General features: G+C 43.9%; 1 protein-coding gene and 1 long non-coding RNA gene across 4 annotated transcripts; both read right to left on the bottom strand.

Moving 5' to 3' along the window:
- Positions 1-75,193: 75,193 nt before the first annotated feature.
- On the bottom strand, positions 75,194-112,707 carry LOC130295593 (uncharacterized). 3 transcript variants are annotated; one of them, XR_008848926.1, is made up of 4 exons: positions 112,482-112,623; positions 100,602-100,727; positions 76,546-76,861; positions 75,194-75,904 (listed from the first exon to the last, which is right to left on the bottom strand). It is a non-coding gene; the product is annotated as an uncharacterized LOC130295593 (long non-coding RNA). The 3 variants fall into 3 exon arrangements; XR_008848925.1 differs by lacking the exons at positions 75,194-75,904; positions 76,546-76,861 and adding an exon at positions 99,928-100,464 and having other exon boundaries at positions 112,482-112,707; XR_008848924.1 differs by lacking the exons at positions 75,194-75,904; positions 76,546-76,861 and having other exon boundaries at positions 100,553-100,727; positions 112,482-112,665.
- A 23,040-nt stretch (positions 112,708-135,747) lies between these two features.
- LOC130294893 (uncharacterized) lies at positions 135,748-137,454 on the bottom strand. Its single transcript, XM_056545041.1, has 4 exons — positions 137,270-137,454; positions 137,067-137,164; positions 136,843-136,989; positions 135,748-136,621 (listed from the first exon to the last, which is right to left on the bottom strand). Exons 1-4 carry the CDS (start codon positions 137,396-137,398, stop codon positions 135,748-135,750), a joined length of 1,248 nt encoding a protein of 415 aa, XP_056401016.1. The 5' UTR covers positions 137,399-137,454.
- Between the last annotated feature and the right edge of the window lie 6,725 nt (positions 137,455-144,179).

The following is a 144,179-nucleotide window of genomic DNA, read 5'->3' as shown; positions in this document are numbered from 1 at the left end:
CTCTGAAGTCCTCCTCGGTCTGCCATGGCTCCAGCATCATTCTCCCACCCTTGACTGGACCACCGGGGAGATCAAGAATTGGGGTCCTGCTTGCCGGAAGAGATGCCTCACGTCTCCTCCCAGTCCCGTCAGGCAAGCCTCAGTGCCTCCTCCTACACCTGGTCTCCCCAAGGCCTATCAGGACTATGCTTTGCCTCCTCTTAGCCCCCGTCCTGTTAACACTCTGCCCCGTGCCAAGTTTTACCCTCTGCCCTCCCTCCCCATTCCCACTCCTTCTGAACTGCCTTCCTTTGATGAGGAAACCCTACAATCGCTCCCAGTGTCCTCGTCCCACGTGAAGCAGTTACCGGACAAAAAAAGGGGGAGACCTAAGGGGGGGGGGGTACTGTTACGCCGAGCGCTCCGGGTCCCTGCTCCTCCCCGGACCCGCTGACCGGGAGCGCTGCACTTACATTGCCGGCGGGGATGCGATTCGCATAGCGGGACGCGCCCGCTCGCGAATCGCATCCCAAGTCACTTACCCGTCCCGGTCCCCGGCTGTCACGTCCTGGCACGCGCGGCTCCGCTCCTTAGGGTGCACGTGCGCCAGCTCTCTAAGATTTAAAGGGCCAGTGCACCAGTGATTGGTGCCTGGCCCAATCAGCCTGATTAGCTTCCACCTGCTCCCTGGCTATATCACCTCACTTCCCCTGCACTCCCTTGCCGGATCTTGTTGCCTTGTACCAGTGAAAGCGTTTAGTGTTGTCCAAAGCCTGTGTTCCAGACCTTCTGCTATTCCATTTGACTACGAACCTTGCCACCTGCCCCGACCTTCTGCTACGTCTGACCTTGCCTCTGCCTAGTCCTTCTGTCCCACGCCTTCTCAGCAGTCAGCGAGGTTGAGCCGTTGCCGGTGGATACGACCTGGTTGCTACCGCCGCAGCAAGACCATCCCGCTTTGCGGCGGGCTCTGGTGAATATCAGTAGCATCTTAGAACCGGTCCACCGACACGTTCCACGCCAATCCCTCGCTGACACAGAGGATCCACATCCAGCTAGCCGAATCGTGACAGTTATGAGTATACCCGATAAGATATCAAGCTGGAATAATCAAACGCACCAGCCAAACCAGAGGCTACATTATAGAACCGACATCATTATGCATTTGTAAACCAAAATGAAGCCTATCTTATGCCTGCCACATCAGCAAAAACAAGTAAGCAAAATGCATGCACAAGAAACTGTGTATTTTTCTCTAATAATAGCCTATGCTGCACTATATAATCAAAATGAAAATCCCCAAAAATGTTCTTAAAGAGAAATTTCTATGTGATACCCTCTCATGTTATGATCTGTACTGGAACTGTATTTGTCCAGTTATGCCTGGAATACTTCTTACACAACATGAATGTCACACATTTGCATATTAAGGAAGGTCAGGATCTGTAGAAGGTTGTGGCATGGTGGCCACTGTGATCCAGGAAGGCACAAGGCAAATCCCCTCAAGGTGACTCCAGTCAAAAGTATGTGACAGGGAGGCTGTGGCTAAGGGTAGTCCCATAAAGATCCATAGTGATACAGTCAGAACAGTATGAATAGCCAACAGTAACCTTCGTGTAGCTTGTCTTCTAGGTAACTTTAGGATCCTCAACCCTAGTTCAAGGACCACATTGTAGGTGTTACGCCGAGCGCTCCGGGTCCCCGCTCCTCCCCGGAGCGCTCGCTACACTCTCCCCGCTGCAGCGCTCCGGTCAGATCCACTGACCCGGGGCGCTGCGATTCCGCTTCCAGCCGGGATGCGATTCGCGATGCGGGTAGCGCCCGCTCGCGATGCGCACCCCGGCTCCCGTACCTGACTCGCTCTCCCTCGGTCCTGTCCCGGCGCGCGCGGCCCCGCTCCCTAGGGCGCGCGCGCGCCGGGTCTTTGCGATTTAAAGGGCCACTGCGCCGCTGATTGGCGCAGTGATTCCAATTAGTGTCTTCACCTGTGCACTTCCCTATATCACCTCACTTCCCCTGCACTTCCTTGCCGGATCTTGTTGCCATTGTGCCAGTGAAAGCGTTTCCTTGTGTGTTCCTAGCCTGTGTTCCAGACCTCCTGCCGTTGCCCCTGACTACGATCCTTGCTGCCTGCCCCGACCTTCTGCTACGTCCGACCTTGCTTCTGTCTACTCCCTTGTACCGCGCCTATCTTCAGCAGCCTGAGAGGTGAGCCGTTGCTAGTGGATACGACCTGGTCACTACCGCCGCAGCAAGACCATCCCGCTTTGCGGCGGGCTCTGGTGAAAACCAGTAGTGACTTAGAACCGGTCCACTAGCACGGTCCACGCCAATCCCTCTCTGGCACAGAGGATCCACTACCTGCCAGCCGGCATCGTGACAGTAGATCCGGCCATGGATCCCGCTGAAGTTCCTCTGCCAGTTGTCGCTGACCTCACCACGGTGGTCGCCCAGCAGTCACAACAGATAGCGCAACAAGGCCAACAGCTGTCTCAACTGACCGTTATGCTACAGCAGTTACTACCACAGCTTCAGCAGTCATCTCCTCCGCCAGCTCCTGCACCTCCTCCGCAGCGAGTGGCCGCTCCTGGTCTACGCCTATCCTTGCCGGATAAATTTGATGGGGACTCTAAGTTTTGCCGTGGCTTTCTTTCCCAATGTTCCCTGCATCTGGAGATGATGTCGGACCTGTTTCCCACTGAAAGGTCTAAGGTGGCTTTCGTAGTCAGCCTTCTGTCTGGAAAAGCCCTGTCTTGGGCCACACCGCTCTGGGACCGCAATGACCCCGTCACTGCCTCCGTACACTCCTTCTTCTCGGAAATCCGAAGTGTCTTTGAGGAACCTGCCCGAGCCTCTTCTGCTGAGACTGCCCTGTTGAACCTGGTCCAGGGTAATTCTTCCGTTGGCGAGTATGCCGTACAATTCCGTACTCTTGCTTCAGAATTATCCTGGAACAATGAGGCCCTCTGCGCGACCTTTAAAAAAGGCCTATCCAGCAACATTAAAGATGTTCTGGCCGCACGAGAAATGCCTGCTAATCTTCATGAACTTATTCACCTAGCCACTCGCATTGACATGCGTTTTTCCGAAAGGCGTCAGGAGCTCCGCCAAGATATGGACTCTGTTCGCACGAGGCGTTTCTTCTCCTCGGCTCCTCTCTCCTCTGGTCCCCTGCAATCTGTTCCTGTGCCTCCCGCCGTGGAGGCTATGCAGGTCGACCGGTCTCGCCTGACACCTCAAGAGAGGACACGACGCCGCATGGAGAACCTCTGCCTGTACTGTGCTAGTACCGAACACTTCCTGAGGGATTGTCCTATCCGTCCTCCCCGCCTGGAAAGACGTACGCTGACTCCGCACAAAGGTGAGACAATCCTTGATGTCTACTCTGCTTCTCCACGTCTTACTGTGCCTGTGCGGATGTCTGCCTCTGCCTTCTCCTTCTCTACTGTGGCCTTCTTGGACTCTGGATCTGCAGGAAATTTTATTTTGGCCTCTCTCGTCAACAGGTTCAACATCCCAGTGACCAGTCTCGCCAGACCCCTTTACATCAATTGTGTAAACAATGAAAGATTGGACTGTACCATACGTTTCCGCACGGAGCCCCTTCTAATGAGCATCGGATCTCATCACGAGAGGATTGAACTTTTGGTCCTCCCCAATTGCACCTCGGAAATTCTCCTTGGACTTCCCTGGCTTCAACTTCATTCCCCAACCCTGGATTGGTCCACTGGGGAGATCAAGAGTTGGGGGCCCTCTTGTTCCAAGGACTGTCTAAAACCGGTTCCCAGTAACCCTTGCCGTGACTCTGTGGTTCCTCCAGTAACCGGTCTCCCTAAGGCCTATATGGACTTCGCGGATGTTTTCTGCAAAAAACAAGCGGAGACTCTACCTCCTCACAGGCCTTATGATTGTCCTATCGACCTCCTCCCGGGCACTACTCCACCCCGGGGCAGAATTTATCCTCTCTCTGCCCCAGAGACTCTTGCCATGTCTGAATACGTCCAGGAAAATTTAAAAAAGGGCTTTATCCGTAAATCCTCCTCTCCTGCCGGAGCCGGATTTTTCTTTGTGTCCAAAAAAGATGGCTCCCTACGTCCTTGCATTGACTACCGCGGTCTTAATAAAATCACGGTTAAGAACCGCTACCCCCTACCCCTCATCTCTGAACTCTTTGATCGCCTCCAAGGTGCCCACATCTTTACTAAATTGGACTTAAGAGGCGCCTATAACCTCATCCGCATCAGAGAGGGGGATGAGTGAAAAACAGCATTTAACACCAGAGATGGACACTTTGAGTATCTGGTCATGCCCTTTGGCCTGTGCAACGCCCCTGCTGTCTTCCAAGACTTTGTTAATGAAATTTTTCGTGATCTGTTATACTCCTGTGTTGTTGTATATCTGGATGATATCCTAATTTTTTCGGCCAATCTAGAAGAACACCGCCAGCATGTCCGTATGGTTCTTCAGAGACTTCGTGACAATCAACTCTATGCTAAAATTGAGAAATGTCTGTTTGAATGCCAATCTCTTCCTTTTCTAGGATATTTGGTCTCTGGCCAGGGACTACAAATGGATCCAGACAAACTCTCTGCCGTCTTAGATTGGCCACGCCCCTCCGGACTCCGTGCTATCCAACGCTTTTTGGGGTTCGCCAATTATTACAGGCAATTTATTCCACATTTTTCTACCCTTGTGGCTCCTATCGTGGCTTTAACCAAAAAAAATGCCGATCCCAAGTCCTGGCCTCCTCAAGCGGAAGACGCCTTTAAACGACTCAAGTCTGCCTTTTCTTCGGCTCCCGTGCTCTCCAGACCTGACCCTTCCAAACCCTTCCTACTGGAGGTTGATGCCTCCTCAGTGGGAGCTGGAGCTGTTCTTCTACAGAAAAATTCTTCCGGGCATGCCGTCACTTGTGGGTTTTTTTCTAGGACCTTCTCTCCGGCGGAGAGGAACTACTCCATCGGGGATCGAGAGCTTCTAGCCATTAAATTAGCACTTGAGGAATGGAGGCATCTGCTGGAGGGATCAAGATTTCCAGTTATTATTTACACCGACCACAAGAACCTCTCCTACCTCCAGTCTGCCCAACGGCTGAATCCTCGCCAGGCCCGGTGGTCTCTGTTCTTTGCCCGGTTTAATTTTGAGATTCACTTTCGTCCTGCCGATAAGAACATTAGGGCCGATGCTCTCTCTCGTTCCTCGGATGCCTCAGAAGTTGAACTCTCTCCGCAACACATCATTCCACCTGACTGCCTGATCTCCACTTCTCCTGCCTTCATCAGGCAAACTCCTCCAGGAAAGACCTTTGTTTCTCCACGCCAACGCCTCGGAATCCTCAAATGGGGTCACTCCTCCCATCTCGCAGGTCATGTGGGCATCAAGAAATCTCTGCAACTCATCTCCCGCTTCTATTGGTGGCCGACTCTGGAGACGGATGTTGTGGACTTTGTGCGAGCCTGCACTATCTGTGCCCGGGATAAGACTCCTCGCCAGAAGCCCGCTGGTTTTCTTCATCCCCTGCCTGTCCCCGAACAGCCTTGGTCTCTGATTGGTATGGATTTTATTACTGATTTACCCCCTTCCCGTGGCAACACTGTTATTTGGGTGGTCGTTGATCGATTCTCCAAAATGGCACATTTCATCCCTCTTCCTGGTCTTCCTTCAGCGCCTCAGTTGGCTAAACAATTTTTTGTACACATTTTTCGTCTTCACGGGTTGCCTACGCAGATCGTCTCGGATAGAGGTGTCCAATTCGTGTCTAAATTCTGGAGGGCTCTCTGTAAACAACTCAAGATTAAATAAAATTTTTCTTCTGCATATCATCCCCAGTCCAATGGACAAATAGAAAGAATTAACCAGGTCTTGGGTGATTATTTGCGACATTTTGTTTCCTCCCGCCAGGATGACTGGGCAGATCTCCTTCCATGGGCCGAATTCTCGTATAACTTCAGAGTCTCTGAATCTTCCTCCAAATCCCCATTTTTCGTGGTGTACGGCCGTCACCCTCTTCCCCCCCTCCCTACCCCCTTGCCCTCTGGTCTACCCGCTGTGGATGAAATTTCTCGTGACCTTTCCATCATATGGAGAGAGACCCAAAATTCTCTCTTACAGGCTTCATCACGCATGAAGAAGTTCGCAGATAAGAAAAGAAGAGCTCCTCCCGTTTTTTCCCCTGGAGACAAGGTATGGCTCTCCGCTAAATATGTCCGCTTCCGTGTCCCTAGCTACAAGTTGGGACCACGCTATCTTGGTCCTTTCAAAGTTTTGTGTCAAATTAATCCTGTCTCTTACAAACTTCTTCTTCCTCCTTCTCTTCGTATCCCTAATGCCTTTCACGTCTCTCTTCTTAAACCACTCATCCTCAACCGTTTTTCTCCCAAATCTGTTCCTCCCACTCCTGTTTCCGGCTCCTCGGACATCTTCTCTGTCAAAGAGATCTTAGCCTCTAAAAAGGTCAGAGGGAAAACTTTTTTTTTAGTGGACTGGGAGGGTTGTGGTCCTGAAGAGAGATCCTGGGAACCTGAGGACAACATCCTAGACAAAAGTCTGCTCCTCAGGTTCTCAGGCTCTAAGAAGAGGGGGAGACCCAAGGGGGGGGGTACTGTTACGCCGAGCGCTCCGGGTCCCCGCTCCTCCCCGGAGCGCTCGCTACACTCTCCCCGCTGCAGCGCTCCGGTCAGATCCACTGACCCGGGGCGCTGCGATTCCGCTTCCAGCCGGGATGCGATTCGCGATGCGGGTAGCGCCCGCTCGCGATGCGCACCCCGGCTCCCGTACCTGACTCGCTCTCCCTCGGTCCTGTCCCGGCGCGCGCGGCCCCGCTCCCTAGGGCGCGCGCGCGCCGGGTCTTTGCGATTTAAAGGGCCACTGCGCCGCTGATTGGCGCAGTGATTCCAATTAGTGTCTTCACCTGTGCACTTCCCTATATCACCTCACTTCCCCTGCACTTCCTTGCCGGATCTTGTTGCCATTGTGCCAGTGAAAGCGTTTCCTTGTGTGTTCCTAGCCTGTGTTCCAGACCTCCTGCCGTTGCCCCTGACTACGATCCTTGCTGCCTGCCCCGACCTTCTGCTACGTCCGACCTTGCTTCTGTCTACTCCCTTGTACCGCGCCTATCTTCAGCAGCCTGAGAGGTGAGCCGTTGCTAGTGGATACGACCTGGTCACTACCGCCGCAGCAAGACCATCCCGCTTTGCGGCGGGCTCTGGTGAAAACCAGTAGTGACTTAGAACCGGTCCACTAGCACGGTCCACGCCAATCCCTCTCTGGCACAGAGGATCCACTACCTGCCAGCCGGCATCGTGACAGTAGGGTTATGCCTTGTGTACTCACTGTGCCTTACGTGGGAGACCTTCTTACAAATACAGCTAAACCACTATGAGAAAAATAGCTCCATGCCACATGTGCAAGAATTTAGCTGACTGTCCAGCATTTGATTCCCTTAGCAATAGTCTAAAGCATCCCTGACAGCAAGTCAACAAAATCTCTGTTTCCAGTGCTCTGCAGCAGAACAGAGCAAAGTTTGCAGAGCGATCCAATGGAGTCACCAATGGAGACCTAGAATCACCAGTTGGTCTACTGCATATGTATGTGTTCTGTCTTCTGTTGAGATCTGAAAACCTGCTTTTTTATCCCAGTCGTGGTCACAATAACAGGTGAGTAGAGCGCACTCTCTAAAAAGGACCACCATTGATCTCAACCACAATGGATGACAGTAGGCTGAATTCATACATAGCAGATTTGCAATGTTTCGTGTATTCACAAAGAACCCTGGGCATCACTTAGTAATGGAGTTTTTGGTGGTTTTTTGGTATTTTTTCGCTATATGAGAAAAATTGTGGCTACTGCACACTGCTACTGCTACTTTTACAGAGATGGCTCTTGAGAAATTTTCTAGAACTGGATGCTTACAAAATAAAAAGGCACAGATGGTATTTGCCACACATTTCTTAGACTGGTAAAGCTGTCTGCTGCACCGACGCTGGAAAATGTGAATTTACCCTTATATCAACCTTGATAATCTAGGCACTATATTTGTATGTAAGACTGGCTTCTTGGTTACAATGATAATGCTATCAGTCTACCATACTTGCCAACATTTTGAAGTAATTTCCAGGAACACTTGCCAATGCCAATGAATGCATGTCATTGTGCCAGTTTCCTTAAAACCAAACAAGTGAAATTCTTTAGCATGGATTTTGGTGTAAAACAAACTGCAATATACAATATTAACAGGTTTCAGAATATTAATTTTTCATTTAAAGGGATTATACAATCATTTAATATAATTATTTTTAAAGATTATAAAAATTAACACTTTCCTTTTTCATACTGTTCAAAAATGAACCAATGCAGAGTACACAAAATGGCACCATTTGGTGTTTAAAATTTGTAACAATGTTTCTTTCATACTGTGTTTCCCCTGCACCTGTGCCTAAAGGGATCACATTCTCCAGAGGGAGGCCAAAGGAGTACACTCTTACATAAAAAAAGAATGCAGTAAATAATAGACAGTATAGTATACCTTGTTTAACATGGCCGCCTATGTAGGACAGATGCCACTCAGTAGTACCTGTAAGTTGTATCTGTTGGATGTATACATTGGTAAGTCCACCTGATGTAAATCTCAGATGGACACTGAAAGGCTAAGCATGAAAAGAGCCTATGGAGTAGAGTTTTGGGGAACATACATGATCTGTCCCTCTCCTTACAGTCATATCTCTCCATAGGGATATTCTGTTCACTGCAGGGCAGCCAATAGAAAAAGCTTCCTGCATTCTATGTCTGGGAAGAACCAGAGCCTCTGCAGTGCTTGGCAGTAAAGCTAAAAAGTCTTCCTCTTCAGAGATCATATTGTTAGCTGTCAGAGGGAGAAGTAGACTGATTCTCGTAAGAGGATGATTCCAGACACACAAATTAGCAGCAGCATCAAGTGGGCACATAAAACAAAAAGTGAAGTAGTTTTCAAGAGAATGATTCATAGGTTTAACCCAAGTGTTTGCATGTGGTTAATCCTGATACAATAAAGGTGCAAATTTGTTAAAACTTTTCTAGGGACAAAAAAGATACAAGAAAAAATTATCAGAACTCCATTCTGTTATTTGGAAGTAGGTTTGTCATTTCAATGTTAAGGTTAATTCTGTACAGTTTACCTGAGGAAGCAATTATTTAGAACACTGATAAGGAATGACTGCCATTCTATCCGTTGTTAAGATAGCAAATGTCTCCATGTTGTCATATGGCTCAGTGACTCCTGGGATGGAGCCATGGATCTGTGATAAGGCGTAGACGGACATGATGTGAACTACTGGGAAAAAAATTAAGGTTGAAAGGTATTGCAGAAACTAACTTTATGGAAACATTTGATGAGTAGAAAGAAACCTATAGTTTATCTATTGGGTTTGTTACATTTGTGACTAAGGAAAGACACCTCTTGTAAAAAAACAAAAAAATAAATAAAACTGCAGCCCTGGTGATCAGATCATTCCAGCTACTGGGATCCTCAGTAATCAAAGCTTATCACTGAGGATACCTGGAGCTAGACACAAAGCAGTATGCTGATGGCCAAAATTGATGTAGTTAGGTTTATCTGGCCATATACAGTATGCCCACTGTATTGGCTGCTACAGGGGAAATGGAGGACAACATGGCGCAAATAATTGGGCTGCCATGCAGTACACGGTGGTGTCAAATCCACCAGAGCTGGAGCTGTTCTTACTTCCATTCCCACTTATAGACTTCTATAAACCTGTCTATCTGTCTATTTTTCTATCTATCTACCTGTCCATCCCACCCTTGGGGGAAAGCACCAGAGTACCAGGCACAGCAGCTGTTATGATATCTAACAACTGTGAGGGCTAATTTCCACTGGGACCTAGGTTCTTTTAAAATCAGATCCTTTTTATTGAACCTTTTTAGTTTTCATAACAGAAACAAACAAACAAACAAACAAAGGTACAATATATAATGCATGCGGAGATAGCTTTTCAAAGCATAATTGACAACATGAGAGCAGGCTCATCAATCTATGAGGTATATCAATATTGTGCGCATTACATATATCAAGGATACATGAGAATATGCAATAAAACAAAAAAGTTACATGAAGAGAAAAAACCATGCAAGAGCAGTTTCCATACTACTTCAGGCAGTACACCAATAATAGTAGATGACCACAGAAGAAAAAACGATCAGAGATCTCGTTGAGAGACACTCTGAGTGCAATCAACATGTTTGAGCGCACCATTATCATCCTGAAGGAACGGACAGTAGGAAAGGAGAGAGTGAGTAAGGAGAATAAGAAAAGAAAAGAATGGCAGCACGGGGGAGAGACAAGGAGAGGGGTCCACTAAGGGAGAGAAGACAGGGGATGAGAAGGAGACGAGCGGACAAACACATGGCAAGTACATAGCGTGAGCAGCAGGGAGAATAAGTGTTACGCCGAGCGCTCCGGGTCCCCGCTCCTCCCCGGAGCACTCGCAACATCCTCGCTACTGCAGCGCCCCGGTCAGATCTACTGACTGGGTGCGCTGCGATACCGCCCCCAGCCGGGATGCGATTCGCGATGCGGGTGGCGCCCGCTCGCGATGCGCACCCCGGCTCCCGTACCTGACTCGCTCTCCGTCGGTCCTGTCCCGGCGCGCGCGGCCCCGCTCCCTAGGGCGCGCGCGCGCCGGGTCTCTGCGATTTAAAGGGCCACTGCGCCACTGATTGGCGCAGTTGGTCTAATTAGTGTGTTCACCTGTGCACTCCCTATGTATACCTCACTTCCCCTGCACTCCCTCGCCGGATCTTGTTGCCATTGTGCCAGTGAAGGCGTTTCCTAGTGTGTTCCTAGCCTGTGTTCCAGACCTCCTGCCGTTGCCCCTGACTACGATCCTTGCTGCCTGCCCCGACCTTCTGCTACGTCCGACCTTGCTCTTGTCTACTCCCTTGTACCGCGCCTATCTTCAGCAGTCAGAGAGGTTGAGCCGTTGCTAGTGGATACGACCTGGTTACTACCGCCGCTGCAAGACCATCCCGCTTTGCGGCGGGCTCTGGTGAATACCAGTAGTAACTTAGAACCGGTCCACTAGCACGGTCCACGCCAATCCCTCTCTGGCACAGAGGATCCACCTCCTGCCAGCCGAATCATGACAGTAGATCCGGCCATGGATCCCGCTGAAGTTCCACTGCCAGTTGTCGCCGACCTCACCACGGTGGTCGCCCAGCAGTCGCAACAGATAGCGCAACAAGGCCACCAGCTGTCTCAACTGACCGTGATGCTACAGCAGCTACTACCACAGCTTCAGCAATCATCTCCTCCGCCAGCTCCTGCACCTCCTCCGCAACGAGTGGCCGCTTCCGGCCTACGACTATCCTTGCCGGATAAATTTGATGGGGACTCTAAGTTTTGCCGTGGCTTTCTTTCGCAATGTTCCCTGCACTTGGAGATGATGTCGGACCAGTTTCCTACTGAAAGGTCTAAGGTGGCTTTCGTAGTCAGCCTTCTGTCTGGGAAAGCTCTGTCATGGGCCACACCGCTCTGGGACCGCAATGACCCCGTCACTGCCTCTGTACACTCCTTCTTCACGGAAATTCGAAGTGTCTTTGAGGAACCTACCCGAGCCTCTTCTGCTGAGACTGCCCTGCTGAACCTGGTCCAGGGTAATTCTTCCGTTGGCGAGTACGCCATCCAATTCCGTACTCTTGCTTCCGAATTATCCTGGAATAATGAGGCCCTCTGCGCGACCTTTAAAAAAGGCCTATCCAGCAACATTAAAGATGTTCTGGCCGCACGAGAAATTCCTGCTAACCTGCATGAACTCATTCATCTAGCCACTCGCATTGACATGCGTTTTTCCGAAAGGCGTCAGGAGCTCCGCCAGGATATGGACTTTGTTCGCACGAGGCGTTTTTTCTCCCCGGCTCCTCTCTCCTCTGGTCCTCTGCAATCCGTTCCTGTGCCTCCCGCCGTGGAGGCTATGCAAGTTGACCGGTCTCGCTTGACACCTCAAGAGAGGACACGACGCCGCATGGAGAATCTTTGCCTGTACTGTGCCGGTACCGAACACTTCCTGAAGGATTGTCCTATCCGTCCTCCCCGCCTGGAAAGACGTACGCTGACTCCGCACAAAGGTGAGACAGTTCTTGATGTCAACTCTGCTTCTCCACGCCTTACTGTGCCTGTGCGGATATCTGCCTCTACCTTCTCCTTCTCTACTATGGCCTTCTTGGATTCCGGATCTGCAGGAAATTTTATTTTGGCCTCTCTCATCAACAGGTTCAACATTCCGGTGACCAGTCTCGCCAGACTCCTCTACATCAATTGTGTTAACAATGAAAGATTGGACTGTACCGTGCGTTTCCGCACGGAGCCCCTCCTAATGTGCATCGGACCTCATCACGAAAAAATTGAGTTTTTGGTCCTCTCCAATTGCACTTCCGAAATTCTCCTTGGACTACCGTGGCTTCAACGCCATTCCCCAACCCTTGATTGGTCCACAGGAGAGATCAAGAGCTGGGGTACTTCTTGTTTCAAGGACTGTCTTAAACCGGTTCCCAGTACTCCCTGCCGTGACCCTGTGGGTCCCCCTGTAACCGGTCTCCCTAAGGCTTATATGGACTATGCTGACGTATTTTGCAAAAAACAAGCTGAGACTTTACCTCCTCACAGGCCTTATGACTGTCCTATTGACCTCCTCCCGGGCACTACTCCACCCCGGGGCAGAATTTATCCTCTGTCCGCCCCAGAGACTCTTGCTATGTCTGAATACATCCAGGAAAATTTAAAAAAGGGGTTTATCCGCAAATCCTCCTCTCCTGCCGGAGCTGGATTTTTCTTTGTGTCCAAAAAAGATGGCTCCCTACGTCCTTGCATTGATTACCGCGGACTTAATAAAATCACGGTAAAGAACCGCTACCCCCTACCTCTTATCTCAGAACTCTTTGATCGCCTTCAAGGTGCCCACATCTTTACCAAACTGGACTTAAGAGGTGCTTATAATCTCATCCGCATCAGGGAGGGGGACGAATGGAAAACTGCATTTAACACCAGAGATGGACACTTTGAGTATCTAGTCATGCCCTTTGGCCTGTGCAACGCCCCTGCCGTCTTCCAAGACTTTGTTAATGAAATTTTTCGTGATCTCTTATATTCCTGTGTTGTTGTGTATCTGGACGATATTCTGATTTTTTCTGCCAACTTAGAAGAACATCGCCAGCATGTCCGCATGGTTCTTCAGAGACTTCGAGACAATCAACTTTATGCCAAAATGGAGAAATGTCTGTTTGAATGTCAATCTCTTCCTTTCCTAGGATACTTGGTCTCTGGCCAGGGACTACAAATGGACCCAGATAAACTCTCTGCCGTCTTAGATTGGCCACGCCCCTCCGGACTCCCTGCTATCCAACGTTTTTTGGGGTTCGCCAATTATTACAGACAATTTATTCCACATTTTTCCACTATTGTGGCTCCTATCGTGACTTTAACCAAGAAGAATGCCAATCCTAAGTCCTGGTCTCCCCAAGCGGAAGACGCATTTAAACGGCTCAAGTCTGCCTTTTCTTCTGTTCCCGTGCTCTCCAGACCTGACCCATCTAAACCCTTCCTATTGGAGGTTGATGCCTCCTCAGTGGGAGCTGGAGCGGTCCTTCTACAAAAAAATTCTTCCGGGCATGCTGTTACTTGTGGGTTTTTTTCTAGGACCTTCTCTCCGGCGGAGAGGAACTACTCCATCGGGGATCGAGAACTACTGGCCATTAAATTGGCACTTGAGGAATGGAGGCATCTGCTGGAGGGATCAAAATTTCCAGTTATCATTTACACCGATCACAAGAATCTCTCCTATCTCCAGTCTGCCCAACGGCTGAATCCTCGCCAGGCCAGGTGGTCGTTGTTCTTTGCCCGTTTTAACTTTGAAATTCATTTTCGCCCTGCCGACAAGAACATTAGGGCCGATGCTCTCTCTCGTTCCTCGGATGCCTCGGAAGTAGAGGTCTCTCCGCAACACATCATTCCTCCTGACTGTCTGATCTCCACTTCTCCAGTCTCCATCAGGCAAACTCCTCCAGGGAAGACCTTCGTTTCTCCACGCCAACGTCTCGGGATTCTCAAATGGGGTCACTCCTCCCACCTCGCAGGCCATGCGGGCATCAAAAAGTCCTTGCAACTCATCTCTCGTTTCTATTGGTGGCCGACTCTGGAGACGGATGTTGTTGATTTTGTGCGGGCCTGTACTGTCTGTGCCCGGGATAAGACTCCTCGCCAGAAGCCTGCTGGTCTCCTTCATCCTCTGCCTGTCCCCGAACAGCCTTGGTCTCTGATTGGTATGGACTTTATTACAGACTTACCCCCATCCCGTGGCAACACTGTTGTTTGGGTGGTCGTTGATCGATTTTCCAAGATGGCACATTTTATTCCTCTTCCTGGTCTTCCTTCAGCGCCTCAGTTGGCAAAAAATTTTTTGTACACATTTTTCGTCTTCACGGTTTGCCCACGCAGATCGTCTCGGATAGAGGCGTCCAATTCGTGTCAAAATTCTGGAGGGCTCTCTGTAAACAACTCAAGATTAAATTAAACTTCTCTTCTGCTTATCATCCTCAATCCAATGGGCAAGTAGAAAGAATTAACCAGGTCCTGGGTGACTATTTACGGCATTTTGTTTCCTCCCGCCAGGATGACTGGGCAGATCTTCTACCATGGGCCGAATTCTCGTACAACTTCAGAGTCTCTGAATCTTCTGCTAAATCCCCATTTTTCGTGGTGTACGGCCGTCACCCTCTTCCCCCCCTCCCTACTCCCTTGCCCTCTGGTTTGCCCGCTGTGGATGAAGTGACTCGTGATCTTTCCACCATATGGAAAGAGACCCAAAATTCTCTTTTACAGGCTTCATCTCGCATGAAAAAGTTTGCCGATAAGAAAAGAAGAGCTTCCCCCATTTTTGCTCCCGGAGACAAGGTATGGCTCTCCGCTAAATATGTCCGCTTCCGTGTCCCCAGTTACAAACTGGGACCACGCTATCTGGGTCCTTTCAAAATCTTGTGCCAAATTAATCCTGTCTCTTACAAACTTCTTCTTCCTCCTTCTCTTCGTATTCCCAATGCCTTTCATGTCTCTCTCCTTAAACCACTCATCATCAACCGTTTCTCTCCCAAACTTGTTTCTCCCACTCCTGTTTCCGGTTCTTCTGACATCTTCTCCGTGAAGGAGATACTGGCCTCCAAGACGGTCAGAGGGAAAAATTTTTTTTTGGTTGATTGGGAGGGCTGTGGTCCTGAAGAGAGATCCTGGGAACCTGAGGACAACATCCTAGACAAAAGTCTGGTCCTCAGGTTCTCAGGCTCCAAGAAGAGGGGGAGACCCAAGGGGGGGGGTACTGTTACACCGAGCGCTCCGGGTCCCCGCTCCTCCCCGGAGCGCTCGCAACATCCTCGCTACTGCAGCGCCCCGGTCAGATCTACTGACCGGGTGCGCTGCGATACCGCCCCCAGCCGGGATGCGATTCGCGATGCGGGTGGCGCCCGCTCGCGATGCGCACCCCGGCTCCCGTACCTGACTCGCTCTCCGTCGGTCCTGTCCCGGCGCGCGCGGCCCCGCTCCCTAGGGCGTGCGCGCGCCGGGTCTCTGCGATTTAAAGGGCCACTGCGCCACTGATTGGCGCAGTTGGTCTAATTAGTGTGTTCACCTGTGCACTCCCTATGTATACCTCACTTCCCCTGCACTCCCTCGCCGGATCTTGTTGCCATTGTGCCAGTGAAGGCGTTTCCTAGTGTGTTCCTAGCCTGTGTTCCAGACCTCCTGCCGTTGCCCCTGACTACTGTTACGCCTAGCGCTCCGGGTCCCCGCTCCTCCCCGGAGCGCGTACGGCGTCTCTCTCTCCGCAGCGCCCCGGTCGGTCCCGCTGACCGGGAGAGCTGCACTGTCATGGCCGTCGGGGATGCGATTCGCACAGCGGGACGCGCCCGCTCGCGAATCGCATCCCAGGTCACTTACCCGTTCCCGTCCCCTGCTGTCATGTGCTGGCGCGCGCGGCTCCGCTCTCTAGGGCGCGCGCGCGCCAGCTCCCTGAGACTTAAAGGGCCAGTGCACCAATAATTGGTGCCTGGCCCAATTAGCTTAATTAGCTTCCACCTGGTCCCTGACTATATCTGACCTCCTCCCATGCACTCCCTTGCCGGATCTTGTTGCCTTGTGCCAGTGAAAGCGTTTTATGTGTCCAAAGCCTGTGTACCAGAACTTCTGCTATCCACCCTGACTACGAACCTTGCTGCCTGCCCCGACCTTCTGCTACGTCCGACCTTGCTTCTGTCAACTCCCTTGTACCGCGCCTATCTTCAGCAGCCAGAGAGGTTGAGCCGTTGCTAGTGGATACGACCTGGTCACTACCGCCGCAGCAAGACCATCCCGCTTTGCGGCGGGCTCTGGTGAAAACCTGTAGTGACTTAGAACCGGTCCACTAGCACGGTCCACGCCAATCCCTCTCTGGCACAGAGGATCCACCTCCTGCCAGCCGGCATCGTGACAGTAGATCCGGCCATGGATCCCGCTGACGTCCCTCTGCCTTATATCTCTGATATCACCACGGTGGTCGCCCAGCAATCCCGACAGATCGCCCATCTAACCCACCAGCTGTCGGAAGTATTCACCATTGTGTCGCAACTTCAGCAGCAATCATCTCCTCCGCCAGCTCCTGCACCCCTTCCGCAGCGAGTGGCCACTCCTAGCCTCCGCCTGTCCTTGCCGGACAAATTTAATGGGGACTCTAAGTTTTGCCGTGGCTTTCTTTCGCAATGTTCCCTGCACTTGGAGATGATGTCGGACCAGTTTCCTACTGAAAGGTCTAAGGTGGCTTTCGTAGTCAGCCTTCTGTCTGGAAAAGCCCTGTCATGGGCCACACCGCTCTGGGACCGCAATGACCCCGTCACTGCCTCTGTACACTCCTTCTTCTCGGAAATTCGAAGTGTCTTTGAGGAACCTGCCCGAGCCTCTTCTGCTGAGACTGCCCTGCTGAACCTGGTCCAGGGTAATTCTTCCGTTGGCGAGTACGCCATACAATTCCGTACTCTTGCTTCTGAACTTTCCTGGAATAATGAGGCCCTCTGCGCGACCTTTAAAAAAGGCCTATCCAGCAACATTAAAGATGTTCTGGCCGCACGAGATACTCCTGCTAATCTGCATGAACTCATTCATCTAGCCTCTCGCATTGACATGCGTTTTTCTGAGAGGCATCAAGAGCTCCGCCAGGAAAAAGACTTAGATCTCTGGGCACTTCTCCCACAGTCTCCATTGCAATCTGCGCCTAGGCCTCCCGCCGAGGAGGCCATGCAAGTGGATCGGTCTCGCCTGACCCTGGAAGAGAGGAATCGCCGTAAGGAAGAGAATCTTTGCCTGTACTGTGCCAGTACCGAACATTACTTGGTGGATTGCCCTATCCGTCCTCCACGTCTGGGAAACGCACGCTCGCACCCAGCTCTCGTGGGTGTGGCGTCTCTTGATGCTAAGTCGGCTTCTCCACGTCTCACGGTGCCTGTACGGATTTCTTCTTCAGCCAGCTCTTCCCTCTCAGCCGTGGCCTGCCTGGACTCTGGTGCCTCTGGGAATTTTATTCGGGAGTCCTTGGTGAATAAATTCCGCATCCCGGTGACCCGTCTTGTCAAGCCACTCCACATTTCCGCGGTCAACGGAGCCAGGTTGGATTGCACCGTGCGTTTCCGCACGGAGCCCCTCCTAATGTGCATCGGACCTCATCATGAGAAAATTGAGTTTTTGGTCCTCTCCAATTGCACTTCTGAAATTCTCCTTGGACTACCCTGGCTTCAACACCATTCCCCAACCCTGGATTGGTCCTCAGGGGAGATCAAGAGCTGGGGTACCTCTTGCTTCAAGGACTGCCTTAAACCGGTTCCCAGTACTCCCTGCCGTGTCCCTGTGGTTCCTCCTGTATCCGGTCTCCCTAAGGTCGTTATGGACTCTGCCCGCCTTAAGAAGTGCCTCTCCCCCCCTCCCAGTCCAGTCAGTCAAGCCTCGGTGCCTCCTCGTGGCCCTCGTCCTGGTGTCACACTGCCCCGTGCCAGGCCTCGCCCTCTGCCCTCCCTCTCCATTCCCACTCCTGCTGTACTGCCTGCCGTTGAGGAATCCCTCCATCCTTTCCCGGTGTCCTCATCCCGGGGGGGGCAGTTACCGGACAAAGAGAAGGGGAGACCTAAGGGGGGGGGTACTGTTACGCCTAGCGCTCCGGGTCCCCGCTCCTCCCCGGAGCGCGTACGGCGTCTCTCTCTCCGCAGCGCCCCGGTCGGTCCCGCTGACCGGGAGCGCTGCACTGTCATGGCCGTCGGGGATGCGATTCGCACAGCGGGACGCGCCCGCTCGCGAATCGCATCCCAGGTCACTTACCCGTTCCCGTCCCCTGCTGTCATGTGCTGGCGCGCGCGGCTCCGCTCTCTAGGGTGCGCGCGCGCCAGCTCCCTGAGACTTAAAGGGCCAGTGCACCAATGATTGGTGCCTGGCCCAATTAGCTTAATTAGCTTACACCTGGTCCCTGACTATATCTGACCTCCTCCCATGCACTCCCTTGCCGGATCTTGTTGCCTTGTGCCAGTGAAAGCGTTTTGTGTGTCCAAAGCCTGTGTACCAGAACTTCTGCTATCCACCCTGACTACGAACCTTGCTGCCTGCCCCGACCTTCTGCTACGTCCGACCTTGCTTCTGTCTACTCCCTTGTACCGCGCCTATCTTCAGCAGCCAGAGAGGTTGAGCCGTTGCTAGTGGATACGACCTGGTCACTACCGCCGCAGCAAGACCATCCCGCTTTGCGGCGGGCTCTGGTGAAAACCTGTAGTGACTTAGAACCGGTCCACTAGCACGGTCCACGCCAATCCCTCTCTGGCACAGAGGATCCACCTCCTGCCAGCCGGCATCGTGACAACTACGATCCTTGCTGCCTGTCCCGACCTTCTGCTACGTCCGACCTTGCTCTTGTCTACTCCCTTGTACCGCGCCTATCTTCAGCAGTCAGAGAGGTTGAGCCGTTGCTAGTGGATACGACCTGGTTACTACCGCCGCTGCAAGACCATCCCGCTTTGCGGCGGGCTCTGGTGAATACCAGTAGTAACTTAGAACCGGTCCACTAGCACGGTCCACGCCAATCCCTCTCTGGCACAGAGGATCCACCTCCTGCCAGCCGAATCGTGACAATAAGTACAGCCAGCTAACAAGAAAGCCTGTAGGGGGCCTCTACATAGTTGAAGGAGAATAGAGGTGGGCAATCCAGGGTTATCCAACCAGGATCCCCTTATATGTTCAAATTTAGCCATGGCGTTCCTTTTAAGATAAAAACCTAATCACAGCATTCATCCTGTTCTTAAACTCAGTGTGGGGGGAGCCACGTGGGTCCAGTGCGACACAATCATTTAACATGCCTGATACAGTTTACGCTGGATTCCCAATAGAACACAATCATCCACCTGAGTACCATCCAGACAACCCAGTACACACACTGCAGGAGTTAGTGGAAGAGGGATAGAATAAACATCCCGGACTAAGTCTGAGACACCCCACAAGTATCCCTGCAACTCCCTACAGCCCCAGAACATGTGCAGTAATTCTGCCTCATCCATAGAGCATTTGGGGCACGTGGAATCAGAGCGCCATCCGATTTTATGTAAAAAAGACTGGGGTCTGATATACTCTGTGTATAAAGTACAACTGGGATAGATGATACGGTTCAACCTCTTCTGTCCACTTGTCCCTAACCGTTAAAGAATAACTAGATAAATGCTTGTCCAAAAGGGTACGGTAAGCTAGGGATATAGCCCCTCTCTGAGTGCCCACCTTCTCAATGTCTTGCAAGAGATAATAAGTAGAAACAGTCAGTAGGCTCCCACCCCTCTGTCAGGAAGATCAAACTTAGTCTGAAGATCAGAAAAGGATAGAATAGAGCCATCACCCAACATGTCAGTCAGATTACGTACACCCGACGTCACCCAGGGTGAGAAACCCTCCAATCGGAAAATCTCAGGAAGGTGGGGATTTTGCCATAGTGGGGTAAAGGGAGTAAAACCTGACACCTGTAATAATAATTTCACCGAACTCCACACCTGGACCAACAAAGATACCGTTGGGAGCGAACGAGCGGAGCCAATAGTGGTGCCCAGCTAGAGAGCACCCAAAGGAGGGGACATCCCAGTAAACCATTCCACCAACCCCCCTGATACACCACAACCACCTATCTCCCCCAAATCCTTCAAATGTTGCACATAGGAAGCAAGGAAATATACATAGGGATTAGGGATGGCCAGCCCACCATCCATCTTACCACGCTGGAGAGTCTCCAATCGGATCTGAGCAAACCCCCTTTCCAGATAAGGGAACAGAAAAGGCTATTGACCCATCTTAAATACAGTGCCGGTATCCATATTGGGGAGTTGTGGAGAACATAAAGTAACTGTGGCATCAAAATCATTTTGCTCGATATGCAGAAAAAATTGGAAACACAAAAGGGAAGCGCAACAATGTGCCGTAAAAGTTTTCAGATATAACAAAGACAAAGAGGTGAAAAAAACTTGCTCACCTTCTGGTGTTGTGCAGTGGGCACAACACCATATCGCGCTTGTATCCCGTTGCAAAGGGAATAGTGAAATCAGGGGGTGCAGCTCACACCGTGGCGTCCTGGGATTCCTGGACGTCTGGAGAATGCAAGAGGTGAAGATCCCCGGGGCTCCGGTTCACGTAAAAAAAAAGGTGTGTTCGAGCGCTCACTCCTGTAGAATAGCTTGGCTGGGATCGTGGCAGTAAGAAGTAGCCGGACACGGTTAAAGATATAATAACCGGATTTTATTTGTATAGATCACAGATAACGCGTTTCGAGGGGTGGGACCCCCTCTTCATCAGATCAATGATGATCATTGATCTGATGAAGAGGGGGTCCCACCCCTCGAAACGCGTTATCTGTGATCTATACAAATAAAATCCGGTTATTATATCTTTAACCGTGTCCGGCTACTTCTTACTGCCACGATCCCAGCCAAGCTATTCTACAGGAGTGAGCGCTCGAACACACCTTTTTTTTTACGTGAACCGGAGCCCCGGGGATCTTCACCTCTTGCATCAAAATCATTTTGATTAGGTTGCAATGACCAACAACAGAGAGGGGTAGATGGGACCACACATCATTCTTCCTCTGAAACTGGCTCAAAAAGAGCAACAAGTTATCCGAAATGAAGTATTTCAGTCTCACTGTAACCATTACTCCCAAATACTAAAACGGGTCAGTTTTAAAGGGGTAGGGGGTATTGAAGGAGACTGTAAGGATGGGGACATGAGCATTACAACAGACTTACCCCAATTGATAGTGACACCTGAGTACCCACCGAAAGTGGTTATAATAGACATAATAGTGCCTATCGAGGAGTCATAATCACTTGTGTACCGTAACATATTGTCTGCGTAGAGAGAGACACGCTCCTCACCATGACGCCAGGGGAATCCCCTAATATCAGCGAGGAGTGAAGCAGGGACACCAGTGGCTCAATCGCTATGGTGAAAAGCAATGGTGATAGGGGGCATCCCTGCCTCGTCCCGCCAACCAAGAACAAAACCATCCAAGAAACCCCCATTAGCCCTGACCCTAGCTCTCGGTTTGGATCCGGGTGGATAAAAATCTGTAACTGCACGGGAAAGTCTGTTTGCTAATGCCCGAGCTAGTAATTTGATGTCAGACATCAGGAGCGAGTTTGGGCGATAGGAATTCGGTAGGCGCAAGACCTTTCCAGGTTTGGGCAAAACGACTATGATCGCCTCTCTCATTGAGGGGGCAATTCTCCAACTCTTAGAGTGTCCTCAAAGACCTCCAATAATTGAGGAAGCAACACCTCACTGTGCATCTTAAAGAACTCCCCCGGTAGGTCATCCACCCCTGGAGCATTCTCATTGGCCAAGGACTAGAGAGCCAGCTCCAAGTACTCAACCGTAAGGGGCTCGTCTAGGTACTGTATTTGATATGGGGAGAGGGTAGGTAAAGGGATGTCAGATAGGTAGGCGTCCAAGTCAGCAGGAGAAACAGAAGAGTCTACTAGTATACAGGTGTTTATAAAAATCATGGAGGCAACTCAGAATGTTGGAATCTGCATGTAAAAGGTCCTCAGCAGTATTAGTCAGTTCAGTTATATAGGAAAAACCCGACTGTGCCCGGACAATAGTAGCCAACATTTGGCCAGAGCTCTCATTATCCTGAAAGAAGGATTGCTTAGTGAAGAACCTTTTATTGTCAGCAACATGAAGGAGGTGATCCTTCAAAAGGGTCTGCGCCTCCCTCCAGTGCACTTCAGCCACAGCGGAAGGGTCCACCACATGCAATGCTTACATCTCGAGCACTTTATATTGATGGGTCACTGTCAATTCCCTGGACTTAGTCTTATGTCTGCTAATATTCAGTCCCCTGACGTACGCCATCATCGACTCCCATATCATAGAAACTGACGAGGTAACTAAATTAAGGGAGAAGTAATCTCTAAGGGCCTGGTCTATGTCGCCCCCCACATCAACTAGTCATAACCAGAAGGGGTGTAAACGCTGCTCCAGGACAGTCTCAGGTGTATAGGGGAATGGTCAGAGATACTGCGGGGAAGGTATTCCAAGTCCCCCACTAAAGGCAATAAGGAGTAAGTGCCCAGTGCTAAATAAATACAGGAAAGGGTCCTATGGGAACTAGTATAACAGTAATAATGGCGAGTATCAGGGTTCCATATCCTCCACAGGTCACAGATGCCCACCTCCTCAAGGAGACACGCTAGGGAGGAACAAGTGGAAGGAGCGACACTGGGTACAGCATAGTGTGTGTCCAGTTGGGGTGAAAGAACAGCATTAAAATCCCTGATAAGTAAAGTGGGCACCTGAGGCAAAGCTGAGAGGACAGAGAACACCCTCATTGCTAGAGTAGGGAGGAGCAATATAAATTGCTACAAGGATAACCTGTTCTCTAAAAATAGTGCAGTGTAAGCAAATATAACGCCCCTCGAGTCAATATGGGAGGAAACACACAAAGGGAACGGCCCTATGGACCAGAATGGACACCCCAAGTGCATGAGTGGACTAAGTGGAGTGGAAGGCCTGGGACACCCAAGAGCGGCGAAGGACACACACTTCATCAGGAACAAGATGCGTTTCCATGAGGCAAAAAATGCCCGGGCGAAAGTCCTTCAGCTGCTGGAAAATTTTGCAGCGCTTGTTGGCATCCCCCAGGCCTCTCACATTCCAGGAAAGGAGATGGACTTGATTGGCCATTAGGACAGACAAGCATAGAAGAGGATATCTCACGGTGTCTCCCTGGTACCCCACATACAGGCAAGGCAGACGTCACGGGTGACAGCTTATGGAGAAACTGCGCATGGTAGAAGAAAAAATTAACAGCAGAAAATCAGAAACAGGTAAATAAATCATTAAAGTACATAAAGAAAAAAGACATTGTCTCCAGCATGGGAGAACAGCAGGGGTCCATCAAGATATCGCCAGAGAGGAGCAAATGATCTTCCATAGGTGGATATGCTCCAAACATCCTGCTAGCAAACCAAAAGGTGAAATGTCCCCTAGTACAGTGTATTATTCCTTTACTGTAAAAATGCAAACATATTGTCACGATGCCGGCTGGCAGGAGGTGGATCCTCTGTGCCAGAGAGGGATTGGCGTGGACCGTGCTAGTGGACCGGTTCTAAGCCACTACTGGTTTTCACCAGAGCCCGCCGCAAAGCGGGATGGTCTTGCTGCGGCGGTAGTGACCAGGTCGTATCCACTAGCAACGGCTCACCTCTCTGGCTGCTGAAGATAGGCGCGGTACAAGGGAGTAGGCAGAAGCAAGGTCGGACGTAGCAGAAGGTCGGGGCAGGCAGCAAGGATCGTAGTCAGGGGCAACGGCAGAAGGTCTGGAAACACTGGCAAGGGACACACAAGGAACGCTTTCACTGGCACTAAGGCAACAAGATCCGGCAAGGGAGTGCAAGGGAAGTGAGGTAATATAGGGAGTGCACAGGTGATAACTCTAATTGGAACCACTGCGCCAATCAGCGGCGCAGTGGCCCTTTAAATCGCAGAGACCCGGCGCGCGCGCGCCCTAGGGAGCGGGGCCGCGCGCGCCGGGACAGAACAGACGGGGAGCGAGTCAGGTAGGAGAGCCGGGGTGCGCATCGCGAGCGGGCGCTACCCGCATCGCGAATCGCATCCCGGCTAGCAGCAGGATCGCAGCGCCCCGGGTCAGAGGACGTGACCGGGGCGCTGCAGCGGAGGAGGTGAAGCGAGCGCTCCGGGGAGGAGCGGGAACCCGGAGCGCTCGGCGTAACAGTACCCCCCCCCTTGGGTCTCCCCCTCTTCTTGGAGCCTGAGAACCTGAGGAGCAGACTTTTGTCGAGGATGTTGTCCTCAGGTTCCCAGGATCTCTCTTCAGGACCACAACCCTCCCAGTCTACTAAAAAAAAATTTTTTCCTCTGACCTTTTTGGCAGCCAAAATCTCCTTGACCGAGAAGACGTCCGAGGAGCCGGAAACAGGAGTGGGAGGAACAGATTTGGGAGAAAAACGGTTAAGGATGAGTGGTTTGAGAAGAGAGACGTGAAAGGCATTAGGGATACGAAGAGAAGGAGGAAGAAGAAGTTTATAAGAGACAGGATTAATTTGACACAGAATTTTGAAAGGACCAAGATAGCGTGGTCCCAACTTGTAGCTAGGGACACGGAAGCGGACATATTTAGCGGAGAGCCATACCTTGTCTCCAGGGGAAAAAACGGGGGGAGCTCTTCTTTTCTTATCCGCGAACCTCTTCATGCGTGAAGAAGCCTGTAAGAGAGAATTTTGGGTCTCTCTCCATATAATGGAAAGGTCACGAGAAATTTCATCCACAGCGGGCAGACCAGAGGGCAAGGGGGTAGGGAGGGGGGGAAGAGGGTGACGGCCGTACACCACGAAAAATGGGGATTTGGAGGAAGATTCAGAGACCCTGAAGTTATACGAGAATTCGGCCCATGGAAGGAGATCTGCCCAGTCATCCTGGCGGGAGGAAACAAAATGTCGCAAATAATCACCCAGGATCTGGTTAATTCTTTCTACTTGTCCATTGGACTGGGGATGATATGCAGAGGAAAAATTAATTTAATCTTGAGTTGTTTACAGAGAGCTCTCCAGAATTTAGACACGAATTGGACCCCTCTATCCGAGACAATCTGCGTAGGCAACCCGTGAAGACGAAAAATGTGTACAAAAAATTGTTTAGCCAACTGAGGCGCAGAAGGAAGACCAGGAAGAGGAATGAAATGTGCCATTTTGGAGAATCGATCAACGACCACCCAAATAACGGTGTTGCCACGGGAAGGGGGTAAATCAGTAATAAAATCCATACCAATCAGAGACCAAGGCTGTTCGGGGACAGGCAGAGGATGAAGAAAACCAGCGGGCTTCTGGCGAGGAGTCTTATCCCGGGCACAGATAGTGCAGGCTCGCACAAAGTCCCCAACATCCGTCTCCAGAGTCGGCCACCAATAGAAGCGGGAGATGAGTTGCACAGATTTCTTGATGCCCGCATGACCTGCGAGATGGGAGGAGTGACCCCATTTGAGGATTCCGAGGCGTTGGCGTGGAGAAACAAAGGTCTTTCCTGGAGGAGTCTGTCTGATGGAGGCAGGAGAAGTGGAGATCAGGCAGTCAGGTGGAATGATGTGTTGCGGAGGGAGATCAACTTCTGAGGCATCCGAGGAACGAGAGAGAGCATCGGCTCTAATGTTCTTATCGGCAGGACGAAAGTGAATCTCAAAATTAAATCGGGCAAAGAACAGAGACCACCGGGCCTGGCGAGGATTCAGCCGTTGGGCCGACTGGAGGTAGGAGAGGTTCTTGTGGTCGGTGTAGATAATAACAGGAAATCTTGATCCCTCCAGCAGATGCCTCCATTCCTCAAGTGCTAATTTAATGGCTAGAAGCTCTCGATCCCCGATGGAGTAGTTCCTCTCCGCTGGAGAGAAGGTCCTAGAGAAAAAACCACAAGTGACAGCATGCCCGGAAGGATTTTTTTGTAGAAGAACAGCTCCAGCTCCTACTGAGGAGGCATCAACCTCCAATAGGAAGGGTTTGGAAGGGTCAGGTCTGGAGAGCACGGGAGCCGAAGAAAAGGCAGACTTGAGTTGTTTAAAGGAGTCTTCTGCTTGAGGAGGCCAGGACTTGGGATCAGCATTTTTCTTGGTTAAAGCCACGATAGGAGCCACAATGGTAGAAAAATGTGGAATAAATTGCCTGTAATAATTGGCGAACCCCAAAAAGCGTTGGATAGCACGGAGTCCGGAGGGGCGTGGCCAATTTAAGACGGCAGAGAGTTTGTCTGGATCCATCTGTAGTCCCTGGCCAGAGACCAAATATCCTAGAAAAGGAAGAGATTGGCATTCAAACAGACATTTCTCAATTTTGGCATAGAGTTGGTTGTCACGAAGTCTCTGAAGAACCATACGGACATGCCGGCGGTGTTCCTCTAGATTGGCAGAAAAAATTAGGATATCGTCCAGATATACCACAACACAGGAGTATAATAGATCACGAAAAATTTCATTGACAAAGTCTTGGAAGACGGCAGGGGCATTGCACAGTCCAAAGGGCATGACCAGATACTCAAAGTGTCCATCTCTGGTGTTAAATGCCGTTTTCCACTCGTCCCCCTCTCTGATGCGGATGAGGTTATAGGCGCCTCTTAAGTCCAATTTAGTGAAGATGTGGGCACCTTGGAGGCGATCAAAGAGTTCAGAGATGAGGGGTAAGGGGTAGCGGTTCTTAACCGTGATTTTATTAAGACCGCGGTAGTCAATGCAAGGACGTAGGGAGCCATCTTTTTTGGAGACAAAGAAAAATCCGGCTCCGGCAGGAGAGGAGGATTTACGGATAAAGCCCCTTTTTAGATTCTCCTGGACGTATTCGGACATGGCAAGAGTCTCTGGGGCAGAGAGAGGATAAATTCTGCCCCGGGGTGGAGTAGTACCCGGGAGGAGGTCGATAGGGCAATCATAAGGCCTGTGAGGAGGTAGAGTCTCAGCCTGTTTTTTGCAGAAAACATCCGCGAAGTCCATATAGGCCTTGGGGAGACCGGTTACTGGAGGAACCACAGGGTTACGGCAAGGGTTATTGGGAACCGGTTTTAGACAGTTCTTGGAACAAGAGGACCCCCAACTCTTGATCTCCCCAGTGGACCAATCCAGGGTTGGGGAATGAAGTTGAAGCCAGGGAAGTCCAAGAAGAATCTCCGAGGTGCAATTGGGGAGGACCAAAAGTTCAATCCTCTCATGATGAGATCCGATGCTCATAAGAAGGGGCTCCGTGCGGAAACGTATGGTACAGTCCAATCTTTCATTATTTACACAATTGATGTAGAGGGGTCTGGCGAGACTGGTCACTGGGATGTTGAACCTGTTGACGAGAGAGGCCAAAATAAAATTTCCTGCAGAACCAGAGTCCAAGAAGGCCACTGTAGAGAAGGAGAAGGCAGAAGCAGACATCCGCACAGGCACAGTAAGACGTGGAGAAGCTGAGTAGACATCAAGGACTGTCTCACCTTTGTGCGGAGTCAGCGTACGTCTTTCCAGGCGGGGAGGACGGATAGGACAATCCCTCAGGAAGTGTTCGGTACTAGCACAGTACAGGCAGAGGTTCTCCATACGGCGTCGTGTCCTCTCTTGAGGTGTCAGGCGAGACCGGTCGACCTGCATAGCCTCCACGGCGGGAGGCACAGGAACAGATTGCAGGGGACCAGAGGAGAGAGGAGCCGAGGAGACGAAACGCCTCGTGCGAACAGAGTCCATATCTTGGCGGAGTTCCTGACGCCTTTCAGAAAAACGCATGTCAATGCGAGTGGCTAGGTGAATAAGTTCATGTAGATTAGCAGGAATTTCTCGTGCGGCCAGAACATCTTTAATGTTGCTGGATAGGCCTTTTTTGAAGGTCGCGCAGAGGGCCTCATTATTCCAGGACAATTCTGAAGCAAGTGTACGGAATTGTACGGCATACTCGCCAACGGAAGAATTACCCTGGACCAGGTTCAACAGGGCAGTCTCAGCAGAAGAGGCTCGGGCAGGTTCCTCAAAGACACTTCGGATTTCCGAGAAGAAGGAGTGTACTGAGGCAGTGACGGGGTCATTGCGGTCCCAGAGCGGTGTGGCCCATGACAGGGCTTTTCCGGACAGAAGACTGACTACGAAAGCCACCTTAGACCTTTCAGTGGGAAACAGGTCCGACATCATCTCCAGATGCAGGGAACATTGGGAAAGGAAGCCACGGCAAAACTTAGAGTCCCCATCAAACTTATCCGGCAAGGATAAGCGTATCCCAGGAGCGGCCACTCGCTGCGGAGGAGGTGCAGGAGCTGGCGGAGGAGATGACTGCTGAAGCTGTGGTAGCAACTGTTGTAGCATAACGGTCAGTTGAGTCAGCTGTTGGCCTTGTTGCGCAATCTGTTGTGACTGCTGGGCGACCACCGTGGTGAGGTCAGCGACGACTGGCAGAGGAACTTCAGCGGGATCCATGGCCGGATCTACTGTCACGATGCCGGCTGGCAGGAGGTGGATCCTCTGTGCCAGAGAGGGATTGGCGTGGACCGTGCTAGTGGACCGGTTCTAAGCCACTACTGGTTTTCACCAGAGCCCGCCGCAAAGCGGGATGGTCTTGCTGCGGCGGTAGTGACCAGGTCGTATCCACTAGCAACGGCTCACCTCTCTGGCTGCTGAAGATAGGCGCGGTACAAGGGAGTAGGCAGAAGCAAGGTCGGACGTAGCAGAAGGTCGGGGCAGGCAGCAAGGATCGTAGTCAGGGGCAACGGCAGAAGGTCTGGAAACACTGGCAAGGGACACACAAGGAACGCTTTCACTGGCACTAAGGCAACAAGATCCGGCAAGGGAGTGCAAGGGAAGTGAGGTAATATAGGGAGTGCACAGGTGATAACTCTAATTGGAACCACTGCGCCAATCAGCGGCGCAGTGGCCCTTTAAATCGCAGAGACCCGGCGCGCGCGCGCCCTAGGGAGCGGGGCCGCGCGCGCCGGGACAGAACAGACGGGGAGCGAGTCAGGTAGGAGAGCCGGGGTGCGCATCGCGAGCGGGCGCTACCCGCATCGCGAATCGCATCCCGGCTAGCAGCAGGATCGCAGCGCCCCGGGTCAGAGGACGTGACCGGGGCGCTGCAGCGGAGGAGGTGAAGCGAGCGCTCCGGGGAGGAGCGGGAACCCGGAGCGCTCGGCGTAACACATATATGTTTGCATAATTTCTGTTCTGCAACATCTCAGAGTAGATCATCGTCATTGTGAATTATCTCTGTGCTGTGACATCACTGTGTGCATTATTCCTAAAGTCATGGCTGTAAATGTTGCCACCCCTGAAATTTTTCAAGAAAAATGTATATTTCTCACAAAAAAGGATTGCAGTAACACATGTTTTGCTATACACATGTTTCTTCCCTTTGTGTGTATTGGAACTAAACAAAAAAAAGGAGGAAAAAAAGCAAATTGGACATAATGTCACACCAAACCCCAAAAATGGTCTGGACAAAATTATTGGCACCCTTTTAAAATTGTGGAAAAATAAGATTGTTGCAAGCATAATGCTCCTTTAAACTCCCCTGGGGCAAGTAACAGGTGTGGGCAATATAAAAATCACACCTAAAAGCAGATAAAAAAGGAGAGAAGTGCACTTTGCATTGTGTGTCTGTGTGTGCCACACTAAGCATGGACAACAGAAAGAGAACTGTCTGAGGACTTGAGAACCATAATTGTGGAAAATTATCAACAATCTCAAGGTTACAAGTCCATCTCCAGAGATCTAGATTTGCCTTTGTCCACAGTGCGCAACATTATCAAGAAGTTTGTAACCCATGACACTGTAGCTAATCTCCCTGGGCATGGACGGAAGAGAAAAATTGATGAAGGGTGTCAACGCAGGATAGTCCAGAGGGTGGATAAGCAACCCCAAACAAGTTCCAAAGATATTCAAGCTGTCCTGCAGGCTCAGGGAGCATCAGTGTCATCAGCGCGAACTATTCGTTGACATTTAAATGAAATGAAACGCTATGGCAGGTCCTCAGGGAAATAGTCAGGGATGTTAAACAAAGGCAACGGTATAACATGTATAAATGTATAATATATGAATTAATACACAGGTGAAACAATATTATATGGTCCTAACAACTGACGTCTGAGCATGGGTGTATAATGCCCAGTATCAGTAATGGGGCAGTGTAAATGTCACTGTCCACTTAATAAAAAATATTAAATATCGTCTCGCCTAGTTTCAACAAAGCATGATGCACAGTATACCTAAAGTATATACACAGTATGCCAAGGATAGTAATAACAGATGGCAAACTCTATAGGCGACCATGCTAAGGCACTATAACAAAATCCCCTTGGGGTACTCACGGTACCCAGATGTGGGGGCTTAACCCCTTAAGGACCGGGGGTTTTTCCGTTTTTGCATTTTCGTTTTTGGCTCCTTGCCTTTAAAAAATCATAACTCTTTCAATTTTGCACCTAAAAATCCATATGATGGCTTATTTTTTGCGCCACCAATTCTAATTTGTAATGACGTCAGTCATTTTGCCCAAAAATCTACGGTGAAACGGAAAAAAAAATCATTGTGCGACAAAATTGAAAAAAAAACGCAGTTTTGTAACTTTTGGGGGCTTCCGTTTCTACGTAGTACATTTTTTGGTAAAAATGACACCTTATCTTTATTCTGTAGGTCCATACGATTAAAATGATACCCTACTTATATAGATTTGATTTTTTCGGACTTCTGGAAAAAATCATAACTACATGCAGGAAAATTAATACGTTTAAAATTGTCATCTTCTGACCCCTATAACTTTTTTATTTTTCCGTGTATGGGGCGGTATGAGGGCTCATTTTTTGCGCCGTGATCTGTTTTTAACGGTACAATTTTTGCATTGATAGGACTTATTGATCGCTTTTTATTCATTTTTAAATGATATAAAAAGTGACCAAAAATGCACTATTTTGGACTTCGGAATTTTTTTGCGCGCACGCCATTGACCGAGCGGTTTAATTAATGATATATTTTTATAATTCGGACATTTCCGCACGCGGTGATACCATATATGTTCATTTTTCTTTTTATTTACACAGTTTTTTTTTTTTTATTGGAAAAGGGGGGTGATTCAAACTTTTAATAGGGGAGGAGTTAAATGATCTTTATTCACTTTTTTTTTTCACTTTTTTTTTGCAGTGTTATAGGTCCCATAGGGACCTATAACACTGCACACACTGATCTTCTATGCTGATCACTGGTTTCTCATAAGAAACCAGTGATCAACGATTCTGCCGCATGACTGCTCATGCCTGGATCTCAGGCACTGAGCAGTCATTCGGCGATCGGACAGCGAGGAGGCAGGTAGGGGCCCTCCCGCTGTCCTGTCAGCTGTTCGGGATGCCGCGATTAGCCGCGGCTATCCCGAACAGCCCGACTGAGCTAGCCGGCCACTTTCGGTTTCACTTTTAGCCGCGCGGCTCAGCTCTGAGCGCGCGGCTAAATGGTTAATAGTGCGCGGTGCCGCGATCGGCACTGCGCGCTATTAGAGGCGGGTCCCGGCTTCACTATGACGCCGGGCCCGCCGTGATATGACGCGGGGTTACTGTGTAACCCCGCGTTATATCAGGAGAGCAGGTCCAAGGGCGTACCTGTACGCCCTTGGTCCTTAACCCCTTAAGGACCGGAGGTTTTTCCGTTTTTGCATTTTCGTTTTTTGCTCCTTGCCTTTAAAAAATCATAACTCTTTCAAATTTACACCTAAAAATCCATATGATGGCTTATTTTTTGCGCCACCAATTCTACTTTGTAATGACGTCAGTCATTTTGCCCAAAAATCTATGGTGAAGCGGGAAAAAAAATCATTGTGCGACAAAATTGAAAAAAAAACGCTGTTTTGTAACTTTTGGGGGCTTCCGTTTCTACGTAGTACATTTTTCGGTAAAAATGACACCTGATATGTATTCTGTAGGTCCATACGATTAAAATGATACCCTACTTATATAGGTTTGATTTTGTTGGACTTCTGGAAAAAATCATAACTACATGCAGGAAAATTAATACGTTTAAAATTGTCATCTTCTGACCCCTATAACTTTTTTATTTTTCCGTGTATGGGGCGGTATGGGGGCTCATTTTTTGTTCCGTGATCTGAAGTTTTTAACGGTACCATTTTTGCATTGATAGGACTTATTGATCACTTTTTATTCATTTTTAAATGATATAAAAAGTGACCAAAAATGCACTATTTTGGACTTTGGAATTTTTTTGCGCGCACGCCATTGACCGAGCAGTTTAATTAATGATATATTTTTATAATTCGGACATTTCCGCACGCGGTGATACCACATATGTTTATTTTTATTTTTATTTACACTGTGTTTTTTTTTTTATTGGAAAAGGGGGGTGATTCAAACTTTTAATAGGGGAGGAGTTAAATGATCTTTATTCACTTTTTTTTTTCACTTTTTTTTTGCAGTGTTATAGGTCCCATAGGGACCTATAACACTGCGCACACTGATCTTCTATGCTGATCACTGGTTTCTCATAAGAAACCAGTGATCAACGAATCTGCCGGATGACTGCTCATGCCTGGATCTCAGGCACTGAGCAGTCATTCGGCGATCGGACAGCGAGGAGGCAGGTAAGGGCCCTCCCGCTGTCCTGTCAGCTGTTCGGGATGCCGCGATTTGCCGCGGCTATCCCGAACAGCCCGACTGAGCTAGCCGGGAACTTTCACTTTCACTTTTAGCCGCGCGGCTCAGCTTTGAGCGCGCGGCTAAAGGGTTAATATCGCGCGGCGCCGCGATCGGCGCTGCGCGCTATTAGAGGCGGGTCCCGGCTTCACTATGACGCCGGGCCCGCCATGATATGACGCGGGGTTACTGTGTAACCCCGCGTTATATCGGAAGAGCAGGACCAAGGACGTACCGGTACGTCCTTGGTCCTTAAGGGGTTAAGGGGTTAAAGGGGTACTCCGGTGGAAAACTTTTTTTTTTTTTAAATCAACTGGTGCCAGAAAGTTAAACAGATTTGTATATCACTTCTATTAAAAAATCTTAATCCTTCCAGTATTTTATAGGGGCTGTATACTAAAGAGAAAACCAAAAAAGAAATGCATGACCACAGTGCTCTCTGCTGACCTCTGCTGTCCATTTTAGAAACTGTCCAGAGTAGGAGAAAATCCCCATAGCAAACATATGCTGCTCTGCATTAATTTTTTTGGATTTCTCTTTAGTATACAGGCCTTAAAAAGTACTGGAAGGATTAAGATGTTTTAATAGAAGTGATTTACAAATCTGTTTAACTTTCTGGCACCAGTTTATTTAAAAAAAAAAAAGTTTTCCACGGGGGTACCTCTTTAACCCCTTAACACCTCAAGGACACATGACGTACTGGAACGTCATGTGTCCGCTCCTGATCTTTTTTAGGGAGGAAATTTCAATGAGAACCAAAATTTTGCACATTTTGGAGGGTTTTGTTTTCACACTGTACACTTTATGGTAAAAATTACGTGTTCTTTATTATGTGGGTCAATACAATTAAAATGATACCCATGGCTAGATACTTTTATATTTTTGTACCGCTTAAAAAAAAAATCTAAAACTTTTTGTACAAAATCAGTAATCTAAAATTGCCTTATTTTGACCACCTATAACTTTTTCATTTTTCCATATATAGGGCGGTATGAGGGCTCATTTTTTGCGCCGTCATCTGTACTTTTTTTAGATACTACATTTGCATATATAAAACTTTTACATCATTTTTTATTAATTTTTTTAAAATAAAATGTGACAAAAAAGCAGCATGTTTTACGTTTACGCCATTCACCGTACGGGATCATTAACATTATATTTTGATAGTTCGGACATTTATGCACACGGCGATACCAAATATGTTTATTTTTTTTTAATTACGCTTTTGGGGGGTAAAATGGGAAAAACGGACAATTTTAATTTTTATTGGGGGAGGGGATTTTTAACTTTTTTTTTACTTTTTATTTTTAAATTTTCACAGTCACAGTGTACATTATCTCTATACTTTGATATCACTGTGTACATTATCTCTATACTTTGTCATAACGGTGTACATTATCTCTAAACTGTGTCATAACGGTGTACATTATCTCTATACTGTGATATCACTGTGTACATTATCTATATACTGTGACATCACTGTGCATTATCTCTATACTGTGACATCGCTGTGTACATTATCTCTATACTGTGATATCACGGTGTACATTGTTTCTATACTGTGACATCACTGTGTACATTTTCTCTATACTGTGATATCACTGTGTACATTATCTCTATACTGTGTCATAATGGTATACATTATCTCTATACTGTGTCATAACGGTGTACATTATCTCTATACTGTGACATCACTGTGTACATTTTCTCTATATGGTGATATCACTGTGTACATTATCTCTATACTGTGACATCACTGTGTACATTATCTCTATACTGTGACATTCCTATGTGCATTATTTTTGTGATGCATTATCACACTGTTGTAACATCACTGTATGCTTTATCTCTCTGCATCAGGGAGACCAAAATAATCAAGGTTTTCATGTTCCTAACTAGCTGTTGAAGTCGGTCATGGTATAGTGAGGCCCATTTGCATGTTTTGTTATCGGTCCTCCTAATGGTTACTTGTTGCGCTTCTGTATCTATCTTTCCATGACTGATATTTAGAAAAAAAAATACACATTCATTTTCTTGTACACAGTAAATCTATGGTGTTGCATGAGGATCTAAACAATTATAATAACATGGAGAAAATCCTGTATTACAATCACTCTAAAGAATACAATAACCAAAACTGACACAAACTGACAAATAACAAAAGGAAAACTAGACCTTCTCTTTACATAGACTTGGAGGGGACTTCATCCGAACAACAGGTAAAGCTGTTTGAATATTGCCTTTCTTTATCAATATTTATATTGTATTTCAATGAAAAAACCCTATAAAAGTTTGATGACCAAACATTATAAACTAAAAGTCCTACAGTTGGTAGATGGAATAGGACTCTGCCAAATATCATTTTATGACACTGAATAGCTCTGCCCGCTGCCATCTCACCAGATGCTGTTGTGAGCAACCTCAATAGCTCTTTATTGTGAGGGAGGGATGTTACACTGTCGTGAATCTGAATAATAAGGCTGGTTCAAAAACAGGTTATGGACATGAAGGAAATTATTTTGGGAAACTGACACAGATCTAATTTTTCAGTTGTATTGCGGTACATTTGATATTCTATTATACTAGGTTATTCTGTACCTGGATACAATGTTTACTACCGTATATACTCGAGTATAAGCCGAGTTTTTCAGCACCCCTCAGCTTATACTCGAGTGAACTCTCCGCCTGTCAATCCCTTCTCAGTGGTCTTAAACCTGCGGACCTCCAGATGTTGCAAAACTACAACTCCCAGCATGCTACTGTGGCCTTCGTCATCATCCAGACCCCCCCCCCCCTTTAGTTTTCTACTCACCTCCCCTTGGTGGGAAGGAAGGGTGAGCTGGTCCGGGCCATCTATGCTGCAGGGACCATCCGGTTGGGAGGGTTAGTCATTCCAGGCTGTCTATTTTCACCGGGGGGGCCCTCTTCTCCGCACTCCGGGCCTGCCTCGGACTAGTGACGTTGCCTTGACGACAACACACAGGGAGGCGCATGAATGTCCCTGTGCGTCGTCGTCAAGGCAACGTCACTAGTCTGGGGCAGGCCCGGAGCGTGGAGAAGAGGGCCCCCCTGGTGAAAATGGACAGCCCGAACGATTAACCCTCACCACCGGACGGTCCCTGCAGCATAGATGGTCCGGACCAGCTCACCCTTCCTTCCCACCGAGGGGAGGTGAGTAGAAAACTAAAGGGGGGGTCTGGATGATGACGAAGGCTGCAGTGGTCTTCAACCTGTGGACCTCCAGAGGTTTCAAAACTACAACTCTCAGCATGCTCGGACAGCCGATGGCTGAAGGGATTGACAGGTGGTGATGATGAAGGGGGGGGAATGATGACGGGGGTCTGGATGATGACAGGGTTCTGGATGATGACATGGAAGGATGATGTATTTCCCACCCTAGGCTTATAGTCGAGTCAATAACTTTTCGTGGGTTTTTGGGGTGAAATTAGGGGCCTCGGCTTATATTCGGGTCGGCTTATACTCAAGTATATACGGTATATTATATAGAGCTTTCCATATAATTTTTGGATCCCCAGGCAAGACAACAGTTTGGTGCTGTCACTTCTGCAATCCAAATGGTCACACAACAGAGAGTATATTGTAGATTTTTTTTTTATGCTCACCATACCTTAGAGGTTACAGGATTGTTGTTTCTTAATATATAGCTCAGTAAATTTTTAACTGAATTGCGTAACACTTATGGACATAAATTTTGCTTTGCTTTTCTTTTCATCTCTTGACTCATAAAGCTGGCAATCCACACAATGGTATATGCTAATAATCCAAAGGAGGTCATACACCTTAGGTAAAAGGAAGCTCCACCCAACTGCAGTGGAATTGGCCATAAAGAGACCTCCCATCTACCGATCTTGAGATCATGCATGTTGGATCTCGATATTTTTAATGCTCTGTTGAAAGTGTCTGGTTCAGACTTTTCTACATTTTTATGTCTATGGTGGAAAAAAACATATATAAAACAGCTGAAGTATGTTTGGACCTCCCCTTTACTAATCCTGTGGATAGATGATAAATGTTAATGGATGGAGTATCCTATCGAGGAGGGAGCCCTGCACAGATTTTTTCCACCTATTAGGTTTAACTATGGAAGGAAAGCCTCTCTCCAAGGGCTACATGATGTGTATCTGTTATTTGCTCCGGCCGCACACGCTGGCTGTGAGCACATGGTTCCGTTACCTGCTGCTGCTGGCGGGGCTGGGATTCGCATTGTGGGGCGCACTCATATCCCAGTCCGTCACTCACTAGGTAGAAAAGAAATCCCGGCACTCACTATATCTTCTGCCAAGTGTTATGTGTTAATTAAAACACAGTCCAAGTACAAGTTTGTACTTGCACTGTGTTTTAATAAACACATAACACTTGGCAGAAGATATAGTGAGTGCCGGGATTTCTTTTCTACTATTGCTATTCATTTAACGTGCACCACCAAGGGACTTGAGTGCCGACCCCTTTTTGTTTACTCCATCACTCACTAGGTGCTTCTCCTGCCCCCACCTCTCTGCTCCGGCGCGCATGTACCTGTCCCCTAGGGTGCGCGCGTGCCGGAGCTTTAAGATTTTAAGGGCCAGTGCGCCCATTAGTGTAGTACACCTGTGGCTCATTGATAAATTCCTCCTCCTCCCACACTTCCCTGCCGGATCTTTGTTGGCTTGTGCCTGAGAGAAAGCATACCTGAGAGTTGCCTTTCCATGTAGCTGATCCTTTGCTCTGTGACCTGACCTTGCTCCTCTACCAACGTGCCTACTGACTTCCTGCAACGTCCTGACTACGCTATTGTGCCGCCTGCCCTGACCTTTTGATATCCTGACTACGAGCTGCCTTATCCCTCCTGTGCCTCACATCTCCTCAGCTGCCTGTGTGGCCAAGCCATGCCAGGGGTAGCGACCTGGGTGCCGCCTGCCACAGCAAGTCCATTCCGCTTTGAGACAGGCACTGGTGAAAACCAGCGGCACCTTAGACTCCGCTCCCTGGTACGGTCCGAGTCATCTGCCACACAGGTCCAGCGGATCCACCGGTGTTCCTGTCTTCTGAAATGTGAGTGTTACACTCTATAGTATTTATGCATTTGGGACTGATTATATTGAAATATGAACAATATTTTTCATTTATCTGACATTTCTAATGGATTTCTAAAATTGACAAAAACAAAGTGATGCATGTCTAATTCTGAATTTCTTTTATTCCTTGAGAGCAGAACACAGGGCTCACAATTTTGAGGATGGTTCTGTTTGAGCACATCCAGTTTAACCACAGATTATGGTGAAATGGATAACATTGATTATCTGGTGACAAAGGGGCATGTCAAGGGGAGCAATATATTAAACAGCAAATGAACAGTCAGCTCTTAAAGTGGATGTGGTGGAAGAAGGAAATGTGGGCAAATGTAATGATCTACGTGACTTTGATAAGGACCAAATTTTGATGGCTAGATGGGGAGTGAAGGATGGCCCCACAGAAGAGCTACTAAAGCACATGAAAAAGTTGCTGAAAAGGTTCCTACTGCCTATGAAAGAAAGGTGTCTGATGGGGCTATGTAGCTGCAAACCATTCACCCCTGTGCACTGACCCCTGTGCACTGCCAAAAGCACCTACAATGGGCTCATGAGCATCAGAACTGGATCATGGCGCAATAGAGTGAATTTTGAGCGAAGTTCTTGAAAAGTTTTATGTGGACAGACGGGTGCATGTGCATCACTTACCTCGGGAAATGGCACCTGGGACACACTGCAAAAACAAGACAAGTTGGTTAAGGCAATGTGATGGGCAAGGTTCTGCTGTAAAGCCTTGTGTCCTGGCATCATGTGAATGTTACTGTGACTTGTACCACCTACTTTAAAACATTAATGATAGTAGGATTGCCTAATGGCAGTGGCCTCTTTTAGGCTGCATTCACATCTCAGTTTTACACTACGGGTGCCGGATCCGGCTGGGGGAGGGGCAAACCGTGTGCTCCCGTACCCCAGCCGGACCAGCGCTAAACTCCATTCACTTTAATGAGCCGACCGGAGTCAAACGGTGACTTCGGCTCATTTTTGACCCGTATCCAGTTTTGTGACTGGACCTTAAGCCGTCGGTTTTAGGTCTAGTCACAAAACTGGATACGGGTCAAAAATGAGCCGACCGGAGTGACCGTTTGACTCCGGTCGGCTCATTAAAGTGAATGGAGTTCAGCGCTGGTCCGGCTGGGGTACGGGAGCGCACGCTTTGCCCCTCCCCCAGCCAGATCCGGCACCCATACTGTGAAAACGAGGTGTGAATGCAGCCTTAGTAGGATAATGCCTCAGACACACTTCCAAAATTGTTAAGGTATGGTTTGATGACCCTGACAAATAGTTCAAGGTGTTGATTTGGCCTCCAAATTCTCCAGATCTCAATCTAATAAATTGTCTATGTGCTGAGCTAGAAAAAATAGTCTGATTAACGGAGGGTCTTCTCCTGACATCTTGGTGCCAGATGCAACAGGACAACCTCAGAGGTCTTGGGGAGTCCATGTCTCAATTGTGTAAGAACTGGTTGCAGCACAAGAGGAACAAACAAAATGTTATGGTGGTATTAATGTTTTTTTTAATTCTGATTTCCACTTTTAGGCACAGTAGTAGTAGTAGTGGTTAGAGTATATTTATTGTGCATTTTCCCTTTAACTTAATTGATTAAAATACATGCAAATTGGAATATAGAATTATTTCTGCTTAATGTGCTCCCTTGGCTCATTAGAATATATGAATATGTAGATTTACTTTTAACTTGCTTTATAACGAAGAATTGTTATATAAAAGGATATGCAAATTTTTCCTTTTTTTTTTCTTTCTTGGAATTAAGTTTGTGTTTTATGTGTCACGGCGTTTCATCATTAACATTCCTTTGTAGACTGAATGTTTATATGTAGGGTTCCTGCACAGGGCAGAATTGTCTCTCCATACTGTCTGCTTGTACAGGACTTGTTTTATGGCTGTCATTGTACAATGTTAACCAGAAATTCTGTTAGTGGGTTTGGCTGGCTCAACGTTCCCCTTTCCTCACACAGGCAGGTGGAGCAGCTGCGGATTTGAAAACAGACAGTTGGATTTCATCCTCTCCTGTGGAGAGACCGTGCACAGGGGCCGGGACACTATCAAAGCCGCCCAGCTAGATAGAAAACAACTGGTTGGGGGTGACAGCCAAGACAAAGTGCCATGCACCTGCCAGAGGTTCTAGAGTGGTCATGAAGATGGCAGATGGTGCTCCTCACCTCCGAGTCACTAATGGCAGATCTAAAGCTGACATATTAATCTACAACTATACCAAACCCCATACCATTCCTTTGAATACAGTATAAATTATCTATCTCAGTGTTTCCCAACCAGAGTGCCTCCTGCTATTGCAGAACTATAACTTCCAGCATGCTGGGAGTTGTAGTTTTGCAACAGCTGGAGGCACACTGGTTGGGAAACACTGATCTATCCATTCATTTTTATCTTTCTGTGTGAATGTCTTTTATGTAATATCTATCTGTCTACATACCTGAGTCTATCCATCTGCCTGTTAACCTATTCATCTATCTCATATATATCTATCTATCATCTATCTATTTCATATTTATCTCTCTATTATCTATCTATCTCATATCTATCTCCTATCTATCTATCTATCTCATATCTATCTATCTCATATCTATCTATCTATTTCATATCTATCTCTCGCATATCTATCATCTATCTATTACATATCTATCTACCTATCTCATATATATCTATCTATCTATTTATGTAATATCTATCTATCTATCTATTTATCTCATATCTATCTATCTTAAAAAATAAAATAAAATTAGAAAAGCAGCACATCCAAAAAATTATGAAAAAAATGCCCGATGCAAAGGAGCCTTCAGGGTATAGGCCAGTCTGCTTGAGAATGGCTGGGTGAGCCATCTGAAATGTCGCTTTTTTTGTAACACTTGTCTTTTTATGGAATAAACTCACCTTTTTGCACTTTATGGACTGTGTGGTACAGTGATATCCTTTTGCTATCTATCTATCTCATATCTATCTATCATCTATCTATCTATCTCATATCTATCTATCTCATATCTATCTATCTAATATCTACCGTGTTTCTCCGAAAATAAGACCGGGTCTGTGGGCATTACTGGCGGCCGCGGTCCAGATATGGACCGCGGTCCGCCAGTTGATTACCCCTGGCCTAGGTCTTATTTTCGGGGTAGGGCTTATATTGCAGCCCACCCTGATAATCTTGCTAGGGCTTACTTTCGGGGTAGGGTTTATCTTCGGGGAAACACGGTATCTATCTCATATCTATCTATCTCATATCTATCTATCTACCAAAACAATGTGCAGGAGCACTCCAATGGTGAATCAAATAAGTGGCTTTATTTTCATCAACAGGTGTGCGACGTTTCGTTCACCTCACGTGACTCTCAAGTTTGCTGCCTTCTATTTTCTTCTATCTATCTATCTATATATCTATTTATTTATTTGCACTGATTATTTAGTAGAAAAGTTAGGTCTCCCAAATTGAATACCAAAAATAGTTGACCAAAAGGGAACCTCTAAAACATAGCTTTTATTCCGTCCAATAAAATACACACAGTATAAAAAGTAGTGAAAAGTAGAAAAAAAAATCTCATAGAAAAAAACAAGTTTTTTCTATGAGATTTTTTTTCTATTTTTCACAACTTTTTTATACTGCGTGTATTTTATTTGATGCAAAAAAAGCTATGTTTTAGAGCAGTGGTCTTAAACCTGAGGACCTCCAGATGTTGCAAAACGACAACTCCCAGCATGCACGGACAGCCGTTGGCTGTCCGTGCATGCTGGGAGTTGTAGTTTTGCAACATCAGTAGGTCCGCAGGTTTAAGACCACTGCTCTTAAGGTTCCCTTTTGGTCAACTGTTCTATCTATCTAATATATATGTATCTAATATCTATCAATTATCTGTCTGTCTTTTGTTAAAAAAAAAAAAATGATATGATTATTAGTACAGAAAACTAAGTGGTATGTATCCAACTATTAAAATGCAATACCAACACATTTAGGATTTGTATAACATGGATTCTAAATACCATCATATGCATAAGCCCTTACATGAGTTTCAAGTCCATTAGAAGTTTAGCAGAGTCAAGTTTTAGTCCTTTTTTATATCTTTCTACCCCCTCTAATAAATGACAAACCTTTAAATGCCTTTCCCATTGTATGATCATAGCAAATCCTATAATAATACACATAGCGGCCAGCACAGACTCTGATGCTTATGCTCTCTTTCTTTTTATTGGAAGGAGCCTGTGCTGCACAGACCTGCTGTGAGTTCATGATCTTGGTTCAGCTGTTCTACATGAAAGAGTAGGTGTATTCATCCATGCACCCATGAGATGTCCTATTGTTCTACGATGGCAAATGATCTCTTGTGACAATGCGGAGCTGCTGAGAGCCTCTCCAGTCCACCTGCGCGTATTATATATGAAAGTATCTGCTGAAAAATATGGTTAAATAATTACTAATTCCATTCATGTCATAGTGACCAGTCGGTGCACTTCTCGCAATGTATACTTGTTGCAGATAATGAGTCTCACTTTACTCCCGCTCCAGACAGTGAGAGCCGTGGGCCGCAAGGGGCTGACATTCGAGCCCTCGATGCTATGTTTATCATTTTAATCTCATTAAAATAGCTGCTCGCACAGTTTTCTGCAAGGTCTCTATAAGCAACCATAAGATCACAGCTGGAATTTGTTCCTTTCCACAATACGTCATTAGGGCTATTTCTGAAACAGAGCATGAATCTCAATATGGTATTTTGCAGGCTTTTAAATCGATCTCATCTCTGTAACACTTTATTCCAAGGCTCATAATGCACTTATTAAAATGTATAGGGGGCTCTATAATCCTTCATGGAAGGAGGCTTGCTAAACAGGATAATCCCAGATTTGATTTTAACTGCTTTGGTGAAGACAATAAGAAATAAGAGGGCTAATTATTCAAGATGAATACAAAAAATATACAGACTAAGGCCGATTTCATGTGGGTGTAATATGGACGACTTTTTGCATTCGTATTAGGGCCACAAGTACCGGCTTGACTGTGGGTGGGGTGACCTAAATTGACAGCCATCCGTTCGGGAAATGTGGTCGGGCCAGGACTTGTGCCCATAATAGAGATGCAAAAATGCTGCCATATTATGCCTGTGTAAAACTGGCTTATGGGTACGTTCACACGTACCTTACTTGCTGCAGATTTCAAGCATGAAAATCTGCAGGTAATCACATAGCGTGTAATGAACGGGTATTTGTGCATATAAAGGGCCTTTTAGGCAGAATAAGGCATGGATTTCATGCAGGATTCTCCTTCCTGCTGGGTCCACTTCTTTAAAAAATAACAAAAAAAACTACCAAGTAGAAGCCCAGCCTTACTATGATTCTATGATTTATATAGAAAACAAAAACAGGCGTCCTGCACTCACCATCCAAATGCTGATAATACGGCTCCCATCTCGGGCTGCTCAATCCGACATGGTAGACAAAGGTGGCGTGACGCCACCTTTGTCTACCATGCCGGATTGAGCAGCCCGAGATGGGAGCCGTATCATCAGCATTTGGATGGTGAGTGCAGGATGCCTGTTTTTCTTTTCTATATACTTGTATTTACTGGGTTTCCCATTGTCCTAGCACCTCCGCCAGCTGAGTTGATCTGGTTAGCTGCCCGAGTGTCCGTACTATCCATCTCGAGGAGCTGTGTAGACAGGTACGGGTGCCACTATTCTATTTTCTTACTATGATTTCTATCTGCTAGCAGGCATAAATTCTGCTGGAAAGCTATGCCAGCTCAGAGCCAACATAGATTTCTGAGGGGGCCGCATGGGCAGCCTCTCATGCATCTAAAATGGATTATTCCATGATTACCACCTACCCACAGAATAAGTGATCTCCCTCTGTGGGGTCTGAATGCAATAATCCCCTCTGATGACAAAAAAAGGGTCCCTTGCCCCCCCTTTGAGTATGGAGCAGCAGTCAATCATGTGTACTCCTCATCCATTTACTGTCCATACTGTCCAGTTAGCTTTAGCAGTTCCACAGCAAGTGAATGGAGCATTGGTGCACATGAATGACAGCTGTTTAATTCATAAATAGGAACAAGGGGCCGCTATTCTTGTGATCAGAGGGCATCCCAGCACTCGGGCCCCCACCAATCAATGATTATCAAAAATCCCCACAATCCAGAATGGCATTATCAAATATAGGATTCAGCCTAAACACCAGACCATGTTGGAAAAATCACACAATAACTTTATTTATTCAACATGTTTTGAGGGCATAAAGCATGTTGCCCCAATTCTCAATGAAACAACTGATCGGTTAACTTGTGTTATAATGTTACCATCAATGTTACATTTTTATAGAAAAGAATAAGGGAAAAAGACGAGGTAGATATTATGATTGATTCCCCATCCATTGAACATGGTAGCACTCAGGGACTAAAGCCTGAGGTGAGATACTAATCTTGCCTCATAGGAGATAAGGCCCTTGCTGTCAGTGAATAGGAGCCTTCATAGTCCCAGAGGATGAAAATGATTCCAGGTAATGTGGTGATCACACAAGTACATGACTTGCATTACCGAGCCTTGGACATGTTGTGATCATTACATGACTAGTAAATATTCTAGAATTGCCATTGGTTTGTAGTATCTACTGTAACGCTGCTGTATTTGGATCCATTGACCTGTGTGGCTGATGACATGGGCCGTATCGGGGAGCGGAGTCTAAGGTGTTGCTGGTCTTCACCAGAGCCCTCCGCAAGGCAGGATGGGCTTGCTGCAGCAGGCGACACCCAGGTCGCTAGCCCCGATACAACTTGACCACACAGGTAGCTGGGCGAGGCGAAGTACAGTAGGATGAGGCAGAGACTAAGTCGGACTTAGCAAAGGGTCAAGGCAGGCGACAACGGTGCATAGGCAATAACATAGCGGATGGGTCAGAACACGACTAGGCAAACAGACAAGGGTACGCTTAATCTCAAATGGCACTGAAGATCTGGCAGGGAAGAGTGGGAGGTGCAGGGACTTATAGAGTAGTGTCCGGTGTTGCACATAATTATGGGTGTACTGGCCCATTAAATTTTAGAGCTCCGGCGCGCGCACGCCCTATGAGACGGGGACTAGTGTTGCTCGCGAATATTTGCAAAGCGAATTTTATTCGCGAATATCGCATATTCGCGAATTCGCGAATATTCGCGAATATAGCACTATATATTCGTAATTACGAATATTCGTTTTTTTTTTTTGTTTTTTTTTTTCTCACAGTGCACATCACAGTGATCACCCCTCTTTGCTTCCAGCTTGTGTGGTGTAAAGAAGGCTCTAATAGTACTGTGTGAAACTGGCGTGCGAATTTTCGCATATGCGAAAATTAGCATATGCTAAATTTTCGCATATGCAAATTTTCGTTTATGTTAATTTCCATGCAAATTTTCGCATACGCGATTTTTCGCGCATGCGGAAATAAAACGAGGATATTACGAATATGCGAATATTCGCGAATATATGACGAATATTCGTCCATATATTCACGAATATTCGCGAATTCGAATATGGCCTATGCTGTTCAACACTAACGGGGACCCGTGCACCGGAGCTGAGAGGCAGAGGAAGAGGCAGTGGAGGACCGAGGTAAGTGACGGGTTGGGATTCGCATGCAGGCACGCCCCGCGATGCGAATCCCAGCCCTGCTGGCAGCGCAAGCGGAAGTGGCCAGAGTGCAATGTGTAATATCTACCATTATGTACCTTCCATATAGTGTGGTTGTTTAAGCAACATGGTCAGATATTTGCTTACTTTAGGCAATGGAAAGTTCAGTGGTTGAATATGGAAAAGTAGGACTGAGTAAAGTCTCGCCATGCAATCTCTTATAAGTACACAGAGATACAGTATCACACAGCTGAAAGTGCCTTCAAGCATTTTCATCTAATCCAGTCCTTGCATGCTTTGTTTACAAGTTAACCATAGAAAGTGATTACCACACAGACTTGGCAAATGATAGCCCATTGTTAATTTCGCATTTTACATGTTTCACATATCCTGGCAGAGAAATAGTTTGTCCGACCAGCTTACCCCGCCCCGGACAGCAGAGCACGGATCCAGGTGCTGGACGGCACCAGCTAATCAGAAGAACAGAGGGAGATGGATCCAGCTCGTGCAGATAAAATAATTTTAATCCATAAGACAAGGAGGATACAAGTAATGCGTTTCAAGCGCTGAATGCGCTCTTAGTCATTACTCATGACTAAGATCGCATTCAGCACTTGAAACGCGTTACTTGTATCCTCCTTGTCTTATGGATTAAAATTATTTTATCTGCACGAGCTGGATCCATCTCCCTCTGTTCTTGTAATAGTTTTATTTTCCAGAGAAACACCCAGCTTCCCCCCCCTTGAACTTGTTTTATAGCAACAACGATTTTCTTCCAATGGCCATAATGTTAAATGATACAATTCCGGCTTGATGAAGCTCTTTATCAGCAAAATGGACCTTCTGCTCCATTAACCAACACATTATTTAACCAACACATTATTTTGGATCTATTTAGATTATATGGGCACTGTCATTTGTGGAAAAAAAAAAAAACATTTCATATCATGTAGTTAATAACATTATATGTATATTTAATAATATACATTGTTTAAAAAATGTGTATAATTTTGGGTGAAATTCCATCTGGGGTCCGTCCACCTAAAATACTAGCTGGGACAAAATACAGGAAGTGTGGACTAGACAAGCAGGGTTCTGTACATCCTCCTCGCTTGTCAATCAGCCTGCTGTGTGAGACTGGGGTGTGTTAGAGAACCTCAGTGCATAGCAAAGCCAGTTATCAGCTCTGAGAAGTGAGGGAGGAAGTTCCCACATGAGATGTGGGGGCAAGTGTCATGCTTGCCCATAGGAATGCATTCTTCTCCTTAGTGAAATGCAGTGTGGGCTATATAAACAAAGGAATTAGATGCCATAAAGGATAAAAACCATGATTTAAGCAAGGCACATGATTTACACAATTTAAACCTTAAGGACATGGGGAACACATGAACTCCCTAGTCCCATGCCCGCTGTATGAAGCTCCATACCTGGTGGTTCAAGGTTGTTATCAGCAGCCGGTACCCACGGCTAATGCCGGACATCACTGCGGTAACTAAAATGGGAAAATAAGGTTGCTGGTAGCTAAGTGGAGCTGATTGGGACCACTGCGATAATTAGACACTGATTAGCTAAGAAGACAGGCAGAGGGTCCCCAACTGCCTCCAGCTCTTCCCATCAGCGCTCGAATAGCATGCACTAATGGAATGCCAACGGCTGTCAGGGCATCCTGGGAGTTGAAGTTTTGCAACATCGGGAGGACCACAGTTTGAGACCACTGATTTAGAATGGTCCACCATACAGCTGTACAGAGCACATGTTGTGTACATCTACATGTGATTGCAGTCATTTACTCCGTAAAGGTCTGCAAGGGTTTATGATTTTCTTCCGCTATTACCTGCCTGGCATTACACAGCAGCAGGCATGCTCAGATACAGAAGTAATGACATAATAAAATAGCAGCGTCCTAGAGTGACACGACACATTGTATAATAAAGAACCTTTGGTCACTGGAACAGGAAACGACATTTGCTAACATTGACAGCTGTTGATTTGAATTTATGAGAAATGCATGACAGGATCTTGTTTGACATAGTGGTCAGGCTGAGCCTAAAAAAGAGCTATTGTCCTATTGAGGACGCTTAATGCTGCACTTTCCCTCTTTAAGCCAGATGCTTTTTATCTGACTTGCATGCAAAGAAGGAATATCTAATAGTAAAGGTTGTTGCAATGGAATCAAACGCTTATGCACTATAAATATGCCGTGTTATAGTCAAGCATCTACCAAGGCAAGGATTGGTTAATCATATAGTAAAAATGACAACTCTTCTATTATGGAGATATCTCACAGATCACTTCCTTTTTCCATTGAGTGTCCTAGTTTCCTTCCCCTGCACAGTACTCCATTTGTTAGAACAGCTATGCTGAGAGGATTGTACACCCACAGTCTCATATTGTAGATGCCACGGAGAACCATATATTCTCACCCACATCAACTTTTTTACTTAGCTGAACTTGTATCTTTTTTCTACCTAAACAGCTATGTTGATCCACATTGTCTATATTTCTACCATATTGCTTTTCCTGTAGCAGGGGTGTAAGGGTGCATTCACACCATATTTTTGCAATACAGTTCCCGTATCTGGTTTTTGATGAAAAACGCATTCCTCAAAACCGGAATAAACTGTATCAAAACGTGTGTACAAATTTCAACCCGTATACAGTTAAAAACCGTAAACTGTTTGAAAAAATGATGTCCGGTTGCATCCCTTTTTTAAGAAAAAAACGTATATGTTTTTAACTTTTCACTCCATTTTGAATAAAGTTTCACTTGTTTGATTGAAATTCCAAGAAAACAAACTGTGCAAAGTCAAAAAACATATGGTGAAAACCAAATGGAACCGTACACACATATGGTTCTGTACGGTTCCCATTGACTCCCATGTTTAAAAAAAAAAACGTATACGGTGTAATATAGTTTTTCACCCGGGCCAAAAACCGTGGTAGACTACGGTTTTGGGTACGGGAAAAAAACTGACAAAACCGTACAGGATGCAAAATGGACACAACCGGATGCATCTTTTGGCATACTGTTTTCAATGGAGAGTCAATGCATACGGTTTTCAATACGGTTCCATACGGTTTTCAAATTGAAAACGTATATGGGAACTGTATTGCAAAAACGTGGTGTGAATGCAGCCTAACTGGTGCAGCAGCATCCAATTGTTTTCAATAGGACTCCACTGCACTCCACGGTGCCAAAAAATGGATGCAATTCTGCGCACAACACAAACTGTGGGCCTCATTTACTAATAGTGGAGGGTTTTCTGTTGTCGGATTTTTTTTTTTGTCTTTTGGCTATATTCATTTGGTATTTACTAATGTGGCGCTGGACTAACATTTTAGGCGCACAAGTGTTTATTTTTTTGTCTGTCCCGTAAAGGACAAAAAAATGCAGGGAAAAAAAAACCACCTCCTCTTCCGATCTGAGAGAAGCAAGCGAGAGAGACCACACCACACCGTAGTGCCGATCACATGACACGGGAATAAACACTGCATCACAGGAAGAGATCAGAGGAGGCCGCAGGCACCAGCTGTAACTGCCAATGGCGCAGGTAGAAAGGAGAGGGAGAGAAAATGGCTGACAGTAGATAGGGAAATATAAGAATGTTTAATGGAGACAATATAAAAATGTATTAATTAGATAGGAAATAAAGGTGAGAAGAGGAAATAATGAGAATAAATGAAAATTACTCACTGGAATCAAGGCAATATGTGGCAATATTGATTAAAATAGAGATATAAGATATACAACATACCATGGTAATCCTTTCCAAATGGACCATCGTTTGTTGAAACCATCGTATGTTGAGGGGTCCATGCAATGTAAAGTATAGGACAGTGGTCTACAACCTGCGGACCTCCAGATGTTGCAAAACTACAACACCCAGCATGCCCGGACAGCCAATGGCTGTCCGGGCATGCTGGGAGTTGTAGTTTTGCAACATCTGGAGGTCCGCAGGTTGAAGACCACTGGTATTGGAGGTTATACTCACGTGTCCCCGCCGCTCCGGACCGTCACCGCTCGTCACCGCTGCCCTGGATGTCGCCTTCCATCGCTGTTGCCATGTCCCCAGGTGTCCCCGACGCTCCGGCAAGGCCTCTGCTTCCCTGGCATCCTCGATCTCCGTCGCCGCCATCACATTGCTACGCACGTCGCTCCTATTGGATGACGAAAGGGCGTGCGCAGCAACGTGATGGCGTCGATGGAGAGCGCCGACGATGCAGGGGATCCCGAAGAGGACGCGCCGGAGCCCCGAGGACAGGTAAGTGATCGTCAGCGGACCACACGGGGCACCGTAAACGGCTATCCGGTGGCAGCTGAAGCAGTCTGCGCTGCCGGATAGCCGTTTATGCGATGGCCCCAACATGCAAAAGCATCGTATGTTGATGCTGCCTTCAACATTCGATGGCCTCTGAGAGGCCATTGCATGTTGAAATGATCGTATGTCGGGGCCATCGTAGGTTGGGGGGGTCACTGTACAAGGTGACCACGTTCAGTGTGTACAAATAAAGGGGTTGTCCCACTAAAATCCTTTATCACTTACCTATATGATAGGTAATAAATGTATCATCATTGTGAGTTTGACTGCCGGGGCCATGTGAGACTGACTGCCGGGGCAATCGTAGGTCGGGGGGGGGGGGGGGGGGGGGGGGTCACTGTATATGAAATAGGTAGAAAAAGGCAATAAACAAGGAATAAGACAATAAATATTAATAAAATAGACAATATTGATTAAATGAATAAGATAAATAATAAATAATATCTAATTAATATTTAACAAATATTTTATAAATAATAAAAATAAACAAAAAATAATGAACAATTAAATAAATATAAAATAAATAATCTGTAATAATGACAAATATTCAGGAGAACAATAACTTAACAATTACGTTAACCCCTTAAGGACACATGACGTATGCGTACGTCTCCGCACCCTGGGCTTTAAGGACCCATGACGTATGAGTACGTCATGGCATTTTCCGGTCTCTGCCGCACACCAGGCGGAGATCGGAACGGTATGCCTGCTGAAATCCTTCAGCAGGCATGCCGTGCAAATGCCGAGGGGGGTCCCGGGACCCCCGCATGTCGGTGATCGCCGGAGATCGCTTGCGAAATCACGCAAGCGATCTTTGGTAATTCGGGGTCGTTCGGGTCACTTGTGACCTGATGACCCGCAAATACAAGGTGATCAGCGGTGTACAATACACCGCCAATCACCTGCCGTTGCTGGGGAGCGGTGACAATACTGTCACCGCCCCAGCAACGTTGCTATTGGCTGGCGATCCCCCCTCGGAGCTCTGGAGCCCCCTCAGTTGCCGTTAGAATAGGGACAGAGGCTTGCAGGGACAGGTAGGTATAATAAAGTATAATAAAGTTAAAAAAATGTAACCCCCCTCCCCCCCTGACCCCCTAATAGGTCCCCAAGGGTTTTATTAGGACTGGATCCCTGACCCCGGGCCCTATTAGGGGTTCAGGGAGCTATGTGCGCCATCCCTTATTATTGGCCGCAGCTTTTTTTTTTTCACCTGATAAAAAGGGTTTAAAAAAAGATACAACCCCCCCCCCCCCCCCCGACCCCCTTATAGGTCCCCCAGGGTCCTATTAGGGTCTGATCCATTACCCCGGGTCCTATTAGGGGTTCAGGGAGCTGCGTTTGCCACCCCTTTTTTTTTTTGGCAGCAGCTTTTTTTTCATTTTTTTTATAATAACGGTGTGTGGTTGATAATCACACACCGTTATATACTGTGATACACCAAGCACCAAATACACACTTCCCCGCCCCCCGCACACACCCCCTCCCCCCCCTGTCACTGCCCCTCCCCCCGCCACCGTAGAAAAAAGGCAGCGGAGGCTTACGCTTTTTTAGCCTCCAACTCCGAATCTGCCAGTGAGGACGAGGAAGATCCTACTTTTTTGTGTTCTTCCTCGCCCTCCTCCTCATCTAGCAGTGATGATGAGCCCCCTGCACGGCGGTGGAGACGCCACCAGGCGAGGCCACGCACCACCCATGAGAGTGACCCAGTGGCCGACACTAGTACGAGTGGCAATGCCGCTCGTAATAGGAGTCCGGCCCCCAGACAAGTGCACCGGAGCCCCCTTCCGATGACCCTGTCTGTAGCCCCCCAGAGGGTTATCAGCCACGGATTCCTGAGTTTGTTGGCGACTCAGGAATCCGGATTGACCATGCTGGATTCACTGATCTGGACTTTCTAAAGTTTTTTTTCAGTGACAGCATGGTCAATCACATGGTGGAGCAAACGAACTTGTATGCCCAGCAGTTCATTGCCCACCACCCAGATTCCTTTTTGGCCAGGCCCAATGAATGGCGCGCCATTGATGCAGCGGAAATGAGGACATTTTGGGTCCTCTGGCTGCATATGGGCCTGGTCAAAAAACCAAGTGCTCGTCATTACTGGAGCGGGGACGTCCTCTACCAGACCCCGCTTTACAGTATGGCGATGACACGGAAGCGGTTCGAGGCGGCAGAGCTCTCTTTCTCCACCTGAGCGGGTGCGCATTTGAGGCAACAGGTTAGGGACGGCCACACACATCACATTCCCAGAATGATGATTCAGAGCATAGAGTTTGGGGTGGGCATATTTTTTTTTAGTTTTGGCTATGCTCTGGGTCATCATTCTTGGAACATATCCTATTTTATTATGTTTTATAATTTTCTGGCCCGCTGTACCCCATATTACAGGCCTCTGTACACCACCTGTCTACCCCAGTTACGGCCCGTTGTCCACCATAGTGTTCCCCTATTTTAGGGCTCAGTGCTCGCCCCATTAAAGCTCCTTGAGGGGGGGTCCCACATCCTGGCTCCATATCAAGCTCAAGGTCCCTGACTGCGCTCCCAATCAAGCAAGACCTGCTGTGCACCCGCCAAGCCAAAATCATAAAAAAATAAGGTATGTCCTTACTCCAAAGAAATGTATTTACAAATTGTGGGGGGTATTTTCTGCTATTAACCCTTGTAAAAATGTAAAATTTGGGGGGAAACACACATTTTAGTGAAAAAATAATATTTTTTTTTGCATATCCGAAAGTCATGAAACCCCTGTGGGATATTAAGGCTCACTTTATTCCTTGTTAGGTTCCTCAAAGGGTCTAGTTTCCAAAATGGTATTCCATGTGTTTTTTTTTTGCTGTCCTGGCACCATAGGGGCTTCCTAAGTGCGACATGCCCCCTGAGCAAAATTTGTTCTCAAAAAGCCAAATATGACTCCTTCTCTTCTGAGCATTGTAGTTCGCCCACAGTGCGCTTCAGGTCAACTTATGGGGTACCTCCATACTCAGAAGAGATGGGGTTACAAATTTTGGGGGGGTCTTTTCTGCTATTAACCCTTGCAAAAATGTGAAATTTGGGGGGGGGAAACACATTTTAGAGAAAAAAAAACATTTCTTTTTTTACATATGCAAAAGTTGTGAAACCCCTGTGGGGTATTAAGGCTCACTTTATTCCTTGTTACGTTCCTCAAGGGGTCTAGTTTCCAAAATGGTATGCCATGTGTTTTTTTTTTGCTGTCCTGGCACCACGGGGGCTTCCTAAATGCGACATGCCCCGCGAGCAAAATTTGCTCTCAAAAAGCCAAATATGACTCCTTCCATTCTGAGCATTGTAGTTCGCCCGCAGTGCACTTCAGGTCAACTTTTGGGGTACCTCCATCCTCAGAAGAGATGGGGTTACAAATTGTGGGGGGTCTTTTCTGCTATTAACCCTTGCAAAAATTTGAAATTTGGGGGGAAACACACATTTTAGTGAAAACATTTTTTTTTTTTACATATGCAAAAGTCGTGAAACACCTGTGGGGTATTAAGGCTCACTTAATTCCTTGTTACGTTCCTCAAGGGGTCTAGTTTCCAAAATGGTATGCCATGTGTTTTTTTTTTTGCTGTCCTGGCACCATAGGGGCTTCCTAAATGCGACATGCCCCCCGAGCAAAATTTGCTCTCAAAAAGCCAAATATGACTCCTTCTCTTCTGAGCATTGTAGTTCGCCCGCAGTGCGCTTCAGGTCAACTTATGGGGTACCTCCATACTCAGAAGAGATGGGGTAACAAATTTTGGGGGGTCTTTTCTGCTATTAACCCTAGCAAAAATGTGAAATTTGGGGGGAAACACACATTTTAGTGAAAACATTTTTTTTTTTTACATATACGAAAGTCGTGAAACCCCTGTGGGGTATTAAGGCTCACTTTATTCCTTGTTACGTTCCTCAAGGGGTCTAGTTTCCAAAATGGTATGCCATGTGTTTTTTTTTTTTGCTGTCCTGGCACCAAGGGGGCTTCCTAAATGCGGCATGCCCCGCGAGCAAAATTGGCTCTCAAAAAGCCAAATCTGACTCCTTCCCTTCTGAGCATTGTAGTTCGCCCGCAGTGCGCTTCAGGTCAACTTTTTGGGCTACCTCCATACTCAGAAGAAATGGGGTTACAAATTTTTGGGGGTCTTTTCTGCTATTAACCCTAGCAAAAATGTGATATTTGGGGGGAAACACACATTTTAGTGAAAATTTTTTTTTTTTTTTACATATACAATAGTCGTGAAACCCCTGTGGGGTATTAAGGCTCACTTAATTCCTTGTTACATTCCTCGAGGGGTCTAGTTTCCAAAATGGTATGGCATGAGTTTTTTTTTGCTGTTCTGGCACCATAGGGGCTTCCTAAATGCAACATGCCCCCAAAAACCATTTCAGAGAAACATAGTCTCCAAAATCCCCTTGTTGCTCCTTCGCTTCTGAGCCCTCTACTGCGCTCGCCGAACACTTTACATAGACATATGAGGTATGTGCTTACTCGAGAGAAATTGGGCTACAAATATAAGTATACATTTTCTCCTTTTACCCCTTGTAAAAATTCAAAAATTGGGTCTACAAGAACATGCGAGTGTAAAAAATGAAGATTGTGAATTTTCTCCTTCACTTTGCTGCTATTCCTGTGAAACACCTAAAGGGTTAAAATGCTGACTGAATGTCATTTTGAATACTTTGGAGGGTGAAGTTTTTATAATGGGGTCATTTGTGGGGTATTTCTAATATGAAGACCCTTCAAATTCACTTCAAACCTGAACTGGTCCCTGAAAAATAGTGAGTTTGACAATACCTATATAAATGCACTGTGGGGGGCATATGATTGTGCTGCGGGGGACAATACCTATAAAAATATGCTGCTGGGGGCAAGACTTATATAGCGCAGCAGTAGGCAAGATAATATAGAAGCACTGCGGGGGGCCAGACATATACCCCTCCCCTCCAGTGATTCTATATATCTTTCCCCACCGCAGCACTTCTATTTAAAAAAAAAAACAAAAAAAACGCCGGGAGCCCTGAATGGCTCCTCAGTACCGGCCATTCAGGGCTCCTGGCGGGGAATTAAAAAATACATTGTACTTTGCAGGGGAGTGGAACATGGTCCCCTTTCCCCTGTTTAATAACTTCTAATCGCATCGGGTCTCAGAAGTGAGACCTGGTGTGATCAATCCCTCAGCCTCTGTACTACAACCCCCATCATGGAACAGAGTCTGTTCCATGATGGGGGTTGTAGTAGAAACACTAATGTAGCCTCCCCAGCATCCGGCAGTCTCCCGCAGCTGGGGAATTACTACTCCCATCATGGAAACAAGTTTGTTCCATGATGGGAGTAGTATTAGTCCCTCAGCACTGCAGAAGTCTGCTGATGTAACCTCTTCTGAGCATACTCAGAAGTAATAACAGATATTATAAACCAGGTGCAAAGGGATGACATAAAGGCTCATGCGTTTGCCATAGACTTCAATATTAAAAATAAAGGCTGTTAATTTACCCATTTCTTGTGACGGAAGAAAAATTAGTGCATGTGCCGTTTTTTCTTCCGTCACTAATAACGTCCGTTATTCATGACAAGCTATAATGGGTCATAACGGATAATCAAAAAATCCCATAGACTTTAATAGGATTTTGAAACGGACGTTTAACAACTGTTTATAAGGTTTTTATAACGAAAGTTTATAACGGGTCTTTTAACAGAGCAACTTTGTAGTGTGAAAGGGGCCTTACCAGTTTTTACACCATCCTCTGGCAGTCGGATTTTCTAAAATCCCTCTTCTCTGTTTTTTTCTCGGGTTTTGGACAATAAACCGTGGGTTTCCTGAAAAATGTCAGGTTACAAACCTTTTTGGAGAAGCCACGCCCCGTTATAGGGAATTCTAAAATACTCAGAGTGATTTCTGAAATTGTCTGCTTTTTTTAGGCGCAAGATTGTCGCACAGGTGTGCGCCTAGAATTTTGTCCACAAACCCAATAAAAAGTGTCGGTTTCCGCTTAGTAAATAAGGGCCTATGTGTTTTAGACACTTTACTAGTGCTCCTAAGAAAAAAAATATTGGCTCACATAGAGGTGGTGTGGCTTCATCAGAAAGTAGGTGTTGTTTAAAATGCAACACTGTTCCATAAACTTTAATTAGAAAAGGGGTAAATCACCTTCATTACTGAACTACTGTATGCACTAATTGGCTGTCTAGTAGCGCCTACCTACAGTACAGGGCGGTACTATAGGTTCTGTACTGCTCTTTACCTGTGCCAGGGTTAGCTGCTCCTTTGGACACCAAGTAAGGGCAGCTCCATTTTTCTATCTTTGGGACACTGTGTACTGTACATGACCCTGAAGAAGCTCCTGTCCTAGACAGTGATTTACTGCTCCCAGCAGATCTTTCTTTAATATAGAAGAACTTGATTTATCTGTATTAATTATCTACTTTTCTTCTTTTCTATTTTTTGATGACATATCAGGGTTATCAGAACCATTTACCAGGTTTCTATAGAGTTGTGGTCTCAACATACAATGGTTTCAAATACAATGGTCATCCTGGAACCAATTAATATTGTAACTTGAGGGATCACTGTATTCTGACACACCAAATTTGAGTCCTGAGCCCCTGTTATAAATCTGGTGCATTCTTAGACTGTGCAACCTGTACACTGTCTAAGGGGCCTATTACATGAGGAAATCATCAGTGATGAACGAACGATCAGCGATGAAACAAACAATAAAAGCAAACGATTGTTTCTCAGTTGATAGTTTCAGCAAGTTAAAAACCATCATTCAATGGCCCCACATCCTCCAGTGTGATAGGGAACACCAGGGACATTATATACGACAATAAACCATTCTAGGCCACCAAGAACATTAATATTATTACCTTAATCACTGCAGACCATAGGTTTAGGGTTATTAATGTTAAGAACTACACTGCCTAAGGTCACCAGAAATATAATTCCTTAAACTCTAGACAACCAGGAATATTAGTTATACACATCAACATCACAACGTTAAAGGGGTACTCTGATCAAACTTTTTTCATGCCATTTGCAGCAATAAAAAAAACGTTGACTTTCCTTCTGTTGCTCCCCCAATGCCGTTGATATCGCTGCCCCATTCTCCGGTGCCGTCTTCTTCCTGCTTCTGGGGCCCAATACGTAACACTGCAGCTCAGCTAATCGTTGCCCACATTACATGTCCTCTGCTGAGCTGCAGTGTTACATGTCATGCCCCAGAAGAAGGAAAATAACTACACGACAGGATGGCGATAGAAGAGAAGTGGTAGAAAGTATTTTACAATGTATTTTTTTTTTCATTGCTGCAGCACAAGCATATGGGAAGAAAATTAAAATGTTGCCTAAATACCCTTTAATATAAATGCAAAGATAAAAAGTGTGGCATTCAGGTTAAACAGCTGTTCCACAGTTTTATATTGTTTGCTGGTACTCAGATAGTCCAAATTGTTTAATGCAAGAAAAACTGGAATACCAACAGAACATACTGTGTTCCTTCAATATAAGGTTGGTCCTGCTAGTGGGTAAACAAGGAGTTAAAAAGGCACAATGCTGATCGCAAGAGTTTTTCTTAAAGGTTTTTTTTTTTTTACATGTCACGCAGACTATTAAATTCCAGAAGCGGAGAATAATATTTATAGATCAGACCATTACACTATGGAGAAAAGCTGAATTAGTTTAATGCAGATCCGTCTGAGGCCAAAACATCCATTACAGTAATGTTGATGATGGCAAATGCATCTCCCAGAGAATCAATAGTTATTTGTAATAGACTAGAACAATTATCAAGCTTCAGGCTACAGTGACCCATCTAGACTGCACTGGAAGAACTGGGAAGAGAGCCCAAAACTCAACCATCTCTAAGTACTTAATGGCAAGGATAAAAAGGTCAAAGAGGGAAGATGTGTGTTCAGCCTCTGTCTCACTCCCTTATACAGAGTTATAAGATACCAGCTAAGCAAAGGGACCCAATATATCTTATAATGCAAACAGCTGGATAATGTAATGCAGTCATCTTCATAGAGCGATGGCCTGTATGCAAGCTGTATAAGAGCATATTAAGAGTCATGTGCCACGACGCAAGAGCACAAAGTTAAAACTACATGTTACATGTGTATTGAACATCTTTTGATTTATCCATTTCATTAAAGGGCAAATCATTAGATTAAGAAAAGCTCAATAATTGTGGCCTTGTTGGTTGTGAATGGAAATATCTGAATTCTCATATATCTGCTGTATATGTCAGCATTTTCTTACCTTTTACATGTGGTTTCTTGAACTTGGTTCAACTGTGGTGTAGTGTCTTGATCTTTGCAGCAGTATAGAGGTATAGGTATTTATGTTCTATGGTAAACTATGGTCAGGTTATGAGAATTGGGTGGGAGGGAATAGAAGCAATAATAATACAGTCCCTAAAAGGCTTTAGTGATGCGTATAATGCCTTAAGAGGGTTTAGTGACCTAGGTTTTCTTGGTCTAAGGTATTTCCACAATCTAAAACAACCGATAGAGTAGTATTTCACAACCAGTGTGCCTCCAGCTGTTGCAAAACTACAACTCCCAGCATGCCTGAAAAGCCTTTGGCTGTCTGGGCATACTGGGATTTGTAGGTTTACAACAGCTAGAGGCACACTAGTTGGGGAACACTGAAACAGAGGATACCTGTATGATCAGTAGGAGTTTGACCGTTAGTACCCCCCGCCATTGACCAGAATGGAGGAGAACTAACCCCTGCAATAAAGGAGTGGACTGCACAAACAGTGTCTATGCAGTGGAGCTTGGCAAAGTTCAGAAGCCAAACTCATACATGTTTAAATTAACTTCTTTGCAAACTGATTCATGGTCCTTTTGTTGGGTTGCATATAGTGCACCATAGTGGCAGCCACTGTTTATATTCAAGGTAAGACTCCCTCCTCTTAAAGGGGTACTCCACTGCCCCAGCATTGGGAACATTTTGTTCGGAATGCTTGGAGCAGGCGGTGGGGGTCGTGACATCACAGCCACGCCCCTTGTGACATCATGCCATGCCCCCTCAATGTGAGTCAATGGGAGGGGGCGTGGCGGACGCCACGCCCTCTCCCGTAGACTTGCATTGAGGGTGCGTGACGCGACGCCGCGAGGGGCGTGGTCGTGACATCACGACCCCCGCCGCCCGCACCCAGCGTTCTAAACGAATGTCGGGTGCTAAAAAGAGACCCTGCGATCAGACATCTTATCCCCCATGCTTTGGATAGGGGATAAGATGTCTAGAGGCAGAGTATCCCTTTAAATTCCAGTTCAGCTCAGAATTGTAAAAATGATGTGGTCAAATCTACAACAATGAAAAAATGCACATGGTATGTGGGAGCACAAATGGGAATCCAGAGGTAACAAACTGGTAACTTTTCTATTTAGTTTATGTTTAATTATTTTGAGAATCTAAGTCTTTATAAAAGGTTTAATACGGACTAAAACATAATGTTCAGTAACCTCTTTAGCATCTGAATCCTTATTAACTTGCCTTTATATGAGCGCACAGTAATAATGAAGGTTGCTTTGGAAGCTATGCATTTCAATAGCACTGCTCAGTGTGAAGTCATAGGTCCGTGTAACCTTGTCAGGGCTCATAAGTGATGATCAGATGTATGCAAAAAGCACAAGGGAAAACTCATCTCTTGTAATATTTCACTTGCAAATATATATTCTAGGAAGACAAAGAGCAAGCTTCCCATGGGATGTTGGGCTATGGAATAGAACTGAATTAATATTTGTCTAATATTTCTTTACCATATAGTCAGCCAGCACTTGATACTACTGTATCTCAATTTGATTTTCTTTGAAATAGAATATAATCTCACAAATGCCAGCAAATATTAGTCAATGAATAATTGTCATACATATCTTGTTATAACCAATCTTGGCCAAAGGTCCCCTATTTTTAGGGGCTGTCTATAAATAAGTATAATTAAAAGGGGAGGTTATATGTCCACATTATTGCTTATTATTGGAGGGCTCAGTAATTGTTAAATGTTAAGGATACCGATCGAGAGCTGGCTGATGGGCCCCATTTGGATTTTGTCAATAGACTACGTTCAGTTTATTAAACACAATAGAGAACTAGGACCACGCCACAGTATATGTAAGCATACAACTGTGATAGATTGTATACAGGCAATACATTGGCAAAACGTGATGTGAATGGGGCCTTAATCTGTGCCCCGGGTGAAGGAAAGCCTAACTACAACTATGATATTTTCAATGGCCGAAAGAAGAACCAGGAATGCACAGGCTCTTACAGTGATTTGTCTAAGTAAATATACTCTCAGTTTCATTTTGCCTGAGGGCCTTGCTCTAAACTTGACAGCTCATCCTGACAGCTAATGTAATTGTAAGGGGAGTCATATCTCTGCACAGAAAACACTGTATAATGTTATTACAGTTATGTAAAAGCATCAGGAGAGTTGGACTGATGTTAATGACGCTGCATAATACAATATTAGAACTCGCTGAATAATGCAATAATGGATGGACTTAAAGTGGTGCAAAGCTAGATTAATTCTAGGACCACAACTGTATTGCATCATATGAAAATGAACAGTCCAGACCAACATTATGTTTTTTTTTTATTCTGTTTCTATTTTCTTCCTTTTTTTTTTTTTTTTACATTTCCAACATACAAAAAAAAACATAAAAATACAAAATCATATTACCATTTACAAATCCTTTAAAAAATACTTTACTTACAACCCCCACCCAATCTCAAGCAGTATCCTTCTCGTTACATGTCAAAACGTTTTAAATCCCCCTTATCAAAAAGCTGCTGCACCTTAGTTATCCTTAGATAACTCCCAAAAGAAATTATTTAATTTTTATACAATTCTGTAAGATATAACAATAGGGAACATGGTATATTACCTTTAAAGGGGTACTCTGTTGAAAAATGTTTTTTTTTTTTTTTTTTTTTAAATCAACTAGTGCCAGAAAGGTAAACATATTTGTAAATGACTTCTATTAAAAAAAACTCTTAATCCTTTCAGTACTTATCAGCTTCTGTATACTAAGTTCTTTTGAAGTTTTGACAGCTCCTTACGTGGACAGAGAGAGCACTGTGGTCAGGCAGAAAGGAATTCAAAAAGAAAATAACTTCCTCTGTAGTATACAGCATCTGATAAGTACTGGAAGGATTAAGATTTTTAAATAGAAGTCATTTACAAATCTGTTTAACTTTATGGCACCTGTTGATTTAAAAAAAATGTTTTCCAGCAGAGTACCCCTTTAAGTGAATACATTTTTCTCCAAGTTTTATGTAAACATGTGCAAATTTGCCAATATTTGAAAACCCCCTGCGGAAAAATTCCCTTTTCCAACTATTCCAAAATATTTAGTGGCTTTCACCTGAATTTCCTTACCAAACATTTATTTAACAAGATTCCTCTGGAGCCAGAAATAAACCCCTGTTGTGTAATTAAAGGGGTTCTCCACTGCCCTGTCTTCCGGAGCTCCGCTCGCAGCGTCCGGAAGTTTATTACTCCGGACGCTGTGTGCGGGCTTCCATGTTAGAGGTGGCCCCCTCGTGAAGTCACGCCCGCCCCCTTCCCAGCGGTCGCGCCCCCTTCCCATAGACTTTCATTGAGGGGGCGAGCATGACGTCACGAGGGGGTGGGCGTGACGTCACGAGGGAGTGGCCTCAAACAAGGAAGCCCGCACACAGCGTCCGGAGTAATAAACTTCCGGATGCTGCGAGCGGAGCTCCGGAAGACAGGGCAGTTGAGAACCCCTTTAAATAATAAACCCTACAATTGGGTACTGCCAAAATTCCCCAGTCTTGGGGCAAACACAGAGAGAGAGAGAGAGAGAGAGAGAGAGAGAGAGAGAGCCCTCTACTGCGCCCGCCGAACACTTTGCATAGACATATGAGAAATATCCCTGAAAAATATCGAGTTTGAAAATTTTGTGAAAAATTGGAAAATTGCTGCTGAACTTTGAAGCCCTCTGATGTCTTCCAAAAGTAAAAACTCATCAATTTTATGATGCAAACATAAAGTAGACATATTGTATATGTGAATCCAAATTTTTTTTATTTGTAATATACATTTCCTTACAAGCAGAAAGCTTCAAAGTTAGAAAAATGCAACATTTCCAAATTTTTCATCAAATTTTGGGATTTTTCACCAAGAAAGGATGCAAGTTACCACAAAAATTTACTTCAATGTTAAAGTAGAATATGTCACGAAAAAACTATCTGGGAATCAGAATGATAACTAAAAGCATTCCAGAGTTATTAATGTTTAAAGTGACAGTGATTAGATGTGAAAAAACGCTCTGGTCCTTAAGGCCAAAATGGGCTTGGTCCTTAAGGGGTTAAACATAGTGATTCATTTTTGGGGCTTAATTAGCACATCCATATATTTTATCCTAAGCATATTATTAAAAGTTAAGTTTTACGAAATGCATATCCTCAATACTTACTTGTGCACACTAACACTTGTACAAAAGAGACCGTTTTCTACTGTCTATCTGTCTCAGGTACTATTCTGATCCTGCCACCCACCTGATGCCACACATCTGATGCCAAGTACTCCTTTTTTCACCCACCTTCATCACCGGGTACTGGTATTGCCACCCACCGGAACACTCTGTCACCGGGTAACTTTCAGGACTCCTGATGCTGCTGGCACCTCCAGGCTGTCTCATTCTGCCACCATATTTCCTCCTCATGCTGATGCTAGCTCCAGGCTGTCTCATTCTGCCACCATATGTTCTCCTCATGCTGATGCCACCTCCAGGCTGTGTTATTCAGCCACTATATGGTCTCCTCATGCTTCTGCCAACTCCAGGCTGTGTCATTAAGCCACTATATGGTCTCCTCATGCTGCCACCACCTCCACGCTGTGTCATTCAGCCACTATATGGTCTCCTCATGCTTCTGCCAACTCCAGGCTGTGTCATTCAGCCACTATATGTTCTCCTCATGCTGCCGCCACCTCCACGCTGTGTCATTCAGCCACTATATGGTCTACTCATGCTGCTGCCACCTCAACGCTGGGTCATTAAGCTACCATATGGTCTCCTAATGCTGCCACCACCTCCATGCTGTGTCGTTCAGGCACTATATGGTCACCTCATGTGGCTGCCAACTCCAGGCTATGTCATTCAGCCACAATATGGTTTCCTTATGCTGCCGCCACCTCTACCCTGTGTCATTCAGGCACTATATGGTCTCCTCAAGCTGTCGCCACCTCCATGCTGGGTCATTCAGCCACTATATGGTCTCCTCATGCTGCCACCAACTCCAGGCTGTGTCATTCAGCCACTATATGGTCTCCTCATGCTGCCGCCACCTCCATGCTGTGTCATTCAGCCACTATATGGTCTCTCCATGCGGCCACCACCTCCATGCTGGGTCATTTAGCCACTATATGGTCTCCTCATGCTGCAGCCACCTCCACGCTGTGTCATTCAGCCAGTATATGGTCTCCTCATGCTGCCGCTACCTCCACGCTGTGTCATTCCGGCACTATATGGTCTCCTCATACTGATGCCACCTCCAGGCTGTTACGCCGAGCGCTCCGGGTCCCCGCTCCTCCCCGGAGCGCTCGCTTCACTCCCTCCGCTGCAGCGCTCCGGTCACGTCCTCTGACCCGGGGCGCTGCGATCCTGCTGCCAGCCGGGATGCGATTCGCGATGCGGGTAGCGCCCGCTCGCGATGCGCACCCCGGCTCCCCTACCTGACTCGCTCCCCGTCTGTTCTGTCCCGGCGCGCGCGGCCCCGCTCCCTAGGGCGCGCGCGCGCCGGGTCTCTGCGATTTAAAGGGCCACTGCGCCGCTGATTGGCGCAGTGGTTCCAATTAGGGTTTTCACCTGTGCACTTCCCTATATTACCTCACTTCCCTTGCACTCCCTTGCCGGATCTTGTTGCCTTAGTGCCAGTGAAAGCGTTCCTTGTGTGTTCCTTGCCTGTGTTTCCAGACCTTCTGCCGTTGCCCCTGACTACGATCCTTGCTGCCTGCCCCGACCTTCTGCTACGTCCGACCTTGCTTCTGCCTACTCCCTTGTACCGCGCCTATCTTCAGCAGCCAGAGAGGTGAGCCGTTGCTAGTGGATACGACCTGGTCACTACCGCCGCAGCAAGACCATCCCGCTTTGCGGCGGGCTCTGGTGAAAACCAGTAGTGGCTTAGAACCGGTCCACTAGCACGGTCCACGCCAATCCCTCTCTGGCACAGAGGGTCCACTACCTGCCAGCCGGCATCGTGACAGTAGATCCGGCCATGGATCCCGCTGAAGTTCCTCTGCCAGTTGTCGCTGACCTCACCACGGTGGTCGCCCAGCAGTCACAACAGATAGCGCAACAAGGCCAACAGCTGTCTCAACTGACCGTTATGCTACAACAGTTGCTACCACAGCTTCAGCAGTCATCTCCTCCGCCAGCTCCTGCACCTCCTCCGCAGCGAGTGGCCGCTCCTGGGATACGCTTATCCTTGCCAGATAAATTTGATGGGGACTCTAAGTTTTGCCGTGGCTTTCTCTCCCAATGTTCCCTGCATCTGGAGATGATGTCGGACCTGTTTCCCACTGAAAGGTCTAAGGTGGCTTTCGTAGTCAGTCTTCTGTCCGGAAAAGCCCTGTCATGGGCCACACCGCTCTGGGACCGCAATGACCCCGTCACTGCCTCTGTACACTCCTTCTTCTCGGAAATCCGAAGTGTCTTTGAGGAACCTGCCCGAGCCTCTTCTGCTGAGACTGCCCTGTTGAACCTGGTCCAGGGTAATTCTTCCGTTGGCGAGTACGCCGTACAATTCCGTACACTTGCTTCAGAATTGTCCTGGAATAATGAGGCCCTCTGCGCGACCTTCAAAAAAGGCCTATCCAGCAACATTAAAGATGTTCTGGCCGCACGAGAAATTCCTGCTAATCTACATGAACTTATTCACCTAGCCACTCGCATTGACATGCGTTTTTCTGAAAGGCGTCAGGAACTCCGCCAAGATATGGACTCTGTTCGCACGAGGCGTTTCGTCTCCTCGGCTCCTCTCTCCTCTGGTCCCCTGCAATCTGTTCCTGTGCCCCCCGCCGTGGAGGCTATGCAGGTCGACCGGTCTCGCCTGACACCTCAAGAGAGGACACGACGCCGTATGGAGAACCTCTGCCTGTACTGTGCTAGTACCGAACACTTCCTGAGGGATTGTCCTATCCGTCCTCCCCGCCTGGAAAGACGTACGCTGACTCCGCACAAAGGTGAGACAGTCCTTGATGTCTACTCTGCTTCTCCACGTCTTACTGTGCCTGTGCGGTTGTCTGCCTCTGCCTTCTCCTTCTCTACAGTGGCTTTCTTGGACTCTGGATCTGCAGGAAATTTTATTTTGGCCTCTCTCGTCAACAGGTTCAACATCCCAGTGACCGGTCTCGCCAGACCCCTCTACATCAATTGTGTAAATAATGAAAGATTGGACTGTACCATACGTTTCCGCACGGAGCCCCTTCTTATGAGCATCGGATCTCATCATGAGAGGATTGAACTTTTGGTCCTCCCCAATTGCACCTCGGAGATTCTCCTTGGACTTCCCTGGCTTCAACTTCATTCCCCAACCCTGGATTGGTCCACTGGGGAGATCAAGAGTTGGGGGTCCTCTTGTTCCAAGAACTGTCTAAAACCGGTTCCCAGTAACCCTTGCCGTAACTCTGTGGTTCCTCCAGTAACCGGTCTCCCTAAGGCCTATATGGACTTCGCGGATGTTTTCTGCAAAAAACAAGCTGAGACTCTACCTCCTCACAGGCCTTATGATTGCCCTATCGACCTCCTCCCGGGTACTACTCCACCCCGGGGCAGAATTTATCCTCTCTCTGCCCCAGAGACTCTTGCCATGTCCGAATACGTCCAGGAGAATCTAAAAAAGGGCTTTATCCGTAAATCCTCCTCTCCTGCCGGAGCCGGATTTTTCTTTGTGTCCAAAAAAGATGGCTCCCTACGTCCTTGCATTGACTACCGCGGTCTTAATAAAATCACGGTTAAGAACCGCTACCCCTTACCCCTCATCTCTGAACTCTTTGATCGCCTCCAAGGTGCCCACATCTTCACTAAATTGGACTTAAGAGGCGCCTATAACCTCATCCGCATCAGAGAGGGGGACGAGTGGAAAACGGCATTTAACACCAGAGATGGACACTTTGAGTATCTGGTCATGCCCTTTGGACTGTGTAATGCCCCTGCCGTCTTCCAAGACTTTGTCAATGAAATTTTTCGTGATCTGTTATACTCCTGTGTTGTGGTATATCTGGACGATATCCTAATTTTTTCTGCCAATCTAGAAGAACACCGCCAGCATGTCCGTATGGTTCTTCAGAGACTTCGTGACAACCAACTCTATGCCAAAATTGAGAAATGTCTGTTTGAATGCCAATCTCTTCCTTTTCTAGGATATTTGGTCTCTGGCCAGGGACTACAGATGGATCCAGACAAACTCTCTGCCGTCTTAAATTGGCCACGCCCCTCCGGACTCCGTGCTATCCAACGCTTTTTGGGGTTCGCCAATTATTACAGGCAATTTATTCCACATTTTTCTACCATTGTGGCTCCTATCGTGGCTTTAACCAAGAAAAATGCTGATCCCAAGTCCTGGCCTCCTCAAGCAGAAGACTCCTTTAAACGACTCAAGTCTGCCTTTTCTTCGGCTCCCGTGCTCTCCAGACCTGACCCTTCCAAACCCTTCCTATTGGAGGTTGATGCCTCCTCTGTAGGAGCTGGAGCTGTTCTTCTACAAAAAAATCCTTCCGGGCATGCTGTTACTTGTGGTTTTTTCTCTAGGACCTTCTCTCCAGCGGAGAGGAACTACTCCATCGGGGATCGAGAGCTTCTAGCCATTAAATTAGCACTTGAGGAATGGAGGCATCTGCTGGAGGGATCAAGATTTCCTGTTATTATCTACACCGACCACAAGAACCTCTCCTACCTCCAGTCGGCCCAACGGCTGAATCCTCGCCAGGCCCGGTGGTCTCTGTTCTTTGCCCGATTTAATTTTGAGATTCACTTTCGTCCTGCCGATAAGAACATTAGGGCCGATGCTCTCTCTCGTTCCTCGGATGCCTCAGAAGTTGATCTCCCTCCGCAACACATCATTCCACCTGACTGCCTGATCTCCACTTCTCCTGCCTCCATCAGGCAGACTCCTCCAGGAAAGACCTTTGTTTCTCCACGCCAACGCCTCGGAATCCTCAAATGGGGTCACTCCTCCCATCTCGCAGGTCATGCGGGCATCAAGAAATCTGTGCAACTCATCTCCCGCTTCTATTGGTGGCCGACTCTGGAGACGGATGTTGGGGACTTTGTGCGAGCCTGCACTATCTGTGCCCGGGATAAGACTCCTCGCCAGAAGCCCGCTGGTTTTCTTCATCCTCTGCCTGTCCCCGAACAGCCTTGGTCTCTGATTGGTATGGATTTTATTACTGATTTACCCCCTTCCCGTGGCAACACCGTTATTTGGGTGGTCGTTGATCGATTCTCCAAAATGGCACATTTCATCCCTCTTCCTGGTCTTCCTTCTGCGCCTCAGTTGGCTAAACAATTTTTTGTACACATTTTTCGTCTTCACGGGTTGCCTACGCAGATTGTCTCGGATAGAGGGGTCCAATTCGTGTCTAAATTCTGGAGGGCTCTCTGTAAACAACTCAAGATTAAATTAAATTTTTCCTCTGCATATCATCCCCAGTCCAATGGACAAGTAGAAAGAATTAACCAGATCCTGGGTGATTATTTGCGACATTTTGTTTCCTCCCGCCAGGATGACTGGGCAGATCTCCTTCCATGGGCCGAATTTTCGTATAACTTCAGGGTCTCTGAATCTTCCTCCAAATCCCCATTTTTCGTGGTGTACGGCCGTCACCCTCTTCCCCCCCTCCCTACCCCCTTGCCCTCTGGTCTGCCCGCTGTGGATGAAATTTCTCGTGACCTTTCCATTATATGGAGAGAGACCCAAAATTCTCTCTTACAGGCTTCTTCACGCATGAAGAGGTTCGCGGATAAGAAAAGACGAGCTCCCCCCGTTTTTTCCCCTGGAGACAAGGTATGGCTCTCCGCTAAATATGTCCGCTTCCGTGTCCCTAGCTACAAGTTGGGACCACGCTATCTTGGTCCTTTCAAAATTTTGTGTCAAATTAATCCTGTCTCTTATAAACTTCTTCTTCCTCCTTCTCTTCGTATCCCTAATGCCTTTCACGTCTCTCTTCTCAAACCACTCATCCTCAACCGTTTTTCTCCCAAATCTGTTCCTCCCACTCCTGTTTCCGGCTCCTCGGACGTCTTCTCGGTCAAGGAAATTTTGGCTGCCAAAAAGGTCAGAGGGAAAAATTTTTTTTTAGTTGACTGGGAGGGTTGTGGTCCTGAAGAGAGATCCTGGGAACCTGAGGACAATATCCTTGACAAAAGTCTGCTCCTCAGGTTCTCAGGCTCCAAGAAGAGGGGGAGACCCAAGGGGGGGGGTACTGTTACGCCGAGCGCTCCGGGTCCCCGCTCCTCCCCGGAGCGCTCGCTTCACTCCCTCCGCTGCAGCGCTCCGGTCACGTCCTCTGACCCGGGGCGCTGCGATCCTGCTGCCAGCCGGGATGCGATTCGCGATGCGGGTAGCGCCCGCTCGCGATGCGCACCCCGGCTCCCCTACCTGACTCGCTCCCCGTCTGTTCTGTCCCGGCGCGCGCGGCCCCGCTCCCTAGGGCGCGCGCGCGCCGGGTCTCTGCGATTTAAAGGGCCACTGCGCCGCTGATTGGCGCAGTGGTTCCAATTAGGGTTTTCACCTGTGCACTTCCCTATATTACCTCACTTCCCTTGCACTCCCTTGCCGGATCTTGTTGCCTTAGTGCCAGTGAAAGCGTTCCTTGTGTGTTCCTTGCCTGTGTTTCCAGACCTTCTGCCGTTGCCCCTGACTACGATCCTTGCTGCCTGCCCCGACCTTCTGCTACGTCCGACCTTGCTTCTGCCTACTCCCTTGTACCGCGCCTATCTTCAGCAGCCAGAGAGGTGAGCCGTTGCTAGTGGATACGACCTGGTCACTACCGCCGCAGCAAGACCATCCCGCTTTGCGGCGGGCTCTGGTGAAAACCAGTAGTGGCTTAGAACCGGTCCACTAGCACGGTCCACGCCAATCCCTCTCTGGCACAGAGGGTCCACTACCTGCCAGCCGGCATCGTGACACAGGCTCTGTCATTGTGCTGCTCTGTGACAGTGATTCTAATAGCGACGCCTCTGATCTACATGTCATACTGAATAACAGTATTATTTTACTAACCCAGTACACACCCTATGCATGTTACAGCAAGGCAAAGTGTTCTACACCCCCATTGAGACTCTCTGTAGGCCATAAATAGCCATTTTTTATAGCGATTTGGCGCTAATAAATTTGGACTGAATCAAATTTTTTAAAAATTCGCCCATCTCTAATGCAAATGAATGGGGGACACATTTAGATAATATGAGATTTGGGGAAGGATCACCATTTTTGTTGAAGTGACACGGTCTACAATTGAGATTGGGAGTATTAACCTTACTTCTGTCCTCTTCTGTACCCTATTGCTTCCAGGCCAAATCCCTCGAAGTATACACATTTTTTTTTTTTTTTACAAAAGTAGACAAAGGTTCCATAAATAGTAACAATAAATTAGGAGAAAAAGGACATTGCTGCGGAGTCCCTCAGGAAAGCTTAAAACTATTGGAAAGCACCCACCTTATTTTAAATTAATTCTATTAATTGTGTATAAGATTAGGTATACACAATATGATATTTTATTGCATGCAAAAGAGCAGCTATTGCTCATGTGAGATAAAAATTTACAGGATTTAATAGGAGTAACAACATGGCAGCCATGAAAACCTATTGCCATCCAGTGATTTTATTTTTGGGCTGCTGATCGGGTGATTACATGCCATGATGGCTATTACTGTGGCATCTAAAGGGCTAAATGGTCGGGATGTGATCCTTACTGTTGAGGAAGAAGTCTGGATGTCGAGCTCCTGTGATACACTGGACAAGACACCCATGCCGAACTATTCCTGATGTACTTTAAAATGATGTATGGGCGGGAATAAAGCTGGTTAAATGACTACCATAAAAACACATATGGGTGATCATTGACAATGAGAAATGGATCAGCAATTGGTCGCTTTACAGTTCTGCAGCTCAAAGGAAGTCCCAGAAAATGTTAAATATATTCACTTTTCACTTGGCTTAAAAATGTTTGTCCATGAGGCCGAGTTTGCAAAGTTTTTTTTTTCCAACTTTTTTTCAAACCTTAAACAAGTTGTTTTAGGTTTCAAAAAGTGGACCAAAATACTGTGTGTAAACATAGCCTACTGGTGTTTTGTTGGCTATTGTATGTAATCAATAAGCATTTATCCATACTGGAGTTACAAAGCCCTGGAACACACAAAGTAAACACTTTAGATTCAGAAGTAGATTTATAATAAGACAAAATTCAAAAATAAATTGTGTGTTGACAAAAAAAAAAAAAAGAAAAAGGTAATGAACTTAACAGATAAACCTCTGCAGTATATAATCCAAAAAGCAACAGTCAAGACTGGATAAAATACTTTTAGGCAACACCATAATCTGATTGGTGATGTCCTGGATATCATTGCATACAGTAACCATCACACATGGTATTTAGCAGCTTCGTAATCTTTATTTAATATTTTTGCTGGTATATCCTGTGATCAGTAGGAGTCAGACCACTGGGAATCTCACTGATCCTAAGATAACAGGGTTGCATCTCAATACCAACCCTTGTGCATCACTGGCACATTAACTTGAAGAGGATTCTTTCCATTTGTTCTTGGGATTAATAGGAGTCCAAAAGGTAAAACAGATATGCTGTGATGTTCTGAAAATGAAAAGCCGCTTAAGGGGTTATCCGAAGATTAAGTGATAAGTATCTTGATTGTGGGGGACTGCCAACTGGGACTCCCATCGATCATGAGTGCCTTCAATAAATACAAGGGCAGTTTACATGCTCAATCTCTGCTCCATACAATTCCTATGGGACTACTAAAGGTCCCACAGTAGATTATTAGAAAGGTAGCCAAGCACACACGCTGCTTCTCCATTCACTAAGGGGAAAACAGACCTCCATTCTTATGATCGGTGGGAGTCCTAGTGGTCAGACACCCACAATCAAATACTAACCACTTATCCTGTTAATAGATGATACATTTTAATCTTGGGTAACCTCTTTAACCTAGGGCTTTATCAGGTCCGGCACAAGACATTGTGCAGGAGTGAAATAATGCTGCTGGGTGTATGGAGGGAGCTCGAGTCCGGAGCCCACTCCATACACCCTGAGCAGCGCCTTGACAGACTAGGTCTGTCATGGGTTGCACAGCTGTCAAAAATCTTCTTGGGGTGGCAATGTGTCACCCTTGTGAATGTGCAGGCTTGGTCCAATGGACCCAGTGGTCCCATTGTAGGGCCGGTCCTTCCCCTGTGCTATTTCATTGTGTCCCCCCCCCCCATGCCATTATAATTACCACCCCTGTGCCATTTCCTTGTCACCTCACCATCTGTGCAATTTTAATTACTCCCTGCCCTGTGCCATACCCCTACCCCCACCTCTGATCCCCCTGTGCTGTGCCTGTGCCATTTTAATTAACAAATGTTTGCTGGATGCATCTCAACTGTGACCTGGCCTGTGTCTTCAGCAGGCTCAGGCACTGGTGCAGGGGTGCGTCTGGTCTCTCGGGCACATTGCCGCAATGCCGGCTGCCTATTCAGCAATATGGCCTGCGCCACAGCCGCTTTAGAACAGTGACCAGTGGCAGGTGGTCAACAGCCCAGCGGCTCACATGTTTTTTTCTAGGGAGAACGGAAAAAAATCTCGGACAGCAAAGTGCGGCCACACAAAAAGTGCTGCCTGGGACCATGGCCCCACCGGGACCCATGGTAGGACCGGCCCTAGGCTTCATGATAAAACAGTGTTGACAACAAGAGGTAAAATTGCTGCATCACTGTGATAGTATTGTAACTTTATCTGGTGGAGTGGATATACCCTGCTCTTGGGCAATGCCATGGAGTCCTGGCCTATTTTTTCATGTTTGGCAGTGTACTATCTGTTGCTACCTGAAGACATTCATCAAGTTAGCTGTTAATGACAGATCTTATTATGGCTTTAAGACACACTTTATTTCATTTCATTCACATTCAGATAGGACATATACTTAGTATTGAGGTGTTTTTGTGCCTGGCTCCAGTGGATGTTAATGTCTTCATGAGTCATTTACTTCATTTACAGTAAAGCTAGATTATGTATTTCAATAACTAAATAATGACACATAGCCAGAATGGCAGTTCTGTCAACAGCAAATAGTGTAGCAATATGTTTTTTTTTCTACTAAAAATAAATGAAAACATCAAACAAGTCACAAATATATCTAAGAAAGATGCTAGATTTACAGTAGCGAACTGTCTATGGAAAAGCAAAGATGAACCTACACTTCTGTACTATGGAGCTGCATATACAGCAATTCCCTTATATACTGTACTGACAACAGAAGATACAAAGCACAGGTGCATTCAAATAGGGCACTCAACCTTAGGGCAGTTCAGTACCCTGCATTGTTGGTGGCAAACCATTGGTCTTGCTATGTTACCTGCATAAAACAGATTAGACAATGCAGTATCACCTGCTACAGATTCCAGCACCCAGACACATTTTGCACAGACCAAGCAATCTACTATGAAAACTGATAACTTTTCTAAATGGGATTGATGTGATTGATGTCCCGGTCTTTGTCCTACTGTTCTTCAATACAACTATAGGAGTATTTTATTAAAATTTTAGGTAATATCAAATTGTTATTTCTGTCAATATTCTACCAAGAGGCATAACTGCAGCCTCAATTGCTGTTTTGTCCAGCTACTTCCTGTAGCAGTTGACTGGCAATGAAAGCTAGAGTCTTGGATTAGATGTATTGTATGTCTTGTAATTTCTGTCTTCCAGCTGTTATAGAGTTGTCAAACAGCATCTCTTAGACAGCATTGGCTTAAAAATATATGTTATCTTTATTGGGTATTTCCCACAAAATCCACGATAAAATATCTCATAGAAAAATTCGCCCACAACAAGCGAAACTCAAAAGGTAATTACTGGGGTAGAAAAAACACCTTGTCTGGGCTTCCTCCTTTGGCCTTTCTCGTGCTTTCTCCCCCATGGCTGCACTTCCTGGTCTGCCCCATTGGGGTCATGCACTGGCTTTAACTTAAAGGGCCAGTGCACATGTCTCTAATGTGTCCTCCACTTATCTCTGCCTAGCATCAACGATTTAAGGCTGCCTGACCCACTCACATGTGCCTAAGCAATTCTGTGGTTCTGCCATAGCAATGGTGTGTTATTTCTGATCTCCTATCATGTATCTGACTTGTGCCTGTTTTACTCGGTGTTGCATCTGCCTGATCCTTGTGTACCACACTGATCCTCCTGTACATGAACCAGTGTTGACAAAGAACCTGAGTCTAGCCAGCTATTCATCCTGCTGCTACTAGAACATCTCCAGCTCTGCTACATCTACACCTTCCCGCTGCTTAACCCTTGTTTGGTTGAATCTCCTTCTGCTGCCAGCACCATCTATTAGGCTATGTTCACACAACGGAATGTCCACATGGAGAATCTCCATTCGGCCACTCCGCAAACTGGGGTGCTGGCATAATATGCTGGTGCTGGGACTGCACAAGAATTCACCGTCTCATAGAGGACTTTGCATTCTGTGCAGATTCTGCACAAAGAATGAACATGTTCATTCTTTGTGTGGACATGGGAAATGGAATTTCCATGTTGGAAACATCTGGCATGGAAATTCATCCATGTGCACAATGCTGCAGAATCCTGTTGAATACAACAGGACTCTGCTGCAGCGGAATCTCCGTGCTGGATTCCAATGCGGAATCTGGCACGGAAATTCTGGTGTGTGAACATTGTTCAGAGCAGCTTTTACCTATTATATGACATTAATAATTCTGGTGTGTCCTTTAGATCCCTTCAGGCTCCAGGGCTATGTGTGGCTTCTACCTATGCACTCCCTATTGTGTAGGACTATTGTGAGAAGGTGAAGGGCATTGTGGTTGATGGTCGCTATGTATCACCAAGGCTCTTGGCCTTGGTGAAGTAAGAACCGATAATTGTACAGTGTCTGTGCTGCGATGCAGACTGACACTGTTGCTGTAGTATGGCTGGAAAGCCAATCCGGGATGGCTCTTACTGGGAATGGTCAAGTGTTGGGTGGGGGCCATTCCCCACAATCCAGGCCACCTTTTTTTGCCTTAAAGGCAGGCTGCCTCACCAGCTCAGGGAGAGTTTGCATGCTGCAGCTCACACTGCCAGAGAGAGTGTGGAGATCTTCCTTGGGAGTGTGGAAGCTGATGAGCAGACTACTTGGAGACTTGAAAAAGACTTGCTTGATGCCACATGGCATGGACTCAGGTGTGAACAAACACCTAAGGAACACAGGTGGACGTGTTTTACTTTTTCATTTGGTCTGCATTAAAGACTGTTTGCTGTTTGCCAAGTGTGAATAAAACACTGAACTTTGATTTGAAAAGTCTTGTTTCCGTGCCTCTATACTGCAACCACACCTGTCTGCAAGAGCGAGTCAGACTATGCTATGGAAAGACATGTACACAGGTTTAAACAGCCTATAGAAAATGTGGATAAAAGAAGCATGAGCTGACCTCCCTTGTTTGTCATAAGCCCCATGGAAGCCCCTTGGGCTGTCATCATGCACTCTTGAGTCTATTATTCCAACTTTATAAAAAGTTTCCAATGAGCAGTGTTTCTGCGACATATAGTAATACAATATTTCTAAAGTGTAATTGGATTAAGTTGAAAACTCTTAAAAATCTGTCAATAAATTACTGAAGCTTATATTAAGTAACTTGCCTCAAGTATAGCATTATAGCGAGAAATTCCTCTTGTAAAGAGTTTGCTTTGGTTCTATAATGATAGTCAGCTTACTTGAATGGATCAGTGCTATAGTTCCCTGCACAGATGGCCACAAACACTGTGGCCATCTCTTCTTTTCCACCTAGGTTGTCCCACCCTATCATAATATTAAGGCATATCTCAGGAATATGCCATAACAATGAATGATGGAAATACCGTTTTAATGTTTTAAACCTGCCTCAAGCTCTTTACAAAGAAGTTGAGTTTTTTGGGTGTTTTCCACAGACTCCCAAACTGCTCATAAATATGACTTTTACATTTATGCTCTAGAGGCCACCAAGTAAGGTAGTGCTGGAGTTCTTAAAGATGTAGACATTGAGGATGGGAGATTATCCAGCACCTGATAAATGGTTTATTTTGTCCATATTTACATATTAATTCACCAAATATTTGAGGGTTTTTACCGGGTAAATAAATGAGTATCAAACAGTCATGTAAAAAAGTAAGAACACCAAATGTAAGATTTTAGATGTTTTAATAGATATTTTTTTAAGTTATTTTTTTACGTTATTACAATGAAATTCATAAAAAATCTTTACATATGTTTTTATGCCCAAACCCACGGTGGATCCAAACCAGGGGTATGCTATATGCATGGATGCTCTACTGCAGCACATAAAGTCCCTATGGGCAGGGCAGTCCTAGCTCATGCTGCCCTAGGCACTCTGATTAAATAATGGTTCATGTGGAGTCATCCCATTAAGGTGACTCCACATGCACCATTTTTATACAGATCTGTCACAAATACACAGCAAAAACATCATGCATTACATGCAGACTTTGTTGCATATACACCGTGGATCTCACCCTATACCCAAGACATGGTGAAATCAATCATAATGTCTCTGACTATGGGTCCACAGAATCAGCAGTTGATAAAAAAAAAAAGAATAGACCTCAAATATAAAAAAAAAAAAATAACAAAAAACTGAAATAAAAGTGTAGATACTGTTTATAAAATGAATTGCTTAGTATAACAGTATATGTAATGCTGATAGCAGCCTCTTGTGGAATGATGGTAAGAAGTGTCTATATCTCTGCTTGTGCAGATAAATTTACAGTAAGAAAGCAATACTTCCAGTTGAAATCTTGTATGAAGTCATCACACATTCCAGTGGAATGCTCAGGTCTGCAGTCAGAAAGAAATGAAGAGAGCAGCTGTTGGAGATTCTAAACTTCAAGTGACAAATGTTGTAAGTCCGGAGATAAATGGCATGACATGTGGCACGACCCCTTATGGAAACCGCTGTCTAACAACTGAAACAAGACAACACACAAGTCATAATGTCAATATTTGTAGAAACATAAAGCATTTATAACTTCCAATAAAATAAATAAAAATAATAACAATAATGATTCTGTTTGCATTGAAAACAGGCCCATTTTTATCAAATTTGTGAGAACTAATATGAGAGCTGACATATTATAAGTTGGCGTATGTACAACAAAAATCACTTATTGTCTTATAGAATACAAAGAGTTACAATAAAGGTCAGCAGAGCATGCAAAGCATCAGGTAAATGTTCCAGCAAGTATGACACGTGTGTATAAACATTTGTACCTGTCACGACAAAATAGTATAGAGCATACTCATTTTACACCTGTTAACTGAAACAAAATGTAGCGAAATTAATGAAATATAGCAATGACAGAAGAGACATTTTTGCCCTTCAGGCTGGGGCTTCACAGTGTGATGAAGTGGTGCCACAAGATAACTTCAAAAAGAAAGTCACAAGTGTAGTCATGTCATGATTTTACTGCACTTCACATGCAACTTGATGTTTTACGGTGCAGTCCTGGCCTTAACAATGCCCTTCAACAAGTCATATAAAGGGAAAGAAAAAGGTAAAAAGATCAGCAGGGACAGGGAAGATCTGCTCCTCAAGATGGCCACTCACCTGGTAGTAGACAATATGCGCATATCATCCAAAAGGGATAGTGTAGATCATCTGGAGACAAACTGCTGAGCCCAAGGTAGAATGGGAAAGAAGAAAAGACTTCTCCCATACAGAATCTGAAGAATGTAGAGGAAAAAAGGACCTTTGCTGGGCGCTGTTCTTATTTCCCAGTAAATTCAAGCAAATGCTAAATGTACTTAAAGTGCTGCAAAGCACTATATTTATTAATAAATGATAATAAAACCAATGATGCGTTTTTGAGGGACAGACCTCCTTCCTCAGATTGGCTGACCCATAGCAGCCACTGACGTTGTTCCTGTAAGGAATAAAGAATGGAGATAAACGTAAATATATTTATGTGACATTCCGGCGCTACTATATCACCAACAATTATATGAACCGCGTAACAGTCATTTGTCAGTATGTTTTAGGTGCAGGTGTATGATGGATGGCACCATATCCCAGTGCTTGAAGTAACAAGTATAAAAATATATAGAACGGTAATACATAATAGCAGCTAAAGTATATATTAGTATAAAGTAGCAGCAGCATACGGTAGCAGAATGGCATATAAGCAGCATGGCATACATAGAAAGGGGGATATAAATAGTAAATAGGTTAAGAGGAGCGTATATAGACCCAGGGAATACAAAATTATATGTGGGTATACAGGAACATAGCATGGACACGGGGTGTAAATAATACATAGGGAAATACATATGTATATCTAAGTATGTGGAAAATGAAATGAATGAACAAATACATAAAGGGACATCATAGAAGGGAGGGAGGAGGGGGGAAGAGGGAGGGGAGGGGGTATGTATGGAAAAAAATGGGTAGATATATAAATAAATAATTAGATAAATATAATATTATGAGTATGTTAAATGGGCACTCATTAAAATTATTTTTGATATTTTATTCTTCATGGTGAAAAAACAATATGTCTAATTGAAACACATAAATAAAAATAAAGTTTTATATGAGTGTTTCATCTTTGAAAAGGGTTACTAGCACAGCTCGCTCACAGCCTGTCTGTTAGCTGGCTAGAGCGAGTTATCTGCCAGCCGCGTGGCTAATTTGCATAATCCCACCCCACCCCCTCAGTCCTTACTCAGTTTCACAAATTAGAAAATTCTTTACATCACCGGCAGCAGTAAAGGAGCGATGTCCATACACGCGGAGCAGGGTGAGGGATCTCCGTCCGTCCGTCCTTACAGCTGATCGGGACACCGCAATTACACTGCGGTGATCCCGATCAGCATTCCCTGAGCTAACCGGCATGTACCTTTAGCACCCTCAGCACCTTTAGACGCCACAATCAAATTTGATTGCGGCGTCTAAAGTGTTAATGCGGGTCCCGGCTATGGTGTGTGCTCAGCTGCTGAGCGCACTGCATAGCTTAAGAGCGGAGAGTGGACGCATGGAGCACAGTAAGGGAGCTCCATCCATCCATCCTTAGACCTGATCGTGACACCGCAATTACACTGCGGTGATCCCGATCAGCATTCCCTGAGCTAACCGGCAGGACATCTCAGCACTTTTAGATGCCGCAATCAAATTTCATTACGGTGTCTAAAGGGTTAATGCGGGTCCCGGCTATAATGTGCGCTCTGCTGATGAGCGCAATGCATAGCTTGGGAGCGGAGAGTTCAGGCGGGTCACCGCACCTCCATGATACCTGTTGGCGGGAGCCCCGCTGACAGGTATCACAGAGGTGCGGTAACCCACCTGCAGATTAGACATAGCAGTACTGGGATAATATAGGGGGAACACTAGGGCATTTAGTTATGAAAACTATAATACACCCACCATTTTTTATTTTCCTCACAGATTTAATTTCCTCACAGAACTGCACTTGCTCCTTATCCTCCCTGGGTAGCACATGCAATGCTAAACAGGGAGGAGGAGACCCAGAGCAGCCTCCAGTATGATTGGCTGAAATTTCTATGCGCGCTCCCGACAGCATAGAAGAGGAGAGGGCGGAAGCAGGCTCACTGTATGCTTCAGTGTCCTCGCGCCTGCTGGTGAACGGCCACTTCCTCCGGCCAGAAGCTTACATTGTAAATGAGCACTAAAAAAGTGCTAAAAGGCAGATTTATGAGGTGACATTTTTTTCTTTAAAGACAGAAAGTGGATTAGGGCTATTTAGAGAACAGGTAGGGACAGTAAAAAAAAAAAAAAAAAAAAAAAGAGCTTAATGAGAGGTACGCTTTCAGTAGGTTTATATATACATATACATATATATATATATATATATATATATATATATATATATATGTATATTATCAGTCACATTACCCGAGTGGTATTCCAATTCATAATCCAGAGTGGAGGAAGCAAAAATAAGAAGCATAAAAGTCACTTGATATAATAATATAAATATCTTAAAATACAATAAAAGAATATATGACAATAAAAGAATATATGAATGCATTAAATGGTACACATAATAAAAAGGGTTCACACACTAAAGGACCATAACTCCATGTTAGTACATATCATATATATAATATATAAAATATGTAACTATATAAAAAAAAATTTAATTGTTAAAAATATTGGGACTTCTTTACAATAAATTAGTTATAAAATAGATATAAATTTGATTAATATAAATTTATAATATAGGGTGATGTTACAAAGAACTCTCGATCATTTCGTTAAGGCCCAAAGGCATGAGGGTATGTCATTTAAAATCCAGTAGTTCTTCCTTCTTTTAAATGAGGAGAACCGCTGATTATTCTCTTTAGGTATTTGTTCAATATGGGTAATTGTAACAACCCCAAAATCAGAGTTATGGGCCTCTACTAAATGTTTGGACACACCATGCAGTAAAAATCCTAATTTCTCTGGCACTATCCGTATGAATAGGGACTAATGCAGTTCATATATAGCAGTGCGGTTCCCTAGAAGCTAATAGCCATCTGTTCAGGTGCTGTCACCGTGCGAATCCGGTATAGATGCAAGAGTAACAAAGTATAAGAGAAAGACGGAGCACTCACTCAGATGTTGCTGCAGTGGCTTCTTTATTCGTTCATCCGTACATGTGGGAATACAGCAGTGCACTCCATACCCGTGTCCTCACCATCTGCCTTCCCGCACTGCTGTATTCCCGCATGTTCGGATGAACGAATAAAGAGGCCATTGCAGCAACATCTGAGTGAGTGCTCAGTCTTTCTGTTATGCTTTGTTAAAAATTCTAGTTTAGTGTTGCTCCTGTGCTTGTTTACTCTATCCCTTAAGCATTGGATAGTGCGCCCAATATATTGCTATTGAGAAAGGGGTCTCCCCGAAATGCATCTAACTTAACTACCCACCTTGCCAATAAAGACCACCCTGAAGAAACAACCATTTCCAGCATTTCCAGCACTGGCAACCGCTGGAACCCCTCAGTTTGCAGCCCACCGCTCAGAGGAGCGCTCTGTAGCACTGGACACACACGAGGACGCTGTCTGCTCCCACTCACTGCCGGACTGTTGCCATCTTTCCACCGCCAATCCATCACTGGCCAGACGCTAACCTGTGCCACTCCAGAAACCAAACAAGACCAGCGCACGGACATCATCCCCGGGCCAGTTGCACAGCCGTGCCAGTCCTGAGAAGCGAGGTTCTTATTCAGGAGATCTACAGAAGCGGTGTGGTGAGAGGTGCAAAGCACCAGCCTCTTGTTAAAAACTATCAATTTTGCTACAAATATACTTTGCTACTAAATACCATTGATATAATATCAGCATATTGAACTACTTGTGGGTGGGTGTATAGAGGATATTTTTACTAATTTTTTACAACATGTTTTCCAACATATATACCCCCAATGACTTTTAAATCATTTTAAACAATTTTAACAGTTCATTTCGTTCATGTATGAATTTTGAGTACAAATTAGTAAATAGTCCACAGCAAGGGCCCTGCTTGGACATACTTTCAATTGTTTTTTACTAATAAATTGTTTATGCATATCTAACTAGCTTCTCCATTTCTACATATATATATATATATATATATATATATATATATATATACATATACCTTGAGGTCTGTCTCCTCTTTTCTATCCTATATTTTTATGTTTATAATGGAAGCCATGATACAGTGACATATTCAATGTATGAAGGATGCAAACAGTGCCCGACACACCATTTAGATTTTTTTTTTCAATGGGGTCCTTCAAGTTCGGAATGTTGTTTTGACGTACAATGATATTGTAAGGACAGCGGTTCACTGCTACTGCTCCCAGCGTGAACAGCTGCTGCATTACCTACCTTTCCTGAATGATTTACCACAAACCTGTGCTGCCTGCATGGATCTCTTTTACCTGGTCCTTTACTACTTTACTCTGCTGCAAGCCCAAGAACTCGGCCTGTACCCAGACCGCATGATCTTTTGGTGCAAAGCACTAGTGTCTCATGGCTTGCTTGGCCAGTCACCACCCCCATTGGGACCATTCTCAGGTAGCTATCTGGGAGTCCCTAGCAGATATTTATTCGAGAAGGTAAATGGTGGAAGTTTAGAGACTACTTAGACAACACCATCAAGAGTAGTCCAAAGCATCTATCGTTTCATTTATTCTGTCACAGGTGTTATTCTTTCGAATGTGCCCAGAACAAGCACTTTTAAATGCCCCAATAATGGATCTCTCTAAGGCTAAGTTTCCACTTGGTTTTTTTTCTGGGAGTTTTTTAAAAACTGCCACTGCAGTATTTGAGCCAAAGCCAGAAATGTATTAAAAAAGTAACATATAAAGGAAGTTTTTACACTTCTCCTCCCTAAGGCTAGGATTCCACTTGTTTTTTTTTCTGGCAGTTTTTGGAGTACTGCCACTGCAGTTTTTGAGCCAAAGCCAGAAGTGTGTTCAAAAGGAATAGGACATATAAAAGAAGGACTTACACTTCTCTTCCCTTATGGATCCACTTCTGACTTTGGCTCAAAAACTGCAGTGGCAGTTTCCCAAAAACTGCCAGAAATAAAACCAAGTGGAAACTTAGCCTTAGGGAATCTCTTTTATCTCATCTTCCTAGCCACCAAGATTGCCATTGCTAGAAGCTGGAAAACAAATTCTATCCCCTTACTTTAGGTCAAATTCAAGCTGAACTGGATCATGGCTAATGACAAATTGACCAATATCCTTAACCCCTTAACAACCTTTGCTGTATATATATACGGCGAGACAGTGTGGCAGGTCTATGAACTGAGCTCAGGAGCTTAGCTCGCTTCATATCCGTTCAATCCCAGCTGCTATCAGCTGATGCTGCATCTAAAATGTTGAAAATACACTCCCGGCAGCTAAGCAGAGCTGATCGGGATCATCGCGTTCTTCAAAGCTCTAGTCAGCCTCAGCTGGAGCAATGAAGTACTGATAACACTGATCAATGCTATTCTATGGCACAACATTGAACAGTGTATGCAATCTAATGATTGCATGTAATAGTCCCCTATGGGAACTAAAAAACAGTGTAAAAAAGTAAAAACGTGGCCCCTAATACAAGTTTGAATCACCCCCCTTTTCCCATAAAAAAAGTAAACAAAAATAAACATAAACGTATGTGGTATCACCACGTGCGTAACTGTCTGAACTATAAAAAATGTATGTTAATTAAACCGCACAGTCAATGGCGTATATGTAAAAAATAAACAAATCCAGAATTGCATATTTCATTCTTTGGTCACTATACCCAAAAATGTTTATAAAAAGCTTTCAAAAAGTCCCATCAAAACAAAATTTTTTTGTTTTTCTGTAGATTTTGTGGTGAAATGATTAATATCATTACAAAGTACAATTTAATTGGTGGTGCAAAAAAACAAGCCCTCATAAGGGTCTGTAGGTGGGAAAGTGAAAGCTTGATTTTTAGAAGGTGAGGTGGAAAAATGAAAGTGCAAAAATGAAAAAAAACTGGTTCCAGAGAGTTAAACAGTTTTGTAAATGACTTCTGTAAAATTCTTAATTCTCCCAGTACTTATCAGCTGCTGTATGCCCCAGATAAAGTTGTGTAGTTCTTTTCAGTCTGACCACAGTGCTCTCTGCTGTCACCTCTGTCCATGTCAGGAACTGTCTGGAGTAGGAGAGGTTTGCTAAGGGGGTTTGCTCCTACTCTGGAAAGTTCCTGATATGGACAAGGTCAGCAGAGAGCACTGTGGTGAGACTGGAAAGAACAACTCAACTTCCTCTGAAACATACAGCAGCTGATAACTACTGGAAGGATTAAGATTTTTTAACAGAAGTAATTTACAAATCTGTTTAACTTTCTAGAAGCAGTTGATTTGAAAAAAAAAAAAAATGTTTTCCAACAGAGTACCCCAATAAGGACTCACTAAAAAATTGCAGCCGTGGATATTATTTGGGCGCTTCTCCCTAATCTCCTTCACTTTTCCCTTGCATTCTTTATTCAACACATGCAGAGCACCTACTCCCCTCCCCCTTCACTCCCTGTTGTGTCTTGTATGTTTCTCCTGGTTCCTTCCTTTCCTCTTGGTTCCTCCAGAGGTTTTTATTTTTGCCTTTTTAACTACTGTGTTGTAGTGAGAGGCTGCTATTCTACCATCGCCACTATTAGGCTAGTGGATGCGATCTGAGGTCCAGCAACCACTCGCTTTTTTTTACAACTGGTTGATGTTGGACATTTGTTCCTCTTCTATGTATCCTCTTGGAAATGTACCATGTTTCTTCTTGCATGTTTTTGCTGGTTTGTATTGATTTTTGTTTAAATTGCTGGAATTTATGTTCCTAAAACCCTCAATAAAATTATTTAAAAATAAAAAGGTGGCAACAGTTTTTTTGTTTACATTATAACTACTTGACATTTCCTAAAGTACGAAGTCGGTTTTATTATTTGAATATCCAAGTAACATGCTTGAATAATGTTTCTAAACACAAGGAAATCAATGGTAGTCCTCCGAACCTCCATCACCTCATTTATAATTGACATCTAATTACAACTTTGCCTTTTCGTAGAAATGCTACTTTTCTCCAACATATGCCTGGTTAAATAATTGAAAGGAAAAGTCCACACTAGGACAATATTATTTTTGTTACCCCTTCTACAAATGTTGCAACTAAGTAGGTAAGTATCTTTTGGGACCAGACGATAAATTAATTACCACGTAATTGTTATACATGCACTGTCACTTTCTCCTATATCTTACAAGAATACAATTTCATGCCCTTTGCCCTTACATCAGGACGTTCAAATGGTGCAAAGCCCAAAATGCTGCAAATCTGAAATAAAATCTAGTGTGTGATAGTAGAGAAAAAAAAAAAACTTGTTGCAAACTAAGAGCAACATACACTTTTTAGGAGGTGATTATCTTGATGAATGTGAGGCTCCGGATTGTTGATGTGGGAGGTAAGCCACTTCCAGAGCTGAGGCTTCACTGTGGTTTACTCCTCCCTCCACATTAAAACAAGCATGCAAACTCGTTTGCGACAATATTCATGCTGATAGTGGAATCTTGTTCATTTAGTATTTGGCCACCATTAAAGACTGATTTTACTTTCAGATAGAAACAGGTCATAAGAAATTATCTATGGTGACTATGAGCAAAGTCAGCGATGATTCCCAGAATAAAGGTGTTTCAGTACGTAGTAAGGCATCCTATCTAGTTTTCATAACCAGAAATCTATGACACAGTGATTATTTAGGTAAGAATTGGTAGATAGATAGTTGGTTGACGCTTGGTCCATAAAGGTATTAAAGACCCAAAGGCAGATGTTTCCCTGCTCAATTAAGATTTAGTGTCACCTGCTGGATCCAATTAAGATCCAATAGCATCCAGCCCAGTGACTGCAAGTGGTGATGCATACAGTAATGCTGATCCTGCATGATTGACGTGAAGAGATCCATGCTAGGAGCAGAGCGGAGGCAGGGCGGGGGCGTGCCACTGCGGGAGTGGCCCGGCGTCAGAAAAAAGTAAGAATTTTCCTTTAGAGAGCACAGCAAATGTGGTAACTGCACCTCTGTACCTGTACGGAGGTGACAGTTTCACTTTAACTCAGAGCAGCTGGACTAGCTGGGCTCGGTACTCTGAGCCAACAGGGCCCCACAGGAAGTGCAAACAAGAGCAGGGACTTTTGTCAAAGACAGGAGTCCATGCTCCTGTACACTCACTAAGTGGCAAAGCATACACGGTATGCTTCACTGTGCAGTTACCAGAATCACCCCTTACCTATGGGTGGCCTAAAACATTAGCTGTGCTGGGTATTCTGTGCCCAGTCCAGTGAATGTGGGCAGAGCTTTCATGGCATACAACATACTGTATGCCTTGCTGCATAATGTACATGTCCCTGCTAATAATTTCACCCATAACAAATCCCAAAAGATTTGGATTCAGAAAAATCTAAATCTTTTGGAAAATTCTGACTAAAATCTATTCAAAATAAGCTGATTCATTAATCTCTACCCCCCCCCCCCACTTCCCTCAATCTTACTTATAAAAAAAAAAAAAAAAATCATTGTGATATTTTGTTATAAAGCCATTCACTTCTATTGGATTTCACTGTCTGCCACACCACTTCTATGCACATTAAGAGAAAAAGAACTGATGGTCCAGCACAGCACTTGTGCAAATAGCTTCTGTTTATTGTAGTGTTTATGCCATTACAGGACAGGTGGAAACACTCAGAAAGTGACATGTTTTGAGCAGAGGAATAACTTTTAGTCATACTGCTTCTATGCACATGTAGTATACCCAAACATAATGTGCAGATAATGGCAGGGGTCCTAACAAAGCAAGGACAAGTCCACAGAGTGTTTAGCTTCTTAGTTATCCATGCAAATCAAATTGTTCAATATTATGCATACTAAGCATATTGTGTATCATGGGGTTTGTCAAGGTTCTGGTATTTTTTAAACATCAATATTAGAGCTGCAGAGTGCTCTATGCTTGCCATCAAAAATACTGTACATTCCATAGGACATCCTAAAAGTCAGTGTGAACTGAGCCTTACTCTATGCTTTTAGAACACAAGTCCATGCCAACTGTCCATGCCAGAAGTGAATATTGTAGAATAAAAGTTGTCATTCTGTTTGTTGTAGCACTGGCATTAACCTTGTGTTGGCATAAATCCATGGTGTCCTGACTCATGCATATAGAAATGATATTCTTCTGACAGCTCTACAAAGTACTTGTCATCAAGCGTTGCGGTTGGACAAGCCCCATGTCAGATCTAATTGTTGACCTTTAAATGAATTAAGAGTGATTATCTGTTACAGACATTGTGTAGGTAGTAGTACTGGTGTGATGTCTGTGAAAGCAGCAAGAAATAATATTGTTTTTTATGTCTGAAGAGTGTTTCTATAGTATGCTGTGTGCTGTTCAATATTAAATAACCAAGCTAGCATATTAAAGTGTGAAAGAATCATTGGTACTGTCCCATCCCACTGTGGTGTGAAACAGTAATGTTGTTTAGCCTGATACAGCATTGTACCAAACATCAAATAAACTTAATATTACAGAAAACATTCCTATATTGAGGTGGAAATAACAACCCACATGCGGCCATCATATTATTGTAAATGTTATGTTCACCTTCACAACCACATTCATTGTCCAATGCATTCTCCTTCCATTTTGACTATGCAGATCTTATGCAGATATGTGTGTCTCCATGGTAACAAACTAAAAACAAACCATGTCATATAATCCTACTTCCATTCATCTGTACGATACTTCTTGATAATATACATCTCCTAGGTTAGCAAGAAGTGGGAGACATTTTGAACACATTGAGGGATCTGACAACACAGGGTTCATTTGCAGTCTGTAGCTATGGAGATACATGGGTCTGTGTAGAAACTGTATAGTCAAAATGATAGAATTTTATTCAAGACTAGATGCCAACATTTTTTATTTTAGGTGCATTATTTTTTCAAGTGGACATAGCCTTCAAAGGGCTTGTCCTATAAGAAAGCATATCCTATGAATCATTTTTATACAGAAAGTCATAAATAATAATAAGGCTAACAATGTTCTATACTAATGTACATCTAGAATGTTTTATACTAATGAGTTTCTAGAATCACAAAAATATCTTTTGATTATTTTTCCCTACCATATACCCCCTTGGTGCTGCTTCTAATCTCTGCTGTTTAATCAGCCTCCTTCCCCCTCTGGCAACTGACATTATAGCCTCTTCCTATTCCCCCCCCCCCCCCCCCATGCACAATGATTCTTCTCAGCTTTACTACCATGCTATATTGCAGATGGTCTGGTCTTTCTATGACAAATAGGGTGGGAAACTAAAGTATTTCTATAGGCTGCTCTGCAGTTAACAGAGGATCCCTATGCACAGTCCTGGCTGTGAAGAGAGTGACTGAGCTAATGTGGCCACCAGCGCTCAGCTCAATTACTTTAACATAATAGAAACATATGAAGCAATACAACCTTACTACTGAAGTCGCCACAAAAACCACACCCTTACTACTTCCTTGAAGAACCTTCATACAATAAAAAAAAACTATTCCAGAAAATGGTTACAAACATTTGCAAACATAAAAGTATTGGATTATAAAACAAGTAGAAAAAAAAAATTAAATGGAAATCCAAAAAGCGGTGTATATAAATTTTTCATTTATATACACTGAATGTAAAACACAAACTAACTTAACCTGGGCAAAATGCCTGACTTGATTCTGTGTGGCTTGAATGGAGAATGGTAATTATTAATAGCAATGTAAATAGTTACTAAGGGTTTCCCTAGTGCTTTATGTACATAATGTAAAGCATGGAGCATGCCTATACACAGCATATGAATTTTTTTTTATTACTGGTGTGTAAGACTGCACATACAATATTTTGGTATGTTATGTGTAAGTCACATGGCATTTACACAGCATTAACTTAAGCTCTACATTTGCTTTTTTCCCCTCCTTTTCTATCATAAACACACATCGTGGCACCATCTCAAGATGATGACTCATTTCAAAATGAAAGAACCTGTAACTCAAAAGAAGGCACATGCAATTTATATCATAGAGACAAATCAGAGAATTAATGGTAATGGTACTTTACTGTAGAAGTACAACCTAAACAGATCCCTTATTATGCTTTTTTTTTTTTTTTAAATCAAATATGTTTTTATTAGTTTTCACAGAACAAACAAAATAACAAAAGGCAAGAGATAATGGCATTACAACAAGCCCTTATTATGCTTTTCTATTATGCAAAACTATAACTTCCAGCTTGATACAATTGTCTAAAGTGTATGAAAGTCTCCCAACTCGCGTATGACAGATGATGTTAGAGGGCAGAAGGATCAGACATGTTGGATTTCAACTGCCCGATCCTTTTGTTCATGACTGCCAGAGAAGTCTGTCAGTGGGTGAGTATGGGGACATCCAAATGTGCATGGCCTTCTTAACAGCTGAAAGAACCCCAAAGGCTGCCCTTCCGTTCCACTAAGATGACAGGCTATGGGGGTGCAGAGACAACAGTTTCTCCCTGTATGTATCTAAATGTCCCTTGGTCCCATATGAAGATACCAGAAATATAAATGGCACATGATAGATGGTGGTCCCTGTTACAGATTCTATACAGACCCCTGGAGCCTCAAATTAGCTTCTGATCATATAGTCTAGTGGTGGACCACATTAGTCCTAGCTCAGGGTACAATTTATTGCAAAAAGTGGAAACCACTGGAGAAGAGCAACCCAACAAGCTTTGATTACATTTTTTTGAGAATGAAAACATGTGTCTTAATAACAGTGCTTTTTGATTCCATTCAGGTATATGAGCTGATGTGATAAAGTAAACCACTCCTTGCCACACAATGCAAATATCCATGCAATATAAGCTGCTACAACTCTGTAGGTAAAAGAATGACAATCCTAATGGTGATGTAAATTCCAATTAAAACCTGAGTGCTGACAGTAAGATGTGACAAATACAACATAAAACAAGACGATGCTCACTAACCACTTCAAAGTTTAATTACAAAAATATTACATTACTTCCACTGGATACAGTTACACATGGCTGCTCATGAGATTTCACACATTACGACCAAGAAGCAACATCCACATGAGGGAATCTTGTTTGGATGCTGTGTGTTGTTTTTGCTTTGAATAGGATGTGACAACAGTTCTTAAATGGCCATGTCATTATGTGTAAGAGGAACCTCTTACACATAATACCATATACAAGGTCACACCAAATGCAAACTTCCCAAAGGCCATGCTCAGTGTGACTAACCTTCAGGCCTCCTTAGCAATGTGCTTACTGTCATTGTTAAATGATAAAGGAATTCCTCAATTGATGGGATCATATGTAGTAAAAAAAAAGAACAATAAATGGTTGAAAGGTTTATTTTGCCACACAATCATTTTATTACGCTTATGAGACTAACATATCCTCATTGTGCATAAATAGAATTTAGAAGACTATGGGGGAGATTTATCAAAACCAGTCCAGAGGAAAAGTTGCTGAGATGCCCATAGCAACCAATCCGATCACTTCTTTCATTTTTTAAAAGGCTTCTGAAAAATGAAAGAAGTGATCTGATTGGTTACTATGGGCAACTCAGCAACTTTTCCTCTAGACAGGTTTTGATAAAATGTAATTTTTATTTTCATGGACCACTGTTCCAAAAATCTGTCAGACACCTGTGGGGTGTAAATGCTCACTGTACACCTTAATACATTACATGAGGGGTATAGTTTCCAAGAGGCCCCCCCCACATGTGACCCCATTTTGGAAACTTTGGAAACACTTTGGTGTCCATTGTTCTGGCACTATGGGGGCTTTGTAAACCCACGTGGCCTTCAATTACGGACACATTTTCTCTCCAAAAGCCCAATAGCCCTCCTTCTCTTCTGAGCATTGTAGTTCGCTCACAGAGCACTGTACATCCACATATGGGGCATGTTCTTACTTATAAGTAATGGGGTTACAAATTTTGGGAGGCTTTTCTCCTATTTTCAATTGTGAAAATGAAAAAAATTAGGGTAACACCAGCATTTTAGTAAAAAATTTTTTTTTTTCAATTTCCCATCCAACTTTAATGAAAATTTGTCAAACACCTGTGGGGTGTTAAGAGTCACTATACCCCTTGTTATGTTCCGTGAGGGATGTAGTTTCCAAAATGGGGTCACATGTGGGTATTTTTTTTTTTTTTGTGTTTATATCAGAACCGCTGTAAAATCAGCCACCCCTGTGCAAATCACCAATTTAGGCCTCAGAAGTACCTGGTTGTGCTGTTGTGCGTCCGCAGAACATTTTACGCCCACATATGGGGTAGTTCCGTACTCAGGAGAAATTGTGTTACAAATTTTGGGGGGCTTTTTTTGTTATTATCTCTTGGGAAAATAAAAAGTATGGGGCAACACCAGCATGTTAGTGTAAAATGTTTTATTTTTTTACACTAACAGGCTGGTGTAGACCCCAACTTTTCCTTTTTCATAAGGGGTAAAAGGAGAAAAAGCCCCCCCAAAATTTGAAACGCAATTGCTCCCGAGTACGGAAATACCCCATATGTGGCCCTAAACTGTTTACTTGAAATACGACAGGGCTCTGAAGTGAGAGAGCACCATGCGCATTTGAGGACTAAATTAGGGATTGCATAGGGGTGGACATAGGGGTATTCTACGCCAGTGATTCCAAACCGGGTTCCATTAGCTGTTGCTAAACTCTCAGCATGCCTGGACAGTCAGTGGCTGTCCGGAAATTCTGGGAGTTGTTGTTTTGCAACAGCTGGAGGCTCTGTTTCGGAAACACTGCCGTGCGATACATTTTTCATTTTTATCGGGGGGGGGGGGGGGACAGTGTAAGGGGGTGTATATGTAGTGTTTTACCCTTTATTATGTGTTAGTGTAGTGTAGTGTTTTTAGGGTACATTCGCACTGGCAGGGGTTTACGGTGAGTTTCCCGCTAGGAGTTTGTGCCGTGGCAGAAAATTTGCCACAGCTCAAACTTGAAGCAAGAAACTTATTGTAAACCCTGTGTACCCTGTACATTCACATGGGCGGCAAACCTCCAGCTGTTGCAAAACTACAACTCCCAGCATGCACTGACAGACACTGACTGTGCATACTGGGAGTTGTACTTTTGCAACAGCTGGAGGCACACTGTTTGGAAAACCTTCAGTTAGGTTCTGTTACCTTACTCAGTATGTTCCAACCAGTGTGCCTCCAGCTGCTGCAAAACTACAACTCCCAGCATGTACTGATCGCCAAAGGGCACGCTGGGAAATAAAGTTATACAACAGCTGGAGGTACGCAACTACAACTCCCAGCATGGTGAGACAGCCTTTTGCTGTTCATGCATGCTGGGAGTTGTAGTTTTGCAAGATTGAGGGCCACGGTTTACAAACCACTGCATAGTGATCTCCAAACTGTGGCCCTCCAGATGTTGCAAAACTACAAATCTCAGCATGCCCAGATAGCAAACTGCTGTGTGGGTATGCTGGGAGTTGTACTTTTGCAACGTCTGGAGGGCCACAGTTTCAAAACCACTACACAGTGATCTCCAAACTGTACCCCTCTAAATATTGCAAAACTATAAATCCCAGCATGCCCAAACGGCTGTCTGGGCATGCTGGGAGTTGTAATTTTACAACATCTGGAGGGCTACAGTTTAAAGACCACTGTACAGTGGTTTCCACACTGTAGCCCTCCAGATGTTGCTAGGCAACTACTCACCGGCTTCCGTAGTCTGTACCAGGGAGCCGCACCAGGGAGCCGCACGTCATTGCTGCCCGCCACCGATCGCAGGTAAGGGACCTTCACCGCTGCCTCCGGTCACGCTCCAGTTCCCCCGTTCTGCTCGGATTACCATCGGTGGGCAGAATGGGGGAACCGAACTTTAACCCCTCCGCCCCCGATCAGCTATTGGTCAGTCACTTCTGACCAACCAATAGCAGGGATACGAGGGGGTGGCACCTCTGCCACCTCACTCCTATCCCTTCAGGGGGACTGGGGGTGTCTTGGACACCTCTGATCCCCCTTATTTTCCGGGTCAATGGAGACCCCCTATGACCCGGAAAATCGCCAGTCTCGCCGGAATGATTTCAGCAGGCATCCCAGTCCGGTCCCCGACCAGCTAGTGGCGGGGACTGGAATTCCCATGGGCGTACCCGTACGCCCTATGTCCTTAAGGGCTCAGGATGCAGGGCGTTTGCATACGCCCTGCATCCTGAAAAGGATAAACTTAATCTCTTCAAAATCTTCAATTGAGATTTCAAAAATCTCTTTAATCTCCTCAATTGTGATACCATATGGTCTCTCGACCCTGCTGCACATTTAGACTCTGTCATTGTGCTGCTCTGCAGCAGTGATTCTAATAGTGACACCTGTAATCTGCATGTCATACTGCTTAACAGTATTATTTGACTACCCCAGCACACTCATTGCGTGTTGCAGCAAGGCAGTGTTCTACACCCCTATTTAGGCTCTCTGTAGCCCAGAAATATTCATTTTTAATATTAAATAATGTTTTCGGAAAATTTGGCGTGTGGGCCGAATATAATTTTTCCTAAATTCGCTCATCTCTAGCTGCTATGGGTAACTCAGCAACTTTTCCTCTGGACAGGTTTTGATTTATCTCTCCCTAGAGAGTTCACTGGAGAAGCATACCTAGAAGTCATCGGCTCCATAGGTAAATTAGTTGTAGCATAGGGGACACCAAATTAAAGGGGTACTCCGGTGAAAACCTTTTTTCTTTTAAATCAACTGGTGCCAGAAAGTTAAACAGATTTGTAAATTACTTCTATTAAAAAATCTTAATCCTTCCTGTACTTATTAGCTGCTGAATACTACAGAGGAAATTCTTTTCTTTTTGGAATTCTCTTTGATGACATCACAAGCACAGTGCTCTTTGCTGACGTCATTATAATAATAATAATAATAATGCTTTATTTATTGTTGTCCTTAGTGGGATTTGAACCCAAGGCCCCAGAGCTGCAAGGCAGCAGTGCTAACCACTGAGCCACCATGCTGCCCTTAGGATACACCTGCTATGCACGGTTTCTAAAATGGACAGAGATGTCAGCAGAGAGCACTGTGCTCGTGATGTCATCAGTGTTCCAAAAAGAAAGGAATTTCCTCTGTAGCATTCAGCAGCTTATAAGTACTGGAAGGATTAAGATGTTTTAATAGAAGTAATTTACAAATATGTTTAACTTTCTGGCACCAGTTGATTTAAAAGAAAAAAGGTTTCCACCGGAGTACCCCTTTAAGTTATAAATAGTACCACAATATACTGTATATCAAAAAACCCACATAAATGTGATAAATAGCAGAAAGCCACCAACTTGTTATCACCTACAAAAAGTACATATTTCCCTTACCCTCTTTGCCTCAAAGCAGCCCCATGGTTCCCCAGTATAAGTGGGTAAATATCATCTTGCTCAGGTATACGATTTAATAAAAATCCTAAATCACAAAAAAACAGGCAATTCAAAGGAGAAGTATCGTGCAGTAAAACTTATCCCCTCTGGAACCACCCACGATCTCCTGTATGGGACTCCGGCTCCCCCTGTGGTGGAGAGTGTCAACCCCCACATGAAGCGGTGGCCGTCACGCCCTCTCCATGTATCTTCGGCTCTCCCATAAAGATACATGGAGGGGGCGTGTCGGTCATTGCTTCATGCGGGAGTCAACACACCCCATTCCCGGGGAGAGCCTAGCCTATAGCAACCAGATTGCCTCTTTTATTTTTAACAAGGCCTCTAAAAAAATGGAAGTAGTGATCTGATTGGTTGCTATGGGCAACTTTTTCTCTAGACAGGTTTTGATAAATCTCCCCCATTGAGTGTAAATGGAGGACAGAGAGGTAAAAGCAGGTCTGACAATATAAGGATTTAGGCTTTAATACAGTAAAGAGCAAAAGGTTCAACAGATGGCAACTCTATTTGGAGCCAGCCACTTGACAACACTAGGGTATATTTACTATGAGTTGATTTATAAAAAAAGAAAAAAGTTTTTGCTATGATATGCAGTGAAAAGTGGTATCCATATGTTCTACACTGATGGAGGTTACTCAGCCCATCAATAGGTAAGTGCCTAACTATCTGCCCTATAACGTTGAACAGAGCCCCTAGGCCAACACTACTTATTTAGGGCCGTAGCCCTATATAGAATCCCTTGCATGCCTTGAGTTTCTTTACAAATTTCAGAAATTTGCTCAAAGGTCAATGCTTTTTCCACAGGCCCAGTGGTGTGGCACACTGAGTCATTACATACTCTGTGTACTGATGTATGGTGCCTCAGGGAGGCTACACTGTGTTCTCCTCCTAAACACTGTTAGAAAGAATTCCTGCACCATATAAAAAAACAATTTCTCACAGATTAACATGAAAGGACAGCATGAACATGAGCATAGTAGGCAGTGGGAACCATATTTAGAAGCCATGAGATGCTGACATATCCGGACAAAGGTCTCAATGATTTAAATGGCCCAAATGTAGTCAGGTAATTAGTGCATTCTCCAAACAAACGTGTTTTACTTGGAATCAATAGTGTGGTCTGCTGCACTTTTTGGTCTGGGTCAAAACATGTATACGCTTGTAAATGCATATATACATAGTAAACAGCTAAATATGTTCAGATCAACTAAATCAAAGGATGCCATGCCTGTCTCTGTACAGATATGTTGGTATCCCATTTTGACATTTTACCAACAAATCCATGCCACTGAGTGCACAAACGTGATGTATGTATGTATGGATCCCGTTTACAGAGATCTATATGAGGCCTTAAGACCCCTATAAACAATAGTGGTGTAAGTGGAAGATAGGTGTTGGCCAGACAAACATTTAGCTGACAGCTATTGAAATTGTATGGGCACCTTGGAGTAAACGTTAATGTTTCAGACACATTCATATGCACTATTTAATAAGAAATAATACATTTTGATATAAACAAACCCATGCAAAGATGTTTTATTCCCAATAGAAGGACAAAAATTTTATATAAAATCTGGTACAAAAGTAAACCCTCGTACACAGCACAATTGTTTTTTTATTTTTTGCTGCTGATTCTATGGACAGAGAGCTCTGTTTTATATTGCAAGCACCTATAGCACATCCTACACCCGTTCTTTGCTAGAGGGCTGGGAAGAGGAGGTATCTACTTTAAAACTGTGCCAAGTTTATTTTCACAGATGGGTATGTAAAGTGGGAATGTCCTTGTAAGGCACATCTAAGAAAGGAGCATATTTTGCTTATGCATCTTCTCATACTTGCTGCACCATTAAGAGGGCTGCATGTCGATGACTTCCATGCACACAATGATCTGCAGAACATAAAACTTCAGACTAAAATTCTAAATAATATTTGGTTTCTTCAAAACCTTATCACAAAAAAAAAAAAAAAGCTAAGGCGAGGACACTGCAGATTTTCCACACTATGTTGTGCAACTGGAACAGTACAGAATGATGTATTGAATGACTTACTCAAGCCTAGACTTGTCCAACAAAGTAGAACGTTTCCTTCCCGTCTCCTTTTGTTGCATGAATAGTTACGTGCCATTTCTTTCACATTATGCACAGAACACATTTCATTCCTCGCCGGCTATTTTGCAGCCCTTTAAAGCGGATGTCCCCTGATCTTGATAACGTGTGCTTTCAAATCATAAATCTGTACAACAACTATACTTGCATATTTTTCTTCTGATTCAGCTCCACTGTTGGCATTATTCAAATGATATACTCTGTATGGCCCAGATTTATCAAACTGTGTGAGAGAAAAAATGTTGTGATTTTCCAACAGCAACCAATCACAGCTCAGCTAACAAGCTGAGGTAAAGTGAAAGCTGAGCTGTGATTGGCTGCTGTGGGAAAATCACTCTATTTTTTCTCTTAAACAGTTTGATAAATCTGGGCCTATGTGTTTAAGGACACCCTTAACCCCTTAGGGACCTATTTTCACCTTAAGGACTCAGCAAATTTTCGTTTTAGCATTTTCACTTTTTCCTTCTTCCTTTTAAAAATTCATAACCCTTTCAATTTTGCACCTACAGACCCATATTAGGGCTCGTTTTTTTGCATCACCAATTGTACTTTGCAATTACATCACTTATTTTACAATATAACCTGCGTTGAAACCAAAAAAAAAAATATTTGTGGGGTGAAATTACAAAAAAAAATACGCCATTTTGTAAATTTTGGGGGCTCCCATTTCTACGCAGTGCAATATTTGGTAAAAATGACATATCATCTTTATTCTGTAAGTCCATACAGGTACAAGGATACCCAATTTATGTAGGTTTTACTTTATTTTAATACTTTAAACAATTATAAACTACATGCACCTAAATTAGTATGTTTAAAATTGGCATCTTATGATCATTATAACTTTTTTATTTTTCCTTGTACGGGGTGGTATGAGGGCTCATTGTTTGCGCCGTCATATGTAGTTTTTATAGATACCATTTTTGTTATGATGGGACTTTTTGATCGATTTTTGTTAATATTTTTATTGTATATAAAGTGACCAAAATGCACAATTTTGGACTTTGGCATTTTTTTTTTTACGTGACCGCCATTGACCGTGTGGTTTAGCTAACCTAATATCTTAATAGTTCGGACATTTACGCACACGGTGGTACCACATATGATGATTTTTATTCTTTATTACATTATTTTATTTAAAAAATGGGAAAAGGTGGTGGGTGTTTTAAACTTTTAATAGGGAAGGGGTTAATGAACTTTTATGAAAAAAAAAATGTTTACACTTTTTTTTTCCAGCCCCCATAGTGGGCTAAAACATGCAATCTTCTGATTGCATACACTGATCAGTGTAACCGGCGCTCTGCTGCGCAGGCATGGAGCAGTAGGTCGCCGATCGGACAATGGAGAGGCAGGTGAGGACCCTCCCGTCGTCCGTTAAGCTGATCAGGACATTGCGATTTTGTTGCGATAGTCCCGATCAGCTCCGCTGAGTTGCCGGGATTCTTTTACTTTCGTTTTAGATGCCGTGATCAACTTTGATCGTGGCGTCTACAGGGTTAATGCCGGGCATTGGCCCGATCGGCCGTGGGTCCTTGCTGCCCGTAGCAACCGGGACCCACCGGGTTTAACCCATTCTCTGCTGGAGAGAACGGTTTAAACACAATAAACTGGACCAGGGCGTACAGGTACGCCCCTAGTCCTTAAGGATCGGGGATGCAGGGCATATGCATACGCCATGCGTCCCCCAAGAGGTTAATGCTGACATACACTTGGTTTTTACCTAAATGTATCTAAAATATATAAAAAAAAGCTTCTTTACAAACCAATTTCATTAGAAATCCTATAGCTTTTATGCAGACCTATGCTGACCCTGTAATCATTCTTTCATAACGAGACAGAGAGAGTAACAAATGACTACTGGATCAGACTACACCGCGTTTGCTTGCTATCTGTACCCTATAAGACAATAGATCTGTACAGCAACTGCAGACACAAAATGATAGGTATTTGCAAATTCATTATATTAGATGCATTGGGACAATAAAGAATATTTGCAAATGTGTGCATAACTTGGTGGGGATGGCTGGCAAGGCATGCTTTTCAAAGAAGCAGTTCTAGGAAATGTTGCTACCTGTAACATCTCCTGGCCTGTTGTTACATTAGCTTTTCTTTGGCTGGCTATCTTTATCCTGCATTAAAGGGGTACTCCATTGCTAGACATCTTATTTCCTATCCAAAGGATAGGGGATAAGATGTCTGATCTTGGGGGTCCAGCCGCTAGGATCCCCACAATCTATATCGAGACACCCCACGTTCAAAACATTATGTTCAGAACGCTAAGTTCGGGAGGCCGTGGTCATGACGTCATGCCCCCTCCCCCTCTTTGGATAGAGGATAAGATGTCTAGCAATGGAGTACCCCTTTAATGCACTCAGTTCAAACAGGTTATACAGATTTATCGAACACCAAGATGATTGACGGAGCTACTCTGTTTTCATACATATCACACCACTTAGTGAACATACAGGAGCAGGCACTCCCGTCTATTGTCGGAAACCCTGCTCCTGTACATCAATATATGGCAATGCATACACTGAATGCATTACTGCTCAATTTACATTCTTAGGACCAGGTCCTGTAAATACACAGCAGTGAACAGCCATACATATACGGCATGCACCACTGCTCACTTTATATTCACCAGGCAAGGAACTTTCAGCGATTGAGACGTCTATGAGAATAAGTGAGAAGGGTGAATTGTCAAGAATGAGTCGGGTTATGGACCAGAATGGGGAAGCACCTGCTAGATCGGGTAACATTAGAGGTATGTAGCCCTAAGAAGTCATGTGATTCCTTCTGTATTTCTTTTTTAAGTTGGTGCACAGCCTGCCTTTTGTAATTTTGTTCCCCTAAAAATGTTGAGCCCAGGGCAGCCACTCCAGTGGTCCCACCTATACTATACCACTGAATAGTTACAGGTAGCTCTTAAACCTACAAAAAAGTTGTGTAGTTCAGGATTCAAATAGTTAATTAGGAAATTTTGCTTACATAGGTAATGAGAGGTCAATATTCAGGTAGAGCAGACAAGAGCTACTAAGGACATTTTTCACTTTTGATGACAAGCATTCTCTTTCAAACAGGAACTGTGTAATGTTTCTTTTCCACTATGTTAATGCTGTGGAAAAATAAAACACTTGCTGGGTGGGTTCCTTGACATATTACAACTTACTTCTGGGAGTCCTATTAGCAAAACATTCTGTGGACAACATTTGTAAAAAACAAAACGGACAAGATCTATAAGAAGGTTCAATTGCTATCTACAGGATTTATGATAGCGGACAAGTTTGGTCTTCTTGGTAACATGGATTAAGTAATGCCTACAAACAAAATTTCTAGTCTCTGAAAAATATCAATTATTAGTCCCTATTGATTATGTGCCCCCCAAAGAAGTAATAATAATAATTTTATTTATATAGCGCCTACAGATTCCGCGGCGCTAAATAAAGAAGTACATGTTACCTTTACCAGTTATTACATGTGCATTGCTGCCTTGGGAAACGTAAAGTTAATTATGATTGTAGAAAAAATAATTATTTGTTCAAGTCTAATGAAGCTCATCTCTAGTACAGAATCTACTGAAACAACAGACAAGAGAAGTCACTTTTTAACTAGTCTCTCCATAAAGGCCACTGGAGTGCTACAAAGATAATAAAGCTGCCTTTTCAACTCACACAGATCCATGGAGAAAATATTTAGTGATTTACTAACAAGAACTGACCCAGACAGCAAAAACTTTTTTTTTAATTGCATGGATACTTCTTTGGCTGTAGGTTTTATATGAATTTGGTATATCATTTACCTATAGCTTCTGGTATGTTAGTTTGTGGAGGGATGCAGCTTAATTTGGTAGGTGGAAGTCTATATTGGTTACTTTAAAGGGGTATTCCAGGAAAAAACTTTTTTTTTTATATATCAACTGGCTCCAGAAAGTTAAACAGCTTTGGAAATTACTTCTATTAAAAAACCTTAATCCTTTCAGTACTTATGAGCTTCTGAATTTAAGGTTATTCTTTTCTGTCTAAGGCTAAGTTTCCACTTGTTTTTTTTTTTGGCAGTTTTTGGAATACTGCCACTGCAGTTTTTGAGCCAAAGTCAGAAGTGGATCCATAAGGGAGAAGAAGTATAAGTCCTTCCTTTATATGTCCTATTCCTTTTGAATAGACGTCTGGCTTTGGCTCAAAAACTGCAGTGGCAATATTCAAAAAACTGCCAGAAAAAAAAACAAGTGGAAACTTAGCCTTAATGCTCTCTGATGACACGCGTCTCGGGAAATGCCCAGTTTAAAAGAGGTTTGCTATGGGGATTTGCTTCTAAACTGGGCGTTTCCCGACACAGGTGTCATCAGAGAACACTTAACTTCAGAAAAGAACAACCTTAACTTCAGAAGCTCAAAAGTACTGAACGGATTAAGATTTTTTAATAGAAGTAATTCACAAATCTGTTTAACTTTCTGGAGCCAGTTGATATATATATATATATATAAAAAAAAAGTTTTTTCCTGGATAACCCCTTTAATATGTGTATGTCCTTTCACCATGAAAAAAACCTTGTTAGGGAAGAAATCTTAAGGGAATTATCCCATAATTCATTTTCATACCATTAATCTACATTGTTTCTAGTATAGAAGGATATGAATAATTTTTTTAGTTCCATTTATTTCATGTGATATCTGCTCTCCCAAGGTAGGCTTTGGACAAAAAAATTGTCTCCTCCCACAGCTGAAAATATAGTTCTTAATTCCCTGGCAGAAGCCATCATGCTACTGCAAAGACTCTGCTCCTTCCTTGACAAGCAAATTGAAATATTTTTCTATTGGATGCTCTACAGTAAACAGAGGTACACTATGTAGCGACTTCACTATGGAAGAAGGGATACCTCTTATATAGACTCAGAAATTCCCAAATAAGATATTGGAAAACAGGTTTCATACACATGACAACCCCTTTAAGATCTTTATTGTAAAATTACCCTCTGTGGGCACCATCGGGCATGTGGAAATGAGCACCAAGCTTCCTTTTGTGACAATGTCATTGTAATAGTATGGGAATGGCCTTAGTATCATAATACAACGTAACGGAAAGGGATAAAATTGAAGGTGAGAAATGCAAACACTTGGACCTCCATGTCTGAGGATGTTCTAAAGCTAAAAAAGCATCAGGGGGAGGAGCACATTTAACTTTTGGGATTGGACCCCCTCTATCCTGCCTATGCCTTCTGATAAAAAGTTTATATGACTCAAAGTTGCTTTAAATTAAGACTGAAAAGGGGCATATTCTGCAGATGTGGATATATCAGCAACGCCACCTAGTCCAAGCATGACCTAGTACATATGAGTGATTATTAATGAAGTGTCTGAAGGTCTGTGAAGGTCTGTGAAGGTCTGCTGGCTTCCTTCTTCTACATAAGAGGCTTTTATTTGGCTTTCAATTTTAGATAAAGCAATGTAAAGGAAACCTGCTTCCTCACATTTTTCTGCGATACCTAAAATATAAATACACAATGCAAGAATTTCTTAAATACTTGACATTTTTTCACAATCAACAATGCTGATATAACAAAAAACAACAAACATATTGAATGCCATTTTATTATTGTACAGATGGTCATTTTTTTTTTACCACATCCTTGCTCCACAGGCATTGCATTTGCTGTGTCTTTTCCAGGGCTCTGTTAATTTACCACACTGACACAGTTATAAGGAGGTTGATCTTCAGGTTAAGGTTCTTGTAGTTTCTGCCTTCACCCTAGGAGGTAAAACAAACACAGACACACTTATTCATGTGTCACTGTGACATCTGGTCAATTTTGACTGGTTGAACATTTGTAATGATATGTATGAAAGGATACAACATTATAAAAATGACCTTCCCTAAAGCATAGCATGTCTTCTTCTGATGAAAGGTTTGGTGCATGGATGGTGTTGGATACACCATCCATGCCTAATCGATGTAAGTGATGTAACCTCTAGATTTTTTGGAAGGTCATATACTGTAGTTCCTATTAATTATAAGTGGTCAACAATGCGCCTTCTGGAAAAATCCTAGCAGAGCTGTCAGAAGCCAATGTAGCAGAGTGGGTGGTTCACTGTGTAAGGTACTGCAGCTTTCTCCTATTCAAGTGAATGGGACAATGCAGCAACAAAATGTGATGCTGTAAATACATTGATAACATTTAAGTAATAGTTAGGTAATTGGTTTCTCTGGTGCAATAAAAGTATAGCATGCCAAGCCTACATACCCCTCCTTTGCCTTCAGTTTAGTGGCAATTCTGCCTTGAGCTGAAAACCTTATTAATCTGAGACACACTGGTTGCTAGGGATAGCTTACCTAACAACTGCATTTGGGACTGTGCTTGATTTGCATTTTTATTTGCTGGAGTGTCAGATGTGCCACATGGGTTTAGCTCAAGGTTGCTCATCGGTTTTGAAGTTTAATGCATTGGCTTTATTGGAGGTCCCTTACCCTACTGTGCTATGTTGTTTTAGGCTCTGTTCGCTCTGCTACCATGGTGTTAATCACAATGGAAAGCATAACAGCACAAACGCAATGCTGAACGACAGACAACAACTGTCTGTCGGGGTCTGGGGTCTTTCGGGGTCTGGCGTGGTGTCTGTTAGACTGTGTGTGATGACCTCTTTTCCCTTTGCAGACCCAGCTCGAGCCCCTTTATAATAACCTTTAGGGCAATAACCACACCGACAACTAGTGACTTTTGATGGATGTGGGGGGTCGGCCAAAGCTTTATTTATTTATAATGATTTTAACAAATATGGTAAACCTTGAACTCGTTCAACCTCCCATAAGGTTGCCAATCGGGAAAGCATCCAGCCATCCCCCGGCAGCAGCCGACGGGCCTATCAGCCTCCCACCTCTCATTCTCCATTGATAAACTCTCCTGTACCATCAGCTGTGACTTAAAAAACAAAGCAAACAATTTTTTTGTCTTTTTTTTTAAGATACATACATTTCAATTATTATTTTTTTCTCAAAAAATGGGGCTTACAAAACACAAAATTAAAAAGGAAAAGCACAGAAAAATACACAAAAAAGGGGTGGGAGGGCGGGAAGCTGTCTCCACTGGCAGCTGCTACAGGTAATCTGAAAAAGGGCCTGGGAGGGAGGTTCTTGTCCTTATAAAACAGAGAGGGGCCGCCCTGCCCCTTGCAGCATGTGACCTCCTCTATCCCCTTACTACTGGTCACCCCTTAGAATACACAAGAAACGGGGGGCCCTCGCTGTAACCCTTTCCTTTCCTGCGCTGCCTGCTCCCAATACCCAGAGCCCGTGGCCCCTATCCCTAATTGGCCCAGTGCCACCCAGACTGTCCATGATAACCTCTTTACCCTTTCCAGACCCAGCTCGAACCCCTTTATAATAACCTTTGAGGCAATAACCACACCAACAACTAGTAACTTTTGATGGACGTGGGGGTCGGCCACAGCTTTATTTATTTATAACGATTTTAACAAATGTAGTAAACCATGAACTCGTTCAACCTCCCATAAGGTTGCCAATCAGGGGACGCACCCAACCAGCTGCCGGCAGCAGCCAAAGGGCCTATCAGCCTTCCACCTCCGATTCTCCATTGATTAACTATCCGTATCCTCAAAATGAGCTCCAACCCCCACTCAAGATATATAGGGCTTGTTCTATCCCGTCCTGTAGGCCCGACAAAAATATATCCAGGCCAATATCGTTAAGATGCACAGCATCCTGGCTCATGAGCCGCCTGTGTCTGACAACTACCCCGGATCTAGCACGAACAAAATGAGCCATACGAGAATTAACAGTCCTACGTGCCCGCTCAACAAAAGCTGCATCCCGGGAACCCTGCCATGTGACCCTAGGGATGATTTCAGACCACAGGATCAAAACTTCGGAGAAAAAGGAAATTATCCTCTCCAGGTCCACCCTCATGAGAACAATGAGCTCAGGAACATGCAGAGCAGACATCTGTGGCCTTACAACGCCAAGCAACTTCGGAACTCCTCATCGTACCTCCTACAAGCATTCCCGCCATGGGACTTAAAGGCGTTATACACGGAATCCATATAAATAAAGAGTTCCGAACAATGCTCGGGATGCTTCTCAACCATAATGCTGCCCAGAACGGCAAAGGCCTGCAGCCAATTACCCATCGATTTAGCGACCCGAGGCCTGCGGTCGGCAACCTTTTCATTAAATGGTTTGCGCTCCCTATCAATAGTGTGTTGCTCCACCGACACCAGGGACCAGATGTCGACATATTGCTTGCCCCAAATATTTAGTTTAATCTCATCACTAACATGGGACCCCAACGGACTGATCCCACACAAAATACGACTTTTTATGAATTCTTGCCCTAGGTGGAGACAGAGACTTTTTTTTTGCCGGGTGGGAGGCGACCACACCAAGCGAACCAGGCTCCAGCTTCGCCAATAAGGCCTTAAGGGCCGGCACTAAAACTTGTGGAGGGGGAAGGGCCACAGCGCACCCGCGTGCACGAGCCGAAGTACATCCCCCTCCCCTCGCAATATCCCCAGCAGCAGAGCGGCCTCACCGCTGAGAAGACTGGGGGGAGGGGGGGGTGTCTGAGACAAGCAGGGGGTCGGGTATTGCGGTGGGTGCCCCTCCCCATACCCACAGTCCATGGCCCCTATCCCTAATCAGCCCGGTGCCACCCATTTTGATGGGAAGAATTGTGCAGAATGCTGGGCTTTTTCTTCCTGTCAAATCTGACGAAACTATCAACCCGATGAACCCCATTAAAAGTAAATGGAAGCCTCTAGCGGTAGTGTAGATAGAGCCTTACTAGATAATAGCTAGCTCTCAGTTTCAGTCATATAGTGATTCCCTTTGTACTCAGAGGCCATCATGCCTCCTCTTATAGACATGAATGGAGGGGGCATGGTGGCTGTGATCGCCGGTCATTCGGCACATTGTGCATGGAGTTCGCTCCATGCACTGGATGACGGGTGCCACGGTAGAGATCGCCAGGGTCCCCAGCGATGAGACATGTTATCCCCTATCCTTTGGATAGGAGATAACATGTATAATGGTGGAGTACCCCTTTAACTTAGGATTTACTTTGAGGTTAGTGATAAAGGAAAGCTTCTGATATCAGGTGCTGGTAAAGCTAAAATGCCATGCTATGTAATTTGTATATACAGTAATAAATTCACTTGCATAGTGTGAATACAATAAGAATGTCTGGTGAGATAAGGTCAAAGTTGTACCTCATGCTGACATGCTCATTGTAATGCTGTGAGGAAGGACCCTGTGTAGTGGTACATCAAGTCCCTACAGGCACACTGTACTTTGCACTTGACTGCTGTCAGTGTTTCGTATTACTTTTGTAATATATAATGTTAAAACAGAGGCACACACAAAGTACAGTAAGCAGAATTAGGTGCAATATTAACATATTACATATTCATGCAGCGGTTTCTTAAAAATAATACAATGGTTGTGTTAACTGCTGCAGATAAATGTGGACCAGATTTTTTATCATTTTGTGATGCTGCAATTAGTCTTCTACTATATATAAGGTTAAGGTACATAAGATTAGGAACACATAATTCAGCGTTTAAAAGAATACTGTAGTGGAATATAACTTATCCCCTTTCCGAAGGAAAGGGGATAAGTTATAAATCGCAGGGGTCCGACCGCTGGGACCCCCTGCGATCTCCTGAACAGGGCCGTGGCAGTCTGCAGGAAGGGGTGCTCCATCCAAGCATGACACGCCTCCTCCATGTATCCCATAGAGATATATGGAAGGGGTGTGTCTGCTGCTGCTTCCTTCTGGGGATGGCACAGCGCTTCCTGTGGACTGCCAAAGCCACGTACAGGATATCGCGGGGAGTCCCAGCGGTCGGACCCCCCGCGATCTATAACTTATCTCCTATCCTTCGTGGATAAGTTATGTTCCACACCTAAAAAGTGTAAGCAGCACACTTCAGTCATCTGTTTCACATCATAGCTCTCTCGCTCCAAAAAGAAATTACAGACATTTTTCTTCCATGATGTAATGTAAATGCAAGCTGTGGACATACACACAAAACATAAACTAAAAGGGTACTTTTAGTACATGCAAGATCACAAAGTATGGACATAAGAGATAAGCCGGCAGAATGATATGGACATGCAAGCAAGTTATATCACTGAGATGTAAGCTACATAGTTTAACATGAATGCCACAAATCAGGCCTAACTATTAAAGGAGAACTCCAGACCATAAAAATTGTCCCCCATAGTACCGGCAGTAAAAGAATAAAGATCTACATACATTCCTCCGCTCCCCCGGGGCCTCCGGTAACCGGCTCAGGTCTCTGCCGCAATCCACTTCCTGGTCGGATGAATCAGCCAATCACCAGCCGCAGCGCAGTCCGACTTGGCCGGCAATAGGCTGAGCGGCAGTGTGAAAACGCTTCAGGACACAAAATTTTTCACTACACCGGCACCTGCGGCCAGGGCCGAAAACGTCACACTGCCGCTCAGCCTATCGCCAAAGAATACAATCTAAATATGTTATACAAATATTAAAGGGGTACTCCAGTGAAAACCTTTTATATTTTTTATTATTTTTTTTTTAAATCAACTGGTGTCAGAAAGTTAAACAGATTTGTAAATGACTTCTATTAAAAAATCTTAATCCTTCCTGTACTTTTTAGCTGCTGAATACTACAGGGGAAATTATTTTCCGTTTGAAACACAGAGCTGTCTGCTGATATCATGAGCACAGTGCTCTCTGCTGACACCTCTGTCCATTTTAGGAACTGCCAGCGTAAAAGGAAATCCCCATAGCAAACATATGCTGTTCTGGACAGTTCCTAAAATGGATGGACATATAAGTACATATACATATATATATATATATATATATATATATATATATATATATATATATATATATATATATAAAGAATAAAAAGAATAGACATATATGTACATGTATACACATATATATATATATATATATATATATATATATATATATATATATATACATACACACACACAGAGTTTAGGTTATAAGTGCAGAGAATGTGTAGAGGTAGCAATATATTTCCAAATATGTCAGAAGGATATCTGCAGTAATATACATACTGTATAGAAAAGATGCAAAATTGCATGTCTTATATGGAACGGTGTGCACAGGACACAATGGAGATATCAAAATAGAGTAAAATAAAATAAGCAAGCCATTTTATTGCTTTTTATTGCATTTTATTTTATTCTATTTTGATATCTCCATTATGTCCTGTGCACACCTTTCCATATAAGACATGTAATTTTGCATCTTTTCTATACAGTATGTATATTACTGCAGTTACCCTTCTGACATATTTGGAAATATATTGCTACCTCTACACATTCTCTGCACTTATAACCTGAACTCTGTATATATAAATTTATGTGTATACAAGTACATATATGTCTATTCTTTTAGCACTGTAAGTGGACCTGAAGAAGGCATGAGTGCATGCCGAAACGCGTTGTCCCCACTGTACCAATAAAAGTTTTATTGATCACAGTTGTGCAGCGCCTCCACCAACCGTTTTTTTCTGCCTTATCTGACCTCACTGGATTACAATCACATGACACTGGTTAATCACATGTCAACTGTTCTTAAAGCTATAAACACATTTTATGCATAATACATTAGATAACCTACACATGAATGAATACACAATTGAGCAGGTGCAGGGGGGGGGGGGGGGCAGGGGACACTGTAGGGAGGCTGCCTGACAGGGCAGCAAGGGTACAGGGGTGCAACAACTGTACTGGGCCACCACACAGTGCTAAACTGTGTTAGAAGCTGTGGGAAAAAAATAAAATAAGTGACTTTTCCAGGACTCATGCACATAGATATGTTATGGATCAAAAATGTATAGATAAGTAATATAGGCCTGCTATGTGGCCCATATGGATCTTGTGTGTAACACTATTTTATAGTAATATTGTATGTATTCATGAAAAAGGTGGTACTCCTGTTGTATTACAGAGATATTCTCTCCTAGAAACATTGCTTCCACACACTGGCTTAGAGTGCCTACAGGGTCCACATTATAGACTGGTAGAGATGTTGTGAGCCATCATGCAGGGTCTGCACTATTACCATTGCAGCGTGCATGACTGCTTAGGCAGCAACCTAAGAGGATGTATAAACATTATTCACAATCTTGTACAATATGTAACTATAAAACAGATGGGTAGTAAAAATATACGAATTTAGAAGAATGCGATTTGCATTTTTATATGTAACCAATTTATTCTCATCATTGTAAACGCTTTCATGCCAATCCTAAAAACATATATTGCAGAGACCTGCATCGCCGCAGAGAGATTACTTCGCACACGCTGCTTTTTACTTGCTGTGAAAACCATTAGAAAACCTGCAGGTTGGGAGCATTGTGAGATTTGTTGATGCTTTAGCTCAGCAGAAGTTCTCAGGTTGCCAAATAAAGTGTTGGAAAATATAACATAAGAATTTATAAGAGTAATTTCACATGGCTGATAATAATACAGATTAAATTTTATAAAACAAGTTATATATATTCTTTTTTTTTTATCTGAACAAACCAGGACTTTTTTCTTTGCTGGTTCCAGTGTACTCCTCATTGCTCATCACATCTAAAATCCTATTTCCTGCCCTATTCATGAAGATCAGCAACCTGGAGCTTGACTGATTACTGACACACTTTTCCCATGCCCTCATCACCTCTAAACCTCCCCCTGAAGTTCCCGACTCTCATTGTCTATCATCTGCTCTCCTGCTACAGACTGCTGTCAGATGCTCATTTACCCCTAATCTTACACTTGCTGCCTTTTAATATCCATTCTAATCCAGCAACTTGTCAACTGGTGCGTCAGCCCGTGTCCAGGCCAGCTGCTGTGTCACAGGCACCCAACGTATCTCCCAGCTTTGTTCTTAAAAAAAAAAGTTTCTCCTACCAACTACTACAAGATGTCTAGTAATTATTAATGTCTCCCTATGATCAGCCCATCTGTGGGATCGCAGACGATCACAGGAGATAACACGGATATCCATTAACCTCTGACAATATTAACTTCTCTTTCATTTTAGGTTAGTGTACTTTTAACAATGTACAGGTAAAGATCACAGGTTATTTGCTGTATAGGTTACCCAACAGAAGGTACGGGGTTAACACCATTACACACAGTGTCAGACATGGTAGCTTGGTAATTTTTTTCCCTCTATGGGAAAAAGAAGAAAGTGTGAACCGAGCTACAGCCCAGTCAGAGTTTGATGCTCTGTTGGACATATTCTGCCCTAGGAGTGATGCTTCTGGTGGAGATCCCCTCAAGAAGATAGGAGGCTACAGTTTTCTCTTTCAAATTCATACTTTATTAAATCGTGGGGTCTACAGAAATACCATGCACCTCTATTGGTGTCTTATTTTGGCACTGTATGACAAGGTGCCTAGTGTATGGGTATGAGCGGGGCATACGTGTCGGCTGAACAGGTCAATTTTGTCTGAACCGACCTACCAACTAATATGTTTGGTAGCCCTTGTAATCTTCCTCACCCTGCAGACCATCTAACCTATATGGCAACTTCCATAATCCCACAAAAGGGACATGTTGGATTTCACCTGTCTAATCCTATTGTTCTCAGGCAAAATAAAGTAAATAGTAAGTAAGAGTCTCTCGGCGACTTTCTCAACTTCCCTCATGAAGAACAACATGCAGGGGCGTTGCTATAGAGGTAGCAGTCGCACCAGGTCCTGGTGCCTAAGGGTCCCCCAAAACACATCTGTCACATAAGAGACCAGTATTTTTATTGGCATAAGGGGCCCTGTTGCAGATTTTGCATCGGGGCCCAGAAGCTACAAGCTATGCATCTGACAACATGTATGCTTGAATAAGCCAAGTGGGCATGTTGGGAGATTGGGAGCAGTATATGTCAGCCCCTTATGTATGGCCAGATTTAACCACCTTAAGGACCAAGGGCGTAGAGGTATGCCCTGGTACTTAAGGACCCAGGGCATGCCTATAGCCCTGTGGGAATTCCCCCCATGTCGGCGATCACCGCAAATCGCTGATCAATTCAGATCGGCAATTTGCGGCGATTCCGGGTCAATCGGGTCTCCAGTGACCCGGAAAAAATGGGTGATAGGTGCCGTCTGAGACAGCACCTATCATCCTTAAAAGGGTACTCCAGTGGAAAACTCTTTTTTTTTTTTTTTTTATCAACTGGTACCAGAAAGTTAAACAGATTTGTAAATTACTTATATTTAAAAATCGTAATCCTTCCAGTACTTATTTGCTGCTGAATACTACAGAGGAAATTCTTTTCTTTTTGGAACACAGTGCTTTCTGCTGACATCATGGCCACAGTGCTCTCTGCTGACATCTCTGTCCATTTTAGGAACTGTCCAGAGCAGCATATGTTTTCTATGGGGATTTTCTTCTACTCTGGACAGTTCTTAAAATGGACAGAGATGTCAGCAGAGAATACTGTGAGCATGATGTCAGCAGAGAGCTCTGTGTTCCAAAAAGAAAAGAATTTCCTCTGTAGTTTTCAGCAGCTAATAAGTACTGGAAGGATTAAGATTTTTTTTAATAGAAGTAATTTACAAATCTGTTTAACTTTCTGGCACCAGTTGATAAAAAAAAAATAAACAAAATGTTTTCCACCGGAGTACCCATTTAACCTGTTAAGGACCCAGGGTGTATGGGTACGTCCTGACACCCTGGTACTTAAGGACCCAGGACATACCTGCAAGCCCATTGGAATTTCACCCTGCGTGGCTGGGACCGGACCGGGATGACTGCTGATATTGCTGCTTTTTGTCACATTTTGTTCCATAGAAAATTAATAAAAAGCTATTTAAAAGTTTCATATACGCAAATGTAGTTTCCATAAGTACAGATCACGGCACAAAAATGAGCCCTTATACACATTGTCACAATATACATTGTCAGCCATGTATGTCATTACAAAGGACAACTGGTCGCGCAAAAAACAACCCCTCATATGGGTCTATCAATAAAAACATAAAAGAGTTAGGATTTTTAGAAGACGAGTAGGAAAAAAATGAAAACGCAAAAATAAAATTTACTGTGTCTTTAAGGCACAATGGGCTGCGTCCTTAACCCCTTAAGGACACAGGGTTTTTCAGCTTTTGCATTTTCGTTTTTTCCTCCTTACCTTTTAAAAATCATATCCCTTTCAATTTCCACCTAAAATCATTATTATGGCTTATTTTTTGCACCACTAATTCTACTTTGTAATGACATCAGTCATTTTACCCAAAAATCCACAGCGAAACGGAAAAAGAAATCATTGTGCGACAAAACCGAAGAAAAAACGTCATTTTGTAACTTTTGGGGGCTTCCGTTTCTACGCAGTGCATATTTCGGTAAAAATGACACCTTATCATTATTCTGTAGGTCCATACGGCTAAAATGATACCATATATATATATATATATATATATATATATATATGTATAGGTTTGATTTTGTCGGACTTCTGGAAAAAAATCATAACTAAATGCAGGAAAATGTATACGTTTAAAAATGTCATCTTCTGACCCCTATAACTTTTTTATTTTTCCATGTACAGGGCGGTATGGGGGCTCATTTTTTGCAACATGATCTGAAGTTTTTATCGGTACCATTTTGTTTTGATCGGACCTTTTGATGACTTTTTATTCATTTTTTAATGGTATAAAAAGTGACCAAAAATACGCTTTTGTGGTCTTTTGAATTTTTTTACATGTACGCCATTGACCGTGCAGTTTAATTAACAATATATTTTTATAGTTTGGACATTTACGCACGCAGCGATACCACATATGTTTGTTTTTATTTACACTGTTTTATTTCTTTTAATGGGAAAAGGGGGGTGATTCAAACTTTTATTAGGGAAGGGGTTAACCCCTTAAGGACGAAGCCCATTTGGGCCTTAAGGACGCAGACAATTTTATTTTTACGTTTTCGTTTTTTCCTCCTTGCCTTCAAAAAATCATAACTCTTTTATATTTTCATCCACAGACTAGTATGAGGGCTTGTTTTTTTGCGCGACCAGTTGTCCGTTGTAATGCCATCACTCATTTTACCATAAAATGTATGGCGCAACCAAAAAAATACTATTTGTGTAAGGAAATTAAAAAGAAAACCGCAATTTTGCTAATTTTGGAAGGTTTCGTTTTCACGCCGTACAATTTACGGTAAAAATGACGTGTGTTCTTTATTCTTTGGGTCAATACGATTAAAATGATACCCATGAAAATATACTTTTCTATTACTGTTGCACTTAAAAAAAATTGCAAACTGTTTAACCAAATTAGTACGTTTAAAATCCCAGTATTTTGAAGACCTATAACTTTTTCATTTTTCCGTATAAGCGGTGGTATGAGGGCTCATTTTTGCCCCATGATCTGTACTTTTTATTGATACCATATTTGCTTATATAAAACTTTTAATACTTTTTTTATTAATTTTTTGGGGAATAAAATGGTATAAAAAAGCAGCTATTTTGGACTTTTTTATTTTTAAGTTCACTCCGTTCAAGGTACGGTATCATTGACATTTTATTTTAAAAGTTGGGATATTTACGCACGCGGCAATACCAAATATGTATATAAAATATATATTTTTTTATTACACTTTTTGGTGGTGAAATAGGGAAAATGGGACAATTTACATTTTTATTGGGGAGGGGGTTTTTCACATTTACTTTTATTTTTACTTTTTTTACTTTTATTTTTACACTTTAATAGTCATCAGTGTTCCAAAAAGAAAGGAATTTCCTCTGTCGCATTCATCAGCTAATAAGTACAGGAAGGATTAAGATTAAGGATTAATAGAAGTAATTTACAAATATGTTTAACTTTCTTCCACCAGTTGATTTAAAAGAAAAAAGGTTTTCCCCGGAGTACCCCTTTAAGGGGATACATTTGTTGGGGTATAGTGGGAGTAAGGCTATGTTCACATTGTGGAATGTCTGCATGGAAAATTTCCAAGCAGACATTCCACAGAAAGCGGAGCATTGGCAGAACATGACAGCACTAGGATCGCTCAAAAATGCATTGCCGTCTCATAGATGGCAATGCAATTCCAAGTGGAATCCGCAAAAACATTGAACAGTTTCAATGTCTTTGCGGACGCCGGAGTCAGGATTCTCGTGGCAGATGTTGTAGAAATTCCACCATATGAAAAGAGCAGCAGAATCCCATTGAAATCAATGGGACTCTGCTGCTGCAGAATATCGGTGCAGAACTACGCACGGACATTCTGCCTTGTGAACACAGTCTTGTAGTGCAACTTCTAGAGTAGGTTTACTAACCTGTGGTTCTCCTGCTGTTGTAAAACTACAACTCCCACCATGTCCTGGATACCAGTAGCTGGGAGTTGCAGTTCTGCAACAGATAGGGAGCCACAGGTTGGGGAACAATGATGTGGAGACAAAAGAATGGTGAATAGGTAGTTATATAAAAGCCATACATGGACTCTGAGGGGAGCAATTTACTGACAGGAGCCTGTACTGACCGTGCACACGGCATGCTGTGCTGAGTATCGCTGTCACACAGTGTTATCCCCTGTACATTGTAGTGTATACAGTATATAAGCGCCTGTATACACTGTGCAATATGCGGCTGCTGCTGCCTGGGGACAGTGCACGTGGTGCTGAGGAGATTCCCGCCCGTGCTGTCGCGTCTCCGTGTGTCTTCCCGCCCAATCCAGGTGAGCGCCGGCGCTAAAGACGCAGCACAATACAGGGAGGAGGAGGGAATGGTGTGACCTGCGCCCTCACATAGACGCCTTTATTTACTGAGCACACAGCCGTCTGTGAGGGAATGTGAAGAGATACATTGGGAGAAGGAGCTTGCATTTTTTTTTTCTTTTACAAAAAAAAAGTGAATATTAAATTGCGGTCCAATGTATTTACATGTGCTTTAGGGAAGTCCATTCAGCTGTGTGTGTGTGTATATATATATATATATATATATATATATATATATATATATATGTATATATATATATATATATATATAGTACACAATGCAACATTGTTAGTCATATATATAGTAGTAGTGCTTCCTAGCCTGTGGTACTGCAGAACTACAACTCCCAGCATGATGGGAGTTGTAGTTTTGCACTAGCTAGAGAACTACAGATTGGGGAACAATGATATTGTAAGGTTCACACCACGTTTTTGCAATACATTTCCTGTTTACATTTTCAATTTGAAAACCGTACGGAACCGTATTGAAAACCGTATGCATTGAAAACCGTATGCCAAAAGATGCATTAGGTTGTGTCCGTTTTGCATCCTGTACATTTTTTTTTTGTCATCTTTTTCCCATACCCAAAACTGTAGCCTACCACGGTTTTTGGTCCGAGTGAAAAACCGTATTGAAACGTATACGTATATATATATTTTTTTAACATGAGAATCAATGGGAACAGTAGAGAAATGTATGTGCGTACGGTTCCATCCAGTTTTTGACATATGGTTTTTGACTTTGCACAGTTTTTTCCTTGGAATTTGAATCAAACAAGTGAAGCTTTTCATAATGGAATGAAAAGTTAAAAACGTATATATGTTTTTTTCTTAAAAATACAGATGCAACCCGACTTCATTTTTCAAACCATATACGGTTTTTAACCATATACGGATTACAATTTGTATACATGTTTTGAGGAATCCGTTTTTTTTTTTATCAAAAACCTGATACTTGATTGATTTAGTTCTAAGATTGTGTTATATTTATATGCAGAAAACCAAATAAATAAATAAATAAAATTTGTTCTAAAAAAACAAAAACAAACATAATACAGGGTGTGAGTGGGTATATATATATATATATATATATATATATATATATATACATATATATATATATATATATATATATATATATTTGTGTTCCCTAACCCATGGTACTCCAGCTACTGCAAAACTACAACTGTTGTAGTTTTGCATAAAGTAATGAGCCACAAATTGGGAAATGCAGATACTGTATATAGTACACTATCCAACATTGTTACTATCATATCTAGTACAAAATGTACCAATGTCATTGTCCTCGTAATGTACGACAATGCATTTTGGATGGCTAAAATCCGCGCCAATGTCCACATCCCCACCTGACAAATCCCTTTTCCTTAGTCCTAGGGCAATAGTACTATTAACAATAACCCTTTGGGAGGATAATCCTCCCGAGTGGAAGGAGGCCCTATATGTAAGGTCCCATTAAAACAATACTTTATTGGTATGCTCTAAAAACATGAAAATCAAGAAGCATCTATGCTGTTCCGACCTTTTTTTCCCCATGGTATTTACTAATTTACTCCACTTCCGGAAACTTTATACATGCTTTAACCACTTAAGGACGGCAGGCGTATCCATACCGTTTAAAAGTCCTTAAGTACTGAGGGCGTATGGGTACGCCTGTGGGAATTTCGGTGCTAGCCAATCGCCGATCAATTCAGAACTGCGATTCCGGGCTGATGGGGTCTCTGGTGACCCGATAGCTCGGAAAATAGGAATGATCAGAGATGTCCGAGACATCCACGATCATCCTGCAGGATAGGAGCGAGGTGGCAGTGATGCCACCTCCTCCTATCCCCTGCCATTGGTCAGTTAGGACTAACCGACCAGAGGCATTTGGGGGCGGGGGGTTAGAGTTGAAATCCCTGGATGTTGGGCAGAGGGAGGGGGGGGGGGGGTTTGAGATGGTGGCGGTTACCAGAGTCGACGGGACCAGCGATCACGGCGTATCGGCGGCAGTGAGGAGGCAGCGGTGGAGGCAGCAATGAGGATCAGTTGTAAGTGATCTTCACTTCTGCCTTCTAGGAATTGCCAAACTACAACTCCCAGCATGCCCAGACCGCCAAAGGCTGTCTGGGCATGCTGGGAGTTGTAGTTTTGCAACATCTGGAGGGCCACAGTTTGGAGACCACTATACAGCGGTGCCCAAGCTGTAGCTCTGCAGATGTTGCAAAATTATAACTTCAAGCATGCCCAGACTGCCCAGGCATGCTTGGAGTTGTAGTTCTGTAACATCTGGCGCTTCAAATGTTGCAAGAATACAACTACCAGCATGCCTGGACAGTCTCACCATGCTGGGAGTTGTAGTATTTCAACACCTGGAAGAGCACAGTTTGGACACCACTATACAGTGGTCTCCAAACTGTTCGCCTCCAGTTGTTGCATAACTTCAACTCCCAACATTGTGAATACACCTTGAGAACCATAACTTTTAGGCTAGGTTCAGACTAGGGAATTTCCGACAGAAATTCCATTTTAAAATTTCAGTCCGAAATTCCGCTTGCTAAAAAGTACATGCGAGTCAATGGGATTACCGTGCACCTGTTCATACTTCAGATTTTTTCACTCGGAATATGCGTGTCTAATTTCCGCTAGAAAATTTCCGCATGAAGAAAGGCGGTGCTCTTTCTTCACACGGATTTCATCAGCAGAATCCCATTGACTTCAATGGGACTCTCATTTCCCGGCTGATTTTTGTTCAAAGCGAAATGTAGGCAGATTAAAAGCGTATTACATGCGGAAAATCCGTACAGATTTGAGTCAGAAATTTAAATATGATCAGCCCACTGGTTCTTGGACTAGCCCACATTGTAAAAAATTGACTGACCTGGTTTGGGTCATGTGATCACATGGTCCAAAAGGGGCTGAACTTGGCTCTTAGCACTCCCACTGTTTTCTGCTTGTAATTGAAGTGGAAATTTAAGGCGGATTTGGTGGCGTTATTTCCATGCGGAATAGCGGCGGATTACTCACGGAAATGACAAAATTAGGCAAGAAACTGAAAAACTCCTTTGGAGGCGGAAAATAGTCGCAGAAAATTTTGCAGGCAGACAGTCGGAAATTCCGTAGTCTGAACCTAGCCTTATTTTTCCTTCTACACAACTAGGGCTCATTCACGCTACAGCATTTCAACCTTGAGATATTCTGGGTAGAGATTCCATATGGTGCTTGCAAAACAAGGCGGCACTAGGACCGTTTTGAAATGTTCCATCTCAATAGACGGCAATGCATTTCAAGGTGAAAGAATTAACATTTTTATTCTTTCAGCAGAGTCTGGGGTCCGGAATTTCCACAGAGGAACGTCACTGCAGAAATTCTGTAATGTAAATGGTGCAGCAGAATACCATTGAGCACTTGGAAAAGATGTATGGCCGGCATTTATCATTGTAGGTGTAAGTGAAGCCGACATTTATCATTGTCTTTAGACAGTTGTTTTTTTTGTGTCTAGAAAAGGCGCACAGGTTTTTTTTGCGCCTTTTGGTTTACACATTTCTGCTAATTTTGAGTTGCAATACACATGATACTGAAAAGTCTCCGAAACTACACCAGCCCAGACTTGGCTTAGCTTTTTGGTGTATGTGAAGAAAGAAATTTCAGAAAATGTCACCTGCACAAAATTTAACAAATGCTCAGGTGTAGAAAAATGCTTCACTTACACCTACAATGTTAAATGCCGCCCCCCCCCCTTTTTTTTGTGTGTGTGCTGGTAATGTGTAGGAGCACCACATTTATTAAATGCAGGTCACATCACATTTTCTGAAATATCTCTCTTCACATACACCAAAAAACTAAGCTAAGTCTGGGCTGGTGTGGTTTTATAGACTTTTCTGTGGCTTTGCGCCTTTTTTGCGCCTTTTCACAAAAAGGCGCAGTTCATATAACTTGTCCATATCATGTGTATTGCCAAAATCAGTGGATTGCAACTCAAAATCAGCAGAAATGTTTAAACCAAAAGGTGCAAATAAACTCTGCTTATGCCTTTTTTGCGCCTTTTCTATACACAAAAAACAGTTTAAAGACAATGATAAATGTCAGCCGTATGTGTTTTGTAAATGGACCCCTACAGGTCTTGTTTTTTTGTGGGAACAATTGTATGTTTTACTGACACCCTCCATTTTACTGTAAAATATGCTGAGAAACAAATGAATATTATTTGTGGAATAAAAATAATAAAAAATACAGAATTTTGCAAATTGAGGGGGAGGTTGTTTTTGAACCGCCGCTCATCAAATGGTAAAATTGACATTATCTTTTATTCTTCAGGTCAAGAGTATAACATTGGTACCCAATTTATATAACTGTTTTATTGTTTTTATTACAGTACATTTATTTTTTGCTGTATACGAAAATGTGGGCATCTATGCTATTGTGTGCACCAAAAAATAAATAAAATAAAATAAAAAAATGCATATTAGCTACAATTTGTTTTTTGTTTAATAAATCAATGGGTAATGGATTAACACAGCAGCATCCATTAACACACTTTTTTTCCTGTAAAACTTATACATTAAACAGACAACAATAACGCAGAGTGAACGCACAATTTTGATGTACTACTTCTCTGAAATTAAATGGGTTAAAAAAAAAAGAAAGTGTGAGGGCTAATTATATATATATATTTTTTGCCTTAAAGGTAATCCACCATAAGGTGATTTTAGTATGTACCTGGCAGACAGTAATGGACATGCTTAGGAAGGATCTGCGCTTGTCTTGGGGATAAATGGCTATGTTGTGAGATTATCATAATACTGTGGCTAGCTTTTTGTGAACTAGTATTTCCTGTTTGACTTTTCTTTTTTTGACTACAAATTCCACAATTCCATTTTCCTCCCTCCCACACATCAGCCACCCCACCCATTGAAACATAAATTAGCTGCATCCATCAAAAGACCTGTGGTTTTCAATCAGGGTGCCTACAGCTGTTGCATTAGTTGCAGATTTATCTCTCTCCCACCAAGCGATTGCTCCATCCATTGAAGCAGACAGGCTCCCTGTCATCAGCTGACTAGTGAGTCAGGTCTCGGCCGCATTGCAACTTGGGAAAATTCTGAGACAACAGTAATTTTGTATTCTGTTAAAAATAAATATTGGGGTGAAAATCACAGAAGAATTGTGAGAAAACCGTCACACACGGGTACAGACACTATATTATGAACTACACTAACTTTACAGCCCCTGTAGCATAGTAAAATGAAAAAAAAAAATCCTGGAATACCCCTTTAAACATTCTTTAACTTTTTTATGACGTTAGAAAGCCTATATTATTATGAGCATTTTTTTTTATTTTTCTACAAAAGTTAAAAATCAAATTTTTGTGGGGAACAATAAAATTTTGAATATATATGTGTATATTTACGTATATGTGTGTGTGTATATATATATATATATATATATATATATATATATAATTATTTTATTTTTTTAACTTCTGTACAGCAGCTCCCCCTAGTGTCTAGTGCACAACATATGCAGTAACAGGTTTAGGAAACTAGGGGGAGCTGCTGTACAACTAAACAGCTCATTTATAAAAAAAAAAAATTGAAAGTGAAGCATTCCGGCAGTCACTGCTGTCACAGCATCGGCAGCTCGAGACGGGTAAGGGCCATCAGGGGAAGGGGGACAGGTAAGGGACACTGAGGTCTCCTGGCAGAGCTGTGTCATCACGAGGGGCGGCCCTGAACACGGGAGCGCGCACACAGCGTTCGGAACAATAAACTTCCGGAAGCAGGGCAGCGGAGTACCCCTTTAACCCCTCAGATGTCGTGATCAATAGAGATCACAACATCTGTGGGAATTCGATCATCCAGCATGGCGGCCGGAGGTCCCCCTCACCCGCCTCCGGCCATCTCCAGGGGTCTTCTGCTCTGGTCATAGATCGAGCAGACCAAAGCAGAAGATGACCAATAACACTGATCAGTGCTATGCCCTATGCATAGCACTGAACAGTATTAGCAATCAACTGATTGCTATAAATAGTCCCCTATGGGGACTATTAGTGTAAAATAAATAATAATAAAAAAAAGTAAAAAGATGTGAAAAATCCCCTCCCTCAATAAAAATGTAAATTGTCCCTTTTTCCCATTTTACCTCCAAAAGTGTAAAATAAATAAATAAAATAGAAATAAATTAATAAACCTATTTAGTATCGCCACATGCGTAAATATCCGAACTATTAAAATATAATGTTGATGATCCCGTACGGTGAGCGCGGGGGGGGGGGGGGGGGGGGGTTGAGTCCAAATTTGCTACTTTCTGGTAACATTTTATTTTAAAAAAAAATTGATAAAAATTTTATATTTATATAAAAAGTACAGATCACGGCGCAAAAAATTAGCCGCTTATACGGGAAAATGAAAACGTTTGTAGGTCAGCAAAATAGAGGGATTTTAACCGTACTAATTTGGTTAAAAAGTTTGCGTTTTTTTTTTAAAGTGGTACAATAATGGAAAAGTATGTAATGATGGGTATCATTTTAATCGTATTGATCCACTGAATAAAGAAAACATGTCATTTTTACCGGAAATTGTACTGCGTGAAAACAAAACCTTCCAAAATTTTCTAAATTGCGTTTTTCTTTTCAATTTCCCCACACATTTTTTTTTTTTTTTTGGTTGCGCCAAACATTTTATGGTAAAATGAGTGATGGCATTACAAAGGACAACTGGTCATGCAAAATACAAGCCCTCATACTCGTCTGTGAATGAAAAAATGAAAGTTATGATTTTTTAGAAGGCGAGGAGGAAAAAACGAAAACTTAAAAATAAAATTTCCATGCAAATAAAATAGTAACTGGGCACCGTCTGGATATATTCAGCCCGTGACCCTCCTTGTTCAGCCAAGTCCAAGCCACTAGATCCAGGGATGCAGCCAGGTCTGGGGTGCTCACGGATATATGCAGTCCATACAATCACCATCAGGTAAGGAAAGACGGAGCACTAACCTCAGACAGGCCTTAGATGCAAGAACAGGGGGGTGCTGCCAGTGGGCGACGGTCCGTTATCGCGCATATCGTGCTTCGTCAGGCGATACGCCCGATAACGGACCGCCGCCCACCGGCAGCACCCCCCCCCCCTGTTCCCGCACCATCTCCACCTCCCTGCTATGTCGTGTCTTCTTCAATTAAAGAAGTTTGATTGCATCCAAGGCTGTCTGAGGTTAGTGCTCCGTCTTTCCTTACCTCATGGTAAAAATAAAATTTGCTGAGTCCTGAAGGCCAAAATGGGCTGAGTCCTTAAGGGGTTAAGGACCCAGAGCTTATCTGTATGCCCTGGTCCTGTTACCGGTGTTTGAAGTATGCTCTAGAACTGAGCACACTTCAAACCGGATGGGTGCCGACTGCTATCAGCAGCCAGGACCCACGTTAATGCTGGGCATAACCGATTGGGCCGATACGCCGGCATTAACCCTTTAGATGCTGCAATCAAATTTGATTGAGGTGTCTAAAATGCAGGGTTAATGATCCTGGCAGCTCAGCAGAGCTGATCGGGACCATCGCAGTAATAATGCCATATCCCTATTAGCTGAGTGGATGACGGGAGGGCCCTTACCTGCCTCCTCGCCTTCCGATTGGTCCTCTGCTACCGCAGGAAGCTTTAGCAGGCTGGAGTAGCAGAACACCGATAACAATAATCAATGCTATGCTATCGCATAGCATTGAACAGAGTATGCAATTGAAAGATTGCATGGTATAGCCCCCTATTGAGGACTAAAAGAGAATCCTTTCACAGGCGATGTCTGAGAGCACACTGCAGGCTTAACCCCTTAGGGACTCATTTTCATCTTAACCCCTTAAGGACTGAGCCCTTTTTCACCTTAAGGACTCGGCCATTTTTTTGCAATTCTGACCACTGTCACTTTAAACATTAATAACTCTGGAATGCTTTTAGTTATCATTCTGATTCCGAGATTGTTTTTTCGTGACATATTCTACTTTAACTTTTGTGCAATTTTGTGGTAACTTGCATCCTTTCTTGGTGAAAAATCCCAAAGTTTGATGAAAAATTTGAAAATTTTGCATTTTTCTAACTTTGAAGCTCTCTGCTTGTAAGGAAAATGGATATTCAAAATAATTTTTTTTTTATTCACATATACAATATGTCTACTTTATATTTGCATCATAAAATTGATGAGTTTTTACTTTTGGAAGACACCAGAAGGCTTCAAAGTTCAGCAGCAATTTTCCAATTTTTCACAAAATTTTGAAACTCGCTTTTTTTCAGGGACCAGTTCAGGTTTGAAGTGGATTTGAAGGGTCTTCATATTAGAAATATCCCATAAATGACCCCATTATAAAAACTGCACCCCCGAAAGTATTCAAAATGACATTCAGTAAGCGTTTTAACCCTTTAGGTGTTTCACAGGAATAGCAGCAAAGTGAAGGAGAAAATACACAATCTTCATTTTTTACACTCGCTTGTTCTTGTAGACCCAATTTTTGAATTTTTGCAAGGGGTAAAAAGGAGAAAATTTTTACTTGTATTTGAAACCCAATTTCTCTCGAGTAAGGACATACCTCATATGTCTATGTTAATTGTTCAGCGGGCGCAGTAGAGGGCTCAGAAGGGAAGGAGCGTCAAATGGTTTTTGGGGGGCATGTCACCTTTAGGAAGCCCCTATGGTGCCAGAACTGCAAAAAACCCCACATGGCATACCATTTTGGAAACTAGACCCCTCGGGGAACGTAACAAGGGGTAATGTGAACCTTAATACCCCACAGGTGATTCACGACTTTTGCATATGTAAAAAAAAAAAAATTTTTTTTACTTAAAATGCTTGGTTTCCCTAAAGTTTTACATTTTTAAAAAGGGTAATAGCAGAAAATACACCCCAAAATTTGAAGCCCAATTTCTCCCGATTCAGAAAACACCCCATATGGGGGTGAAAAGTGCTCTGCTGGCGCACTACAGGTCTCAGAAGAGAAGGAGTCACATTTGGCTTTTTTGAAGGAAATTTTGCTCTGGGGGCATGCCGCATTTAGGAAGCCCCTATGGTGCCAGGACAGCAAAAAAAAAAAAACACATGGCATACCATTTTGGAAACTAGACCCCTCGGGGAACGTAACAAGGGGTAAAGTGAACCTTAATACCCTACAGGTGTTTCACGACTTTTGCATATGTAAAAAAAAATAAAAAAATTTACCTAAAATGCTTGGTTTCCCAAAAAATTTACATTTATACAAAGGGTTAAAGCAGAAAATACCCCCCAAAATTTGAAGCCCAATTTCTCCCAATTCAGAAAACACCCCATATGGGGGTGAAAAGTGCTCTGCTGGCGCACTACAGGTCTCAGAAGAGAAGGAGTCACATTTGGCTTTTTGAAAGCAAATTTTGCTCTGGGGGCATGCCGCATTTAGGAAGCCCCTATGGTGCCAGGACCGCAAAAAATACCCACATGGCATACCATTTTGGAAACTAGACCCCTCGGGGAACGTAACAAGGGGTTAAGTGAACCTTAATACCCCACAGGCGTTTCACGACTATTGCATATGTAAAAAAAATAAAAAAAATTTTACCTAAAATGCTTCTTTTCCCAAAAACTTTACATTTTTAAAAAGGGTAAAAGCATAAAATACCCCCCAAAATTTGAAGCCCAATTTCTCCCGAGTATGGCGATACCCCATATGTGACCCTTAACTGTTGCCTTGAAATACGACAGGGCTCCAAAGTGAGAGCGCCATGCGCATTTGAGGCCTAAATTAGGGATTGCATAGGGGTGGACATAGGGGTATTCTACGCCAGTGATTCCCAAACAGGGGGCCTCCAGCTGTTGCAAAACTCCCAGCATGCCTGGACAGTCAACGGCTGTCCGACAATACTGGAAGTTGTTGTTTTGCAACAGCTGGAGGCTCCGTTTTGGAAACCATGGCGTACCAGATGTTTTTCATTTTTATTGGGGAGGGGAGGGGGGTTGTATAGGGGTATGTGTATATGTAGTGTTTTTTACTTTTTATTTTATTTTTTGTGTTAGTGTAGTGTAGTGTTTTTAGGGTACAGTCGCACGGGCGGGGGTTCACAGTAGTTTATCGCTGGCAGTTTGAGCTGTTGCAGAAAATTTGCTGCAGCTCAAACTTGCAGCCCGATACCTACTGTAAGCCTCCGCCCATGTGAGTGTACCCTGTACATTCACATTGGGGGGGACCTCCAGCTGTTGCAAAACTAAAACTCCCAGCATGCGCTGACAGACTGTACATGCTGAGAGTTTTAGTTTTGCAACAGCTGTAGGCACACTGGTTATGTATCACGGAGTTTGTGACCTTACTCAGTGTTTCAAAACCAGTGTGCCTCCAGCTGTTGCAAAACTACAACTCCCAGCATGTACGGTGCATGGTGTAAGGTGACTGCTGGGAGTTGTAGTTTGCAACAGCTGGAGGCACACCGGTCGTGAAACACTGAGTTAGGTAAAAAAAAAAACTCTAAGTTTCACAACCAGTGTGCCTTCAGCTGTTGCAAAACTACAACTCTCAGCAGTCACCGACAGCCAACGGGCATGCTGGGAGTTGTAGTTATGCAACCAGCAGATGCACCACTACAACTCCCAGCATGCACTTTAGTTGTTTGTGCAAGCTGGGAGTTGTAGTTATACAACAGCTGAAGGTACACTTTTCCATAGAAATAATGTGCCTCCAGCTGTTGCAAAACCATAAGTCCCAGCATGCCCATAAGGGAATGCTGGGAGTTGTGGTGGTCTGCCTCCTGCTGTTGCATAACTACAGCTCCCAGCATGCCCTTTTTGCATGCTGGGAGCTGTTGCTAAGCAACAGCAGGAGGCTGTAACTCACCTCCTGCTGCTGCTTCATCGCTGGACTGTCCCTCGCCGCCGCCGCCGTCGCTCCTGGGGCCCCGATCCCAACATGGACGCCGGGGATCGGGGTCCCCAGCACCCGGGGTCTTCTTCCCGCACCCGCTCACGCCCTCCGGAAGAGGGGCGGAGCTGGTGCGGGAGTGACACCCGCAGCAGGCGCCCTGATTGGTCGGCCGGTAATCCGGCCGACGAATCAGGGCGATCGTGAGGTGGCATCAGTGCCACCTCACCCCTGCAGGCTCTGGCTGTTCGGGGCCGTCAGAGACGGCCCCGAACAGCCAGTAATTCCGGGTCACCGGGTCACTGGAGACCCGATTGACCCGGAATCGCCGCAGATCGCTGGACTGAATTGTCCAGCGATCTGCGGCGATCGCCGACATGGGGGGGCATAATGACCCCCCTGGGCGATATGCCGGGATGCCTGCTGAACGATTTCAGCAGGCATCCGGCTCCGGTCCCCAACCGGCTAGCGGTGGGGGCCGAAATTCCCACGGGCGTATGGATACGCCCTGCGTCCTTAAGGACTCGGGATGCAGGGCGTATCCATACACCCTGCGTCCTTAAGAGGTTAAAGGGGTATTCTAGGAATTAACAATTTTTTTTTTATTTTTTATATCAACTGGCTCCAGGAAGTCAAACAGATTTGTAAAACGAATTCTATTAAAAAATCTTAGTCCTTCCAATAATTATCAGCTGCTGAAGTTGAGTTGTTCTTTTCTGTTTTGAGGAGAAGCGGTTTTCTATGGGGATTTGCTTCTACTCTGTACAGTTCCATAGCCAGTTGAGATATATATACATATAAAAAAGTTTTTTTTCCTGAATTTCCGTTTTTTGCACTTTTTCCTCCTTACCTTCTAAAAATCAAAACACGTTCGATTTTGCACCTACAGACCCATATAAGGACTTGTTTTATGCATCACCAATTGTAATTTGTTATGACATCACTTATTTTATAACATAATCTGCAGCAAAACACAAAAATTATTTGTGGAATGAAAAAAACGCCATTTTGCCACTTTTGGGGGCTTCCGTTTCTACGCAGTGCACTTTAGTAAAAAATGACACCTTAGCTTTATTCTGTAGGTCCATTCTGTTACAAGGATACCCAATTCATGTAGGTTTTATTTTATTTAACTACTTAAATAAATCCAAAATATATGCACCAAAATTAGTATGTGGAGCTGGAAAGGGTGCAGAGACGCACGACTAAACTAATATGGGGCATGGAACATCTTAGCAGAGGAGTTACAATTGTTTAGTCTTGAGAAGAGACGTTTAAAGGGGTTGTGCGCTGCCCTGCAGTTCGGAGCTCCGATCACAGCGTCCGGAAGTTCATTACTCCGAACGCTGTGTGCGGGCTTCCGTGTTCGTGGTCGCCGGGGCGTGACATCACGCCCGGCCCCTTCGTGACGTCTTGCCCGCCCCCTCGTGACGTTACGCCCGCCCCCTCTACCAAAGTCTATGGGAAGGGGGCGTGACAACGGCCACGCCCCCTTCCCATAGACTTTCGTTGAGGGGGCGGGAGAGACGTCACGAGGGGGCGGGCGAGACGTCACGAGGGGGCGGGCGAGACGTCACGAGGGGGCGGGGGAGACGTCACGAAGGGGCCGGGCGTGACGTCACGCCCGCCGGCCGCGAACACGGAAGCCCGCACACAGCATTTGGAGTAATGAACTTCCGGACGCTGTGAGCAGAGCTCCGAACTGCAGGGCAGCGCACAACCCTTTAAGGGGGGATATGATAAATGTATATAAGTATATTTAATGGCCCATACAAAAAATATGGAGAAAAACTGTTCCAGGTTAAACTCCCCCAAAGGACGAGGGGGCACTCCCTCCGTCTGGAGAAGAAAAGGTTTAGTCTCAAGGGGGGACACGCCTTCTTTACCATAAGAACTGTGAACAGTCTACCTCAGGAACTGGTCACAGCAGGAACATTTAACAGCTTTAAAACAGGGTTAGATACATTCCTGGAACAAAATAACTTTAATGCTTATGAAGAAATATAAAATCACATCCCTTCCCCAATATCACGCCACACCCCTACCCTTCAATTCCCTGGTTGAACTTGATGGACGTATGTCTTTTTTCAACCGTACTCTATGTAACTATGTTTAAAATTGTCATCGTCTGTCCCCTATTACTTTCTTATTTTTCCACATATGTTCGGACATTTACGCATGTGGCGGTACCACATATGATTATTTTTTTATTACATTATTCTATTTTAAAAAATGGGAAAAAGGGGGGGGGGGGGGTGATTTCAACTTTTAATAGGGAAGGGGATAATTAACTTTTATTAACTTTTGCTACAACTGGCAATATTCTGATTGCATATACTGACCAATGCTATAGCTTGGAGCCGATCGGACGACAAGGACACCGTAATTATGTCGCAATAGTCCCGATCATCTCCACTGAGCTGCCGGGATACTTTTGGTTTCATTTTAGTTTAAAGGGTTAATGCTAGGCATCAGCCCGATCGGCAATGCCCGGCATTAGCCGTGGGTCCTGGCTGCCTGTAGAAACCGGGACCCACCAGGTTTAACCAGTTCTCTGCTTGTGAGAACGGTTTAAACTCTGTTAGTGGGACCAGGACGTAGTGGTACACCCTGAGACCTCAAGGATTTGGTAACGGGGCGTACGCATACACCCTGCGTCCCCAAGGTGTTAAATAGCCAGCCAGACAGGTGCAATCAAACAAGGTCAGCTGACCAGCCCCGACAGCTAGGTGTAGCTCAGCAACCAAAACAAACAAAAGAAACTTCAGAACACGTTAATCCTATGGGTTCTGACAAGGGCCATATACAATCCATGGATGCATATTACCAGAGGCGTAGCTTGTAGCTTCTGGGCCCAGATGCTAAATCTGTTACAGGGCCCCATGTGCCAATTAGAATACTGGTCTCTTACAACGCAGATGTGTTTTGGGGCCCCCTTAGGCACCAAGGTCCCGGAACGACTGCTATCTCTGTGGGGTTACCACAGGGCGTGTAGGGGGATGGGGCAGATGGTATTAACCCCAGGGGCAAGATGTTATTAACCCCTAATGTTTGTGACACCAGAGTGTTTTTTCCGGTAACCACCCGAATGGTAGCACCGCTATCCCAAGGTTACTCAGGGCAATAATAGTTCAAGACCATGTAAGGGTTAACGGCAGCTTTACTGAAGTTAGACAGTTGTTAAAGTCTTTACAGCTAGGCCAGAATCCCAGAGAATCGACCAGTAACACGGGAAGGGCCTTGCAGCTTGCTGGGACTTGCAGTACTTTTGTGTCAGACTTCAATACAGCCACTCTGACTATAATTGACTTGACTACTGACTTGACTTTGGTAGAGACAGCAGACATAGATGAGTTTACTTACTGACAATGTGGCTGGTGTACTGGACACAGGATCTGTGATGTCTGTGCTTTGCTGTTCCTCAGGATCCAAGAGAGAGATCATAATGGCTCCCCCTCTTATAAAGGGGGGCTAAGCAAGAAGCCCATAGGTCAAGCTAGTTCTTTCCAGTCTGACCACAGTGCTCTCTGCTGACAACTTTGTCCATATCAGGAACTGTTCAGAGTAGGATAGGTTTGCTATGGGGATTTGTACCTGCTCTGGACAGTTCCTGATATGGACAGAAGTGTCAGCAGAGAGCACTGTGGTCAGACAAAAGAACTATACCACTTCCTTTGGAGCATACAGCAGCTGATAAGTACTGGAAAGATTAAGCAGAAGTTATTTACAAATCTGTATTTGGCACCAGTTGAATAAAAAAAAAAAAAACATTTCCACCAGAGTACACCTTTAACCTCTTCAGGACTCCAGGCGTATGCATACGCCCTGCATCCCGAGTCCTTGAGGACCTGGGGCGTATGCATTCGCCCGTGGGAATTCCGGTCCCCGCCATGCGATTTTCTGCTATTCCTGGCTGATCGGGTCTCTGGTGACCCGATCACCCGGAAAATAGGGATGAAAGGAGCAGTCAGTGACAGCCCCGATCATCCTGAGGGATAGGAGCGAGGTTGCAGTGCTGCGACCTCCTCCTATCCCCTGCCATTGGTCAGAACTGATTCTGACCAATGGCAGCGCAGGACAGTGGGTTGCCATGGCAACCCCCGTTCTGCCCACCCCCTGGATGTCGTACAGAACGGGGGGAGAAGATGGAGACCGGTACCTTACCTGAAGATGGCGTGGGGACCGAAGATCATCGTGGAGACTGCAAAGATGCCAGCTCAGGTAGGGAAATGATGGTGCGGGGGGTGTAATGAAAGTGAAAGTAAAGCGATCTTTACTGCGGCTGTCTGGGCATGCTGGGAGTTGTAGTTTTGAAACATCTGGAGGGTCACAGTTTGGAGACCACTGTTACAGTGGTGCCCAAATGGTAGCCCCCCAGATGTTGCCAAACTACAACTCTCAGCATGCCTAGACTGCCCAGGCATGCTGGGAGTTGTAGTTCTCTAACATCTGTCCCTTCAGATTTTGCAATTTTCATGAAATTTTTGAAAATTGCTGCTCTACTTTGAAGCCCTCTAATTATCTCAGAATCAGAATATTCGGTAAAAGTGTTTTAGAGTTATTAATGCATAAAGCGACGGTGGTCAGAATTGCGAAAAAGGGCTCAGTCCTTAAGGTGAAAAAGGGCTGCGTCCTTAAGGGGTTAAACTCTGTATTTGCAGCAATCACTTCTGCAGGAAGGTTATGTCATGTATCCACTACTCTATCAGTAAAGTAATACTTCCTGATATTACTGCATAAGGCTAGGATTTTTGCCCTGCGATTGTTGCCACAGTTTTTCCCTGCGTTTTTGCGTTTTTTTCTGGCGTTTTTTCTTGCGTTTTTACTTTTATGTGGAATTTGCCGTTTTTGGCCCCTTTGGCGTTTTTTATTTTTTTTTTACAAAATAGTTGGCTACCAAAAAAATAAAAAATAAATAAAAGGATGCAGTAGGGATGTAAAAATGTATTTAACTAAATGTTTATTTTTTTATAACAACAGTTTTATAATTTTTTTTAATAAAGTGTGTGTGTGTTTTTTTTTTTTTTTTAAACATTTTTTATGTAGTACTACTCCTCCCAGCATGGAACACACTGTTCCATGCTGGGAGTAGTAGTACCTGTACTATAGACATATCGCCCCGGGTGTCAGTCTGACACCCGATGCGATCGTCCATAAAATAGCAGTGATGTGGCTCTATACAGCGCTCACATCTCTGCATCTCTGCTCCATTCACATCACTCATTCATATTTTCCGCCCAGAGCTGTGATTGGTTGGATGGTTGCAGCCAATCACAGCTCTGAGGAAAAGATGAATGAATGAGCGGCCGTCCGTAGTATAGTACAGAGCAGGGATGCGAGCCATGTAAAAGCTGCTCTGCATCTCTGCTATACAGGGCCGGATTAATGTAGGGGCTGATGGAGCTGCAGCTCCAGGTCCCTACAGTAAAATAGGCCCAGCCAGCCGCCAAAAAGGCCGCCGAGGAGCGGGCCCCCCTCCCTGCCACTACACTACGCTACATGCTTCAGCAACAGGCAGGGACCTCGGGCGCTGCCCGGGCCCACCGCTGCCAGCACTATTACCTGCAAACGGCGCGGGCCCCCTTGCCACAATCATATGGCACCGCCATCAAGTTAATTAATCAGTAATGTGCACGGGTCCGCCGTCACATTCTGGACATCCCTGTGTCCCGAAAGATCTTTTCGGGACACAAAGATGTCTCGTTACCTCTCTGCGGCGGCCCCCCGCGTTAACTTTAAAAACGCAGGGGCCGCTGGGAGATAGGGCACGCAGGGACGTCACTGACGTCCCGTGCGTGCGCCCATAGCAACAGCAGAGCGGAGCAGCGAGGAAGAGGACGCGCGCGCATGGTAAGGTAAGTTAAGTTGCCAATAGCAACTCCCTCCGGCGAGAGTCAACCCCGCCGATAACAATGCCCCCCCCCCTCTACCCCCTCTACCCTCCCCTCCCCGGTCATTAAATCACTGTGTATTCTCCTGACTGTGTCCCATCAGTGCTGTAGTCACTGATATCTTTGTGCGGCCGAGTAATAAAATTGCTTTGCGTTTTCATTTTATATATTATGTAAATATTTTCATAAAAAGGCCCAGAAAAATTCTCAGCACCAGGCCCATGATGCTCTTAATCCGGCCCTGCTGCTATAGACAGGATGGTCACAGCGGGTGTCAGTAGTGACCCCCACTGTGATGTGTCCTTAAGCAGGTACTCCTACTCCCAACATGGAGCACACACTGCTCTATGCTGGGAGCTGTAGTACCTGCATTAATAGACAGATCGCAGCGAGTGTAACTTCTGACACCCGCTGCGATCTGTCTATGAATGCAGGTACTACAGCACCCAGCATGGAGCAGAGTGTACTCCATGTTGGGAGTAGTAGTACTTGTAGTTAAGGAAAGATCACTGCGGGTATCACTCCTGACACCCGCTGTGATGCTCCTGTATAATGTATGGATGCGACGGCCGCTTTCCTATGGTACCCTGCACGCCCATATATATACACATATTCCTATTTCTCACAGAGAGCAGTGATTGGCTGGAAACTTTTGTTTCTCCATCAAAGGCGTGTGCGTCTAGGATGCGTGTGGATTGCCGCCATCAGAGCCACACGCATCCTAGACGCACACGCCTTTGATGGAGAAACAAGAGTGCTCGCATGAATCCCTGAAGAATCCGAAAGGAGGAAACGCGTAGGATGGAAGCTACAAGTGTGAACACCGACCAGGATAAGAACGAATTATGAACTTTACAACAAATAAGCTAAGTGGAAATTTAGTGGAATAGTGCAATATACGAACAATGCAATACATAGTGCAATATTACCTGTGCAATAATTGAGGGGACTGTGTATGTCAATAGAAATAGTGCAATATACAAAGTGCAATAAGGATGGTGCAATAAGAAGTGGGCAGTACAATTCATGATATGTGATATATGGACTATGAGGTATATGCATGAACTACAAAGGGACTGACACTAAATGGTTTATGCAAACGATCTAAACACTGCACTCAATAAATACATGGCACTGTACAAATAAGAAATAATGCATGGGCACAGACCATAGATCACACCCAGGATTTACAAAAAACGCAACTCCTTGGATATAGTATGAACGCTACTCCTTGGATATAGTATGAATACTATTATAAGAACAGCAGCACTTTACAAGACACTAGTCTGGAGTGAAACTCAAATATCTGGAATCAGTGTGAAATTACTACAAGCACAGTAGCACCTATTAGCACATTCCACTAATAGCTTATAGTGACACCAATCACTTTAAGGGTGCGTTCACACGGAGTAAATGAAGAGTAATTCACGCTGAAAAATTTTCGGGCAGAAAAATAAAAAATGTTCGTGCGAAATTTGCGCGCAATTTGCACGGAATTGCGCATGGGCATGGGGGAGTAAGGCTAGGTTCAGACTACGGAATTTCCCACTGTCTGCCTGGAAAATTTTCCGCTAATATTTTCCGCCTCCAAAGGCGTTTTTCAGTTTCATGCGTAATTTTGTCATTTCCGCTAGTAATCCGCCGCTATTCCGAGCGGAAATGACACCACCAAATCCGCCTTAAATTTCCGCTTCAATTCGGCGCCGAAAACTGGGAGTGCGCTGAGAGCCAAGTTCTGCCCCTTTTGGACCACATGACCCGACCCTGGTCTGTCAATTTTTTCAAGTTTGGCTGGGGAAGTAAGCTGCTGAGGTACAGACATGAGCCGGCAAGCCTGTTCCCGAATGTGTATAAGCACAGAGGATGTAATCACTGAGGTATAAACTATGTCACATACTATTTGATGTATCCCAATAGGCATTTGCGTGTTTTTAGGGTACAGTGTACTATGGGCCGGAGAAGATCTGCATTTAGTAAAGCACATGTTTCCAAATACCCATACTTTGCTAATGGGAGCATGTACAGTGTAATATGGCCATGAGGAGATCTGCATGTAGCCCAGCACATGTTTACAAATACATCTAGTTTTATAATGGCAGCATGTACAGTATAATACGGCCATGAGGAGATCTGCATGTAGCCCGGCACATGTTTACAAATATATCTAGTTTTATAATGGCAGCATGTACAGTATAATACGGCCATGAGGAGATCTGCATGTAGCCCGGCACATGTTTACAAATATATCTAGTTTTATAATGGCAGCATGTACAGTATAATACGGCCATGAGGAGATCTGCATGTAGCCCGGCACATGTTTACAAATACATCTAGTTTATAATGGCAGCATGTACAGTATAATACGGCCATGAGGAGATCTGCATGTAGCCCGGCACATGTTTACAAATACATCTAGTTTTATAATGGCAGCATGTACAGTATAATACGGCCATGAGAAGATCTGCATGTAGCCCGGCACATGTTTACAAATACACCTAGTTTTATAATGGCAGCATGTACAGTGTAATACGGCCATGAGGAGATCTGCATGTAGCCCGGCACATGTTTACAAATACACCTAGTTTTATAATGGCAGCATGTACAGTGTACTATCGGCTTGAGGAGATTTGCATTTGGACAAGCACATGTAGTTCTAAAAATATGGTGAATCTGGTATTCTAAATTTTTATTTTGTCCCAAAATTTTGGTTGTAGGCAGAGTGTCGTCCCTGGATTTGGGATAAGGGCCATGGTGAATATTTTAATAGAACCAGACGTGAAGAAGCATGGCATGAGATTGCAGTAGCCTTATTTGACAACTTTGATCAAATGTCTTCTTCAATTCAGAATGAGATTTGTAAGTTTGGTATAATTTATTTATTTATAACTTGTACAATTTAACAACATCAAATAATGAAAAGGATGCCAATCTAATTTTTCAAAGTAACATACATCTTTGTACTTTTAATTCCTCGTGTACACTTTTATCTTATTAAAAATTATAAAGATAGTTGAAGTTGATCCCCTATTTCTATCCCTATTTATCTTTGTGTTTATATTCCCTTGGTGTACACATGTACATTAATCATAGCCCTATATAACAATCAACAATAATTGAATTAACCCTTTAACGACGCAGGACGTATATTTACGTCCTGCGCCGGCTCCCGCGATATGAAGCGGGGTCGCGCTGCGACCCCGCATCACATTGCGTCGGTCCTGGCGCTCATCAACGGCCGGGACCCGCGGCTAATACCACACATCGCCGATCACGGCGATGTGCGGTATTAACCCTTTAGAAGCGGCGGTCAAAGCTGACCGCCGCTTCTAAAGCGAAAGTGAAAGTATCCCGGCTAGTCAGTCGGGCTGTTTCGGGACCGCCGCGGTGAACAGCTTGCAGGACACCGGGAGGGCCCTTACCTGCCTCCTCGGTGTCCGATCAACGAATGACTGCTCCGTGTCTGAGATCCAGGCAGGAGCAGTCAAACGCCGATAACACTGATCACAGGTGTGTTAATACACGCCTGTGATAAGGATGAGAGATTAGTGTGTGCAGTGTTATAGGTCCCTATGGGACCTATAACACTGCAAAAAAAAAGTAAAAAATAAAGTGTTAATAAAGGTCATTTAACCCCTTTCCTAATAAAAGTTTGAATCACCCCCCTTTTCCCATAAAAAAAATAAAACAGTGTAAATAAAAATAAAAATAAACATATGTGGTATCGCCGCGTGCGTAAATGTCCGAACTATAAAAATATATCATTAATTAAACCGCACGGTCAATGGTATACGCGCAAAAAAATTCCAAAGTCCAAAAAAGCGTATTTTGGTCACTTTTTATACCATTAAAAAATGAATAAAAAGTGATCAAAAAGTCCGATCAAAACAAAAATCATACCAATAAAAACTTCAGATCACGGTCCAAAAAATTAGCCCTCATACCGCCCTGTACATGGAAAAATAAAAAAGTTATAGGGGTCAGAAGAGGACATTTTTAAACGTATAAATTTTCCTACATGTAGTTATTATTTTTTTCAGAAGTACGACAAAATCAAACCTATATAAGTAGGGTATCATTTTAATCGTATGGACTTACAGAATAATGATAAGGTGTAATTTTTTACTGAAATATGCACTGCGTAGAAACTGGCGTTTTTTCTTCGATTTTGTCGCACAGTGATTTTTTTTTCCGTTTCGTCCTGAATTTTTGGGTAAAATGACTGATTTCACTGCAAAGTAGAATTGGTGAAGCAAAAAATAAGCCATAATATGGATTTTTAGGTGAAAAATTTAAAGGGTTAGGATTTTTAAAAGGTAAGGAGGAAAAAACGAAAGTGCAAAAAACGGAAAAACCCTGAGTCCTTAAGTGGTTAACGGATGATTTTGCTTGAATTTTTGTACCTGGATCTTTGTTTATTATATTTTTACAAGCTAAATTTTTTTATTTTTTTTTTGTACATTTTAAAATACTATATAGTAAAGGACTTCCAAAACCGATGGAAATCTGCAAGCGACTATTTTGTGAAGGGTATCAAGAAAGCAGAAAAAAGTGGGTCAACTGGTGGCAAAAGGAAAAAAATACCCTATGAGGACCAACTTCAATTTTTACGCCCTAACAGAGTTCTCCGACCGTAAGTACATGTTCAATTTCTGCATGCAGGTTTATCACCCATACTCCCCCTTCCAAAAATATCTAAGCTCCTAAAAATTTAACATCTGTTTATTCTAGAACTTCAGGCAACTTTCAGGCACCATCCAATACACAACAAGATGCAGATGAAGAGCCAAGGTCTGAGCCAGTAAGTTCAGACACACCTTTGGAATCTGAAGCACCAGGCCCATCCAATCCGTTGGAAGATTTGTACCAACATCTGGATGTAGAGGAGGGTGTGTCTAACCTTAGCAGTGATCTGCCCCCCAGCACTACACCTACACCAGCTGCTGGTGAGATTGAAGAGATGGAAGAAGCCACTAACATACCTTCTTCCAAACAACCACCAGACCACCCACTGCTCAAAGGACCCGTAGATCCCTCCGAATAACTGATAGTCAGCTTGAGGTTGAAAGTCAAGCTCTATCATTTATTTGGAGGGTTGACAGCAGTGATGACAGTTCTTATTTTGGGTATGAAATGGCATCTTGCTGCCGTAAAGTGGTTCTTGACCGCCAAAACCATTTTAAAGCATACTGTCACGCTGTTGTGCAAGTCTTTCTTTCCTCCCAGGCCCTGCCTCCATTAGAGGATATGATTAAAAATTTGCACATCACAGCTGGACACAGGGCCCCCAGCCTTCCACCACCTGCACACAATATTTCCACACAAACCGAGGGTTTTTATGTGGGTACTTACAACCCCCCGCCTTCTCGGTCCTCTTCTGGGGTTTACCCTTACCATCCTCCCTTTCAAACACAATACCCTAGTAGCAGTGTAATTAGCCACCACAACCCCTCTGCATCATCTGCATTGGAGTCTTTTTCCTCTGAACCCATATATCACAATTGTGCATTTTCTGTCCAGATATTTATCTTGTAAAAATATATTTGGAAGGCATTGTTGCTTTCAAATGTTAAAAAATGTTTTAAAGTGTAATTTTATGGCTAGTTCGCCAAATTTTCAATTACACTTAAAAAATCAAAATGTTGTGTCTGGTAATTTATTAATCCAAATATAAGGAGATCCTCAAGGAGTTAGGGGGTCGCTAAACTTGCTTTGGTCTTTTATATTGGGATATTGAGCTTTCAACATATCCATGGTCAAGTATAGTTGATTCAACATTGCAATTTAATGTAGGTGGAAGATTTTAGATTCAATGACATTGTCATTATAATCAGTTTGCCAAATCACTACACTATAATCTAATCACATTGACCATTGATATTTTGTGGCATGTCTATGACAAAATATACTACTTTGAACTATTTTCCACACAGGACCTCAGGATGCCATGGTTAATACACACAAAATTTGTAATCTATTTTTGTCTAATTTGGTTTGAAGTTTATGACACTTGTATGACAAGTAAAATACATCTCCAAATCAATTTGAAAACCAATACTGAATACATGATATGGTAACGAAAATTTTTTAAAAGACATAGAGGCAAATTATAACTTGAGTTTACTACTCATCCTTTTGTAAAAAAAAATAATAACACACAAAATTAGGCATGATACAACATTTACAAAGGGTGATGTTCTTCATATCTCACCCAAAAAAAATAAAAAATTAGCATCTTATTGTGTGTAGAAGACATCTTCAAATGGCCAACCTGTTTAGCAAAAAAGGCTGTCAATTTGTCCAGGTAACGGCACCTTCAGTAGATAGGAAATAGGAAGAGAATGCTTCTCTAACCACTATCGCTTGTTGAGCTGTGCGGCCAGAACCCCATGACCCAGCAGACTCACCCCACGACACATGTTCCTCCTGTTCTATATCGGGGCTAGCATAGTCCAGAATATAGTTGTGTAGAACACATGTCGCTTTAATGACTGACTCTACTGTGTCAACATCCAACTGAATAGCAGTGCTCAAGATCCTCCACTTCCCAGCCATGATCCCAAATGCGCACTCCACGAAGTGCCGTGCCTGGGTAAGTCTCTGGTTGAACACTTGCTTCCGGTCATCAATTCCCCTTTGTGGGTATGGGCGTATCAGGTTCGGCAGAAGTGGGAAAGCCTCATCAGAGACGAAAACATAGGGAAGTGGATTCAGGGTAGCAGGAAGTGGCTTTGGTGGAGGCAGAGTCACTTGATTTTGAAGGACATGACGGCCACATTCTGAAGACATCAGCACCCGTGAGTCCCCGGTACTGCCATAGGCGCCAACTTCAATAGCAATAAACTTGTACTGAACATCAGCCACCGCCATCAGGACTACAGAAAAATACTTTTTATAATTGTAGAAGCGTGATCCTGATCCCGGTGGCTGCTGTACACGAATATGCTTACCGTCGACAGCGCCTATGCAGTTGGGAAAGTGGTCAACAGACTGAAATCCTGATGCTGCCTGAAGCCATCTCTCCTGGTTTGGACTGGGCAACGAAATTTGCTGCATGTACTGCCAAATCATGGTGCATGTTTCCTTCACAATACTGCTAATGGTTGATTTGCCAACACGGAATTGCAAATGTAACGAGGCATAACTCTCCCCAGTCGCCAGAAATCTAAAACAAAAACAAAAAAATAAAAAGACGAATGACCAAAGGTCACATATAAAACTATGTCAACATTATAAAATCATAACATATATATTTGAAAATAATACAAAAATCATAGAAGATTTAGATTACATTCTAATGAGTTAAAAAAAAAATTTAAAGAAGAGAAAATACAATGTTTGATAATTAAACTCCACATAGGAAACAAAATAATATATTAGATTTACCTCAAGGTGATCAACAGACGCTCCATTGGTGAGATTGCTTTGTGCAAATGTGTGTGGGAACGCTGAAGATGGGGTCCAACAATGGCCAAAAGATTATCAAATGCCTCCATTGGCATACGGACAAAGTTATAGAATTTATCCAGATAACTACAATAGAAATTAAAAAATAAATAAATAGGTAACAAACACATAAAAAATTTACAGGATACATAATACACACATACCGTCTGAGCTCAGCATAAAGATGACCAATATGACCAAGGTCGTCACACAGCTGATTTATGGGGTGAACCCAATAACGGCGAAGATTCCTGGCCTCCAACTAAAAACAACATACAAAATGAAACCTATTTCACATTGGTCCAACACATGTAAAGTTGATTCAAACATCCTTAAAAATTTAAAAAGAAGTTTGACAATAAATTACCTGACGCTGCCTGCGACGACGCAAGACATTCACCAAAATGCTCATCAAAGCACGCATCTCAGGGGGTTGCAAGTGCGTAATTGGTGGTTCCTCAGCAGGAATGATTGCAGTAGAAGCCAGATCCGACATTATATTAAATGAATGTGGAGAAAAAGCTGAAAGGAAGCCAAACACCAAGCCACAAGAAAAAGCACACCAAAAGGAAAATGGAGATTGCAAACTGGATATGGGGCGTATTTAAAACGAAGAATGTGAGCTAGTCCAAGAACCAGTGGGCTGATCCTATTTAAATTTCTGACTCAAATCCGTCCGGATTTTCCGCATGTAATCCGCTTGCAATCTGCCTACGTTCCGCGTTCGAAAAAAAATCCACCAGGAAATGAGAGTCCCATTGAAGTCAATGGGATTCTGTGGCGGAAATCCGTCTGAAGAACGAGCACCGCCTTTCTTCATGCGGAAATTTTTAAGCTGATTTTCAAAGCGGATTTTCCGTTTCACAAATTCCAAAGTGTGAATTTGTGAACGGAAACCCATTCACTACACCAGACATTTTAGCAAGCGGAATTTCTGACGGAAATTTTACATCTGAATTTCTGTCGGGAATTCCGTAGTCTGAACCTAGCCTAAGAAGTGAAGGATTTTTCTGCCATTTCCGTGCAAATTGCGCGCGAATTCCGCGTAAATTGCCTGCGAATTGCACGTGAATTCCGCGCGAAAATGATGTCGGGCGGAATTTTTTTTTTTTTTACCATTGACTTCAATTGATTTCTGCTAGCGGATTCCGCTTGAAGAATGAACATGTTCTTTCTTCAAGCGGAACAGAATTCAGCGACGGAATTCTGCTAGCAGAATTTCCGCAGTGTGAACAGGACAGCAGAAATAACATTAAAGTCAATGGGCAGAGGAGATGTGCATTCATTTGTAGCGTAGAATTCAAGAGGAATTACTCGAGTAAATTCCTCTTGAATTACTCCGTGTGAACGCACCCTAATGCCTAAATATAAAGAATAAGCAAAAGTGACAAACAATAAACAGATTTTTTTTGGTGCACTTTATGGACATTGGACAATATCCCTGGCGGTCTAATGAAAATATAGGAAATAAGGAATACAAGTGTTTTTAATAAGGAATAATAAAATTGAAGTTTTAAAGGTACATTCTTTTCATATTTTTCAATTGTTTGGGAGACTTCTACTATTACTGGTAAATGTATACCTGTCAGTGCAATACAATATGTGTATCTATACGGCAGTGCAGGGGACCATAGTAGAGCGGCCGCCGCATCTATACATTATACAAGAGGATCACATGGGACCCCGGCGATCTGTCAATTAGTACAGGTAACTACTACTCCCATCATGGAACAGTGTGTTCCATGTTGGGGGTTGTAGTAATACCTAAAAAAATTTAAAAAAATAAAAAAATAAAAAAAGGGAAAACACACACACACACACACACACACACTACATTTTTATTATTATCGGCTACATTTTTAGTGCTTTACCCGCTCACATAAATTGATCCCTGTTTAAAAATTAATAAACATTTCATATTAAAAAAGGTACATTTCGTTAGATACAATTTTTTCCATCTTTTTTATTTTTTTTATGGTACCCTACGAAATTTTAATTAAAAAAAGGTATCTCCATAACTTTTTTAGGATCCCTAAAGTCTAAAAAAGAATAAAAAATGCCTGCAAAAACGCAAAATTTAAAACCAACATGGCGTTTTTCTTTGCGTTTTTGCTCTCCCATAGACTTCTATGGGAGGAAAAAGCCACAATTTCAGGGCAAAAAACGCCAAACTAGGTTTAGTCCGGCGATTTGAAAATCCAGCCTCTGAGCCCGAAATTGCTGAAAAACGCCAAAAGGATTAAAAAAACGCCAAACTGAAAAAACGCCAAGTGAATCTGGCATTTTGTAGTTTACTATTGACTTTTCAGCTAACATCTGGACGTGGGGGAAAATTGGCATTTTTTAATGGCGTTTTTGCAAAAAAAAACCTCATTGGAGTTCCAGCCTAAACCTTTGCTCCTCTTATTTAAGACTATGGAGGGAATTTATCAAGATTGGTGTAGGTGAACGTCTTTTTACCCCATTAATTCATGTAGTGGAAAATGTGCACCTGCACCAAAGTTATTTTTTAGATATTTTAATTAGAATGTGATGTCTTATGCACGTGACTTAGTATCACTACTATATATATCCGTTCAGTATGTACTTTGTTAGCTATGAGTAAGGATTGTTGTTGATCCGAAAGGCATCGGTTGTATATCCTGTTTGTTTGTTCTGTGACATGCTTTAATAAAGTTTTTACAATTTTAATTGCACCCCAAGGGCTGTACCGTTTCCTTTCTAAATGTATTACATGGTGCAGGGCATGTGATAAATGTGGTGCTGATTACATTTCTTTCAGTACACCACTTTATATAGTGCCCCTGTTAATCTTTTTATCCAGTGCGATAAAATGTGTGACTATTTAATAATACTGTTTGCAGTCAGTTTTGTAAGCGAAGTCAGGGCAGGTGTAGATTTGCGCCTCAGTAAGGGCAATTGGAACAAAAGATTTGACAAACTGGAAAGCCGCACATCATAAATTAATTACCACTGCATAATATCAACTGAAATCATCACTTGGTATGTTCCTTTTAAAAAACCTTCCAAAGCAAAAGTTGCAACAAAAAGTCTCTAAACAGCATTTGCGAGAAACTGTGCCACATGTGTACACTACAAAACACATTTACTGTGTTGGTCAACTTTTCTTCTGCACAGGTTTTGATAAATCTCCCCCTAGAGGTTATATTTAATGGTGATTTTTTTTTCTTCTATTTTTGGGATAAATGCCCAAAAATAAGTGTTACATCAAAGGGGGTCCATTATGATGTGTGCAAGTAAAACGGAATAGTCTAATACCCATTAGTATGGCATTGAAAATACCGAACTGAGGAGAAGACAAACACTGTTCTCAGACATTAGGAAGTGTAAATTACCTGAAAAACCCAATATGTACTTAGGGCATTTCTGAGGTTTACCTTTTCACTTGTGTTTACCTTGGTTTCAGAATGAAGATTTGCACCATAGATCATGAGTATGTAGCAGCAGCTGACAATTTCATTGTATATCTATGTAGCTGGGATCTGTTTGTTCTGCTATGTAGCAAGAGAAGATTTTCAGGTATGTTCTCATTACTACAAACCTCACCGAGTGTAAGAATTCAGTGTGTTACCGGAATGCAACTCCAGCTTTCTCTCTCTATTAAAGGGGTTATCCAGGATTAGGAAAATAGAGCTGATTTCTTTCAGAAACAGCACCACACCTGTCCTCAGATTGTGTGTGGTATGTCAGTTCAGTTCCATTGAAGTGAATGGAGACAAACTGTAATACCACCCACAACCTGAGGACAGGTGTGGTGCTGTTTTTGGAAGAAATTAGCTGTTTTGCTATTTCTGGATAACCCCTTTCTTACCATGTAGTAAAATTGTCAGTGTGCTAATTGTCAGTGCTGCTATTATGTGACAGAGGGACTCAAGCCCCCAACTTTAAGGGGGGGGGGGGGGGGGCTAGTAAAGATTATAGGAATGTCTCTTAGAAAAATATATAATAATTGAATTAAAATTATGCAGCTTCTCCTTTATGTACGTCTGTAACATGTCCTCAAAGTTTTTGAACTCTGTTTTCTGTTTAATGAGAACCTTTATTGTTTACTAGAACAGATAAAACTCTACCCATGTTATGTGATACTCACACAGGTACACGACATAAAGTGACATGACAAGGACAGGTTTTTGCACTCTGGAAGAAGACTGTGAGGACAACTTTTAAGGGAATCAAGCATCAGATTTTCCTATATATAATGCTTGGCAATGCATTATACATGGCAAACTCTTTATCCTCACCAACCTTGGGGGGACGTTTTTGCCCCCAGGGATGGTGAGGATATGAACTTTGTAAGTCTCCCCTGCTGCCCCTTTAGTAGTCCCATGGGCAGGGAGCTATACTTACCTAGTCCTGTTACTCTGGCTGTAGTGACACCACCTCAGTGTGATTGACAGCCTTCATCACCGCTCTGCTCTGTCTGCTTAGGCAGCAGAATGGTGATGCAGGCTGTCAATTTTGCTGAGGGGGTGTCATTACAGTTGAAGAGACGGGACTAGGTAAGTATATCTCCCGCCCAGTGGATTACTTATGGGGTGGCAAGAAAGATTTACAAAGTTCATATACTCACCATCCCTGGGGGCAAACACGTCCCCCAGGGATGGTGAGGATGAAGATTTTACTATATATAACACAATGCCAAGTTATATATGGTAAAATCAAATGCTTGGTTCCCTTTAACCCCTTAACGACCACAGACGTAAATGTACGTCCTGGTTTGGAGGGACTTCCCGCACCAGGACGTACATTTACGTCCTCTGTATGACCGCGAGCATCGGAAGGGTGCTCGCGTCCTACACGGCAGGTTCCGGCTGCTAGCAGCAGCCGGGGACCTGCCGGTGATGGCCGACATCCGCGATCTTGTGAATGTCCGCCATTAACCCCTCCGATGCCATGATCAATACATATCACGGCATCTGCGGCATTGCGGCACTTTGATTGGATGATCGGATCACCCGCAGTGCTGCTGCGGCGAACCGATCATCCAGCATGACAGCCGGAGGTCCCCTTACCTAGCTCCAGCTGTCTCCTGGGGTCTTCTGCTCTGGTCTGAGATCGAGCAGACCAGAGCAGAAGATCACCGATGGGGACATAAAAAGTGTTAAAAAAAAGTTGAAAAATGTAAAAATAAAAAGTAAAAAAAAGTGAAAAGTCCCCTCCCCCAATAAAAATGAAAATTGTCAGTTTTCCCCATTTTACCCCCAAAAAGCGTAATTTAAAAAAAAATAAACATATTTGGTATCGCCGCGTGCGTAAATGTCCGAACTATCAAAATATTATGTTAATGATCCCATACGGGGAATGGCGTAAACGTAAAAAATTTAAAAAGTCCACAAATGCTGCTTTTTTGTCACACTTTATTAAAAAAAAATAATAAAAAATGATCTAAAAGTTTTATATATGCAAATGTGGTATCTAAAAAAGGTACAGATGACGGCGCAAAAAATTAGCCCTCATACTGATTTTGTACAAAAAGTTTTAGATTTTTTTTAAGCGGTAAAAAAAATAAAAGTATCTAGCCATGGGTATCATTTTAATCGTATTCGGAATTCGCAATAATCATACAGCATAATAACAACAACAATAAAACTGTAGAACAGTAAACAAACTTTGTCCAAGATCAGGTCATAAAGATCCATATTAACTCTTGTGTTAACATCAGTAGATTAGGAAATTATTCTCCTGGCCTGTGTATATGAGGCAGATAGGTAAGTATAATTTCATATAGTATGTTAGAGAGGGTAAGGGTTAGACATAAGGAGGAGGCAAGGGAGGGGGGGGGGGAAAGAGAGGTTTAATATGGTGGGTAAGTGGGGTGGTCAGGGATTGTATTGTTGGGGGTTGTGTTTTAAGCTGGTGTCTTATCGTATGTCGAGTTAAGACCATTTGGTGAGAAAGGTTTGGTAGGCTTTTTGCCCATTTTTGAGCACCATGTTTATGGCCCCAAAACATGCAAAAATGCATTGTTTGACAACAGCCTAAGATGGCTTCCAAGCTCCATCTAATCTGTTTGCGGCTGCCCGAAGTGGTAGGGAAGCTCAACACAGCCGAACTGGTTATCTTTTGCAATTTGCACAACTACCACTAACTTTCATGGGAGTTGCCTAAAGAGTATAGCACCACAAGCTACACTGTTTACTTAAATCCAGGAGAAAATTGGAGTTACGCAAATTGCTTAACCCGACCAGAACCAAAGATGTATTTGTATGCCCTCAGCGTTTCCATTCACCACCAGTAACTGGGCGGTGAACTGAACGGGATGCCTGCTGAAATCGACCCCCCCCATGTCTGCGATCACCAAGTCGCTGGCGGGATCTGGGTCCCAGGACCGGTGTCAGCGCCAATTCAGGATGAATGGCGGCACCAGGAGGCTTTTGTGCATGCTGGGAGTTGTAGTTATGCAACAGCTGGAGGCACACGGGTTGGGAAACAGTGAGTTATGTAACAGACTAACTCAGTGTTTCCACACCAGTGTGCTTCCAGCTGTTGCATAACTACAACCCCCAGCATGCACGGACAGCCAAAGGGCATGCTGGGAGTTGTAGTGGTGTGCCTCCAGCTGTTGCATGACTACAACTCCCAGCATGCCCTTCGGCAGTCAGTGCATGCTGGGAGTTGTAGTTTTGCAACAGCTTTAGGCACACTGGTGCGGAAACACTGAGTTGGGTAGCAGACTAACTCAGTGTTTCCGCACCAGTGTGCCTTCAGCTGTTGCAAAACTATAACTCCCAGCATGCATTGACTGCCTAAGGGCATGCTGGGAGTTGTAGTTATGCAACAGCTGGAAGCACACTGGTGCGGAAACACTGAGTTAGTCTGTTACCTAACTCACTTTTTCCCAACCAGTGTGCCTCCAGCTGTTGCAAAACTACAATTCCCAGCATACTGGGAGTTGCAGTTTTTCAACAGCTGGAGGTTTGCGCACACCCCCATGCAAATCCTTAATTTAGGCCTCAAATGCACATGGCGCTCTCTCTCATTCCGGAGCCGTGTCATATTTCAAGGCAACAGTTTAGTGCCACATATGCAGTATTTCCGTCCTCGTGAGAAATTGCGTTACAATTTTTTTTTCTCCTTTTACCCCTTATGAAATGGAAAAGTTGGGGTCTGCACCAGCATGTTGGTGTCATTAAATAAAAAATTTTATACTAACATGCTGGCGTTGCCCCTTACTTTTTATTTTCACAACAGGTAAAAGGAAAAAAAGACCCCCAAAAATTCTCCTTAGTACAGAAATACCCCATATGTGGACGTAA

The sequence above is a fragment of the Hyla sarda genome, chromosome 11, assembly GCF_029499605.1.
Source record: "Hyla sarda isolate aHylSar1 chromosome 11, aHylSar1.hap1, whole genome shotgun sequence".
NCBI classification, from domain to species: domain Eukaryota; kingdom Metazoa; phylum Chordata; class Amphibia; order Anura; family Hylidae; genus Hyla; species Hyla sarda.
Note: the sequence above shows the minus strand (reverse complement) of the source record. Positions and strands in the feature narration are given on the sequence as shown.

What these genes read in the sequence shown, in the direction of transcription:
- LOC130294893 (XM_056545041.1), bottom strand. Translation starts at nt 137,398, where the DNA reads ATGTCGGATCTGGCTTCTACTGCAATCATTCCTGCTGAGGAACCACCA. An exon ending in GTCGTCGCAGGCAGCGTCAG is followed by an intron (nt 137,165 to 137,269) that starts GTAATTTATTGT and finishes TGTTGTTTTTAG; the next exon opens with TTGGAGGCCAGGAATCTTCG. An exon ending in CGTCTGTTGATCACCTTGAG is followed by an intron (nt 136,622 to 136,842) that starts GTAAATCTAATA and finishes TTTTTGTTTTAG; the next exon opens with ATTTCTGGCGACTGGGGAGA.